The sequence below is a fragment of the Pipra filicauda genome, unplaced genomic scaffold, assembly GCF_003945595.2.
Source record: "Pipra filicauda isolate LSUMZ 115617 unplaced genomic scaffold, ASM394559v2 scaffold8_size5757611_pilon, whole genome shotgun sequence".
NCBI lineage: Eukaryota > Metazoa > Chordata > Aves > Passeriformes > Pipridae > Pipra > Pipra filicauda.
In genome coordinates, this window is record NW_024105087.1 from 5,630,213 (window position 1) to 5,757,262 (window position 127,050).

General features: G+C 44.6%; 2 protein-coding genes across 2 annotated transcripts; one reads left to right on the forward strand and one right to left on the reverse strand.

Moving 5' to 3' along the window:
• Positions 1-7,428: 7,428 nt before the first annotated feature.
• Positions 7,429-18,499, forward strand: MGST2 (microsomal glutathione S-transferase 2). Its single transcript, XM_027729724.2, has 5 exons — positions 7,429-7,846; positions 13,059-13,158; positions 14,354-14,424; positions 16,203-16,284; positions 18,255-18,499. The coding sequence occupies exons 1-5, from the start codon at positions 7,789-7,791 to the stop codon at positions 18,385-18,387; spliced, it is 444 nt and encodes a 147-aa protein (XP_027585525.2). The 5' UTR covers positions 7,429-7,788; the 3' UTR covers positions 18,388-18,499.
• Positions 18,500-21,347: 2,848 nt separating this feature from the next.
• On the reverse strand, positions 21,348-109,936 carry MAML3 (mastermind like transcriptional coactivator 3; the record flags this gene model as incomplete). Its single annotated transcript, XM_039391065.1, has 4 exons — positions 21,348-25,338; positions 28,627-28,714; positions 30,469-30,705; positions 108,416-109,936. Coding segments are annotated over 4 exons (2,838 nt in total), but the record flags the coding sequence as incomplete, so codon positions are not given.
• Positions 109,937-127,050: the final 17,114 nt, after the last annotated feature.

Genomic DNA, 127,050 nt, shown 5'->3' on the forward strand with positions numbered 1-127,050 from the left:
GGGTAAGGTGACTGATGAAAGCCCATGGTAATTGCATCCTCATATTGGTTTAACTCCTTCCAGCCTCCATATAAACATTACCAGGTTATGCATTGAGCTGACACTCCTCTACTTCTGTTTCCACCAGAAAACACAGAAGGATTTTCAAGCTGAACGAGGCTGAAAACTACCCCCAACCAGACTATCTCGTTCAAGGATTTCAAAGCAACTCTCCACACGACTTCACAGAGTTTCACAAAACTCCTGATTTGTAAGCTGTTGAACCCAACTGGGGTGTCCAGAGCCACTGCTGAGTAGGTGGAGCTGAGAAACTCTATCACATCTCTGTTTGGCTGTGGAGCAGTCTGTGCTTAGAAAGAGTGCAGAGTAAAAGGAATAAACAAAACCCCGTAGACAATATACTTTTCTCTCAGTTGCTGTAGATTCAGGACAGAAATGGCTGACAGTGAGTCACTACTGCAGATCACTTCTGTCCTGGTTTGATTTCCTAAGCAGCCAGCCTGCCTAAGCTGGTGAGCTTGATAAGTGAGCCTGCTTTGAAACTTGTTTTCCTTCTGTGAGGAACAGCTGGGCCATAGTCTCTTGTTCCTTCTCTATTGGTGCAATCCCACAGAAATGCAAGCTGTCCCCACTTTGCAAGTATACCTCTCTGGGCCTTCATTTCTGTAAAAGTCTTCATTTCGAGGCCTTTCAAAGGTCTTCATTCTAAAAAGACTTTTCAGAAAGGTTCTCCTTAATAATCCCTGCTGTGGGAAAACTGGATTTTAAAGTGGATTCAGAATCTCCATCTAACTGCTTTTAGACTGAAATTTTCATCTATCTCTACTCAGCAGGAAGATAAGTGAGCAAATGTCATGCAGACAACATGCCTTAGAGCTGTGGTCAGAAACCATCTCTGCGTTCAATTCCAACCGATCACAAACAATAACTAGACAGTCTAAACAGTATAATAACAAACTCACTCTGTGTGACAATCACCTGCAGAACAAAACCACCGATCTCTCTTGACAGCCAGATACATGCAGGCAGCCGTAGCTCCCGAAGAGGTAATTTCTTAAAGTAAAGGAGAGAGGCTTCTACTCAGGAAATTCCAAGGGTTCCTGTGGCTGAACTAGCGGAAGGCACACGCCAGTAGTTCTGGCATACCCCACCAGAGGGCAATGGCAGATGTACATAGGAACCTGGCGCTGCAAAGCACACCTACAGTAGAAAACTAAGATCTCCCCTGCCTATCGGATCTTGTCACAAGCTCGGGAATCAGCGGTGCTAACAAATGGAATAAATCCTATCCAGAGCTGAATCAAGGCCCAGTAGAAGATCTGGCAGCGTGTAACTAGCCAGCGGCACGAACACAGCTTTCTAGATCTGTCCAGAGTGACAACAGTATGTGAAGTAAAGAAAGGCTTCAGCAGGATTTTCGTTGTAAGATCAAAACCCACATGTGGTTTGGCTTTCTCGCTGTGCTCTTTTCGAGAAGACAGACAAGTGTATGTCTTCTTTGGCACATCCTCAAATGCAAACCAGAAAGACTAAGCTGGAAGTGTTTAGTGTAGAGGAGGAAATGGCAAACAGATAAGGTGAAGACTCAGACATCAGGAAAAACCCTGGCTGCTTTGTCGCTGTTCATGGAAGCGTTTTCATTTTGTAATCTCAATGTTAGCCTTAGGGTCCTCCTGAAAGGGACAGAAAGCAATTCAGAGCAGACTTTGTTAGGTATATGTGTACCTGAACATGAGAGCCACAATTTGAGGCTGTTAAAGCTGGACTCTCTTATCTGGATTTTTGCACTTCTAAGTATAAAATCTTGTCTCAATTTGGGGCTGAAAAACAGAAGCATCCAGAACCAGCAACCACTTTAAAAACCACAAGAAATATTGTAAGTCACATGCACTGAAACGCAGCGACCATTCATTAATTATGCAGGCGTGCCACAAAAGCATAAAATAATATCTATTTTGACCAAGGAAGGATGTGAAGAGATGTTTACAAATCCTTTCATGACAATAACCTTCAATAACAAGTAAACAGCGACAGGAGCAACTGCTGCTGTAATATTGCTGTCATTTGTTGTGCCTGCATCAGCAGGCGCTGCGAGGGAAAATGACTGTCGGAGGAGAGAGAGAAGTATGTTGCCAAGCAACATGAGACCCCGGCCAGGGGACCCCCTCCCCTTCCTGGGAGCAGACAAAGCTTCCCGGTACAACTGCTCTGAAAGCTAAGCCGGCATCCATCAGGAAAGAATAGACATGTTGCGGAGCGAGCGAGCAGGAGAGGGGATGAGAGACTCTAACTGGTGAGGAGAAGCTGTGGAGACCAGGAGAAGAAATGGCAATTGTGCCAAGGAGGGATGCAGAAAGGAGCTGAGTGGATAGACAGAAGCCAAACCAGGATGCAGTGGCTGACCTGGCAGCGTGGCAGATCCGATAGCACTCGGACCAAACCCCACTCCCGTGTGGAAAGACTGGACCTGAGTGGAACTGCCCTGGCTGGAGAGAGATATGGAGGAGCAGAGAAGAAAGATGCTCTGGAGAGGTTGTTTTTCTTTTTAAAACATGCCCATGTAAATATGACACTCGCAGCATCGGCTTCTTATGCTATTTTTCTCAAGGGAGCTGACATCTCGGCCCTGCATGCTCCAGAACCTGCCAGATCAGTCTGGAATTCAAAGTTCAAGGGCTGCAGCCTTGATTACTCTCTCTACCATTAACCTCCTCTATTAGCACAGCCAAGTCACACAAGACTTCCAAGTGAATCTCAGGAAATTGGGCATCCCTCCTGATAGAAATCTGGGAGCAGCTGAATGTGTAACTACAGCAGGCATCTTGGAGGATTGTCAGTTTTTCGGTTATGACAGTGACTGGAGCTGCTACATTCCCTCAGTAGCTGGGGTCCAGCAAGCATCACTCTGACACCAAAAGCCAAGATTTACCAAGTGTTTCAGAAAAGTTGCAGGTGCAGGCAATAAATCATGGCACACAGTTGTGACTGTCCCTAACACAAGCCGTGCTGAAGAGCTGACCAGGCTGGACGGCCTGGCTGGAGGACCAGCTTCCCGAGCAAACGCTGAGATCTGCCTCATAGCCTAAAGGCATCAGATAAGGCTGAACATAAGCACAATTTACCTCCTGATTCCTAAGCACAGCTGACTTCCACAAAGATAAAGTAAAACTTCTGTATGGATGACAAGCCTGCCTCGAGTGGAAGTGGTTCACTAATTAAAATAGCTGTTTGTCCAAGGTTAGGAAGTCAAAAAACAGCAAGTGTTATGTCATCAGAAATCTACTAAGTGTTGTGAAGGGAGACAAGGGATGTACAGCCAACACGTCTTCAAATCTCTTGCTGAATCTCCATTAATCCCCTGATCCCAGATATCAGAGCAGCTACGTTGGCCTGGGGATCTGCTTCCAGTTGGTCAATACCAACAGGAAAATCTTTAAACCTCCTTTTGATCCAGAGATAAGTCGCGCAGGCTCACAACTCGCAGACCAGCCCTTGGTTCTCTCAAGACCACCTGCTGCAAACTGGAGGCACCATGTGCAGAGCCAGCGGGACTGTGCATTGCGGAAGCGTTCTGACTTCTGGAAGCACCACTGCCTCCCAGCTCCCATCGCTTATTAGTGGATAATTACTTGTGGCTGAAATGATGCCAATTTGTATCATACCTTATTATATATCTTGCAGTCAGGCAAATGACCATGTTGGTCCTCAGCAGCTTTAGCCTGTGAGGTGTGGAGCGTAAGCCACGCTGATTTCCATAGGGTGAAGGATCTGGGAGAGCGGCTTCTCATCCAGGCATAATTACATGAACTGGTTAAGTGTGACTTTGCCAAGTTCTCTCCTCAGACATGTGACTGCAAGGCCTACCACATCCTATCTCCAGGCTGGTAGGTTTTGCAGCACACATTAAATTTCCCACAAGGAAAAGTCAGAGTGGCTTTGTATACTGTGTTTCCTCCTCTGCTGCTAACAGGCAGGGTTTGCAGAATTCATTTTTTGTGTTAGGCTGTACTTCTTCTCTGCAGATTTACTGCTTGTTCCAGAAACATTCAGGTTAAGAAGAGGAGGAGGTCTGAGACACGGGAGGTGATGAATATTCACCCTCTACCCAATTGCATGTCAAGGTATTCCCTGATCACCACAAACATACAGCTCTTGTATAGCAGTGCAGGTGTGCCTGTATGTGCCCCATTTTCCTGAAGGGGTTCTCCCAAGCCATTGCCCTCCTGAGCTCCTCAGAGCTGAGAACAGGCGAAGGTTTTTTAGCAGAAAAGCACCGTTTCAACAAAAGACAACCCCACACTGTAATTACATAAAGGTACTTTTTATAACAATCTAAACTCTGTTTTTGCTGCTACTTTGAAAGCCTACTCTGATTATAATGGGATATTATGCAAGATTGACACAGTTTATATTTTATATACATATGCAAACCCACATTATTCTCTATCGCAGTCTAGAAGTGCAACCCAGATATGTTCTTGCAATGACCAAAGTAAAAAAATGTAATGATCCCCAAAGGCCATAAGGAGACCCAAGAGGCCTGTGGGCATTCGGGAATTTATGTGCTTAAAGCACATCAATCTTTTGCACACCCAGATGAGAACAGTATGAACCAATTCTTTCCTGACTTATATTCGATATTGATGGAGGTGACTTAATGCTGTGCAAGGTGCAGTTCAGGGAACAATCCAAACCTCTGGCTACTACTCTATTTAATCCTTCTAAGTCTGCTCTGCCACCACCATCAAAAATAGTCTGATCTCATGCCACCAGGGTCCCAAGAACAGGGATGGAAAATGAGGATCTGTTGTGGAAACACTGTCACAAACCAAGGACTCTGAACAATCAGGTATTAAACAGAACTGGATAAAATGCACTATTCATCCTTCCTCTGAGACCCCCCACGAAGTATATATGAAATAACCCCAGACATGGGTTACAACTGCTATTTAGGAGGCAGAAAGAACAATTAAAGAAATAAGTATATTTTCTTCCTCTTTCACCTGTCTCATAGTTCTGATAAATTTACAGCCTAAGTATGATCCAGTGCTACACAGGCCCATGTTCTTTGTAATATATTGTTGAAAAGCAGAGTAACTTAATAAACTGCAGAGCCCACTACTGTTCTTGCTGTAGCTAAACTGCTTTTGATACATGAACCAGTCTCATACATTGTAATAGCATTGATTTACCCTATAAATGTTTCCAGTGAAATACATCAGAATTCAGATATGTTTTCTCTTCCAACCATAGGGGCCTCTCTGCTCTTCAGAGCCTGTCTTCCAGGAGGTATTCTGGAATAGAAGATGCTGCACTGCCACTTGTGACTGGTCTTTAAGAAGACACACCCCACTACAGACTGAACATTGCCCTTTGCAAAGCTCTTTTCAGCTCTTCCAGAGACAAAACCTGAGCAGCTTTGACGGAGTAGCTCCACTAAAAGTGCTTATTTGATCAACCTGGTTTCACGCTCAGAGTGCTTTTCGTCTCACTGCCCCAACCATCTGCTCTCTCGTGACAGCAGCTCTGCCACCCTGTGGGGATCTGCCTTCGCTGCTGGTCAGCAGTAGCTTCTCTCCAGAGAGAAGAGCCAGCTCCTTTGGGGAGGTCTGTCAGGGTCGCACAGGTCAGCAAGAGGCAGGACCGCTCATTTGCCTTAAACCCTGGGACTAGGCAGACGCCCAGCTCTGACACGCAGCTGCTATCAAGTGCGAAACTATCAAGTGCTGATACTATCAAGTGCTGATACTATCAAGTGCTTCCCCTACCCAATGCATCGGTTTCTAGTGCACTGAAATGCAGTTAGAGAAGCTTGTTTTCCCTGTAGGGCACACATACAAAGTATGGTGCCTCAATAAAATACCATTCTTTTAAAATAGAAAAGACCTGCATCTGCTAAGATACTACAAGGGTCACTGGCTTTTCAGTGTTTAAAACCTCTCTTCTTGTTTTGGAGAGAGTTTTGGGTAGTTGCAGAAAAAAACATGCATTTACAACAGCAGAGCTAAGCAAAGCACATATGAAATACATGCAAGTGAAGGAAATGCAAAATCAGTTTGCATTCAATCAGGAGCAAGCTCAGAAATCAGACACAGACAAGGTGTCGAAATGTCCTGACATAACTGGATAAATAGCTTGGTCAATCCTGGCATCTATTTACATACATCATAAAATTTTGGGCATCTGAGGCACTACTTGTGTTTCCAGAATCATAAATAAGCCCAACCTTGTTTTGTGTGGGATCTGACTTCCTATTCTAGCTTACCCCAAGAGGAAGCATAACACAGGCTGTGGACTGCATATGACTAAAAGCATTATAAATCTATAGGCAACTATGAACTCTCTGCTACCAGTGGAAAGTGAATAGAGTGTTAAGTAAACCCTAGTTCAGCCATAATGGACATGTAACTTAGAATATTTCTCTGGATTTAATGCCGTGCCCTAAATTGTATCCCTGCCTACTTTTCATCACTCTTTGCTGGATTTTGCATATCCATTTCCATTTTGAAATTCACATCTTTTGTATAAAGTTAGAAAAAACCCAATAACTTCAATGTCATCTGGTCTTAAAAAGTTTTGGGTTTAAACCCTTGTGGTTTTAACTTTTCAAATTACCAGCTCTGTCAGTTTTCCTTCACATCCCTCTATCAGCAGGGTGACAATGCTTTGAGCACTTCTGAGCCAGCTGCTAAAACAAAGACTGTGTGGCGAGGAAGTCAAACCTATGCTACACCAAGAACTTCAAGTAAAGGGCATAAATCAGCATTTAAAGAGCTACTAAGCACAAACATCCACCTACTGTTATTACAGTGTGTCTGCTCTTCCAATCTTTAGAAAGAACTATGTACTGAATTAATACCCAATAAATAACCTTGCAAAATCTGGCAAGGTAAAATAACTGATTTAAAGTATTTTTGTGTGTGTGTTAGCCCTCAAAATTAGCAAGTTTGACAAAAGGCAATGGCATCTCCCACTTTAACTTCATCTAGAGGCAAAGTGGATAGATAATACTGAAGCCACAACAAACATCACACTGGTTTTGTTCCAGTGGTCTCATGGGACCATAAAATCTAATGACATTAAGCTTCCTGTTACTTAGCACTAGATGATGAAAAAATCATTCCTCGAGAGAATCTCTCCCAGTTTTAAGACTAGGCACAAGCTGTAGGAAGTGTGCTCCAGGCAGTAAAACCAGGGGAGATATTTCTTTCTGTCTTTCTCACTTGTTTTACCCTTTGAACTGTCCTGAACAATTCCTTTCTGCGTGCTGACTACTCGAAAAGTCGTTGCCGTGCCACCCGGCAGAGCCTGTGCCGTACGTGTCCGGCAAAACCCGTAAATCAAGCGCAGGGGCAGCACAAAGCTCCGCTCCTCCCTCGCTTCTCCCGCACCTGCTGCTTTCAAGTGGCACCGCGAGTGATGGAGGCAGCCCGCGCCGTACCAGGGGCTCTACAAACTCAGAACAAAGGGGCTTCGCCCCCCAAAGGGATCGCAACTGAAATCTAAGGCATAAAGGAACAGCTGAATCCACAGAGGCAGGGGAGTCTGGTTTTGTTCTCGCCGCACTTTCGCACAGGCAAGAAGCAGGCAGGGCTGAACTTTTGCAGGAAGAAAAAATGGTCATAATTTTGCACTCTTGTTTTAAAAACTAGTGTGTTTTGTTTCCAGGGCAGACCTTTGTTGCAGTGCTGAAAAGAACTCTAATTCTCCCACCTGTTGTTTTTCCCCATTGCTCACTCAAGCTCTCCCATACATACATCCTGTTTGCACACAGAAACTGCCGGGAACATGGCTGGTGATTTTATTTTGCTTGCGGCCGTCTCTCTTCTTTCCGCCTTCCAGCAATGTAAGAAAGAGCTGTGAGTTGTATGGCTGGGGTTTGGGGAGTTTTCCACTGGTTTTGAAGTACTGGAATTTATTTTGTGATAAATTGGTTGCTCTCTGACTGATAACTCGTAATATTTTTTAACAGGAGCATTGTTTACCCTCTCTGTAGTCTGAGAGGCTCAGTGGGACAGATTACTTTTCCCTCTGGGGAGAAACTAATTTGTTTTGAATTCTCTTTTGTTTGTTGATTTTTTGGAATCATACTATTATCAGAGCTTGTAACTGGCTGTAAAGTTACCTCAAAGCCACATTGTGTCTTGGTTTTGATTCTTATTTAAGCATCTATACAACTGACAACCTAGTAAGTGAGAGTAAATTTGTGAAATCAAATACACCAATGCTGGACTGAAAGCACTGCAAAAGAATGTTTCCAGAAATAGGGATATATACATAGTATCTGAAATAAGAAAGCAAACCTTTACACCAGGCAACAAAAACACGGGCTATTCCATATTATGTTCTCATCACTCCATTTCTTTAAGATCTAAATGGACTTATCTTGTGCCCTGCAGATATACCTCTGAGAATCAAGGAATAGGCTGCCCAGGGAAGTAGTAGAATCACCATTCCTGGAAGTGTTAAAAGGGCATGTGGATGTGGCTCTTGGGGATGTGGCTTAGTGGTGGACATGGCAGTGCTGTGTTAACAGTTGGACTGGATGATCTTGGAGATCTTTTCCTACCTTAATGATTCTCTTCTATGACTAGAAGTGGGTGAGCCTGAGATGCTGGTTTTGCTGTGTATCGACCTAAAACTGCAGTATGATTTTTAATGTTTGTCATTATTTTCTTTGAAACATGTCGATGCATATAGTTGTGTTTACACCAGGGAAAAGATACATTTTGAAGACATTTATGCTATGAGATTTAAAGCAAGTTAAAAATAATTACCCTGCCTTTTTTCCAAATATCTATAGCACTGCCAACTTACCTAAGCAACCTATCGATGTGGCTTGATTGTTCATTTGTTCTCAAAGCCTCAGCTACTGAAACAACATCTGTATCCAGCAGGAAGAAAAAGCTTGAGAATCTGACCCTTCCAGTTTAAAAAAACCTCAGCACAACAGAAGGCAAATATAAAGCACTGAAAATTTACATTCTCTTCCTCTGTCATCAGATCAACTACAATATACGCTGGGATCTCTTTCTATCTGTATAACCCTATGTCTACCTGGTGGCAATATTTGTCATCAACTTCCAGGAAAGTTCAGCTTGCCTGCCTTTATTTTTAACATAAAAATGTGAAGGATTAAAACCAACCAAACGAAAAACCAAACATTATTTGGAAAAAAATTGCAGCTTGAAAACTCAAGGAGTTTGTACAGATACTGAGAGTTTGAAAGGAGTTGGAAAATACCTATATTCTTCCTTATGATGGATAATCCATATTAGTTAATCTCAGTTAAAATCACAGAAAAGGTGATATAACCTGGGGTTTAATTTACATTGGCAGTCTGACATCAAGCCCAAAGAGAAACCTGTGTAAGACTCTGATCAGCTGACCTGATTTAAACCATCACAGCTTGGTGTACTCTCAGCATGCTTTCTAGCATGGGTAATACAACACAAGTTAATTTATGGAAGTTCAAATGAATGTTGTGAAACCAGGGCTGTAAGCATGTGTTATAACCAGTTCATGCAAGGGGAGCAGCCCAGCATGTGACTGTTTGCTGTGAACTAGATGTGACATACACAGCACTCAGTGCACTGTTTGCTCTTCTGTCTGTTCTGCTGAGCCTCCTCCAGTCCTGAGTTAGGAGGGTGCTACTGGGCAATACCACCTCCCTGAAGCAGTGATGGAAGTCGGGTTTCACACAGCAGCCATTAGAGGTACAAGATTTTGTGTCTCAGAACCACGAGTTATTCAAAGAATCAGGTCAGTCGAAGATTAAGTGGTGCGAAAAATGCCCCAGGGTAGAAAGAAGGAGCAGGAACAACGCAGGAAGTGGTTTCCAGTCATGAATCCAGTTTTAAGCAGTTGAGATTTGCTTGAGATATTACTGTTTCGTAGACTGATGGGAATACAAGGGCATTCAATGAAAGGGCAGAATGAATCCCAGTCATTGATACAGAAAAGAGCAGGGACACAGGAGTCTCACTACTCCTCTATTTTGAATCATTTCTCTGAACTAGCAACTTTTAAAATAATTTTTAGTATTTCCAGGGCCTGGCAAGACATTATTAAAAAGTATTTGATTTGTTTTTTTACAGACTGTGAGGCCAGGCCATGCAAATTAATATGAACTATCATACACTGTGATACAAGTAGCAGCTCCTCTGCAGGCTTTTTACACATATGAAATGTTTGAGAGTAATATTCCTTGAAAGCCTGCTTTGTCCCACGTTTTCAGAGTAAAACTATTAACTCAGTAACCATAAATGCCACCTGAAGATAAAAGCAAAAAAAAAAAAAGGCTAACAAAAGCAAGTCAAGCGTACTTTGTAACTACCGTCATGTAATTTCACCTGTTAGAATTGAACAACTTGATACAGGGGGAAAAAAAGGCTATGAAAATCTTTACTTACTCCTGCTGCACTGCTTTCAGGAGTCCTCATGATAGCACCTCCTGTGAGAGGGGCAGAAGAGCTCACCCATTGCTTTGTTATTTACTCCAGCCCTTGTTAAACCATCATCACAAAATGTTAATTTGGAGTTACATGGAAAGTTTCCATTCACCGGGGGGAATTAAAAGGCAAGTCCTATGCAGTTAACAAAAAACACAGTAATTATTTCTCTCCTGAGATCTTTTTGCCTCCCTGGTTGGCATCTGTCTAGTTCTGCACACCGGGCTCACCTTTTCTTGTAAGATGACAGACATGACTTTTGTTCTCCTGTTACGCAGTGCCATGGCTTGGCTTTCACTGGTGTCCATTTGAAGCCAAGTCCCCATCAATCACAGCAGAAGCCACTAAATAAGTGCCTTTTATGATGGGTTGCTGTACTAGCACACTAGCACAACCTGCCTCTGCTTGCAGTTAACCAGTCTCCCATGTCCCAGTCTCTGCCCCTCGAACCTTGTTGACCAAGCAATAGCAAGGGCAAATCACATTACAGCTGAGGCCAGAGTTGTAGCACAGCCTTGATGATTTGCTTTGGTTAATTGTACTGAACAAACAAGGATGATTTTGCCCCTACAGTGCCTTAATCTTCTTATTTTCCCCAGTAAGTTTATTTTGTCCAGCATCCACTCAAGGCTTTTTTTAAAAAAACTGAATTGGATGTCATGAGCTACCTTGGCTTGCCTTAGTTCCTCAGTAGAAAAAACCTAGTCCCAGACTGATTGTATGCCTAGAACAGCTCATTGCAGCCAGAAAACAAGGAGCATATTACTGGTTAAAAATGCCATTGCACAAAACACTACAGCTCACCTACCCCTTTGACAGATAAGCCAGGTAGGACTTCCCAGCGTGTAGCATTTGTCATAAAACCAGATCATTTTGAGGGCAACAAAAGTTAAAAAGCAACTTTTCAGTTGTTTTCAGGGAAAACATTTCTCAGAGGTAATTCTTGTTCTTCTGTACGTTTCAATCTCCATGAAGAATGTTCCCTAAACCCTCTCCAGTGCTGTTCTTCCCTTCTGAAAGGACTGCAAGGCGGCAAATAACAAATGAAACATCAGGCATAATCACCAGGCTCTGTGGGGGCAGAGAGGGTCCTGCTGGATGCAAATACAATGAAAGGTCCTGTAAACATGCCTTGTAGAGAGGCAGCTGAGCTGCTCTGACTAGTTTCTGGAGAGAAAGGTTGAGAGGTCACTTGAGCATAGCCTGTAATTACTTATATGGGGAGAAGACAGATGGCAAAACGTTTTTTTGGGCTGAGGGCTTTGGCCACAAGGCTAAGACATAAGAGATGCATGGGATAGCACCACTAATACCTCTAGCTGTATTTTAGTGCCACTGCTCCCAGAGGGGAGGATGGAAGGTATGTTCTAGGCTCCCACCTTAGACAAGCCTTTTTAGTGGACTCACGTGGGTGCCTGGTTTCTGGATCCAGATAGTTTAGGTACAAGGTAGGCAGTGAGCTTCTCAGGGTGGCTATGACACGGCCAGGAAAATAACTTAGAGATGATAATAATAATAATAACATTATTATTATTATTATTATTGTTAATAATAATAATAATAATAACTCCAGGTACCCAAAGAGTTTTAAAGGCAAACAGGGTGTTGCTCTGCTGCATTCAGCAAAATACTCTCCTTTTATCCCTGCAAAAGCCTCTGTTCAACTTTAAGGGGGAGAATTCTGCAATGAGAACATAAATAAAATGAAATATGCATATACATGTGGGATGGGATCCTAGAATAACGGTCAGAAGTGTAGAGATAGTGTTTGACTGCTTTGGGGTTTTTGGTAAGTAAATTATATTTAGTCACCGTACAGTAAGTAATCTCTCTTTTTCATGGCATGGCATCAGTTCTAAAAAATGCTTTTTACAAGACAGGTAAGTACTATCAGCTCGAGTCAGTGGAGGAGAAACAGCATAAGTTCCTCCAACAAGAAGCTCTCAGAGCTCTCCAGCAGATCAAGTGGAGAGCAGGGAACAGGCTACAGCCTCACCAGTTGCAACTCTCTCTGCTCTTTCCAATAGACTGAATTTTTGAGAGTCCCAGACAGATGGAAAAGCATGTGCTCTAACATATGGATAAATAACTTTAAAACGGTAGCTACCAGATTTTTGTTTCCAAAGACTGCAAGACTGCCCTGTCCTTCAGAGCCTCATAGCTGTTAGTGTCACTAAAACAAAATGACCATATGTCATCCAGACTAGTGGGGAAGTCACTTCCATCAGTGCAGCTTGGTTTGAGATGCTGCTAAGGCAAGACCCTGCTGCTGAAGTGTGACTAGACTGCTCCTGGGCTGTGTAGTTCTAGGATTCAGGTGAGGTGGAAGGATATTTAAGTCATAGCAAATGCAAATGCAAAAAGAAAACGAATGTGTTTCTGAAATAACAATTTCCCCCCTTCTCATGGATGTCACTCGAAGATAAGATTGAAATTTTTGTAAGGAAAAACTGGTTTATCTAATATTGGTCTCTTTGTGCCTAATGAATAGGAGAAAGCAGAAGAACAATGATCTCCATTTAAAAAATTAAGTTAAAAAAATGTGTGTTAGAAGTGGAACTGGAGTGAGGAACTGTGTCACTCGTGAGCTCTTATTCTGGTTTGCAGGTTATTTTGCTTGGCTGGTGGGGAAATCAAGAATGAACCACAAGGTCATGCCCCCAGCTGTTACTGGAGCTCCAGAATTTGACAGAACGTTTCGTGCACAGTAAGTCTAGAGATCCTTAAGATGGTGGCAGTGAATAACAATTCAGTCCAGAAGAGAAGCAAAAACTTCATCTTAAAAAGGCACCTTTTCTTTTCATCTTTTGCACAAAAGAACCCAACAACAACAACAACAACAAACAAACGAAAAAAAAGAAAATGAACAAATGGCTTTTCAAATGGTTCAGATGTTATTTTAATAATAATGGGGTAAGTTCAGCTCATCTCACAGTCACTGTTCAAATTCTGATCAAAGTAGGCAATCAGATTACCCAAACTCAAGTAGGATCTGAGAGCTAACACTGTAACTTGGTCAGATGTTCTGGATCTAGCAAGCTGTGCTTGTCAGTTCTTGGGTTGTGGCTATCACCAAACGTGAAAGAAGAGCAAAGAAAAACTCTGTCTTCACAGTGGATAATGGTGGAATAGCCAGTCTAAGAAGACTATTTTCCTAAAGGGCTTCAGTTTGTGATTAACTAATGATGCTGTGCAAAATTGTTTATATTTATTTCAAACAACCCTCTCTGCTGTAACTGTAGTTGTAGTGGATAAAAATAATGGGACATACAATACATTAGACAAGTTATTAGTCAACATGATATGTTAGATAAAGAAGCTTGCCTGATTCCTTAAAAAGAAATTCATTTGAACAACTAAGAAAAGATATCCCAAGAAAATATTAGTGGTGATGATGTTCACAAATAAAGGTCCTCGCCATAAGAAGATCTGTCATGTGCTGTCTATGCCTGACAGCACTTCATAAAGGCAGCTGGCCTCAGCAGAGCAATCCAAGCAGCTCTGTGCTTCCTCTGGCAATCCTGGTAATGCTGACCCACAAAACTTGCATACCAAGTATGGAGACAAGTAATTAACATCACACCCATGTGCTGGAATTCCCACCTTTCTCTGCTGCACAGGCACTTGATTTAGGGTTATTTGTCCTATTTATTTCCATGTAGTTGGGATCCAGATCCTTGCTTAAATTTAAATACCAGGAAAATATTTTAAATAGTTTGTACTGGAGATCACAAAGGAGAGAATTTTAGGAGTACCTAATGGTACCTTGACTGTGCTTCCACTGGACTCGATAGCATTAACTTTAGTGGCAACAAAACGAAGCCAAAGCTGATCCTCCTGGAAAATCCCACCCATAGTCCTTTTCCTTTCCAAACTGATGTTCTTTCAAATTTATTCTGCAGACAAAACTGTGTGGAGTTTTACCCAGTATTTCTGGTTGGCCTCTGGACTGCAGGATGGTTTTTTAATCAAGGTAAACACTTTCTGCTTTTATTTTGAACTGAGAAGTTTTGCATAACTTTTAAAAACACTTTAGTTCCATCAGGAACTAGGCATTTTCCCCCCCTGCTTTTAATTTCATTACCTTAGCACAGCCTTCTTAGAGGAATGCTCAGTGGCACTGAAATCCCCACTTAGTCACAGCATTTCGTATAGCCCCACCAGCTTCCACTTCTCTCTGCAAACCAAGGAGCCAGTACAACACATTTACCAGGCATTCAGCGAATTTTCAGGGTGCATTATTCAGAAAAGCAGCTTCCAGACGCTCCCCATTAACAATTATTTGCACATTATGGGGCAATTCTCACAGAACATCAGGCATAGCTGCCGTCCCTGCGGGAGGAGGCAGCCTGAAAAGTCTCAGGTCAGAGCACTCATGCCTGTCTGATGGAGACAGAGCTCAAGCCAACAAAGCTTTTTGCTTTTACATCCCCAGTGAGAGACGCCACCACTGGGCTGTGACTCATTTGCTTGCCGTGGGACATAGCCCTGAACGCTGAAGCTCAGTCACAGCAGCAGCATCTTCAGGTATGCAGTGGGGACTCTTGAAAACCTATTATGTTTTCTCAGGCACCTAGCAGGGGGGCATTTTTTGCCAAATGTTCTGAACTCAGACACTACAGAGCTTTCATACCCCTCACTCTGTTGGACTTTGCAAGGTCAGCCCGTGATATCTCCTAACAGTGATGGGGTGGTCTCTCATAGAACTAGAACTTGTGACAGAGCCTAAATTTTACATTCTGCTTTATTAACCCTTATCCAACTAATGTTTTAGAAGCGTGTGGGCTTCTCCATTTTCTATATTTGCTCCAAAACAGTCATTTTAGTTTGGAGCTCTCTTACAGACAGAAGTCCCATCCCCATTGTAAATCCACTGTAAATCTAAAGAAGCACCACTTAAGCCAACAAATTGAATATGAAATAATAGATGTATTCATAGACAGACACTTGAATCAAGGAAAAATCCCAGTTGCTAATGAGCAACACAAGTACTGTCACATGTAAGAAATGAAGGATGACTATAAACTCCTCTTTAAGTAACTTTTTAGTTATCTCCCACAGGTATGTTTACATGAGTTAGTCCAGAACACAGCAAAAGCTGTCCTCTGTAATACCCACACACACAGTTTGAAAACACAAAATTAACAGGCACTGCCTAGTGCTGGATAATACAACCTGCACTGGACCTCCATAACCTGCTCCGTCTCTCAAATGGAGGTGACTTTGTACTCTTCCCTCAGGGAGGTCAGAAGCTAACTTCACTACATGTCCTTGGATAAAAGATGCTATATAAATGCAAAGCAGCTTATTAACAACATAAATAAGATTCTCTTTCCAAAACAAACACTCCCCTTTAGCATGGACTGCCATAACAATATGAAATAACAGCAGCAGGCCAGGCCACAGTGCTCCAAACCACTATCCTGTCTCTGGGATAACCACCAAACCAGGGAGGATACAGATTCCTGTCAGTTCCTGAGTTCTCCTTTTGAGGGAATTCTTTTAGATTTTTTTGGACAGTCCTATATGCATCTTATCTGTAAACCCATACCAAGAGCCTCCTGCAGTGAGTGTTTAAGAATATATATATGTCTCTTTTAAATGATTCTTTTCCAAGGTAACTTCCCAGCGTATGGATAGCTTTAAAAATGCCCAGAGCTATATAACTAGGAAACATATCTAAAGTGGTGAACTGCCATCCTCAATTTTAGTTTTCTGTTTTTCCCACTCTAATAATCTTTCCTTTCCCAGAATTAGCTTCCTTTCTGGGTGTGTTGTACGTGTTTGCCCGCTACAAGTACTTCCATGGTTACGTCCAGTCTGTGAAAGGAAGGTAAGGAGTTACCAGCTGAACGCAGGCTACCAGCTCCAGGCAGTGGTCTGAAGCTGGGCTGAGAGCCAGGGACTGGCAGTGAAAAGTGATTATGATTGAATGCAACATGTGTAAAGTGTCAGCAATAGGTCTGAAGGAGAAACCCTCAGGGAAGAGGGATGGGTGTTGCAGCAGAAGCCTAGGTTAAGATGAGCATGTGCTACAGGTCAGGAGAAAGAAAAGGTTTGATGCTCACCTTGTGGGCACCTGCTTTGGACTGGGCATAACTGACAACCAGACTCAGAGAGGTCTGAAAACAGAAGCACAGTTTTTGCATCTCATCAGGGTGGGAGACTGTTCATGCAAGGCCTGGACCATGTCTGTCTGTCTGCTCTTTTGCGTTTTTCTTCGGTTTGTCACAGTAAGACCTTGTCTCTAGCCATACAAGTTGATCTAAAGGAAGCAAGCAATCTGGCCTTGTAGGCTGATGAACTTTCACCCAACAGATAAGAGAACATGGCTTCAGATAAAAGTATGTTAATAAATGTTTTGTGCACAGTGCCTCCTGATATGAACTCTGCTTCAACAAACATGCACACTGGCCAAACACCCTCCACTGTAAACACTGAAATACATGGTTTATTTCTTGTTTCACTGAAGCCACTGCACCACCACCTATGTCCTGACCTCAGGCTCTCTTCCACCACCCATTATCAGTCATAAGAAGAAAATAGCAAGATGTATGCTTGTCAAAAAATTAAAAGACTTGCAATGTCTTCTAGAGGAAGATAGAAAACAATCAGATTATTTAGTAGTGAACAATCCTGCAGCAGTAAAAGGCTGTCCTACAGAGTTATTTTCCATGGTTTGTGTACTGAAGTTACCATTCTCCTTCACTTCAGCTCCACTGATCCTTTACCCGCTTTTGAAAAGCTGTTGCTTGAGAGAAGGGGGAGGCTATGTTTTCCAGAGCAAATATATGGAGATAGTTTTATATCTCCCAGTAAGAGATGCAATCATTTGAATGGTGCAACGAACACTAGCCAGAAGAGCTGCAACTGCTAAGGAAGTTTGGGGAGCAGACATGTAAATAAATGAAGAAGGAGAGCATAATAGATTTTTTAAATCAACAAACAAAAAAGTACTTTGTTTGAGAGATCTTTCCTATGTATTACTTCAGTACTCTTAAAACAATAGATTCTGCCTCTCAAGAAAGCCATAAATCAGTGGCTGGCTTCACTATTAGACAGCTTCACATGTTGGTGAGACTGGTTTCTTTGCATCAAACAGAGAGTGCAGAAAGCCAGCCTGGCAGCCCTGGGAAATGGCTTTGCTACCAAGGCCTGCCTGGTGCTAACCTCCAGCAAGAGCCTCAATTAGCAACAGGTCAGCACAAGTCAGGTATGTAGAACCTGGCCCCAAAACATACAACAAGCCTCCAGCAGCCTTAGTAGCAAGAAACTAATTTGTCTTCACCCCGAATCTCAATCCTCATCACTGACTACAGGCCTGCTAGTTATAAAGACAAATCTAGACTGCATGCTCAAAGAAGTGGTTACAACTAGGGCTAAGCAAAAGACTTCCTCCATGCTCTCTTGAAACTGAAAAAATCCCATACTTCATCATTTTTAAATCTGCATCTAGACATGGCATGCTCAGAAAGGCTACTTATATCAAGTCGTTAGGCACCAGTAGGATACTCAGGCTCTTCCTTTCTGGTCCAAAAATCCATCTCGAAGTCAAAGTGATAACCAATTGCAGACTTGTCAGCTCAGCAGAGAGTATCTGCCCAATAGAAGTGGGTATCTGCCCAACAGCAAAAGTCACGTGTGTCATGTGAAAAATCATGGTTTATTCCTAAAACCCCCCAAGCTAGTGTTGCAGCAGTGATCCTTTCTGATTCCACACACCTCTTCCTAACTCTTGTGGACAATTTCACTGTAATATACCATGTACAGCTTATAACAGTGCTTTTCTGCTTTCACTTCTAGGTTAACAGGCTTTTATTTGAACTTGATAGTTCTAATTTGCTTGATAGCCCTGGGTGCAGCTGGGATTGTTAGCAGCTTTCTGGATGAATACCTGGACTTCAGCATTATGAAGAAAGTCCATAAATTGCTCTGAAGACTGACTGTCTTTTTGAGAAATAAATAAATAAATAATGTGGATGCCTTCCCTGGACACCAAAAAGATGATAAGCTGCATGTGAATAAAGCATCAGAGCTCTTTACTAACAGCCTGTTGCAATGTAAAATGCATGTTTTTCCTGAGCTGTTTACACTTTCTCCTTTCCCTACACTCTTGAAAAAGTCAGTAAGACAGAATGTCATGTCACATCTACATCTGCAATTAAATGCTCTCTTTCCCTGGTATGGTATTGCAAGCTCTAAACAAATTACATAAAACTAAACCCATTAATTCCCTAAGTAATTTAGTTGCAACTGGCACTACAAGCATGTTACCCAATGTCCTTCAGCTTTGCCAGAACCTCTGTAGTCTCCCTCCACTCCTCTTCATTTCCCCCAGCAGTGCCAAATGTAGAAACATAATTTCATGCAATATGTTGCTGGGAGGTCCCTGTTTCCCAAGTAAATCCAATCCCACTGCTGTATAAGCATATATGGAAACACTGCTTTCTCAAGAAAACACTTAAAGCTGCTCTTGGCCCTGTGTTTCTGCAAAGATCTTTTGATTTTATACACTTTTACAGTCCAACACATGCTCAAACACTCTTTCTGTAGAAGTGAGGCCCTCCCAGTCCTCACAGAAAGCCTCCTGAAGAAGGCAGGCTGTAGCCATGTCACACTTCTGAAGGGGAGAGCCAGCCCAGACAAACAGAAGGCACAGAAGCTTTCTAATACTGTACTGAGGTTGATAACCTAACCACAAAATAATTGAGAGGTGGATCAGGTCCACAGTAACCTTTCATATGAAAAAGGTGGACACATATGGACACATCAGAGGGGGGGTTTGGAATGAGATGGTCTTTAAGGTCCTTTCCAGCCCAAACCATTCTGTGATTCTACGAAGTTATCTCATGATAAAAAGGCACAACTTAATGCCTTCAGGTAGCAAAGGCTGAAATGGCATTTAAAACATTAAAAAATTAAACAAGTACAAAGGTGCGAGGCTTGGGTCCAGTGATGGCTGCCAAGGAAAAAAGGATAGATGGTGATGGTGATCATGACGGTGAACAAACTGGAGCTGACACAGCTACAGAAAGGGCAGCTCTCCATCACTTAACTCCAGGGAGAAAGTACAACAGGGCCAGATTTAACTACCACATAAATCACCAGGAATTCTTCCATTAACTTTTCTTTTATGGGTTGAAATATGGAAAATCTACCTACCCACCTGTTGGTGATGCCTTCAGTCAGTCACAGGCTGCAGGAAGTGCTGCCTCCCGAACCAAAACAAAGACAAAGGTCCAAACCATGTAGCAGACTTGAAATACAGATTAGAGGAGACCAGAGGTCATTAACTGTGTTTAAATAGGTTTTTCTTTGCCTCTGAAATTATACCATTTCGAGCTTACCTGTTGTAGTTCTTTAGTGTGTTTATAGATAGCTTCCCTCTCCTCCCCTCCACTTTCACAGAAAGAGAGAAACTGCTTTCACACACAAGGACAATTTCATATGTCAAAAAAGACAGGTGTGAGGCTGCAAGGCGTTATCTGCCAACACAGAGCCAGAGTGCAAGGGGATAAACATGAACCTAACATTTTAGGAGCTCCACCAGCTAATGAGAGGGCAGAAGTAGGCCTGGAGTTGAGGATGCCACCTGTTTTCTGAGTCACAGCTTTGTCCCCAGTAAGCCAGGGCAGAATGTCCGTGATGGAAAAGTGTTAAAGACTGACTCATCTATAATTAAAATCAAAACACACCTCTAACAGATGGATGCTGGCAGTATCAGTCTTTGGTATGAATGTAGTGAGAAGAAGCACACCACTTCCTGCCTGCTGGTGGAGGAGTCAGTACCAGGGTGCACATTCAGCATGCACTGTGAGTTCATGCTGTAAATGTTCACCTGTTGGTCACGAACAGAAATGATGATGGTCCCCACTGCAGCCTCCAAGCCAGTCGGCACCCAACGGCCTCTTGCTGAAAGCATCTCTTCTAAGAAAGCACATGCTTGAGGTGTACACTCCAGCAAGCTGTTCTTCTTCTTTGGCCAGTCTCCTTCTTTGTTCTTCCTTATCCATATCTAGAATGATAAATGTCTTGGAGTAGCATTAAGGAGAGAAGGGGAACCTCACCTTTAAGGCTGTACGTGGAGCCAAGCCACACTGGCATCCTGAAGGTCCGATGTCTGAACCCTCACGACTCTCCCATAGGCTGGAAACATGTACAAAGTGGTGTCAAGCCTTGAAGTCTGTGTGGCATACTTACCTTGAACAGGTCATACACATTCAACAAGTCCACATCTATGTTCCAAAAGGCTTCTGACAACACCATTCTCATCCTGTCGTAGCAATAGGTGACAGGGAACTACTCTGGGTCTTCATGCTTTCCCAGTTTCCCCACCTCTTTTCTCCAACTTCCGCATCCAACCCCACATCTCCCTTCTTCCACCCCATCTCACCTCCTCAAATTTCAGCCACAGGAATCCCAAATCCTAGGGTCTCTATCTTGTCTCCTCCCCTGAAAGCACTTCCCTACTCTCCACTTTTGCTCCTTACACACAAAACCCACAAAAGTTTGGAGCTGCCACATTTAATGGATCCAATTATGGACCAACTGCCCCACAGCACCTGCCTGAGCACAGGCCTCGCCTCAGAGCACAGGAAGTTTTGGTAGCTCACCTTACTTGAGAAAGGGGCACCATGGCCCCAAAGCACAGCAGAAAGTGGTGAAGCACTCCCTGGCCAGCAGCTCATTACAGCAGCCTGTGTGGCTCAGCTGCCACAGGAATAGAGACAGCTGTTGGGGGCTGCCTGGCAGGGCTGCATGGGATTCAGGGATTCACACATGCCTGCCTGCATCCAGCTTCCCTCCCCTCCTTGGAAGATCACTCATCAAGGCGCAGAAGTGGGGCAAGAGATGATCCATATACACCAGGTATATGAGTCAGATAACCATCTTTTATTTGGGTTTCTTTTCTTGTTTGTTTGGTTTTTTTTTTTTTGTTTTGTTTCTTTTTCTTTAAAAGTGGTGTTAACATCAGGTCTTTCTCTACATTTTCAGAGCTCTGTACAGGTCTTAAAAGGAAATAAGCAATGCTTAATGTACAAAGTAAAACCAGAAAGCTAGAAAAATCTGAATAAAATGGAGCAAGTTGCTGTCAGGGATACAGTACAAATTAGTAATTAGACGTCATCTGAAGTGCAATACCACTGCAGTAAGGATGAGTTAAGGAATGAAATAAAAATACTCTATTTTAAACAAACAGTATATATATATATATTTATATGTATATATTTTACAGATAGTAGACCCAGTGATATCTGTAGAATTGTAAAAACATATTTACAAATAACTTTTTTTTTTTTTAACATTACATATACATCAGCACCATAGGAAGAAAGAAGAAAAAAAACAACCCCAAATCGAATAAAATCTACTTTCTAGTACTTGATCCCAGTATGGAGTATTTGGAGGAAGCTTTACAAAGACAACAGAGACTTGTCTTCATCACCATTTATTCACCAAAGTCTGACTCTCCCTGATGCGCAGGGACTTGCATTTTGCTGCCACATGGTGGTTGTGCGTTTCTAAACCTTCCTTTCCCAGCTCTGGCACCCAAGGAAGGGATGCTGTGCCACCCCCAGCGTTGCCCCCCATCCAGCAGGCTGGGGATGGCTCCCCACCCTGTCACAACTCCATCACACAGCGCTGGACAGATGTGTGCCTGACACACACAGAGACACAGCACCTTGGTTACTGTTTCTCTCAATGTTTGCCTCTCCCTTCCATTCTGACCAAGAGGTGCTTACACTCAAGACCGACCAAAAACTTTGGCTGGTGCTCCCTTACGCTGACTTAGGGCCCAACCTGGCTCCTTGCTGAAGCAGAGACAGGCAAACCTTGATGGTCTTCAACAGGAACTGGAATTGGTCCTTGTGTTTTAAAAAGGGGTTGGCTAAAAGATGCAACTAAAGCTGTTTTAAAAAAATATATCAGCCGGGGCAAGCTGGATTGACAGCTCACCTTGAGCACATTAAAAATGCAGCTTGTCCTGCTGATATCATAGCATTTAAAACAGGTAATTCCCTTCCTCTAGGAAAGCCCTGCAAGGTGATACTGTGCAAAAGGGAACCCAATGGGGCGCTGAGATGGTTCCAGGCCCATTTGCTCCCACTCTTTGATGTGATGCATATCTGTACTCCACAGGGAAAGGCAGGATGTGAAACTGCAAAGTGCCAATGCCCTCAGCCTCCGTGGATTTTAGCGGCTCGGCACTTCACACCGCTGGGCCCAAGGAGAGCAGCACACAAGGAGGTAATTGGTAGCTGGAGAGGTGGCACTGATAGTCATACACTTTTGCTGCAGAGCACAGCTGATGGCTAATGGAGGCCAGCACTACGTCAGAAGATAGTAGTCCAAAAGTTCTGGACTCTGGATCACGTTAACATTTTTTATGCACCGCTATATAACCTGATAAGCAGCTCTCAGCTGAAAACACTAAAAAGATTCGAGGTTTGGGAGAACACCTTTCCTCAGCCTCTGACTGCAGCTTGGGAACTGCTGCTTTACACATTCAGAATGGCTGGTGACTTGATATTGTGCGAGATATATCACAACTTCATTACAGTGCTGGTCAGCACTGGTCCACACAGTGGAGATAGTGATACATTGCTATCACGTAAAACCTTAGTTGGGCAGAGCCCATGTTTGTAATATCAGTTATTTTACCCATTCATGAACGGTCTTTACAGTAGTCCTTCACTGGCTCCTGTTCTTCAAAAGCTGCATTGAATTTTATTCCAGCAAACCAGAGAGATTAGACCAAACATCTGTTTAAAACTGAACATAGCCCATCGAGAGACCAGACATCCCGGGGTAATACTACCTGCTAAACTTGCATTTTTCAAATGAGGAAGAGAAACTCCTTCTGTATGCCAGATCCTCACTGTATGTTTTCTCATGCCTGTTTTCTCATCCCCTGCCTGCTCCTTTGTGGCTCACCTGAAAAAAATTGCAGCCAGCTCACCTTGTTTTACATTTAAGGACAGGAGGGGAGGGAAGTGAACTGAGAACATACTGTGAAGGAAGGAGAGGGAGGGACCCGCTCAGGACCTATGCTGATGTCTCTTGGTACCTCTCAGCCCTTTAACGCCCCCAGGCAGCAGGTACATGCCAAAGTGCTCTGACAGGGAAGCACTATTGCAAGTCCCAAGGGGACTAAGCAGCTCATTAAGTTAACCCACCCACGTAAGCTGTCTCCAGCAGCAGTCCCATAATCAAACTGTCCTCACAACACTGACAAATTTAATATTCTCCTGCACTTGTACTGAAGTTTTATCTCTGGAGTGAAAATGGTGATCTCCCTGTGATTTGTTCAGGTTTATCACGTGAGTGCTGCACGTTCCCTTACGACAGCCCAGACCCCACGGCTCACTGAGACCTGCCTACCCCCAGGGTTAAGCCCATTTCTGACCAGGGCTTGTGCAATTGCCCATGGACATCTGTGGGCTTTGCTCCAGGCTTTTCATCTGCTCCCCTGAAAGCTGCAGTGTTCACAGTTATATGAGGTGGGAGACATTGGGAGCACCCCATACCACTATGCAATGAAACCTCATTTGAAGAGGGGAAAGAACAAATTTTCCCAACCAGAGGCATCAGCTGGCCTTTCCAGTTTCCCCACTCTGCCTCATACAGACACAAAGTGGGCACTGCCATACAGCAAAGGTTGCCTGGTAGAATGCCTTGAGATGCCAATGTTGTCATCGTCCCCTGAATCTTCCAAGGTTGGCTACAGATCAGCTCAGTTTGCATGATTAAAAACAACAGAAAACAAAACAACCTCAAACCAAAACAATTCAAACAAAAAACCAAAACCAACCATCCAGGGATGGGGAGAACATCCAACTCTCTCTTTTCGTTTTCAAATGTAACAACCAAAGCTCCAGACTGTACAAGCCCATTCACTGGGGGTTTCCAAACAACTCATCAAGTTCTTGTATCCACTCATCCCCTGGTCCGCTCTTAATGATGGAGTCCACGAGGTCTGCGCCCTCTGCTAAACTGGAGAATGACCCCCCTGCTCCTTCACTGCTGTAGTTGTAAGGTATGTCCTGAGTGGGATTCCTCTCGTATGCTTGGCCTTGGCTGCTCTGAGCGAAGTTACCACCTGGCATTTGCTGCGTCGGGGGCTGGCTGAAGCCTGGCATGGTGGGGACCCCTTGGCTGATTGCTGACATCACCATGGGCCTGGCCTGGCTGGCTGCCTGTTGCCCAGGTAGTGGTTGCAGCAACTGTCTTCCCAGAGCCGGGTTCAGGGCTCTTACTGTTCCACTTGTGTCCACAACTGTCTGATTAAGCCCCTGTGGGAAGTGCTGCTTGGACAGCCGTGGCTGCCCAGACTGCATCGCGTACGTGGTGCCGTTATTGAAGGGCCCCATTTCACCGCTAGTCCTTCCAGGGATGCCTTGCAAGCCTCGCTGTTGCCAGTTTTGTGTTCCTTGAGGGACAGTCCCCATCAGGTTCTGAAGTCGTGGTGCTTGTGGCCTTGGTAAGACCTGGCCCACAGGTCCTTTCATCTGCTGCTGATGCTGGGGAAGAGCGGAGTTTACCAGCATGTTCTGACCAAAACTGCCAACCATTCCCACCGCTTGTCCGGAGGCAGGCTGCCTCGTCCCCTGGCCTGCATTATGTGCCATGTTTATGCTGCTTTGGTTTGGGTGCTGCAACATTTGGCTCATCCCTGTGCTCATACTGTACATTCCCGGCTGGCTGGAGGAGGCGTTGCTGTAAGGAGCCATGCCCACATCCGACTGGCCCGCAGTCGTGGGCAGCGTGCTCGGGTTCTGGGAGGGACCCATTGCCATCATGCTCGCGTTCTGGGCCATCATTCGGGATGTCCTCATGTTCTGGAGTGCTGCTTGGTTTCTCACAGCTGCTATATCCTGGGGTGAACCTACGCCAAAAAGGGAGGAAGGTAAGAAAAAAGCCACAACCCTGTAAACCTTAATTAACACGTCTTTGCACAAGAGAGAATCTGTAGGAGCCTTTTGCAATGCAGTAGGATTTCAGATTGCTGTGCTTTCCAAGTGAATAAAACAACCTTTCATGTGAAGGTCAGCAGAGAGCCAGAAGGTTACCCATCCTTGGGAGATGTGCTTGCTGCCTAATGTTTACTGCCTTTCAGAGGCTACATGTTCCCCACCTCACCTTGGCTGCAGCCTCTGTCCTGACTTGCCAAATTCCCTCTCCCGGAAGGTGAGAGCCAACACAGCTCCAGTGTTGTTCCTAAACAGGAATCGCCCAATGGTGTTGTGTATTCGATTGGTGAAGCAGGACACTGCTCAGCAGAGAATTCCATTCCAACCTAATTTCTCTTCAGGCCTAACATGAGGATGGCAAGGTTAAAAGGCCAATGATTTACTCACTAAGTAATTCTCAATTAGGACAATTTTGGGATGTGTACCCAAAGGGATTCATGACTTCAGATTCTTGAAAAATCAAGGCAACACAACTGGATGTTTAATATATGATTACAGCCAGGGTTGCCTCCCTGGTAATAACCTAATCAAGTATCTAAGCTTGATGGTCACAGGAGCCACAGGGCTAAAATAGGCTTTTCTCTTACTTTGTTAGGACTAGGGATTAAATTTTTAAAAAGTGACTTGGGAGTCAAAGTCCCCTGTAAAGAGTAAATGTGAGCCTTTCTTTTTTGTGTGTACTTTTTCTCCCCAGGATCCACTACAATGTGCACCCTGCTCTGTGAAAGAAAAGAAAAAAGACTCTAAGATTTTAAACTTGCATATGCCCTGTGATTCAGTAGCACTTATCCTCTTCAGCTACACCCAGTTCAGCTTCTAGGAAGCAAATGGGAAAGACTTCATGGTCTTCAGTGGCAGCAAAGCAACTGAACTTCAGTTTACCATTTAAAGCTCTCTTTTAAATATCTCCATTGTCTCTCGAAAGTAAGCCTTGAAAATGGAAATGTCAGGCTCAGAAGGCCAATCAATTTTTTAATAGCTCAGGAGGCATAAATGAATGGATTTTCTATAGCATTGCTACTGATTAAGTCTATGGAAAGAAGAAAAATTGGGGTTTTGTGGACATTTAAAGCAGAGAGAGTGTATTAGTGAATCAATACTATAAGCACATTTTACTTCACCTTAGGCCAGTGATGGGAAACCAGAAAATCCTAACCTTGTTAAATTCCACACCGTGGCAGATAACTGAGCCATGTTTGCATCTTCCTTTCAAGGGTAGGGGGGAGCTATTGATTTCTGGGAAGCCAATAGGCTTCTGTATTTACTATCTTTATTTAAAAACAATTACCTGGAGCTCAGATTATGCCATGTAGGTTTGAGTCACTGCTATACCGGACTAAATACAATACTCTGCAGGTGAAGCTCAGAGTGCACGAGGCACACAATTGCTCCCGGCTCAAATGTTATTGAATGCAAGGCATAAACATAAAATGGTTGCTTTAAAAGTTCAGAACTGTACAACAGAATGTGAATGTTCTTAAATCAGCCCCTATTTGTTGTCCCTCAGTGGCAGACAACATATCTGAACATTCATGGAGAGTGGAGAATACTGGTCCCTGTTATTCATGCTGGCTTGGTTTCCATGAGAAATGGGTCTGGATAAAGGAAGTGCCATTTCTATAGTTTAGCACATAATGCAGAGGATACATCTCCCTTTTACTGCAGCATGATAAGCTTCTGAAGGATGCTTTTAGCTCCAGCATATAGATAAATGAAACATTTTGTAGCATGAAGAGAGACCATCTGGATCACACTTGAACAGGGCACATGTAGCAGCAGCCTTGCTATCAAACCACTTTCTTAATGATTGGCACCGGGGTCCCCTTGATTTTTCTTAATTTAGATCATCTCCTTTGATGATTAGAAACAGTCTCTTTTTAAGATGACTCCAGCAAGTGCTGAAGATACAGATCATGTTGAAATCTTAATGCATCTTTAGCTAGTTTTTAATTGAAAATGGCAGCTGAAAAGCTCCAAAGGAGCCACTAACAGCAAGTGGGTTCACATACTACTTTTGTTAACTACTGTGCTTGGTGTAAGAGACAGGAGATCAGACAAGGAGTAGTTAAAAGAGAGATGCAACAGATTTTAAGATTTTGGGCCACCTTCCAGCCTCATTTACACATAACCTACTGCACTGGATTACATTCATGTGACTGAATAGGAAAAAATGGTGAACTACTTATATTAGCTCATTTATGAAAATTAATTCCTTGCTCTGTCAGATTAGCCTAAACTCCCTTCTCTGTTTCTTTTAAATAATACATATGAAGGAAAGGTTTCAAAGAAGTATTAATGCAGAAAGATTGTACATGTGCATCTCAGTGTGTGGCAGTGCACACACACTTTCTGATTTTGCAAATGAATTATTGGGGGATAAAAATCATTTCATACAGAACTTATACTGCCAAAGATAAAAATGAGTAGGCAATTAGAAGAAGCCACCCTGATATATATCAGCAGAAGGTGTGGCTGCCTGTTCGTGTCCTGGGAACCAGAACTGTTGCAGTTACATGACACTATCATGAATATATAGTGCAAGTGTGTGTTCATTTCATGTCTATTGAGAACCCATGGTTAGTGAACACATTCAGATGATCCTTTGCACCTAAAAATCTCAAAAAACTTCTTTTCCTGAGCCAAATTATTGTACTTACATCCTTCAGTTACCTGGGAGCACATAAAAATAGGCCTTGTTTTTTTTGAGATAATTAAAAAAAAATCTCTATTTACATCTCAGGTATTTCACTGTGTTTCCCACACCTGACATTGATGAGTCACTTCTCCAGTTAAGGATGCCCTCTCTGAAATTCTCTGCTCATCAAATTAGATAAAGTGGGGAATTAAGAGGGGTAAGACCAAGATACAGTGAGAAATGCTAGCTGAAAAAAAAAAAAGCATCATAAGAGTGGAGGCAAACAAGACAAATCCATTAATGAATCCATGATGTCCAGATGTCAAAGAGGCATAAAAAAAATGCAGCTTTCACTGAAGGGAGCCAAAAGAAAATTATAAACCTAACTGAAGACACAAACCTGGGCATTCCCCTTTGGTAAAATATGTGGTGTGTGCAACAGTCTGTTTTCCTCTTCTGGCACACTGCTTAAACCCTGGTCTTCACAAAATGCATGAGGTTTCATTTCACGCCCCTAGTATAGGGGCATATATTGACTCCAAATTAGGAAAAATAATTTGACTTTTACCTTGGAACTGGTTGACCTGTTGCACTGGATATGGGCTTCGCTGTTGCTGCAGATGCTGCCGAGGCAAATGTGACTGCTGCTGCAACTGCTGAAAATGAAGGAGGGAAAGAAAGCAGAAGAGAAAGAGGTGATTAATTAATTAGTGAGCTGAGAACTGGGCTGGTGGCAAAAGTACTGCAGCAGAACTGCAGCAGTTCTTATCTGGTGAGCTGTTCTGGAGAGACAAGTAGAGTCATCTGAAGAGTCCTTCTGAGAGCACTTGGGCTACTCGGCACGCGGACTCTTTTTGGTTCAAAAAGGAACAAGCACTGAGCTGACAACACCTCTCCTTACTTACAGCCACTTCATCCTGACCTCTACAGCATGAACTGCACTGTTGTCAGGCAGAAAGGAGAGGGAGGGATGTGACTAACTTTGCTCACTGAGGTCTAAGGGCAGCTGTAGCCACACACACTTTCCTTCCCTCATTCCTGCTAAGGTCTAGAAGTTTGTGTTCCTGGTACAAGACTTTCCCTCACCTCTGCACTCAAAACAGTCAGCTGCAAGGAGTACTGCATCCTGACCCAAGCACTGCAGCTAGGACCATTCCTGAGCCAAACCAGAAACGGCTACAAAAGCACATTTCCTCTTGTGCTTCAGTGAATGATATTTGGGGAGCGGCTGACTGCAAAATGCATCTCTCCCTTGATCCAGACCACACTGCTCCTCTGTGGTTGTTTTCTATGAATACTCATGAATACTGTAAAACAGAATCAAGGGTGATTATAAAAGCAGAGAGAGTTTACCAGAGCTTTCAGATGCTAGGGTATGCTCAACTAAGCATTTATTAAAAGGACATGTCTTGCAGCATCATCTGCAGCTCTACAAACACTGTGTCCAAAACCAAGGATGTGTAACAAAGGTAAGAGAATGGGAAAGGTGGGAAAGAAGGAAGTACTAATCCCTGCATTCATAAGCATGTGTTACAGGTCCCAAGCCATGTTTTCCCAGCAAGAGAGGATAAGCCAAGCTTCAAGCAACTGCTGACCCATCAGAATATTATCTAGGTAACATTAGGGGACTGCAACTTCAGTTTTGGGTATGATCTTGTAAGAACTCAACAGTGTGACTTTCCACTGACTTTCTCCTAGGCTGCTTTAAACTACAGCTGAATTAAGCATGCATCACCATTCTGACTGGGTAATTTAACATCCATATTGCAAAGCTCAAGAGCTCAGGAAGCCAGGTGATAGGCTCCAATGCAGGTCTTCCACATTGCCACTGTGAGAGTGGTTATATTGCTCTCCCACTCCAGTCTCTGGCTCTCCCCTTGCTGCTATCTCTCCTTTGTGCTAACCTAACTGCTTGTACTGGCATGCAATAAACCAGATTAAGGAACTGATCTGGGTAAATACTTTTTTATTTTTAAATTAACTAAGGTTACTTTTAACCCACATCCATTCTTTGTCCCACATCAATGCAGCTGTACATAGATTTTGCCAGTGCAAGACTACACTCAGAGCTAGGGGAGAGGACCTGTGCCTGTAGCTGTAGCTGAGTCTGCTTCTACTGGAGTAAACTGATCATGAGATGCCAGGCTAAGAGCTAACTTTCCCACTGCCTAAAATCCCATGCAACTGCCAAATCCACCACTGGGAACACAGGTAATATTTGCCAAGCTAATGGTAGGACTGAGATAGATGCCTCTTCTTTGACAGCTATGGCTGAAATACCACGATAGGAGCCACACAGAGAGAATTACTAAAGGAAAGAATTACTAAAAGGAAAGGCTGGTGTTGTCTGTAGCACTCACACCCTTATACCAGCGAGCACTGCAGTGTTTGAGACAGATGGATACTGTACCTGCTCCGCTAGGATCTGCTGCTGCTGCCTTTGCTCTCGGAGAAACTGCTGTTTCTGCTGCTCTATTACGTGGAGCTGGGCTCTCTGCTCTATCAGCATCTGCTTCATGATGGCTGCCTGAGGCTGGTTCCCTAGGAAGGGACCCCCGGAGCTCGTGCCCGTGACCACATTGCTGGAGCCTGGTGGCACAGAAGGCTGCATTGGCCCTGCGGTCCGCGACAATCCCACTTGGTGCTCCTGTGCAAAGAGAGAGAGAGAAGGCCTCGTTACCTGGGGTTCTCCACAGGCAAGAGAAGTGACAGCTCTTTAAACTGAGGAAGCACTGAATCTGTGGATGAAGTATGGAGCTTGCAGAAAGTGGGTCCTTGGAAAGATGCACATGGCTTGCGACCATGGGCTGTTCCCCACAGGGAACTGGTACCTCTTTTCTCCTGGAGTTTAAAGCCCCTCAGGGAAAGCAAGAGCATTTTATAATTCATTTATAATGAAATAATGAAGTTGTGTGCGAAGGTTTTTTTTCCATGCAGGACATGTAACTTCCGAGTCATGTTTTTCTAAACTTTTTCTCCCTTCTTATGGAGACAAGTACATTTTCTCTTCCTTTCCACTTACCTCTCTTCATAATAACGATTTAAAACACTCCTCATAACAACAATTTAAAACAGTCCTCTGGATTGAGAAGCTAAGGTGTTGGGTGCACATGATGAGCTGGCAGCATTAATTCTCCTTACACTGCTCCAGAACCTCAGGATTTCACCGCATTATGTGTTTATTCGAGATTTCCCTCCCGCAGGACTGGACCAACGTGCGTGGCCGGCAGGACGCAGGACAGGCTCCTTTCCCCCTCCTGCACCCACTCCCGCTTTCTCTTCATGTTCCTCATCCAACTCGCTGCCTTTCAGGGATCGACAGAAGGCCGGGGGGAATTCCAACCTTTGTCCCGACGGAGGGCCGGGATCACCGGGGGACACCGGCAGGTGTCGCTGCCCGCCCGCGGCCGGGCCAAAGCGGGACCGGAGCCTCCCCGGGGCCAGCCTGGACTATTCCCTGCCTCGGGTGCTCCTCCTGCGTGTGAAGAGCCCTCAAAACCTCTTTAATTGATGAATAGGGATGGGTACTCATTTAAAAACACCAACTTGACCTGTATCACTTTAGCACCCTTTGTGTAAAGCCCGCCAGAGTGAGGTTTAGATTCACCTGCTTCACGGACGGGTTTGAGGAATGTCAATTATTGTGTGATTTGGAACGTAGGGAAAGGCGATCTTGCAGCACCTACCCCGACCCAGTCAGTGAAAGGGTTAAAATCAATGCCTGCACGTAGCTTGGGAAATTAGGATCGGCCTTTCTCCATGAAGGTCAGGTTTTCAAGGACCCTTCTGAGGAAATAACAAAATACAATTTGTCCGCATCTCTACTTTGCACGGATATTCCCTGAAGGGCTCTCTGCTGAAAGGCAGTTCTCCGATATTTAGGTTCTTTCCCTTTTTAATATCTACCCTGGTTTGAAAGTTCCCTCCCTGCTCCTTTTTCCGCTTCTCCAGTCCCAACTCATGCTGCACTTTACAACCTGGTCAAGCATGGTCCCTGCAGCGTCCTAAGGGCAAGGGCTGCGGCAGCTGCTGGGGCTCCCCCAAGCTGGGGTGAGGGAATTACAGCTGCTGAGGATCTCTCAGCTCCTCCCGCACTGAGCCCTTTCACCCACCCCTGTCACTGAGCTCCTGCTTTCTTTGCTGTGGGGGGGACACACACAGACATCAGCTGTCTCCAGCAGAGCTGATGGCAAAGGCTTTTTCCTACCACCCCCTGGCCCTCCCCCGACTTCTGATGAAGTCATCAACCTACTGATTGCATAACTGATACACAGGACTATCTTGTGTTATACTGGGAGATGGGCCAACCGCTTCCATTTATAGACAAAAGCAATGCCACGCTGCCAAATAATGGAGCCTTTGCTGCAGCCAGTACGAGGGAAAAAAAAAAAGGAGGGGGAAAAAACCTGGGAGCCAAAGGGCATGCTGTGAAGTGACATCCCTCAGAGCTTCCTCTGCGAGCCTCAGTGCACAGCTGCCTTTGGGGCTGCAGCCCAAGTCCTCTTTGAATTGCCTTCAAAAAAAATCTCCTTACAGAACTACTGTCCTGGCTCTTAATGCACGCACGGGTACGGCTGAGGGACACACTCACTTCACAGTAAAAGCACTCCATTCTCTGCTGGATTATGTTATAAATTAATTCCAGAGTTTAAAAAGGAAGAAAGCTTTGAAAGGAGCCCCACCAGCTGACATGAGCCCCACGCGCTGTGCAGCAGCTGAAGGAAATACGAGAATTATCACAAAGGTGTTACTTCCAGTGCTGTGTGTTTAGTCATTTTGGGGTACACGAGTTTACCTACTCATAACAAAAACTTCATGTTTCTGGTTTTAATAACAGGTTTAAAGCCAGGCCTTCTTCATCTAGATCACCCTCCCACATGGAATATTTCTTCTCCTTTCCTTTTCTTTTTTTTGGCAAAAGCTCTTCCCAACCGATGACGAAAAGCCCTGCTGACATCACTGGGAGCAGCCCTGGGTTGTGTGTCCTGAAAATAAGAGCATAGCCCAGGCAAAAGGTCTCCGCAGGCAGGAAAATGCTCCCTAGTACCTGGGAGCAGAGCTCTTTCCCAAGAGCTTTATCTCTGCAGCCTGGCACTGCTGCTCTCAACGTCCAAGGGTATGGAGATGAAACCTGGTGGTCGGCTGCGTGGCAGGGAACTGGTGATCTACACGGCTGCCTCTTACAAGCCATGGCTGAGATGCAGCCTCACCACAGGAGCCGAGCACCGAGGCAAGCAACTCGGGCTAAGTGCAGCACTCATACAGTTACAGAGCTTCAAAACCAAACTAATCCAAGCTTCACTGACAACGCTCTTTGCTCCTGCTCTGCCTGCCAGCTCCCTCATCCTCCTACTGCACCCGAGCCTTCCGGCCCCTAGACTTCCTGCTCCTCCTCCTCCTCATTCTCTGCCGTTCCTTTCTCTTTCCTACACCCTCTGTCCAGCCTCTGCATTTTCCTTTCTCCACCAACTGGCACTGCTGCCTCGTCCTTCCCTCTCCAGACGCCCCCACCCGCACCTTGGCTACCCAGCCTCTGTCTGCACATCACCCCTGCCGCTGCCTGTGCTGGTCTCCAGCGGCTCATTCCCACAGCCTGACTCACCCTGTGACTTGCGGGGATCCGCAGCAGTGAGGGGACAGCCCAGCTGCTTCCCGCAGGGCCCTGTCCTTGTGTCCACGTGGGTATAGGGGTGCCCTGTGGGGGCACAGGCAGAGAGCGACAAGATGTCCTGGAACGGGAAACACAGGCTATATTCTCAGCCTGTTACATCTGGGAAGATGGTACAGTGTGACTTCTGATTTTTCACTCTGGCTCTTTTTAACACCACCCAAAGCCACTGTGTGCTACTTGCAGGCTGCAAACAGCTCCCTGCTGATAACAGAGTTACAGGCGCTCCAGTCGGGAGCAGCGATGCTGCAGCTCCGCCGCCAGGTACCCACCGCGGGGCAAGCGAGACGCTGGTTACACCAGGGGGGTGATGGCGCCAAGCCCCCTCAGCTGTGCCACAGAGCGACTTCAAATACACGGGCTGGCCCTGGCTAAGCCTCCTGGGAGCCCTCCTGCCCCTGCAGCCTCAGCTGCCCACTTTTAAGGCAGCCCAGGGACAGAATCAGGTGCTTGGCCCCTGGGAGCAAAATCGGGTATTGAAAGAGCCGAGGTGGTGTTCACGGAGCCAAAAAGGAGCCACAGTTTCCAAATGGTCAGCGTAACACTTCTGGCTTGTATAGCTGCATAGCACTAGGAAGATGAACTTTTGTAGGGATGTGGCTGCTTACTTAACACCCGCATGGGAGTTGCCCCTCTGGATAATCCAATCCTTAGTTAAGCAACAGGAGAATAAATCCTGTGTCCTCCCAGTGTATTTCCAGGGCCCTACAGGAGAGACAGGATGCTCCACAGGAGTTCAGAGTGATAAGTGTGCATATATGTGTACAGTTATGCACAGTAAACACAAGTGACTTTAAAAAGAGAACAAAGGGGAGTGGAAAAGATCTTTTCCTCTTTGTCTCAGATCTTACATGCCTCTTCCTTACCATGCAGCAATTTATTCCTTCCACATGTCATTCAATCTCCCAGCTACAGCTAAAAGCAATCACACAATTTTCTTCCAGAACAAGCAGAACAACCACCAGCTGATGCTCTGAGAGCTGGGCAGCTGGGTGCGGGTAAGCACACTCAGGGACAGCCAAGCCTACTCATCGGCCCTCTGTGCCTCATGGTTGGAGTCCTTGGATCTGGAGGAGGCAGCTCTGCTCCTGCTGAAGGCCAGGGGGGCAAAGTGGCACCCCAGGGAAAAGGGGGCTGTTCCAGGCAACTACTGGCAGAAATTTCACATTTGGGAACAAAGTATTTCCCAAAATGCTGAGGGAAACACAGACTGGAAAGCAAGGTCTAAATGTGCAGAACAGACAAACAGACATAATTCCCTGTGCCATTCTGTGGTGTGTGAGTGAATGGGATCCTCAAATATACAAAGAGCAGAAGAGCAAATAGAAGCCAGGAAGGTGGTTTATCCTGCATCCTGCATTAGAAGAATGATACTAGAAAAATGTATACAATCAGGCATCTACATTTTAGAGTCAGAGCAGAAAAGAACACACAAAAATGATTTGAAGCAGAAAGTGTTTGCCAGAGAGTGACTTAAAGAGCTCAATCCATTTAGCCTACCACAAAGAGAACTGAGAGATGCTTTGACCGTGGTGTATAAAAATACCTTTGCGAGGGAAGAAATCCCTTAAAGAGCTCTTTTATCCAGTGAAGAAGGCAAAACCAGATAGAAGGGCTGGAAGCTGAAAAGAGATTCAAATCAGAAAGAAGAATTGCATTTTTACACTATGACTCCATTACACATCAGAAATGGCAGATATCCACATTTTGATGTCTTCAAGGACGACAGCCTTTCTGGATAAAGACAACACAGCGGTGTGAGGGAATGGCCTGTGACATACCAGATAGAACAGCACTGTCTGCTCTCACCTCTGCACAGCTCTGAGCTGCTGCAGAGGCCACTCTCCTGCTTGCACCACACTGCTGCCAGGCAGACAAGCACTGGTTCTGCTCTTAGGCAATGCGCGTGTGTCTGTGTGTGTATGTCTGTGTGCTAAGAATGGGGGGTCTCCAAGCTATTAATGGGATCAAAAATATGACTCCATTTTCATACACTATGTCACAGTAAAATATCATCTCTACCCAGTGTTTTCAGGACAGCCCAAAAGCACATTCCTATACTCCCCCAGAAATATTTCTGTTAAATTCCTGGTAATGTTTTTACTTATTGTGTCTGGCAGGGATCTTAATCCTCCCTCTAAATCAGACTGCCCAGAGCAAAGCCACCTTTCTCAGAATGGTACCATCCGACAGACTAAGGTAATTACAAATCCCTTCATTTCAGACTTCTGGTTTGTTGGGTTTTTTTACCTCGAAAGAGCCAGCATACAGGATGAAGGGACAGAATATGCCGGTTCACAACTCCAGCTCCAGCAGCAGGCTCTGCAGAGCGGATTGCTTCACCTATTTCCTCTGTCATCCAGCCTCAGGGAGGGGCTGCAAACCTCTCCTCTCTCCCCAAGCCCCGGTTGCCATGGTCTTTCATACAGTATCTGAGCAAACAAGATCCCTCTGATGTTTGACACCAGACCTCTGCATGCAGCCAATTTGTTTTCCTTTCACCTCCCTTCGCCTGCATCTCCCCTCCCCGTGTTTTCGATACAGTTTATTCTGGCCACAGAACAAACAGGGTCTGTCAGGCTGTTTCTTCTGTGTATTTTTGTTTTCTTCTAGAAATTTTCTAATGTCTTCATTTCTGGTGATGAAGTAGGTAACAAAGGGCTCTAAGATAGGCAACTGTTTCTCTAAACACGTTTAAGAGCTAAAGACTGGCAGAAGTTCATCTCAAAGCCTGCGAGGCAGAAGGGGCTGTCGGTTTGCTGGCTGCCTCCCCATGCACCCACTTTTGCTCCAGCACAGGGGTTTAACTCCACAAACCCTGAGCACTGCCGATGGGATTCGGAATGCAGCGTTTCAACAGAACACCACTGAACTTCAACCAGCCTAATTAAACCAGACGCATTTCCTCTTTTGCAAATAACAGCTCTGGCAGTTTTCTCCCTTCCCCCTGAAAAAGAAACCTTTGCAGGGGAAATCACTCCTGCTTTTCAGTTTTGTTTATCCTCAGTTTCACCAGGTAGGTCCACGGTATGGAGCATAACGATGTAGCAGTTGGGTTTGTACACTGAGGGAGAAGTATTCATTTATGTCAAATAACTAGTTTTCTTGTAATTGCAATTTTTATTGGTCTTATTATTTTTAGGAGAAGACGAAAGCAAATCAGCCCAAATTCAAACCAAAATAGCCTCTCTAAATTCATATCTTAAAAAAAAAAAGGGAGAAATAAGTGGAAGAATATAAAAATATTTGGGAAGTGTAAAATGAAGATGAGCTATTCTCATTTTCTTTAGTGAGTTACAAGTCGTGGCTCAAGCAGAGCCTCTTGCAAGGTTGTGGTTTTCACCCAGTACCTGCTCTGTCCCCTATGGGATGTGAACCTCGTGCTCCTTGGCAAAGCGCCACGGATGTTCCCTATACATGCTGTGTATGGCAGGGACTAGTGACTGAGCTACCAGTTGGCCTAGAGGAGCTGAGACTCGAGTGGGCACAGAGGCCCTGTGACTCTGGCAGGTCTCTGAGGCAGCTTCTGGTGCTCCCACCCAGCCCCTGCAACAGGAATGAATCCTCCCGCTCCACACTCTCACCTGCTCTTGAGCCCTTTGCACCAATGTTCATGGTCTAGTGAAAACAAAGCGGTACTTTACATCATTTTCTTGCAGGAGTGAACTGATGGGGTTAATCAGGCCATTAATTTGACCTGCAGAGGGAATGGCTGCACCGACAAGTTTCTGTGAGGCAAAGCCGGGTGCGGTTTTACAGCGCCTCAGTTACTCAGAGGTTACTCCCATGAGCAGCTCCCCTCCTGCAGGAGTATGGAACAGCCACCTGGCATTTCTGTTTTGGGGCAAGAGGTCTGAGGGGCTGCTGATGGGTGGCAAAGCCAGCCCCTAACTGGTCTCTTGGCCCCATCTCTGCAGACATGCAGGGCTGGTGGCAGGGAAGGAAGGAGGGTGGGGATTCAAAGAAACACTAAAGTGCCCAACTTCGTATTTGCGGCACATTATGGAGGTTGTAATTACTCCCCTCAAAGACTGCTGGGTGAAGCTGTGCCATCATGGCCTTCCACAGCATGCCCTACCACTCTGAAAGCAAGAGGGAACCTTCGGGGAGCAAAAGGTGGGAGGAGGGAGCTGAAAAACCAGCCCACACCATAGCTTTTCCATACCACATCCCTGCTGCATTCTGCCATAGCTGAGAGCTTTCAAAGGTACAAATCAGCCACTCCAGAGGAGCTGCAACTTGCCCTCTTGGTGCCAGCTCAACTCTGCCTTGGCTAATTTCCTGGGGCTCCAGAAGCTGGTCCTGGAGCAAAGTGGAGTGAAAGCTGAGCTCACAGGGGCTGCTGGGCCCTGAAGCCAGATAGAAATTGTCCTGCTAAAGGTTTTAGCTTTAATCAATGCCCCCTTCAAGCCCATCCTGGAGCAGGAGGGAGGAAAGCTAATGTGAAGCGTAAGGATAATCACGGCTAGAGAGCCCCCGGGAAGAGGGAGAGAAGAAAAATGGAAGATGAAAGCAGGCAAATGGTTTAAACAAACAGTCACACAGGGCCAATGAAAAGGGGGAACAGAGGGAAAATGACACAATAAAAATAAATGCTATAAGAGAAAGAAAAGCGTCTAAGCACACACAGAGAAAAATGTGGGGCTTGGAAAAAGCAAAAGTATAAGAAATAGATGCTCTAATGGAGCTCTCTAGCAGCTAACACTCACCATTACCAGGCAGCCCCTTTCCTTCTAATGGCCCGAGCCTGTACCACATTATCACCTTGTACCCCATGGAGTTTGCTGGTTGTTGAGGTATTTCGCAGAGCCTGGCTGTAGCTCATGCCTGGCAGAAGCTGCCTGAAGTCTCCTGTGGATGACTGCAGAGATTTTTTATTTTTTTTTTTTTTTTTACTCTAGGTGAAATTTTGTTAAATTTCCCCTTGGTTGTTTTGTTTGAGCATAAACAAAAGGTATTTTTTTCACACTTAAGGGCGTCTTTCAGATCCTTTTCTCTGTGCTGTGATAAATGAAATCTCCTTCATTTTTAGAAATTCCAACTTGGCACTTGTGTTGCTCCTCAGCAAGCAGCGTGTAATTTGCCAAGCCTGAAAGAATCCTGGCTGAGAAATAAACACAGTGGGCCATATGCTCTCCTTCCCATATGCAGAAGGCACCTTACCTCAAAAATTGGGAAGAGGCTGCAATCGCCCCCATGGCGTTGCTTTTGCCAAGGTGGAAAAAAAAAAAAATATCCACAGAAAAATTTCTGCCTGAAAAGGTTCTGGGCTCTCATAAAGTAGCCCTGTTTCTGCACAGCCCTGGGGACCTCCCGTGCACTGTCCCTGACCTTGTGGCTGGGCTCAGGCCTGGCAGAAACGCAGTGAGGGCTCAGAGACTGCGTACCCCACGTCCTCGGTGCTCGCAGCAAAGCTGCATTGTCTCTGTCGGCATTTCCCGGCGCAGCCCGCTGGGCGAGGGGGGGATCTGCAGCACACAGCTGCTCCTTTAACACCGCTCTCCTCTCCCTCGTTCACACCGTGCCCTCCTGAGAGGCAGATCACACACCAGAAGGATGGGGTGAAGTGAGGACTTCTTTCTGCTCTGTGCCCGTATGAGACACAGAGGGAGAGTGTGACATGTATATGTGGTACCTGTTTTCTGGCAGGCTCCAGCAGTCTCAGTGAATGTGGCTGATAAAAGCATCGGTGCTTAGGAGGAATGGTCACCTGTACGTGTATTCATGCATAAATTCCGTGATCTTCCTCTGTCTGACAGCGACTTCAAAGAGCCGGAATAACTCCCTCGTCTTTGTTTGCAGGTTGCTTGTCTGTGTAGCCTCTCTGCAGGTGGGATTTCCACCTCAAATCACCAGCCAAATATTTCCATAAGGCAGCCAGCAGGGCCAAGGGAAGTGGTCCTCCACTGCAGCTGCCTAGCAAAGCCACATTATCTTTGCTGTGGTTTTACATAACTACCTGCTGATAAACTAAGTTGGTTGAGATGGCACAACAGGTGTAAGATTTCATGAGCTAATTCTTTTAACATCCTTGAATCCAAGCAACCCAGATCACCTGGTTCCAGGACTTGAAATTCTTTTGATTTTTCTTCCACCTTGGATGTGGTCTTTGTTTCCTCATTAGCCACATGGCCTTTACTTTGACACTCAGTCTTCTTAGTCCTACTGAAAACTGAGACAAGGTATTCTGATTTGGGCTATGCCTAGCTTGTTTTAAGGTCTTCAAGCTCGACGTGCTCCTTGCTGTATGGTTCCCTCTTTATTTATATGACTAAGGAAAACCCCACAATTGAATTAATTTCTTTTGCAAGGCCTAACTCAGTTCAGCTTTTGGCAGAACTGACTTTACCCCTAGACTTCCAGGCCTCTAAGGCCTAGCTTGCTTTGCTGATCAAGCCCTTATTCCTGCCCTCTGAGGCTTTCTGGATAGCCTTGATAACTCTTCTGAGACAATGACTTATCTCATAAGCTTTAAACCTCCTTTTTCTTTTTCTTTTTTTTTTCTTTCTCCACACCATGAATGCTTTTTTTGCCTCCTTCTGTCATGCCATCTTCCTAATGCATACTCATGTTTGCCAGCTTAACTAGTCCTCCCAGCTGCAATCCCAGCTGCTTTTTTGCAGCCTTTGACTCACTTCTCAAACCCTGCCTTCTCCTGCCTTCACTGGAGAGAGGTCTTTGCACAGGATTGCGTTGATACCTCCCATGAGAGACTTCGAGAAAGACATGATCTTCCTCTACCCCCGCTTGCTTTCCTTCGCATCCTGCCCGGTTCTCTGCTCCTGTTGCAGAGGCAGTGGCCTCATCAGTGGCCCCCAGCACTTCTGCTTGTCCTGGCAGTCTCACTGTGTCCTCTTTCTCATCTTTGTTGCCCCCATCTGCCTTCTCCTTCTTTATATCCCACTCTCCTTTCATTCCTTCCCCTTGCAGCACAAGCATACTTTATCTTCATGCTTTTAAAAAATAAAATAAAATCCAAACAGCCCTTGACTCCTAGTGACTCTCCAGCTCTCACGCTGTCTCTCTTCTCACTGTCATCTCTAAGCTTATTGCATCTGCTGCTGATGATTTATATGATTTAGACTGAATTTAGTCTCCATCTCCAGCATAGAATCTTTTCCAAACAGGCTTTCACTTCTCGCCTGTCTCAGAAACAGGATCACAGGGTTTCTAATATCCTTTGTCTGGCTGCAGCTCTGCACTACAATGCCAGGCTCACTGTCATAGCCTGTGTGAGTCTTACAGCCTGTCAGTTCCTTCTGGAAATCTGGCCCTCCTTTCTCAATGCTCCTACTTGACTCCAACACCTTCGTTCGCTTGCTCAGTGTTACTTGGTCTGGTTCATCACTACTCACCCTCCCAAACTGCTGCTGTTCTGTGGGTCTGCGGCCCCATCCCTCATCTCCTTTCCTTCTCTCAGAGCAAGCTCACCCTCCACGCACTTTCAAGGACCTTCTCTGCACCAGCAACTCACCGACCTACCTCTCTGTCCCCGGCCACTTCCCGTCTGTTCCAACTAAATTCATGCCCTGCCTCTGGGATCATCCTGTGGATATCTGTCAGCTCAAGCTCAAAGTAGGCTCTCATCCAACTCCCTAGGTCTCCTCTCTTTCCAGTTTCTCCAGTCCCTGTGGGCAACACCATCGCCTGGCTGTCACTCAGCCCATAACCTGGTTGTTATCTCTGCCTCATGCTCTGTGCAGCCCCACAGCCAGGCTCTCGTCTCCTCACACCCTGACGGCTGCAATCTTACCCTGCTTGTAGACAGCCTGAGTGCTGCTGTCCAGGGCATTTTCTTTGCCTGTCATCTTGCCTGTGCCATCCCTCTCTTTGCAGCCCTCTCTTGGATTCCCCTTTCTCTGGATTTCCCCACCCTCCCTTGCTCTCAAATTCAGCTGCAGTGTATGCCACCTCACGCATCATCTCTCTTTCACTGCTGAGACTTTCCATCACCCCATCACAACCCACTCTTTTCCACATGTTACATTTTAGCTAGAAGTGCCTTCAGACTTTCCTCCCTGCTGGATTTCATTCTTGGGAGGAGATTCTTCAAATCATACGAATCTGACCCTGAGCTCTGTCCCCGGTGTAGTTACATTTGTAGAAGTTTGCAGAAGTTTCTGTCTCCATGATGTCCAGCAGTCTTCTGTTTCCTTGTACTCCCTGGTGTGTTTGTCTCCCTGCGTTACCTCTTATCTTACAGTTAGACTGGAAGTATTTACGGGGATGGAAACATATTTACATCCTGCATCTGCAGGGAGCCCAGCACAATGAGGCTCCTAAAGTGGGACTAGGGCTCAGAGCTGCCATCCACCATAGCGCAAGCAGTTACAAATACAACTTCTATTTGCATACAGCTTAAATATGCTATTTTATATTCTCTAGGTGCAAAACCACCAGCATTTCACTGTGCCCTTGCTCCACTTTTTCTCCTTTTAAAAGGACATAATATAAGGTTGGGATATCGCACGCTGGAAAAGTCAGGAAATGCTAAGTTATGGTTCCCACGGCAATTGTAACTCAGCCCCAGACGGTGCAGCACAAAGGTTATCACCGTGTACAATAACAGAGGATGCTGAACACATGCAAAGTGACCAAATTACTGTCATGGCAGATAACCAGGTCTTTGAACTTCCGCGCAGGTAAAAATCTTAGGCATTTACTGGGCTTTTAGCATTTAATTCTAGAAATGTGAAGCACACAACCCCCTATAAATAAAAGTCAGAATTACGCTGTATAGTGAGTAACTGGTGCCAGCAGTAGCTTGTAGCCTTCTTTGCAGAGACACAGCTAATGGCAACAAGAAATATTTCCATTACTTTATGAGCTCTGGTAGCTGTCAACTGAGAGAGGGATCTGCCGATCAGAGAAATCTGGGAAGACATCAGTGTGTCAGAACAAGTGAAAAGACTTGACACAGAGGGCACATTTTTGTTGAGCAATTTGCATTAGCACTTCTGGACAAATTCTACATTTCACATGCAATTCACAAACCAACAGCAGCACAGCTAATTGGTGCAGTTGCCACTCAACTGCAGTGCCTTGTTTGAGCTATCACCAACGTGAATGAAGACTACAGGCTTTTTTTCAAAAAATGCAGCAATTATTTTGCAGGCTTTGAGTTGGGTTCCCCCTGCCCCCACTTTCATCCTTGTAATTTCATTATCTCAATAACTTAAAAAGGACATGGAATAGTAAAATGCAAACCTCAGAAAAGTCCTATTGAAGTTATTAATTAAAAAAACCACCACTGTTTGCAAAGAATGATGCCCTTCATTAATATACCTGTTAGCCCTGCCATCACTGTGAATTTGACCTTGTCTCAAGAGTGCCAATGCAAAGCTGCATGTGGATCTGAAAAAAATAACAATCAGTGGCAGAGCACTGGTGACAGAAAATCCCAGCCTCCAAACCAAGGCTGTGCTCTGCATGAATCTAAAATGCTGATGGGACGATGGAATCTCTCTGCTCCCTCTTAGGTGGTATTAGAAGTTATTTAACTGAAAACAGGGCAGATCTCCCCTCCATCAGTCTTTATCCTTTGTAAAGTCAAGTCTCCTGTGAAAAGGAAAGAGCATCCATGCTGCAGTTTTCTGTTACTGCTGCTCAGAATGCTCAGGCAGCTGCGGCTCAGCTGAAGGAAGGCTTGGCTGACTCCTTTTCCTAAGTTAGATGGCTATTTTTAGGCAACATTTCCTTTAGGCCCCTACAGTGCAAAATCCAAAGGAGCTAATGGGATTGGCAGGTGCATAGATTATCAGTGACCTCCTCTAGCTGAGCAATCACATTTCCTTACCACATTTTTTGTCATAATGTGAAAAAGGGAACAACCTACAATTAAAGATCTTCCAAACCAGCCTCTATACCTTTTATATTCAATGAGAAACCAATGTGCAATAGAAAAAAATTGAATAGCACAAGAAAAACTATACAGATACACCTAGAACTAAATAAATCTAATTCAGAAGAACTTAATGGGGTATTTCGGTTGCATCTCTGCAGAGGAATAAGTGTCTGTAATGTACTTTCATTCTGATCCCAATCTTTCTGCAGCTGCAAGAATCTCATCCCCTTTCCCCCTTCCCTTGAGATCTTCTTGGCCCCATCCTACTAAGGGTCCAGCCTCGCTGTTGCAGGAGTCACTAGCAAAAGCCACATCTTATCCACATCTCCCAGCTGTGCTCTCCTCAGAAAGAATAAGAGAAGTTACAGCTAAGACAGTGTAACTCCCAGTCTTGATCACGAGGGGTCTGAGTCCTGGACACAGATGTCATTTTATGTTCTGCAGTGAATGACAAAGCAGGCTATTGGGCAAACCCCCGTAGTACATCTTTCTGGTGTAAGTAACTCTGCTTGGGCTTCCTTCTGCCACACCTTGAGTTACAGGTACAGCAGCCACTTCCCAGTGACTAAATCCTGACTTGAAGGCCCAATTATTCTGACTGCACAGTCTTCTTCTTGGGAATTGGTGCTGTGCACAATCCCTGCTCCCCAGGATGACTCAGTTGGTATTTGGGAAAGCAGGGGCTGGCTGGGAGCTCTGTGTGTGCCCTGTCCAAACGTGAGTCCCCCTCTGAGCATCCCATCAGTATTCACCTGGTGAGCCATGAAAAAAGGGAGCCCCTGAAATCCCCACTATGGGGGTTATGGGTTGCTTCCTTCTTTCCTTTTATTGATCCTTTTTTTATCCTTTGTATTCAGAAGGCTTTGTCTGGAGACCTGATACCTTGAACCCTTCACAAAGAAAAGCAAACAGTGACTCTGTGAAACCACAGGTTGTACTTTCCAATGATAGAGCAGGGCTCCAATTTACTAACACATGGTGTGGCCGTCAGCTGTGATTCTACAAAAACCACAGAAGGTAGCTTTGGACCTCTTAATATCTTATTTCTGATATATGGAGGGACTGGGGAGTTTGCAGCTTCCCACCTGCTTAAATATAATTAACTACAAAACATCAAACATATGCATTCAGCCCTTTGTAGACATATCATTACCTTATGTGTTCATGTAAGGCACATCTGTAGCACATTGGCAGTACACCTAGTTAATGTGTGCGAGACTCCTAGGTTCAAAGCCTCCAGTGTTTCTTTTGTTCTCTAATGAATCCTTCTTTTGTTTAGCTCCCCCTCCCCTAAGGTTGTAGCTGTAACTCTGTCATTAGCATCTTAAAAATCTTTTCCTCCAAAACTACCCACGACACTGCAATAGGCTGGGAACATAGTACGAAGCACCTAAATGAATCACGATTCTTTCTTCAGACAGGTTTAACAGGTCTGGGTCACTTTTCAGCAACACTGTTGCTTCATTGGCAAACTCGGCAATCAAATATTCCCCTAAAAACCATGTGAGGTGAAATTCCTGTGCCATATTCCAGCTGGTAAGCTGGGTTCGTAATGTTTCAAATAAAAGACGCATTCATGGCTACTAGGAGTGTCACAATTTTTGTGAGTATCTGTGGACTCGCGTCTGCTTCTCAGTGTCCAAAAATCAAAGCATTCGGGCACCTACCTCCATGGTAGCCCACTTAAAATGCTGAGCTGTATCCTTTGGCAGGAAACATTTTGCTGAATTTTTACTGGATTTCAACCTAGTGACCCCAAACCTGAGTTTCTAGATACTATGCACGGAAAAACACGTGTAACACTGAGATACCTCTAACACAGGGACTGGCAGCTGTGGTGTCCACCAGAATCACCATCCCTCCTGGTGCTGGCGTCTTTCTGGGCTTCACCAAAAGGGACCAGCTACCTACCAACAAGCTCTGGGAAACAAGTAGTCGAAGATGCTGCTAAGGAAATGTTTTCACAGGTAGGCACAAAGACAGACGGACTTTACCCATTTGGCTGTGAATGAAATGCAGTGGGGGTTTTGCCTTTGGAAAAGTGCCAAGCTCATATCCACTGAGTTACTATGCTTTCAGTGGGCTGAGTCCAGTTCTTTCCAAAGTTATCAGGCCTCTTCTCCAAAACATCTTAGGGACCGGCAGAGATGGCCAATGATCAGGGTGTGATTTGGGGCATTTCCTCTGTGAGAAACCCAGTGGCCAGGCAGGAAGGCTACAGCACTGGAAGAAACATCAGGACTCTCAAGTGCTGTGCTGCTTACACCTCTGGGCATCTCTGGCAGCTTAACCACAGTGCTCATACTTCCATGTCCTGGTATCAGGATAACTGTGCACCCTAGTAAGGCAGCTCAGCTGTATAAAAAGGTTTGGGATTCTTTGGGATCCATGGCGTCATGGGTGTAGCTCTGTCAGACAACTCTAAATTGTAATAGAGTCATCAGACTTCAGCATTCAGTTTGTCACTACAAAAACATCAGCTCCTAAACAGGTACAACGCATTAGCAATGTGCATTGTTGCCCTATATTAATCAACTAGCATTATTGTTTTTATTTAACTGTAAGTGGCATGTTTTCTTCGCTGGCTTCCTTCCAAACTCATCTGTTACTCTGAGCTGAGGCAGTAGTATGTGTTTCCACTGCTTCTGAGGAGACATTTCTCTCTTAAAAGACATAAACACACTACCACCTGAAAATGGCATCATGACAGCACCCAGGAAAAAAAAAAGGACAACCATAAGTAAACCCTATTCTTCCTCTCCCTGACTTTTCAGAAACAATCCTGCAGCAAACGCCAGCTCCATTGGCTAGCCACTAAAATCAGCAAAGCTGAGCTGAGGCAGAGCCACAAGCCTTCAAAAGCTGCTGGGGGAAGTGGTACAGGGAGTTCCTGGAGCGCCCTTGTCTTCCTGCTGTCCTTTCTCACAGCAGACTGGGAACATCTGTCCTGTAGCCCTGCACAGTGACTGTAAGTGCAGTGACAGCCTTAGTTAAAACTCACCAGGAAGCACCCTTCCTTTGGAAAACCAAACAGCTCCATGCTCACACAGATCAACAGCCTGAAGATGAGGAAAGCTGCTGCACTTTCAGTAGGTGCTGGGCACAGACACGGCTGCTTACAAGAGGAAATGGCCGGAGATTTACAATGGCAAAATCAAGGTGTACAACCTGAAGGTGTTTCCCTTCCCCTCAAAATATTTTCCTATGGCCTAAAAATACATCCTATGTCTTACATGAAATGAAAGAGGAGCACACTGACTGTTGACAGCCCCATCATAATAACATCACCTCTAAAAATTCAAGCAGCAAAGGTATTCCCATTCCCAAGCTTGTACTCAGAAGGATCACTCCGAACGTGTGGCACCAGTTTGGCACTAGTGTGAAAAAAGTGTGTCTCATTTATAGGTTTTTACTGTTATTATCCCTCACTAATCTTTGACTGCTTCAAAATTTATTTTCTCATCTTTCATAAAGGCTCTGGCCATGCTGACTAGTACAAGTGAAAACCTAAAATATTCTTCTGCAGCCAGTCATTGCCTACAGGATGAAAACATTCACCCACAGCGGCCTCGGTAGCCCAAGCCGAGTGCAGTGCTGCAACACAGGTCACACAGCCTTTTCTAGGGGAATACAAACAAGATTAGTACAGAGGGGTCCAAAGATTATGTAAAAACCAAAACAAACTTAATTGCCTAATTAATTGAACTAGGCCTCGCCTCCTCCAGAATAACTCGACCTGTTCAGCACTGGAAAAGGCCGGTGTTGACACTGCCCTTGTTTGTTTGGCTGCGTGTCAGCCTGAGGAGGTATATTTAGCTTTAGCGCGCTTGCAGGATTGCATCTCGCAGCTCAACAGGAAATCTCTGGAGTCAGAGCTAAAGATATCGCTGCACACTCAGAAATTTACGGCCAGCTGTAGAAGTGGGGCTGCAGTGGTCAAAGTGCTCAACAGCCTCCTTTGAAATGAGCGAGGAGGCTGAATTAAACACTTCACTGTACCGGGTTCATGGCAGGCAGGGTGCACCCGCGGCGCTAAAAATAGCAATAGAGGAGGCTCTTCTCTTGGCTGGGATAATACTGAATTGATACATCCCGTTCCCATTCCCAAGCTTGTGCTCATGAGAAGATGGGAGGGGGAGAAGTCTGAGGAGAGGGAACTGGGGACTAGTGCTGAAGGAGCACACAGAGATCTCCTCCTTCTCCTCCTCTGAAGCTTTCAGAAATTTTAACAGTCATCAGATCCATTTCAAGAGACATAAATCATAATAGAGATCACATATTTTACACAGGCTTTCTTTTCCATTAAAAAAATCTACAGATGGTTTGTGGCACCAGTTCCAGGTCAGGTGAACGGACAGGGAATCCTGTCTTGCCTGTCCTTGACATTTTTAAGTGCCATTTTACCCGATGCTGTCATGGCTCCTGAACAATCTCTCCAGCACTGGGCAAGCACTGGGCAAGCACAGGGCACCTCAGCCACAGCCTCACCTAGAGCCTCAGTCTTGGAGAATTATGTTACTCAGGGGAAGAATTTACTGAGGGCAATACTGAATTGATAGGGATTTAATGCTAAAAGTTGAAATGGTTAAAAATTAACCCAAATATGGCAACTCACACCTCTCTAAGGTCTCTCTCATGAAATCAGTGGTGATGTCCTGGTGGATGTCTCACAGTGCCAGCACACTGAGTGAGTACCTTGAAGAGCCTGTGGTACTGTAAGTTGATGCCAGCTGTGTGCCCAAACCAGTCATGCCACCTTGTTTGATTCAGTCACCACCATGGAATACCAGGGAAGACAGGGCCTTGGAGTAAACTGTGACTGGTGGGGAGATGTTCTGCAGTGTCTCATTTGTGTGCTTCACACAGTGTTTTGTAAAACGCTCGAGTGCATTAACTCAGCGAAGCTCTGTGGATCAGGAGCTGAAGGATCAGGCCCCTCCACTTCACCGCAGTTAAGGCAGGAACATGACCCAGGACCTTTCTGTACTGAGATAATGAAAAGGCAGGATGCAAACCCAGCTCCTGTTTTCTGTTAATAAGTGCTTTCTTACTCTATCTTATCATTTTCTCTCAAGTGATATCTAGCTGACTGTTTGCATTTCATCTCAGCTTTGGGAATGCTTTGTACCCTCCAAGTAATTCGAGTCAGCCAGAGCACACCTCTCTTTGCTCAGTGGCAGTACAGCTCTGTATGTTTATGAAGCAAAATCAAAAAGGAGTAAATGTAAACAAGCTGTCCCTCTTTTGAAGAGCTCCTCCGGATACAGAGTGTTCTGTCAATAGCAATGTAAGGAAGTACTGAGGCCTCAGGGTCCTGCATGCTGTTGATACCAAAAAAAAAGGAACTTATTTCAGAGTCTTATTTAGATCAACCTGTTTTCTTTCAGGCAAAAAGCCTGAGGTGCCACCCTACCTACAGCTGACTGGTCTCACAAGAACAGACAAATTTCTTTGCCTCCAGACAGGTCATTAACTGGTGGAGACGGGGCAGGTAGGTGTATGTAGCCTTAGGAAGTGTGCAGGATTTGTTTTTATCAACCCTACACAAGGGAAGACTAGTTGTAAGGCTGGTGTTTGGCAGCCTGATGCATTCACAACCCAGATTTTGGACAAACCACTCCCCTGTCTGATGCCTCAGCATCCCCAGCCCTACAGCCAGAACAGTGACAGTTCCTCTGATTCCACCAAACTGCCCCAACCCCAGCAAGGTAACAGGATCCAGGGATCTACAGTGCCAGCATGCTCTAGTTACATCCTCAGATAAAACATTTTCTCCCCAAAAAAGCCCAGAATTGTATTTCTTGTCTGCATGCACCTAAACAAACCAACAGGCAAAAAATCTTCCTCAAAATAGAAGAAAATAAATTTCTCTGTCCTATTTGACTCCCACTTCCTTTGAGCAATGTCACTAAAAATACAGGTTAAGGAGACACAGGAGAAGGACAGCAGGATCCTTGGCTAAAAATGAGGGATTTGCTGTGACCCAGGCAGTGCCAGCTTTTCTGGATGCCGAGACAAGCATCTCCTTATTTCTGCCTGGGTGAGATGGAGTGGCAGAGCCCCATGAATCTATCATGGCTGTTGGGAGCTGACAGCTATGTGTTCCCCCTTCAGCAAACTGCTTCCCCTTTGTCAGGTGTCATTTGAGTGCCACACACCACCAGGCACACGCTTGGCCCCTCCTTGGAGGCACCTCTGCGGTGCCGGAGCAAGGTTCGCTCGCTGTTGGAAGATTTAAGGGATGCTGCTGAGCCGTGGCTGGCTGCTTCCCTCTGCTCCCTTGGCAGTGCTGTTGGCTGGAGGAGGTGTGGTGCCTCTCGGGCATGTTACATCACCAGCTTATTGCTGGATCCATCACAGGAAGCAAAGTTCAGCAGTAAACAGGAGACACCCCCCCCCCTCCTCCCCCTCCCTCCCTGCAGATTTCCCACGAGTGGAAGAGCTGAGGAAGGTGTGGAGTCTTTCTGCACCAAGGATCTGGTCCAGCTGCCAGAGCACGTGCCAGGATACAAGGCTCCTCAGCAGCTGGCTCTCCCGGGGCTGGTGACATCCTTCAGGATGGTAACAGCTCTGCAGAGCAATGTGCCGTGCTCCCAAAATCTTGCAGTGCCCAGTCATGACCTGATTGGCAGACGATGGGAGTCAAGCCACAGTCCCCTGGGTACACACCAGATGCTTCGACTGCAAAACCACTTCTTTGGTTAAGCTGTCTATTATGTGATGTACCTTGAGCTAAAAAGGCTCTCCTTGGATAATCCCAGCATTTTAGAGCTTTATTGCCAGGAGTGCTCTCTAAGGGCACTGTTTAGAGAAGTGTCATGTACGAACGACAGAATCACAGAAGGCAGTGATGGAGAAGATCACCTTGCCCGTCTCTCAGCTCCCATGAGGACCTTTTAGTCCAACACACAGGAATCACTGTAAGGAGAGAAACTTGCAGCACATCAATGCTCCTGAACAAACAATGAAAAGCCTGGGATGAGGACGTGATCAAGAACTTTGTGATATATGCCCGTTAGCAGACAGGCCCTTCTAGAGATGGCCTGGAGAGTGTTCTTGTTAAAAGCCAATTGGATGAGTGACATTTGAAAAAAAAAAAAAAAAGGATATGTGTGTCACTTTTCCACAGCTTCCCCCTGGCTCAGTTCAGACAATTACAGCTTAACTACCAGGGTTAAGTTGAAGTCTTCTGTGGTGTCAGAATATAAGATAGAGAGGGACACTGTCAACTTCTTCAGGTATTGAAATCTCATTTACGAGAAGGGAAGGCATTCTCTGCCAGCTCTTTCTTTCATATCTGAAAGAAGTAAGCCAAAGACAGTACAAAGGAAAAATGTAGTGGGTGTTTTTCATGGTAGCCTTTACCTGTGGTCTTTCATTCGCATGGATGCTGGAAGAGGCTACTCAGAGGCTCTCTGGGGTAAAACTGCCTTGCCATTTCACAAGAGGGAAATGGTGCCTTCCTTTCATAGATGAGCTCCATTGGAAGCTTCCCAAGCAAGTTTCCATCAGAGCCATCCCCATGCCACCCACAAGCTTGCTGGCTCCCTGCCCAAGGACCACACGTGCCTGTGGGTACAGGCTGCACTTCAAATCACATCCCTGCATGTGCAGAGAGGTGTTGCTTGGCCACCCTCCCTGGATGCACTCCCTGAAGCTGCCACTTGGCACTGAGAGAGGGGACCTGGGAGCTTACCTTTTAACCAAAGGTGCCCACTCACAGGCACAAGATGCCTCTGAGTTTCATTCAGCTCCAAAGTGCTGTTGAGGCTTGGCAAGCACCTCTCGATGGGAAGGAGAGAGATAGGTAAGAAAGTGTTCTGCAAGCTTCTGCAGACGGGGAGTGAAATGCCCTTCTCACACTACTGAAGGGGCTAAGAAAGTGGCCAGGCTTCCAATGACTTGTAACGTACTGACAACACCAAGCTGTAAGTACCACTGGAAGATATGGCTCCCCAGTGATCACAGCTTCTGCAAGAAAGTCTCAAAATAATGGGATGCTCCTGGTTTCCGCAGTGCTGCAAATCTCAGTGCTGCAGCTCTCTCATGTTTCAAAATCAGGAGCTGGTCTCTCCTTCCTCCACCAGGACAGAAAATACACCTGCAGTTGGTTCTGCTCCAGACGTAAAACTTCGCATCCGTGGAATATGGAAAACTTGCTTAAAGAAATACAAGAGCTGTAGTGAGACACCTGACTCCAAGAATCAAAGTCTTGGGACAAAAAACCAACAGATAAAATCCCAAGGTGTGACAACATTACCACTCTGCTTGTGCATGGCCAGATTCTGAAAGGGACAAACAGAAGAGACACTGTTTTCCGTGAAGAAGCCTGGGAAGGCAGAAACTTAAAGCAAAATCATGTGGAAAGTTATTAAATTCATTTCTAGCATTGCCAATGTAACTAAATGTTATGATGGCATTTAGTTATGTTTAGAAATGGAAGATAGGCTTTGCTTCTTGTTTAATACCATTTCTTAAGACTTTTTTCTTAAAATGTTTAACTTGTTATCCAGAGCACTACAAGTCAAGAAATCCAAGATGCAGCCTTCACTTCCCCAGAATCCACTATCAGATCCTGAACATATCTATACAATGGGGATGACATTTCCAGCGTGTTGACACACGTGCACAGTATTATTGCTTCTTCAATATACGTTTCATTGCTTTCAGAGCAAAATTTGTTCTTGGACGCTTGCACAAAGACCATGCCAAAAACAATGGATGTGCTCGTACACTTTCAAACACCAGGCTTTGGCTTCCTAAAGGGAAAGTTTTTGTTGTTGTTTGGTTTCCAGCAAAGGCCTCTTTCCAAGGGCACAGGGAACCACCCTTCTGCAAAACAACAAATTACAAGTGTTTCCCTCAACCACAAATGTGCTCTGTGGAAACTTAAGAGGATTCATTTGGAAAAGCAGGGAGGGACTGCACCAAGGTCCAGGAGGAAGACTTTATTTCTTTTTCACATGTTTCTCATTTTTAAATGATCTGTCTCTCCTCCAGACCACGGCACACATCACACAGCTTTAGCTTAAATTCCTGTCCACATGTATCTCTGCTTGTGAGGTTCACACGATTAGCTCATTTCATGAAGCAAATCCCAGCCTTCTCACCATAGGAGATGTGGCACTAAAGAGTAACCCTTCATGAAGAAATAACACTTGTGAGGAATTTTACTGCTGTGTCCATTTTCGGTGCAAAGAAAGGGAAGGGGCAGCTGAGGGAAGGGAGAACAAATTTTTACCTTCTAGGGTAGCAAAGCCACAGTAACCTTCTGTTCAAATCTTCTACATGGTACTTTGTGTTACTACTCTCCACCCACTCCCAACAGCTCCCTGTTTTAGTGCCCTCTCCTACTTTCTGATATTAACCTGCAGCACAGCATAAAGAGCTCCAGAATTCTTAGTCTCAATGTGTTTCTTCTTTCAACTGAGACATCTGTTTTCAGGTATTTAACATGCAGATATGCACATGGCCCTCTCCTTCACAACAGCAACTTGTCTACTGACCCAAATGAAACTTGTACTGAACAAACCAGTGCAGACAAAAGTCAACAATTTAGGTACCCGAGACTGGAACCAGAATGAAGTTGGTAAATGACCCAATACCACCCAACTACTGCTGTCACCAAAAAGCCTTCACTTTCACCAAAAATGCCTCTCAGAGAATTTCTACCCATTTAGATACAGTGTAAACTGCTTAAGTAAGTTTTTGATGCTCAGCATTTTTACATCTTCTACACCACACACCTTTTTCTGTAGAGGCCATTTCAGAATTTGGGGTGCTAGGAGGGGCAGGACAGTTCAAAGCCCTGTTGCAGTACTGGGGTCATCTGTGACCTGCCTGTTTTGAAATAATAGTCTCACTCATAATTCATTTTTGCGAACATCCTTAATCACTGGGTACAGTGTTAAACCTTTAAATAAGTACCTGTGTCAGAAGACAGATCTGTGCATGTGGTCAGGCCAAGGCTACTGAAAGGTTCAGCAGCCAGACTGGTTATGAAAAACAAACACCAGCATCTATTTACAGATCCACATACCCACCAATCTGATTTTATTTTCATCTGCAGCATGATCTTCCATCTATACAGCCTTTGAAATATGAACCTGAAACTTTTTGGGGGACAGAATTCAAAATCATTTGTTACAAAATGTCATACTCTTGAGTTTATTTCAACTACTGCTCCTTAACTGTGCTAAAATAATGAATAATAAATACGGGTGGCAGTGGCAGCAATAGTGGCAGCTGCAGGGAGACATCCAAATCCAATCCATACTAAAAACAGAAAACATGTCATATAATTTCTCTCCTTCTCCTTTACTTTCTTTTCTCATTTTTTTATCATGGATTCTGCAGTCATTATTGTCCACTTTACTTTTTGCTCCCTTACTTCTTTCTACCAAGGAGTGTGGAAGCCTGTAAGAGGTCAGAGGATTTCACATCAGCCCTCTGCTTATTTTAGGTACCGACTGTTACTGGAATATCGGAATACTGGAATTGCTGGAATAACAACTGAGTAAGAAGAAGGTGTTCCTACCAACCTTTGCTCTTACTTTTCCATAGATCTTATGCCTTTTGGACCGATACTGTATAGGCATGATAAATGTCTATTCAGCTAAATGTTAGTCAGCACACCTACCCCAGCGGACACCAGTTTATTATTCTTCCTTCTATCACCTCGGATGCTGCTGAACTGGAAAGCACAAGTTAAACAGTGCCTGAAGGAGGAACACATACGACACCATCGTATTCGTCCTCTCATGAGTGCTGGGTCTGCTCTCTAAAGCTCCTGGTCTGCTGATGAGACACTTTTCCTTGGCTAGTCATACAGAAAACCACCAAGGTTGCATTGTGGCCTCTTCTGGCTGACTTATCCCTCACACCATGGCAAAACCCAATGGCTCCTACTAAGCTCATAAACCCCTGTGTACATGCATGTTAGAGCTCCGAGAGAGAATTAGAGCTTGCGGAGGTGAGACAAAATACTTAATAGGTCTGAAAATGCTGGTGAAAAAGCAAAGTAAAGGGTAAGAAAGATGTATCTGTCTATGACCAGAGGCTGCTCTAGCCCAGGAAAATAGTCATCTATCTGTTTGCCTCTCTCCAAATTCGACTTAAAAAGTGAGTTTCAAGAGAATGACTCAGCAGGGGCTTCTAGAGACTGAAATACTAAATGTGACTTTTGTACAAGATGCAGGAACAGTCCTGTGCGATCTGTGTGCCAGGCTGACTACTAGATATTTGTTCCCTAAAACAGCCATGGTGAGGAGTGCTCCAAAGCTCACATGTTGGAGGAAAATGGGTGATTCACTCTGACCTCCTCTGCGCACTGAATGGTCACCACCACATGGCACTAAAGAGGCCATGTGCAATCTTGTGGGCTGGGAAAACAGTGACATTATTTGCAAACCGTGGCCTCATAAAGTCCCCTTTCACAGATGGGCAGAGCTTGAGCACAGAGATTTACTTGAACACTGGGACTGGGTAAAAAGTTTTTATTGAGACTTCTTTTGCCTGGAAAATTACCATTTCAACTGCATCACAACAGGTTTCTGTTTTCAGGGAGAAAAAAATTAATAAGTTTTACCAAATACTGGGGGGAAAAGTGCTTAGAAAACAGAACACTTCAGACAAATCTTCGAATTTTCAGCAAAACACTTCTGCATTTTTCAAGAGTTTTTACAGGAGAAAAAACTTACACTCTATCCAGCAGTACTCAAAGCCAATTTTTGTCCAGTGACATTCCCTTAAAGGCAACCTTCTGACCAGAGTCAGACGGATGGCTTCGTTGATGAAAAGTCTACCTGAGGTGTCATCTGCTGGGCAGGTGGGTGTGCATGGGCACCACTGATTTAAAATATGTTTTATCCACAGGGACTCTGCCTACTGTTAATAAAGAAAACTTTGCTTGCCACTGGCCCTGTGCTCCTATGAGAAAGCCAAACAGATTTGTGCAAACTCAGTCCAGTTGACCACAAGTTATATACAGCCTATAGCCCAGTTGTAAGAGTAGGAAGGTGTCAAGCATGAGTCTTGGGAAAGATAACAGCTTGATGCTCAAGCCTTGCAAGGCACACTTGAGAGAGTCCAGGAAGGGAACAGAGGATTTTCTAGCCTTGTCGCTGTTGCAAGTCTCACTTGGAAGCTTCAAGGAGTTAAATTTCATTACAGTCTTCCACTTAACAAATGTATAGAAATAGTTTGAGGGACCTGGAGTAAGGGAGACACCATCTGCCATCAGGGGCACATCAGGGCACCAGAACGCTACCTTGGCCGTCGTGTGTGGCTCTCTTTGCACATTAGGAAGGCTGATGGAGGAGGCTCCTTTTCTAGATACTTCTAAGCTGCATTTTTTACCATGACAGTACTCTGGACTCAAGTTATGATATTGCTAATTTACCCTTTGAAGCCAACCATCAGACAATGAAAATACATGTTATGCTGGCCCTTGCTCTCCCATGAGTGCTTTTCTCTATAGACACACCGAAGCACGTAAAAATAAAGCAAAAAAATTGCTCCTAAATTTGAATTTTTTAATGGTTGAGCTAGGAGATTTATCCAAGGGCACTGTGTTTATCAGATCTAGGTTCCTGACAGGAAAATGCTGTAGCTGGTTGCTTTCTATTAAAAGAAAAAAAAAAAAAAGAAAAAAGTAACATGCCTGTGCAGTAGAAATTATAAAGACTGTCCTTCAGAGCAGACAGCGAGAGACCTGGCAGTTCTCTCTGGCTGTGTAGCTCAGTGTGACTAACACGACCAAATGTCAACACATGCTCCCTAAACCCTCAACCAGACTAATCTAACGGGAACTGTCCTCGGAGACGAAGAGTTTCTTAAATCAAAGATCCAGGCAGCAACGTGATGGATGCGCTGCTCTAAGCGGTGTGGAGCACGGCCACGCTGGGCAAGCTGATAAACAGCCACCCAGTGCTGATTAGATCTGCCTGCTCCTCTCCCTCCGCGGGGGCAGTGTCGCATTCCCGGTTCCCAGAGCAGGAACACGCTGCGGAGACTAAGCTTGTGCCCGCACCGGCTTCCTCCTGCCTGGAGCTAAGGGCTGTAAAAATCACTTTGCCTCCTCATTTGCAGTCAAGCTCTGCTTCCCCCTGCTAAACACCTACGCCCCTGCCTCCCGGCTTTCCACGGTGGGATATCCAAAATTGACAGGCTTCTCTGCGAGCAGCGCAGAGGGGAGCACCTCTCAGCTGCCACTCGCTGCAACTGCCAGGGAGCGTTTGTCAGGGTGGCTGGTGGCAGACCCCTATATAACTGGAAGTGAATGGGGCTTCTGTGTGCCTTTCATGCCATTGTGTACAACTCAAGTGCAGGACAATGAGAATGGAAACATTTTGCCTGTTGTTGACATCCAACTGCCTCCTGGAGGATACAGTCTCCACCAGACAGATGGCTAATTTCTTTACCCTAACCTCCTCCTCCAGCACTCCAGTGTTAGTATGATGTTCTGCCCCTGGAGTGAAGCCCTAATTGCTGTCAAATGTTCAGAGACAAAAGTGGTTGTCTACATATCATTCATGCAAGTGTTGTTACCAGGGTGTGAATTAAACAGCAGAAGCCACTTGTCAGTTGACTCCAACCTGAGCCATTTTGCTCAAACGCTGGTTCATGTTTTAAAGGAGGTTGACGATCTTTATTTCAGTGCAGGCAGGGACTGCGTGCACCAGAAGATGCAGCATCATTCACTGAAGGACCCTCAGCCGCCCTGCCTTCATTAGGCTCACAAAGGATATGGGGTGCTCTTTCCCCTGATCATTCAGAAATCCTCTGACTGAAGAAAAATGTTCATTTTCCTTTGTCCTCCCCAGCTAAAGCCAAGTGGCTGTTCAGCATGAAATGGGCGCTGAGCACAAAGCCAAGACATAGAGTTCCTCATTTGTCTCGTTCACACATGAGACATATTTTGGGACCGACGAAGTTCTTGTTTCCCGGAGACGCGGCTGCCATTGAACAGACAGGTAATACTAATGGCCAGACGGTGACAGTCAGCTATTGGTAGGCTGATTAGATGCACATTCATTGTCAAATTATGTTGTGTGACAGCACAGGCTGCTGAACACCATTTTAACATGCAGAGTAACTCCTCAGGAGGCTCTTCATTATGCATTCAGTGGGCTATTTTCAGACTAAACAGCATGTCAGTGGCTGTGTTTATCCCTTTCCACCTGGGCAGAGGAAACAGTTCAATGTCCCTCCGGGGAATTAATATATATTACAACCCACACGTCGATTCTCCTCAACAGACAGAAATGGCCAGACATATTACATGTTTCCAGAAAATATTGAAGTCCTGACAAAGAGGGATGCGTTCAAGCAGAGATCCTCAGTTAAAAGGAAGCCAAATTCCCCAGGCTCAGCATGAAACCTTGCCTGCTGTCCCTCTGCGCGGAGGTGTGCGCGCACGGGCAGCACGTGGACTTGCACAGCCTCTCGCCAACAGCTTCTGACAGCCCAGTGAGAGGGGCATGCTTTTCCTGGGTCTGGAATGGTGCTGGAAGTCCTGCGAGCCAAACCACATCAGTGTCTGCCCCAGGATGCTGCCAGCCACTGCCAGGCTGAGCAGGCAGCATCTGCAGTGGGAGTCAGGGTGGCCTTCTCCTTCTCTCCGTCTCCTTCCCAGTGTGATTTACTTCCAGTTGCTGCAAATACTTCATCTCATGCCCTTTAACAGATTCTGCTGGTGGCTTCATGGGAGTGGATTCATGCCCATGCCTGTAACTCCACAGCAGTGACTGAAGAATGTAAAAATCAGTATTCTTCCTCTTCTTTTTCTTCCCTCAACCCACATAGCTTGGATAAAAAATGGCACCTGCAAGAAGCTACTGTCCCCAAGCCTCTGGTAACACCTGGGAGTTTTCCTGGACCTAGTAAAAGGCCAACAAAGAGCAATACAAATGTACAGGGATGCCCACGGTTTTCTTGCTAACAGGGCGAGGGGGTGGAACAGGATGGACATGACCTGGCTAGAGACAGTGACGGTGGGGGACACTGCTGCCAGGGATGGTACGAGAAGTGGTGAGGGGGAGGGAGGTGAGAAGTGAAGCCTCATGGCAGGAGAGCAGTACTGGGAGCAGCTCATGGCCCAGCACAGGCAGGGAGCTGCAGAGAGGAACCTGAGCCCTAAAGGCAAGACCCCAGGGCTCAGCCCAGCTCATCAGGCTCCTAGCAGGGATTCAAGCCAAGATGCCGAGGCTCCGCCATTTATTTATTCCCAGACTTTTAAGTGGCTGCTCTGCAGTACTTATCAAGTTTGGCACGGTCCAGGCTCAGAGCAGTGTGTGATCCAAATGGAGCCACTGCTAATTAAACACCTCTAATTAAACACAGAGACATGGCTGGTGGTTCTCAAAGTCCCTGAGACGCAGACCACTGAAAGCTCAGAGAGTCTCTCGGGGAAAGCTCCACAGCCCTCTCATGCTCTCACATTTATCCCGAGGCACTGGCTCATGCCCACGGTCCAGGACGGGATGCCAGGACCGTGGGCTCAGGCTGGTCACTGTCAGGTCCTTAATGTCCCCCTCACCATTTCCAGCAGCATGCACACAGGAGGGCAGCGAGGGAGGAAGCTACGTGTATTCAGTGAGCAGCTCTGACACGGGACATCGCAAGGTCAGCGGTGCCCCCTCTCCACCAGTAAAACCTAAACCGAATTTGAAATGAAAGACTGTTTATTAGAATTGACATTTCTATGGTGCCTGCCCAGTTGATTAGAAGTAACAGCTGTGAAGCCAGCAGTGAAGAGGCCTGATATCCCAGAAGCTACAAAACCACTTTCTATCCTGCTTCATTACTGATTTAACAGTCACAAGAAAAGATGTAGAGCCAAGTTTCTGCAGACTGTGAGGGCCATGCAACTCTGCTTAAACACCTGCAGTGCCTCTCTGGGGCTGGGGCACACACCAGGGATGCTCCTGCAAGCACCCACGGGAAGATCTGCTGGCACCTGCAGAAGGTGGAGGTGATCCCCAGATGCTCCAGGCTGGGCAGCAGAGGATGGAGGTGCTGCCAGCAGCTCTTTGGAGGCAGGGTTGTTCCTTCTCAAAGTGATGGCAAAGCACATTTGGGAAGGCTTTCTGTGGCAAACGAATATTGAATTCATTATGCTGCAGGGAAAAACTGAGAGGTTAAAATAAAATGGCAGCAGGTGCATCTAATAAGATTACAAGGTTCCTCTGGGATGTACGGGGAGAGCAGTTTCACTGTGTATTTTAAACCAGGCTATACTGTTGAAATCAACAGGATTTTAGTTGCAAAAGGCAAGCTAATTGGGAATTCAATTCGTGATCATTCAGGTATAAGGCATAACACAGCCAGAGATGTGCTCAAATAAAATCTGCTTGATCCAAGTTAGGGAGAACAAAGCGTTGTACCTCCTGAGTACAAATGTATGAGACCTGAGTAGGGAGATATAGGTGGAAGTACACCTTGCAGAGATTTCTGTATTGTCATAAAAAGACATTCCAGTGAAAACAGAATGAAATATATAATGCAAAAATGCCGTTTAGATTCCGTGGCTTTCTGCTTTAATACCTCGCACAGCCTCAGAGGAGGGGCTAGATGTGGTAGCATATTATCCTGAACTAACCCAGCAGTTCTCAGATCTGTAGCTTACAGATAACCTTATACAATGAACTGAAACAAACCTTATACTTTATTTTACTATATCTGTAAAAAAGTTGGAACAAACTGTAATTCTGCTGTGTTGCATCTAAACAGAACCTATACAGCCACCTTTCAGATGTGCTTATAAGATAGAACTGACAGCCTGAACAGAGGAGATGCTCTGAAGATCCCACACAACCCTTCAAATAAATCTCTGAATTTCTATTTGAGCCAATCAATCTGGCTCTCCAAGTGTCAGCTGGTAACACACACATCCGTCAGCATCCAAGTGCTGCAGTCACAGGGTAAGCTGTATTCACAGCTGGAAACTTAGCTTAGCAATTGCTTACATTTAAGTAAAAGATAACCCTGGATTATGCATTTTACACAGCAGAGGTTAAAAACAGGACTGTGGTTTGGGTTAATGCCAGTACAATGTTTCTGTGTGACCTCGAGCACATATGAGGTTGCCTGTAGTTATGTTTCCCCTCAGTTCCATCTCCTGTGCTGCCCAGGAAAAATAAGAGAGGGCTCCCACTGCAACTGAGACTCACCTGCAGAGCTTGTATATACAAAAGGAGACGGCTTTTGCTGAAAAAAATCCTATCCTATTATCTTTGGGCAGGTTCCAGCTTTGGCCCAGGAGCATACACTTGCTCACCTTTGTATCACTGCATTGACTTGCATGTTGACAGCTGCTATTAAAATCGACACGAGGTATCTAAGTACCCTATGGGATCCTACAAGCCGCTGTGAATCTTTTAGGGCTCAGGTTTAGAGAACATCTCTGAATGTTTCACCTGAAAAGATGGCAGAGAGGTAGACATTTCAGCTGGCTAAGTAGAAATAAATGTGTTCCTCAAAACAGCTCCAGCTGAGCCAAGTGCCAACTGGAGCCCTCGTAAACTCTACAGGAAGATACAAAGCAGATTATTTTAAAATCAAGCAGGTAATGAAACGACTTTTCAGAAGCACTTCAAGGGGCCACAATCAATCAGTTAATGGAGATGACCACACATTTGACTGTAACGGAGACGGAGATTCTTCTGTACTTTTAGCCAAGGTTTCCCACAGCTGTGTTCACAAAGGACTACTCACTTAACTCTCTGGGAGGTACCTGGAACACACCAATTTCAGCAATCTGGGTCTCATGGGGGATCTCCAGGCCATCCTCCTTTCCCCTCTGACTGGGGACTCCCATGGTCCCTCACCCTCCGTCTCTTTCCCCAGTGAAATTGGAACCACTCCCGCACCATCAGTCAGAGCTGGTGAGGGACGCCAGTGACCAAATGTCACAGTGTGGCACTCAGTGAGGCAGGGACAGCTCACCTTCCCCTTCCTGCACAGGGGCTGCTCGCGTGTGCCAGCCCACAAGATCAATGAACCACTCTGCAGTGTGGGAGTGCAGCTCTCGAGATGACAGTCCTCACTGAGCGACACAAGGGCTTCATCACTTCCATCACAAGTGCTTCAGTGCAGGAAATCATCCTTCCCCTATCACTCCACATGGGAACTGCCATTTTTTCCACCAAGTCAGCAGCTTCCTTAGAACTGAGACCCACTGTAAAATAGGGTACGGATGCAGATATTTTAATAACACTTTATGATTCTTAACAGCTTCCCCTCAAAGGCAAGGTGCTTTTTACTTCTGGTTCATTTTTAAACAGCAGGAAATGTAGTTTAGTATGTTTTTCAAAAGTGGTAAGAACAGAACGGGAAAAATATAGGTAACTGGGAGAATAAATGGAACAGGAAACTGAACGTTGTATCTGCAAGGCAGTACATACTTTCCATGCAGAGCTGATTAGGATGAACTAGAGGGTTTAAGAAAGCAAGAAATGTGGTACTAGAGAGAAAGCAGGATGCAGAGGTCTTTATCCCTACCTTCTTACTCACCCTTGGCCCTTTACCTCTTCGTGTCCCAGTTTTCCTAAAAGGGAAATCAAGTGCTTCCTTTCCAATAATTAAGAGGACAACCCCCCCCCATCACTAACTGGTGCTGTTGGCACACCTACTGCTGACCACAGAGGGGGACTGGGCCAGGAGGGCTACCCAAGCTTGGCCCAGTGTGTGTGGGAAGCAGGCTGAAATCCTTGAGTTCCCCTGCAGCATGAAAACTCCCTCATCTTCCATCTGTCAGTCAGCTCTCAAGCACTGACAAATGAAGCTGGGGCTGTGTCCGTCCCACTGCACTTCCACAGCGGGCTACCTGTGTGGTAGGGAGAGCTTTGCTGCTGGTAAAGCCTCTCCCGAACGGCTGCAGTCCATTAAGGCAAACTGCAGTCTGTGCCAGTTCACCTTAATGTGCTGGGCTGTGAGCTATGGCAGTTCAGGAGCTGATTCAAAAATGATTAAGCGGCTCTCGCTCCAAGGGCAGCTACTTCGGGATCAGGGACGGATGACAGTCAGACACAGCAACCTCCTCCACTGCTGCACGTTAACTCACACACATCTACAGGCCAGGGCCCCAAGAAGGAGGGAAGGTCACTGAGGGATTCCACAGGTCACAGTCTGTTTTAATAGAGACCTTGTCAGGTACATACATGTGTGTGGTACATACGTGGGTAAGGCCATGTACTATCTCTTTGCAGTTGTTCTCTCATACACCTTAACTCATTCCCACCCACAGGGAAGCCCATCAACTATTTTTTCCTCACTGTTGCAAATGCTTGTGTGTTCTTAAAGAGAGAGAAGAGTGCCTGTAGAACATGGGAATGGCAACATGAAAAGGGAAGGATGCTGCTGGCTCTGAGTGCCATGCCCAGAGCCTGGCAGTTTTGGAACCTGGGAGCCAACAGCAGGAGACTGCATGGTGGGCACACATTTTTCCCCTCTTCTCAGCCCAGAAACTGTGCTGGAAATGGTACAAGCAACTTGTCCAGGAGACTGACTCCAGCTGCCAGTCAGCCACGCTGGCTGCACTCCTTTGTTCCTCAGTCTTTCTCTTAGGGCCCTGCTCAGAGAGAGGCTGAAACATGCTCAGCAGCTGGGCTCCATGCCCACAAAGAAGGAAGGGAAGGAGATGTCTGACACGCCGGCAGAGCAGCTTGTTTGCAGCAAGGAAAAGAGGCCATATCAGCTGTGGTGCTCCTCTGGACATGGAAGTGGGCTTACCCTGTGGAGACCAGTGGAATAAGTGGATGCCACAGAATCAAATGGTGCAGGCTGTATTTCAAAACTAATAGCTGTTGCTGATGAACAGCAATACTCACCAGCAAGGCAGCAGGCACAGGCAAACACAGAGAGCCAGCAGCACACAGAGATGCTGAGAGCTGGCATGTTGCTGGTCCCACAACAGTGGCTCTCATACCAGCATGCAGCTCTGCTGCCCAGCTCACATATCCCCCACATAACCCAGACTGCAGAGGCTGCTCCAGCTGGGTTCTGAAGGACTGTGGGTCAGAGCAGAGGAGCCTGGTCCAGAACGGCCCAGTGGCAGAGCAGGAACACAAGCCAGACTCCAGGCTCCCACTCTGCTCCTTGTGCCCCTCACCTTTAGTTCCCTCGTTCATACGTACTGATTCTATTCTATACATAATTTACATATTTATTCTTAGTTGCAGCTATGTCCCCAAAACTACTCAGGGCAGGGGGCTCTGACAAGTGGCTAAGGAAAGCTCATTTTGAAGCAGCAGTTACGGATTTATAAATACAATAACAACTGCACCCCACTGCTTCTACCCTGAAAGCGAAGGGGTGAATGAAGCAATGCCCTCTTCATGGAGTTTGCGGCTGGTGGCTGCTCCTGTAGTGCTGCTTCAGATCCCTGTTATTTTATTATCACCATCTTTTATGACTGCCCAGGGAAAGCGCAATTGCAGCTTTGCGGCTTCCCGGAGCAGTTGTCCTCCTGCACCGCTGCAGCTGTCAAGCTGACACCAGGAGCCCAGCACTCTGCTTTTTATGGCCATTCCACTCCTAATCGGAGTGACAAGGAGCATGCAGAGTCATGCTTCAACCCAAGGAGATATTAGCTAATTGAAATTGTGCCGCCGCTGCACTAAATGCTAGTCACTTAAATCAATCTCTTCCTTCTTCGTCTCACCTCCATCTCATTCCCTCCACCTTCCCTGCGCCTTCATCCTTCCCCCCCCTCCTTCTCAGCCCCCGCTTTGCCAAATTCACCCCCCCCTCAAATTCTCCCCCACCGTCTGACTTCTAATCCCTCTAGGGCAATTAAAATCAGGGCCAACAACAAAGGGAAGGCGACAGGAAACCCTATTATTCATCCGCTGCAGCACATTCTCCCCCTGGGCTTGCAGCACCCATCCCTGCTGCAGGTAGCTGCCCTCAGGCCCGGGGCAGGTGGTCCCCACAACCTGGGGTACCTGGGGTGCTGTGCAGTGGCTGTGGGCGCCTTCCCCACTCCCTGCACCTAAAAAGCACTTGTCTTTCTCAGAGCAATTACCACAAATGATTTATGTGGCCAGTCAAGAGGGCCTGCCAGGGTTCTTATTTCATCTCTGAAAAAAGGAACTCTGCTGGAATTTTATCAGGGAGCTTGGATTAAATTGACAGCTGCCTTTTGTTTTGTTTTTAAAGACCTTCCCTTCAGAGCACAGCATTCTGCCTGGATCTGGGGGGGAGAAATCTGACACCATGCAAGGGTACAAGCCCCTCCTGTAGGAGAAAAATCCAATTTCTTCTCTCCATATACGTTTTAAGTGAGGCTATTTTTAAGGAGCTGACATCTGTGAATGATCCCCACTCCCACCGACTCGAAACAGCATTTTATTTCACTTCACTGAAGCCACCAAGGCAACAGCTTTTCCTCCCCGGTACAAGTGTCTGTTAGGCTGACAGAGGGAAACGACGGAGCCTTCAGCTCAACACGAGCACAGTCACTGAATTCATCTTAAAATGTTACCAGCCCCACCACAAACAAAGCCTCCCACATCCCATCCCGCGTCCAGGCGTGCAGACACACCGAGGCACAGGGATTCACGGGGAGAGAGATGCGCGCAGGCAGACAGGCAGACCCGCGGGGAGGTCCACACGTGAAATTCTGGAGCGCACGGGGAGGGGGGCGGATGCTGGCACGCCGGCTGAGCCGGAGAGACCCCACACAGGCAGACATGCTGGGGCACACCGGAGCAGATCCTGTATGGAGAGAACACACGCCGAAGGGCGGCGCACACGCGAGAGACACGCCAGCAGGCATGCAGCTACAGACAACTCAGCCCAAAAATGTGCCGACAAAGGCACATGCAAAAGCAGAAGGCAGAGACAGACACACAGACAGAGCTGATTACAACTTCAGGCACTGCCAACAGCTAGAGGTATTAACAAGCGTTTAACAAAGTCAGCTGCCTCTTGCCTTCCTTCGCTTCGGTGGCTGGTTCTCACACAACCTTTGAACAGATTTGAAAGCATTTGTTCTCTAGATAACACAATTTGGGCTTTGTATATATATTTGTGAGGCAAAGTCTAACACAAAGACATAAAATTATTGAAGATGCCAGCAGAGATCACAGCATCAGTGCTGAGAGGTCTAGATGTGCATGTATTGCCTTAAAAACAATTCTAGGTTTAATACAAAGCAGCAGTCTTTCTCTGTACCACAGGGTGGGAGTGGGGAGGAGAAGAGTATGTTAATTTTGTATTTAAAAAAGTGAATAGGATTACAAAACAGAGATGAGCAGTCCAATAACAATGCTAAAAAGGTGACAGAAAGAGGATGCAGGGTGGTATGGTTCACACAAAGGAGAGGCGTGTCTCATGGCAAAGGACTCTGTCAGCCTGAAATCCAGGCATTTCCCAGACACAAGATGAAGTATTTTCAATAAATTCACCTACCCAGATGCCTGTTCTCACTTTTGTTTTTTTTCTATTTACATTTTCATACTTTTAGATGATTCTCTGCCTGCCATCACTTTGCAGAAGAGCAAAACGTGCCTTTGGGGGGGACGAAAAACTACATGGAAAAAAAATTCGGGCACCAACAACACACATGTGCTTCTCTGTGCACCAAGACATTAGAAAGGAGTAAAATTAAAAACACTGGTTCTCCTCATACTTTCTCCTCTTGACATTTTAGGTTTTGCCATCAACAATAGTAACCCTAACCGATTACAGAAGAAGAAACATTTTAAAGCCAGCTGGCATCCTTTGGAATGCAAACCCTTTAAGCTACATGTGTTTCTTGCTACTCTGCCCACGCAAACTGCAGTCAAAAGATGCCACTTCATTTACTAAAAAATGGCCACATTTTCTTACTTACTCCTTCCTGCCTCCCATCACTAATTTTCCCCTAAGTGGGCATGTTTACAGAGACTTAAGAGCTTCCAGCTCCCATACCCTAGCTTCCTTCTCCCAGCAATAGGCTTTCTGCCTGTCCCCGGGCAACCCCGGCACTGGAGAAGTGATATGGGAAAAGGACTAAGAAAGTAAAAGAGAACACAGCCTCTCTGCAAAGAGGCAGCATGCCTTTGTCAAGTCCCTGACTCAGCTCTGCTGGCTTCTCTGGCTTCCCAGTGGTACAGTAAGAAACAGTGCAGCCACAGCTGGATGGCACACCGGATGACACACAGATGCATCTTCTTCGTCTGTTGCTGGGGAGAAATAAAGGCTGTCACAGTCAGGATGTTCTTTGCACTTGTAGAGGGAAGAGCAGAATAAAATCAATGCAAGAAGCCAGGGGAAGCTGGCTGCTGTGGGTCTGTCCCTCATGGCACTCTCAGTAAATACACTCACCACACCAGGCCCTTTGGTTGGCCATGGGAGTTGCTGGGAGCAGTGTTATCCTGGTCCAAGTGGCACACTCAGCAGCAGTGCCCAAATCCCAGCCCTCCAAACGAACACAAGAGCAGACACATCTCAGAGCCTGTAATTAAGCACCTGAGGAAAAGTGGTGAATTTTTCCAAGGTCTTAACATCTCCGACTGATAAAGATATTGCTGCTCCCAGGACTCGCATCCCTGACAAATCAGGCTACTTATACACAGCTAACACCAGAGACCTGTGTTTGAAACCATGAGTGTCAGTCATCTGCTGCAGCACAGTTGCCACTAAGCCTGCAGCTGGCAGAATGCTCTCTTCTCCTCCTGAAGTCGGGGTGAATGCTTTGGCATTCAAAGACCAAGCTAGCATCCTCACCGCTGATCTCTTACAAAGATTGCACCAAGACCAGTCACTCCTCCCTGCCTCTGGTCACATCACTTGCATAAAGGAAAGCTGGGTACTCTGTTAAACAAAGAGGGTTATGTTAATTTTATGCTAATTAGGTGCATCCATACAGTCCTGCTGTAGGATTACTTCCCTCTGCCCAGGCCTTCATGCTGCAGAAAGGATGACAGAGGGAGGTGACGAGGCACAGTGAGGATGAGTGTAAAGCAGGGAGTCCAGCATCACTCAGAGAAAGAAAAAACCCCTGTTACTTTTGGTGGGTTTACTCCTCTTGTGGCTCAGTTCCCTCCCAGTGCAACCCTTGGAAAGGCTGCCAAGCTCTCAGCCCCAGAAATAGCATGTCAAGGAGCAGAAAAACCAGAGGGGAGGAGGAGATGCAGATAAAAATAGAGAGAAATGTTGATTGCATTGTTACTGCTTCAATTAAGCTCAGACACTTCAGCCTGATGAGTCAACAGCAATGACAAGAGGGCACAGAAAACAAGAGCAACTGCAATGCAAAACCAGTTTACCAGTCCCATTAATGTGGAAGGCACTGAACTCCTGAAGCAGTCACTTGGATAGGGAAAGGAAGAACAGCTCTGACATTGTCCCCTCCACACCAGTGTGACAACAGCAGCAGAAACAACAAAAAGGCAGCAAGTTAATAATGATGGAGAGCGAGAGGAGATCGCTTGGTACCAGAGTGGCCCTGCCCAGCCCAACAGGCAGCACTGGGGCAGTGAAAGCAGGGCACTGGAGGCCAGCTCAGCTTGTTCAAATGTAGCCATTGTATTCTCCAGGGGCTTAAATCACACTTGTGATTCTTTGTGTGTTTCAGCAGTGGTGGCAGAGACAGGGAAGTAACAGATGGGTATAATTATAGGGACCAAGGCACAGTCCCCTCTCCCCCACCCTGTGTGATGCATGTTTTCTCCACAGGAATAGACTGCTCTGCATCCCCCCATGAGTGGGGGTGATCCCACTCCCTCCCTGCACCCATCTCTGCTCCTGTGAGCTGACAAAACAGGGATTTTGGTCATGGCAGAGGTGCATACACAACATATGCTAAGTGAGAGGGAGGACCAGTAGAACTACAGAATGAGAGGTTTCCATAGGAGGGTCCCTCTCTCAGCGTCAGAGGACAGGCATGGGGCTGAGGCAGGAGGCAACAGGGTGGAAGGCAGGCAAAAACTCTCAAATAAGCTTTGGTTTTGGTTGTCTGTGTCACCCACTGCGTAAAGTTGTCTCTGCAAAGAAAGGAAGAGATGCAGCTGGTCATAACTTCAAACAGTCTGTCTCTTGGCCTCACCACACCAATTCCTGGGAAATGTTTACCTCTCTCTGTGAAGTGGTTTACAACACATATAACATTAGCATTTATTGCACTGTCTGCCAGCACTCCTCCTTTGACCATCGCCTTCAAAGGGATGCTGAGGAAGTCACGTATGGAAGTACTTACGACCAGCAGCAGCTCCATAAAGCTCTGCTCCGCAGCCTGGGCTGCACAGGTTATTCCACCATGTCCCAGTCCACGTGTTCATTCCACCCTTGTCCTGTTAGCATAACGTAATAACGTAACTGAAAGGTTTTGTTAGACCAGTATCCCATCTCTGACAGCAGCCAGCCACAAATGCTTGGGGAAAGTGTAACAGGAAGAAGGACAGATGTGCAGTGAGCATGTCCCTGGCATCTCTCCCAGCATCCAGCAATCAGGGGATTAACAGCATCCTGTGCTGCTGGTGACTGTGTCGATCTAGCACTCTTGCTCTCAACTGCAAACCTCTCCTTTGTGCATTTATAGGATTCCTTTCAGACACAATCTCTGCAACAGCATGCATCAGGGAATTCGAACACTAAGTAGATGCTGTGCAGAAAAACAAACAAACCAAAAGAAAACCAAAACATCCTTTTGCTTTAAACCTACTGCCCACTCCTGAGCTGCTCAAAAGACAGTACATTATCATGGGTTTTTTCCTTGACAGTGGAGAGATCTCCCATTTCAGGCAGTTCCCTGGATATCCAGCTGCCTCCTGAAGTTCTACCCATGTCTCCTTTGCCGAACGACTTTTCAAGTGATTCCCACCTGTCGCTGACTAACCAGCCCTTGACTGTGGCAGGGATATACAATTTTAAGATGACGCTATGCTTAGGTTAAAAAGGTCCCTTTTGAACCTAGAGGCCCATGACCTCCATGGTTCTGGCATGTTGTGCCCACTGGTGTTTGAGAAAGCAAAGCTCCAAGCAGCATCTCCAGCTGCCTTTGGCTTCTTTGCCCAGGGGAGAAGGTGCCCAGATAACAAGGGGTTCGTAGGGGTGGCATTTGGCAGGAGTCTGGAAACGGACTCCCAGGCACAGCCTGTCCACCAGCAGTCACTCTCACCCCAAAACTCACAGAGAACTCAGTTTAACACCAGACTTCACAGGGCTGGGGTAACACTGGTGCAGGAGAAAGGAAAAAATCCAAGCCATGGAGAGCCTGGGTGCTCCGCACAAGCACACCTGGGAATTGCACTTTACCTTCTCAACTGGGGCAGCATCCAGCTGCTGAAAAAAAACCAGACACACCTGGGAACATGCAACAGCATCTCAGGTGAAAACCTGCCCACACTGCTGCACTGGGGAGATACAGTTATCTGCTTCGGAGACGTGAGTCTGACAGAGAGGAAAGGGGCTGGCACAGGATTAGAGCGAGCAGCGTTCGAAAGTCCTCAGATCCTGTGTTTGAACATGCACAGGGCCAGATCCAAGGTTCACAGTCTTTCTGGTAGCTATTCATCAAAACAGTTGCACTGCCAATTTGGACAACATTCGTTAAAAATCTATGTTCAGTTCGCAAGTCTCACACCAGACTGTCCAAATAAATGACCTGCCAAATTGATCTCTTTTCTTAATGTTATCTCCTGATATTTAGGATTACCTCATGCCAGATACCTCACTGAAGAGAGGAGAGTTGGGCTGGGGGAGGAGTAGAGTGGGGGCTGCTCAGGGGAAGAGCCCAGCCGATATTCATTCTGTCTCACTCCCCTGTGAGATCCTTTCCATCACACTACTGAGCACAACACAATTAGTGAAAAGGGCCCGTTTTTCCTCCAGGAGCCAAGGTCCCAAAAAGGTACAGCTTCAACATCATTAGCAGTTCATCTTCTTAAACCTCCGGGCAGCCCCTAGGCAGATCCCCTCATGCAAACCCCACACCCCTCCCCCTTTTTGGTGTCTGCTTATCAAACTAATGAAGCACATCTAGACTGAAAGGTCTTGAGGTAGAAGACAGCAGCTTAACCATGATTCAGTACATGTCCTTTCCCCTCCTCCTCTTTATCAAATAAAGCAAGCAGAATTTCCTACACTTAAATGGAAGGGAGGAGGAAGGAAGGAGGGTAAGGGGAGGGAGACATTTGTCTAGTAATTCCCAGCAGAAGGAGATGTCTGTTTACTTTCTTTGACTGAGCACTTGCATATTAAAAAGGCTCGGCTCCTTAGCGGACAGGATTTATCAGCGCCACATTTTCTACTTGATAGGGTAGAGCTGGTGATGCCTGCTCCAGGTAGCTGGAGAAAAAAAACTCTGAGTGACCTTCCCCTTGCCCTTCTCCAAGTCCACTCCATGCAGGGGAGCCAGCAGAGGATGCAGAGGGAGCTGAAAGCCGAGAGCCATGCGGTGGGGAAGGATGTTTCGCGTGCCATAGCACTAAAACAAGAACACCACTGCAAAAGCAATGAAAGCACAACAAGGCTCCATTAGCTTTTTTTTTCCATTCAGTGATATCCGGAAAGGCAATTTCCAGCTTTAGGTAAAAACACATAAACATCTTTCATCATGTCACTGACCTAAATATAGATGATTACTTCAAGGCAAAGGAAAAAAAAAAAAAAAGGAGGGGAAAAAAAGTCCTATTCTTATACCTTCAAAAGCTATGAAGCCCTACAAGCAAACTGCAGTAAAGAGGAGCAATAGATAACCAGTCAGATGTGAAGAGAGAGAGAGAGAGAAATGCATGTTCTTGAATGATTGTCCTGATGGACCATTATCCTGTGCCCAGCAATCATCTTCCCTGCCAACACAGGCCTCTTCCATGCCTGCCTGGGCACTCGGGTGGTTCCTGGGCTGCCTTCTCCTGGCACCCACACCCTTCTCCCTGCAGCACAGCACCGCAAGCAGGACCTTTGCTTTGGCATAAAGCCTCCAGAGTTCAGATTCAGAGGGTAAGGTTAGATTAGACATTAGGAACAAATTCTTTCCTGTGAGAGTGGTGAGGGACTGGAACAGGTTACCCAGAGAAGCTGTGGCTGCCCCATCCCTAGAAGTGTTCAAGGCCAGGTTGGACAAGGCACTGAGCAACCTGGTTTAGTGGAAGGTGCCCCTGCCAGTTGCAGGGGGATTGGAATTAGATGATCTTTAGGGTTCCTTCCAGTGCAAACCATTCTGTGATAGCTGTTTTCAGGGTTTCAACTTAGTCTTCCTTCTGCTGGGTCAGGGGAAACTTTGCCTGAGAAAGGGCTTTGGAAGTAAGAAAGCTATTGTTTACACAGTAAAAAAATAATTCTTGTCAAATAAACTATACTCTTTTAAAAGAATTTGGTAGAGATAGTTCTTTGTTATAAGCACTTGCTGCTGTACGGTATCTTCCCAAGTGTTGTGCAACTGCTGCTGCTGAGAGACTGACAAGCCACTGAGTTTAAGCTGCCAGAGACTGCCTTCATTTAGGCCCAAAGAGAAACTCCCTCTTTCTCCCTAACGTTACACCATCCTGAATTTGCAGCACTACGCTTGGTTCTTCTGACACAAGGCAAAGGAAAGCTCAATCAATCTACTGTACCTGCTTTGCAATGCTACTGTATTGGAAAGACTTAACAAATCCTAAGTTTTGTCTCTTGAAAAGCAGGGACCAGATGAAACCAGTCAAAAATACCGTTCAAGTATCAGCTTTATCACAGACCAACCATGCAGACCACAATGTTGACTGAAACCCAAGGAAACCACAGGACCTTTTTTTAAAAACGAATTTGAAAAATCATAACAAATCATAGAGTAATTTCCATCAGTGCAGGGGAGATGAACATGTGGATTTGAGTATCAAAAGGAAAAAAAAAACCAAACAAAACAAGACAAAGAAACCCAAAAGGAGAAGCTGGAAGCTCAGGGATGTCCTCCCTAGGGTACATGAGTTTTGCAGGGAACCAGCCCCGACGCCACTTAGCGGAAATGTGCCTGCAGACATGCACGGCTCGGCTGAAGAGTGACACCCTCATGCTCAATCCTGTTTGCAGAGCTTTGGGTCAGCCAGTTTAGCGAGGTCACAGGCCTGGGCTGCACTCTTGTGCCTTCCTCTCGGCTGCCTAATTGCTACGCAGGAATAAGCCCCGACCAGAAATAGCAGCACAACCAAACCAACGTGTTGGCAGTCAGCGAGTCACCTGCGGAGACCAGCTTGGACGTGGGCAGTGCCACAAGTGAAATTGAATCAAATGCCTTATTTTGGTTTTGTCCAAAAAGACCTCAGAAGTACTCCCTGCTGGGACTGGCACCCTTCCAATAGCCCTGGACCAAAAGCAGTCGTAGGTGTCTCCTGTTGGTCCCCCAAGTTTGCTGGGATCCCAGAGCCCAAGCAGTGGCTTTCAGCTTAGCTGCCCAGAGCTGTCCTTGTCCCTGAGTTTCCTAAGTCCTGTATACAAGAATGGGAACATATTAAATAGGTCTGTGGAATTTTACAATGACACTAGAGATTATAAAATACGCTGCATTGTAAGTGCTAGGAAGTCCTGGGAATCACTGGGTCTCTTCCGTGGAGAACTCATGTTTAGCAAAGAGTCTCAGCAACCACTTCTCTTCCTGATGCCACTTTCAACCACTATTTCGATCGAGAGATGAAGGTTACAAACAGTGTCAAAATCCCATATTCCTTGTCTCACAAAATACCTACTGCTTAAACCATCAGAGGATACTAAAAGCCACACTCTCAACTCCATAGCATAATTTGCTTTATTTTTTTCCAGTGGAAATGCACATTCTTGTGCTATAAGCTACTTCTCATGCATCATAGTATGGTCTTTGACCCAAAGGAGTCCACATTATTGTGTTGGTAAAATTTGCTGCCAGTCTGATACGCCTCAGAAGACTTCTCCAACACTGCCAATTCTGTGCACACACCCAGCTGACCTGAAAGCACTGAAAAAGCTCTGGTGCCCCCACAATGGGTGTTTGAGGGGCTGATAGGTTCTGTGTTTCCCAGCTTATGGTTCTGGTTTTGAGCATTCACTCATGGGTCAGACTTGATGATCCTTGCAAGTCCCTCAGAATATTCTGCGATTCTGTGACTGTCAAGCCAGCATGGGAACTGCTCAGCTCATGTGTCCACACGAGTGAAAATAGCTTTATGAGTATGTGGTAGGGTAGAGAAACCCAGTGCATGAGTGATTTGCTTTTGAAGGCTGGCACCAGCTGGGTTATTATTTCTCTCTCATGTTTCACTATAGCTCTTTTAAGAGGTATACATGAAGCTGCAGACCAACCTCAAATGCTTGGGTCCTTTAAAATTTTTAATCAACCATGGGCTGAAGATGGCAGCAGGCCCATACCTTGTCCACAGCCACAGGGGATTATTCTGGGTTATGATACTGTTCTCTAGGTTTAACATATCCAGCGTATTTACACTCTGCACTCCATCATTATGCTGCTTAGCCTCCTTATCATTTTTGCTCGAGGTAAAAACTTGTTCCTCCCTACACATAATACCTGCTTTTTGCCATCACTCGTGAATGTATCTCACCACTGTTAACACTCAGAAGATGTGCAATCTGAAGTTAAGCTTGCCGGGTCAAAACTAAGGGAACTAATAAGAACCTTTTCATCAGAACTGCCCTTGGGAAACAATGCAGCTCTTCAGGAAATTTGTATGAAAATAAACCATAAATGCACACAAGCACACACAGACACACACAGAGGGACTGCCTATATGATTTCACTATGAGAATTCTGAGACACAAACAATGAAAACACCCAGAAGTATTGAGAACAAAACTGTATTTTCTTTAAATGTCCTTCCTGTTCGTGTCACCATTAGGTTTCTGTCACCAGTAGCTGGTGCCTGGTCATGGTGTTTAGCTCCTTCATAGCCTGGCTGAGCTGTAAACAGAGCCAAGAGCCAGCCTGCTCCAGTTGGTCCCTTTGCCCCCTGCTGTGGTGTGGAACACCGGCAGGAAACCCTCAGCAGAAGCAGCTAAAGCAGCACAGCTGGAGAGCTGCCAGTGTTAAGATGTACAGGGCTCAGGAGCTGCATGGATATGATGAACTAAAGGAATGGAAAACCTGCATAGATGTAGTCTGAAAATACGTCTCAAGAATCTTAAGGGAGAAACTTCTATGAATTGTAGAATTATGGAATGGTTTGGGTTGAAAGAGACCTTAAATATAATCTCGTTCCAACCCACCATGGGCAGAGACACCTTTCACTAGATTAAATTAAAGTTATCCATTTTCTGTACCTGGCAGAGACAAGGTTGCTCTACAAAATGAGAATATGGAAGTCAGGCTCTGGTTTTGCCTCTTTTATGTTTGGATTGGTGGTTGGATTGCAGTTCCTAGATGAGCCAGACAGGCACCTTTCTGCAGTGTTTGTTTTCAGCTTGTGTGCATTATCATATTGTAATCAGTCCAACAGCCCCTCTCTTATCTAAAATATAAATACTAATTTGAGGGCTCAGGGAGAGCAGCTATTTTATTTTCAGCTAAAGAAAGAAGAAAAAAGAAGAAAGGAGAAGGCTGGGCATCATAACAGTAATTTATGATTTTACTGGTGTATTATCATCGGGTAATAAGAGCAACTTGAAACTGCCTATTATCTCATAAGAGGGGTATCACCTTTTCTATTTTGAATGACTCCATCGATAAATGCAGGTTCTGCTTGCTAACAATCCGTCACATAATCAGTGGCCTTACAGCAGGAGAGACAAGTGCAGGAGAAAGAGAGGAAAACAAATCCGCAAACACACAAACACTTGATGTGAGCTAAGCCCTTGGCTCGGCAACAGAGAGAGGGGAGGGGGTGAGGGGGCCAGGAGGAATCGCCCGGAGCAGTCGGCAGGTCACACACACAGAGTGTGCAACAGCAAACTCAGTTTACAAAGAGACATCTGTTCCATTACTTCGATGCATTGTGGCTAATTACATCCTGGCCCATCTGTGAAATGACAGCCACTTATTCTCCAGTGAACCGTAAAATCTGTACATGTTCGATGTGGGCAGTGGGAGTAAGAGGAGTGCAGGGGAGTAGGGGAGGGGGGAGGATGGGGTGGGGAGGATGGGAGAACGGCACAGGCGGAGCACCAAGAAAACACACCGCGTCTCTCCTGCCCGTTTGGTGTCAGCCGGGAAAGGGCACTGGGGAAGAAAGGCCCTAACAAAGCACTGCCATTTTGATGCAGGGCTGCAATCCCTGCTCTAACCCGAAGCTCCTCGCTCCCCATCTTTGCACGTGTACGGGGAGCGAGATGGTGCCAGCAGCAGGAATTACACACCAGACTTGCATCCCCGTGTGGATTTCTACAGCATTTCAGACATCGCTGTTTACATCATGCCTACCTGCTGGTCCCACAGCTCTGTTAGAGGCTATTCTCCTCTACATACATTTAATTTTAGACTTAGAGGAACTAAAACCAAGGACTTATCTGCTACCACCTCCCACAGATTTTTAGAAAACTGAAAGACACTGCAAGAAAATGAATCTCACCTCAACTTTTCTATGTGTAACAAAATGCACCCTGCATTCACGCATGACTGCCAGCCCGAGTCACATAACACAAGGTAAATCTTATTCTCATGCCCAGAGGATATAAGCCAAGGTATGGCATTCTGCACTGTACCAGCTAACAAGAGTTAAATCCTGATCCTAGTAAGTCTGTCAGGAAACCTGCAAACTTTTCAGTAAAGCTGGGTTAAACATCAGATGAGCCAAAGGCTGCAAAGATTTGACAGTAACTTCTGTTGGGGGAATAGTGGCTTTGCTTGATGCTAGTGCAGAGCTCTCATGGCAGCAACTCTATCCACCAGCTATTACTTGGTGACTTCTGATCCCATGTTCAGCCACAATCCTGCTGCACAGACTTCGCAAAAGTCCATGTTTTGATGGCTCTGATAAACTGGGCTTGGGGGGGGTGAAAGTGGCCAGTCAAACTCTTAGAGAGGTAATTAAAAAAAATGGCTGTGGGGTTAAGAGTGGGGCACAGACTAGAAACAGAACCTGGTTGCTCAATGCCAACCGAGCAGCTCAGTAACTGAGGAACGCTGCTTTTGTTCCATGATTTCTGGTGGAAATCACTTTCCTATTAATGCAATCATACCTTGTGGATTTTCTCAGTGTGATGAACTGTTCACTCCCAAAATATCAGCAAAACTAAGTGTAAAAGGAAGGAGAGTAAGGAGAATTGCTCATATCATCCACAAGCCAAATCTGTGGAAATCTGATGAGGTTTAAACCCAGTATTGCAACAGCAATAGGATGCTTTGGGATGGGATTTCTTCTTGCATTTGGCTGTGGGCTAGAAGAAGATATTAATCCATCTGAATCCCTGAGTGAACCATATCCTGCAGGTGTTTTACGGCCATTCAAGATGGTCAGATCTAGAGGGGAAGAAAACTACAATTAATCTAAGTTCACTTACATGAGACATGAACAGATGCAAAAAAAAAGGGAAGCACTATAGGAGGCTGGTTTGTGTTCACAGCCTAAAGCAAAACCACCTGAGGCTGAAGCATCAGGAAAAGTAGTGTTAGCCTGATGTTTTTGCCCTAGCTTTAAAACTGGCCTCAGTAGCTGTAGACAAACCAGTATAACAGGGGTAAAAAAAGGATCAGGACCTAGTGTTGGGAGCAAAAGTACCTGGAAAATTTAATGTATATTTCATTAAAACATTCACCCCTTCCTCCAACTTTTGGTCTGCATTCTGTTGATTCTGCTTTAATCCTCCTTTTCTGGGAAAGGCTTCAACACTTCTTAAGGCCAGAACTCACAGTCACCTCTCTTGTGACACACAGTGTCTGACTCTGGCAGCAACCTATGCCCAAAGCTGTTTGTGGTCAAGCAGGGATCCTACAGCTCACCTTGTGCTCTGCCTGGGCAGCTCCATCTGGGGGCCTTCTACTGGACATGAGGGTGCTGGAAGAGTAGTGTCTTCAGGACAGCCTGCCTCTCCTGGGTGAAGGTAGCAGCAGCATCTTAGATTTTTTGTGGGAGTTTTCTTGTAATGGATAGGGTGACTGGCCAGGGTTTTGAAGGGTTTCTCTATGGGTAGGTGCAGAAACCCCTACATCTTTGAGCTCTGCTAGTGGGTAGCATGTACCATAGTTTGTGAATCTCAGAGGTAAAGCACTGCTCTTCCCAAACACCTGCTTTGACTGATAGGTTTAAAGCAAGTGGCTCAGTCTCACTGTACTTGACAAAACCTGAAAAGCTATTGAAAGGCATCGGGCCAACTGAGCGGTGTCAGTCTAATTTAGAATAGATGATACATCCATTTTACCAATTTCACTGCACAACAGGCAATCAGAGAAGGCAAACCAAGGGGAAGGAGAGGGCTGAGTGAGCTGAATTCAATCTTGCAGTGGGTTCCACTGCTGGAACAGCTGGCTCTTAGTCCATGGATAAATACAGGATTTCATTTTCCATGGACATCAGGCTGCCTTTCCTCACCAGCAGTAAACTCAGCCTCACAAAAGAAAAGATTAACAGAAAAAGAAGCTCACAGTGTGTAACTCTACAAAGAGCTTACAGGAAGGATTTGAAGTAAATTAATATCACGAGCAACCATATAGTTCACTGATGCTCACACCCTTTTGGTGTAAACTGTGCTTTAGTTGGCTAACGCGTTAGGTGTAAGATCCAGCAACCTCAATTATGCTCTTCATTCCCTGCCTGCACAGGGGGACTTCCTCCCCATACTTCCTTAATGATGAACTTGGTTTCAGCCATGGTTTTGTTGTATGTATTGACCCATCACTTCTGATCATTCAGCTGGGACTGATGGTCTGCACAGAGTCTTAGCCTGCTCTTGTGTCTGAAGCCTAAATCTTTTACAGTAGGTTATCACAAGTTCAACTTAATGAGCATCAAGAAAGCATATCAGGTGCAGGCCCAGGATTGATCCTGAGTTCATTCTGATCTGAAAAGATTAAAAGAGATATTCCCCCTCTATTTTCTTTTTCACTTACCTTTTCACATTGAATAGGGACACCCAAGGTGAATTTCTCTTCTCCAGCAAAAGCTACGGCAACTGGAGTAGAGCAAATGGGTGACATCACAAGAGTCACAAGTGAAAAATGAAGCAATGGGATAAGGCAAGGTTTTTAATCATTCCATTTAAAATGCTGCTTCCCTCTGAGTTTGTGTGGTATGAATTCTTCCTCATATCTATTTCAATAAGGAATGAAAAATTTGTAACAAAGGACATCTGTTCTGTAAATGCAAAGCTTCCAGCACTTCAATAAAGATGAAAAAAATATCTTTGAGACTTTTAGGAGTTTCTCTGTCAGAAAGCAGAGATATCCTTGAGGCCGATACAGCAAAATGAAAGCTACCTGCTCTCTTTCAGAATCTGTCCCTTCTCCCTCAATTGCTGCCTGATATGAAAGTCGTTTTAAGACATTTTCCCCACCTGTAAAATGAAGGTGACCAGCACAGTGTTTCAAAGATATGGCTCTGTGCTTCCTCTTAGGTAAATTCTTCTAAGGCAAGGGAGGTATGACTTTGCAAAAGCTGAAAGCATTCCCAACCAGCAGCTGGAAAGAACAAAGTGTTAAATTCCTCCCCTGAGAACTCTCCCTGTTCACAGAGAGATGGCACTGTTATGAGCCTTCCTGCTTATACCACCACCCCCCAGATTTCCTGAGCTGTTGATGCTTATCCCTAAAGTAGGGCAGATGTATGCACTGATTTTTTCTTAGGGAAGAAGACAGCAAGCCAACTGCTGCTTATTCCCCCATTACCTGGTTACAGTCCTGCTACCAAGGTGATTAGACAGCAATGCACAAAGAAAACAGCTGAAAATAATTAAGGAATTATTTTGTCTTAATGGAAAAGACTGGAAGGGGATATTTGTCTCTAAATTTGAAGGTTGACACAAGCAGCATTTGAACTGGCTTTAAAATATTAGTCCATCACCTCTCGTGGTTACGCTGGTAGAGAACTGGTTAGCTTGGGCCTTTGAAATTTCTGTATAAAAGGGATAGAGGTGCAAAGAAAACTTTGGGAATATCTACTAATTAACAAGCCAACAGGGGATGAATTTTAGGCAAATGAATGCCGTGTTCACTAAGGAAAAAACCTGGAAAAGGCATTAAGAATATGTGTGCATGTACACAAACTATACAACAGGGCTGCTACGTGCGTAACTGCTTGGATCTCTGCAATCAAATGCTGGGTCTTCTGTGCACAAATGCTACCTGTAAGTAAATCTGAATAGGAACCACTTTGGAAAACAGAGAGCAAGGCAAATTACAAGTACTTTACAGCTGCACACAAAAGTGACAAGTTCCAGATGCTTCAGAAAAGCCATCCCAGGGAATAAATGAAACGCAGGCACAAGCCTCAGCAGAAAAACCACTTCACACATGAGCTTGCATGTCCCAAGTGGGAGGAAAGGGGAAGGGGGGCTATATTTTGGCAGAGGATAGGCTCAGCCTTCCTTTTCATAAGTACCCATAAAGCCAGACTTCAAATACAACACGTGACATGCAGAGCTGACTTGTGCTTGCAACCACATGACATGAAGCGATGCCATACACTTAGATTTATTTGCCCAGCAGCAGGGCAGAGCAGGGGTGCTAACTAAGTGTTCTAATGAGAAGAGCTTACCCATCGGGGAAAGTCAATCCTTAGAAAGGATAATTTCAAGGAATTCAGAGTGTTTAATGTTATTCAAATAAACCCAGTGTGACTGTGGTAGCTTGGAGGAAAGGGCTGTGTTTAACTGTGATGTGCACACTGGGAAGTGGTGGCACAGCTGGGCTGCCCGGGGTGTCTGAAGAAGCACTGGGAGGAAGAGACGGGAGCTCTGCCTCCCAGTCCTTCGCCACTGACCTTGGATGTTCGGCTTCTGGAGAGAAACACTCAGTTACTGAAATGGTCACTGGCAGAATAAAAATCACGAGTTTAAGTCCCTCCGTAACCCTGGTTGACAGTAGCTGCAAGTGCTGATGCCTGGAGGTGGAGCAATATGCAGCTGGACCCTCGGTGCCACGGGGCGTCTGACCGCCTGTTGGGTGAGGACATGGGTCCCAGTACACCAGTCCTCCAGGCCAGTCACAATTACTGGTGCTTGCTGGTGAGAGACCCCAGTCATTAGCTGGCATAGAAAGTTAATCACCTGTCCGCCATTACAAAAGGGATGGTCCCTTCAGGAGAAAGGTCAGTGGCTGGGACCACTCAGGGGACAATGTGTGTTCTCTAAATGGTGTCCTATGAATAAATCAATGTTCAAATCCCAGGGCTTCTAAACCTCTACAAACACAAACACTCAGAAAGTATATACATTAAAATATGACTCTGAATAAAAAACTCTCCCCCTGAGCCCCAGCTTTCCAATGCCATCTCCCTGGTTAACCCCTCCCTGCCCAGCCTATTCTGTCTGTGTCACAGACTCTGTTTTGTTGTTCCCATAGTACATTATTTGTTGAAATAAATATGGAGATAAGGCTGAGCAAGACAGCCAAGGCAGCCAGACTGAAATAAATTCATCACTCACAGGCTCTCAAGGGAAGAAAACCGTGCATTTTTTCTAAATGATTATTTCTGAAGCACTGAAGGAATGGCTATATCACTAATGAGGCCAGTGCTCCATGACTGCTGATTATAAATGACCTAAAAAGAGACAAGGGGATGGTGTATGTGTGTACAGGGGGATGGGAAAAGAGATGAATTGTTCTTCCTTAGGATCTGGAATCTTCTCCCCAGGCTTCTCAAAAGTCTGAGAGCATTTGTAGTTTGCCACAAGGGCAGGCCTGGCATATTTACAGCCACACGAGGAAGTTTGGGCTGCAGTGTCAGGTTGTTCTAACCAGTAGGCACACAGCTCTTCTCCTCCCATGACAGGTCACCATCTATTCACTGCAATAATAATTAAAAAGGAAAATGAGCTCTCTCAGTCACCCCTGGGTCTAAATTATAGGTCCTGCAGGTTGATGCAGCCAGACTTGAGGCTAAAGCAAGGAATAAGATTCACCTATGTCTTCTCTCACTCACTAATTCCCATGGAAACAAGCGACTCCTGACAAATGACTCAAATATGCTTGCAAAAAAATCTTACTCATATGTTTTGCTGGCTACCTTCCCCCACACTTTCAGGTTGAATGATTGCAGGTGCATTGCACATGCAGCAATCCCAGAGCAGCTGATGGCAGAACAGGACAGGATGGCCACATGGAAAGGTGGGCCAGATGTGAGCCACAAGCAGCAAAATTAGTAACGTGAATTCAGAGCACAATATCGCAGTGTGGCCATAAAAAGCTGCAGCTCTCAGATTCCCAGCAGTATTATTTATATCACATGGTATGTAGAAGTGAGAGCATTCAGAAGTAAAAGAAGTCTAAGGAACAGCCCCTAATGCAAAATGTGACCTGAGGGTACTGAGAAGATAGGATTTACTTATTTATTTAATGGTTTGGTTTATACACAGAAATTACCCAGGACACCTTGAAGAGCAGAGATCTGAAAATGAGCTTCTGCAGAAGCTCAGACAAAGGAGCCCTGACAGATATCAGATGGATTACAGTCACACACCACTGCCAGAGGTTTCCTAGCACTTTCTGAAGATTGTCTCTTTTTGCAGGCAGCAACGTCCTCTTTCCTGAACTGACAGAATCTGGGCGATGAAGCTTTGCTTCCACCAAAATGTTTCCAACTTGTGTGTGGACTTAGGGTAGCAAATGGGCGAATTCTTAGCACAGAGGCTCAGATCAGGGCTCCTACCATCACCTATAATCTCTATTTCAGCTGACTGGGGCAGCTCATCACTAATAGTTACTGCAGTGAGGAACTCCAGAAGATTTTCTCCCCTTCATAGGAGAAGCCCTTTCCTTGGAACCTGGGATCAGTAACTGATCTCCTCACATCTTTACAAAGACTGAGAGCATGCCTAGACTTAGCACAGCTGCTAAATCTAGGGGTGGAGGCGGGGAAGAAAAGTTTGACTAAGTTTTCCTTCTTCTCCCCGGTCATTTGTCACAACCCTTTAGAGCTAATAACCCCTCTGTAAAATTCATAAGCCAATTACAGAACAGGGAAATAATTCACTAATAGCCCATAGAAGGCCGTTTAGAAATCTGGTAGGAAAAAACTCCAATATATTAAATGCCACAGGTTTCAGAAGTAAATGGTGTAGTTGCCACCCTTTTTAAGCCTATTGAGTTCAGAAGGCCTGGATCTATGCAAGATCTATTTGAGCCTAACCACTGCCGCAGCTCTTGGAAACATCCCTGCTGGGAGCTGGGGCCACCAACCAGCTGCACACAATCCATGCTGGAGTCTGTTTCCTTTCCATCCTTCAGGGGTTACAGACAGAGTTCCCTTCCCTATCCCTTGTGTAAATCAACCTACAGATAAATGAAGTACCTCATTTGCTTTTCTAAAAACTACTACTTCACCACAAAAAGTAAATCTGACAAGCAAGTGAAGGCCCTCCACTGGGCTACACTGACTCTCTTCCTCTTGCTTGGAGCAGGGAGCATAAAGAAATCAGCCCAGATCCTGTATCAGTATCATTTCTGAAGTTCTCTAATGAACCAGACCCCAGGCTGAAGCTTTAAAAGAGTATAGTGGCGTGTCAGCGTAAACAGCTAAAACTAGTGTCATGTCAAGTGGTAACAAGGCCACTGCTGTTTTTACAAGCATCATGCACTTAGCAGATAAAAATGAGCATCCTATCAAAGCTGCCACAAGTCACCCTTATCGCCAGTGAGGAGAAACAATGCCCCTACACGATTGCTGTTACTTGGGGCCACTGATAGCAAGTCCAATTTCTTACAAGCTGTCCATTAGTATGATGAAGAGACTAATAACCACCACGCATGGGGTTTTATCTTTTCTTTTTCTCCTTGTTGGTCCACTGGCAACTGCTAATATGTTTCCGGGCCTCCTTTAAATAAACAGAACTAATTACTCCACACAATCATACCGTGGCTTACAGACAACTAATTATGTCATGGAAGGGGTTTCTTAACATGTGCGTTTATTTGCAGAGGGCCACGTCTAACATGAAGCAAGTTGATTCAGATATGCTTTATGCTATCAGCTGGTACAAAAATAACACTGAATACACAGCAGATCCAGATTGCAGAACTTTAGCAGGCAAGCTCTCCCAGGAGGCTGAAAAACAACACATGGAGTACCCATATTCCAGAACATGTGTAGCCGCGTCGCTGCGAGCCTCCTGCGCGCTCACTGTAGTGCCATGGCACAGACTGGAACTGTTGTGTAAATAAAGCTCTGCTTTTCTTCACTCCCATTTGCTATATGTTGAACAGGCAACCACCACTTGGTATGCCTTATGCCCCAACTACACGCCTTGCTGGAGGAATAATGGAAATCCTGGTCCAAAAAAAAAACAAACCAACAAAACAAACAAAAAAGCACAGATCTGAACAGATGGGCAACATGAAAGAAAAGATACATTGGGAAACTGTTCTGCCAGTAACAGGAGAAGAAAAAGAGAAGTTAAGTGACTCACTATATGTCATGTGGCCAGCTGTGTTAGATGCTGAAATCAAATTTGGGGTTTCCTGACACCCCCTCCCTGTTTAGACAGGAGGTAGCACCAAACCAAAACTAATTTTTTAAAAATAGTCTTTGCAGACAGATATCTAACTGACAAGACAGGTTCATATCAAATTATTCAAAGTGAATGTGATTGAACGCCTTTTTGAGCTCCTGAAAACCTAAAAAGTCTTTGTTCTTTAAAGCAAGTTGCTGGGTGAGAGAATTTTTTAAGGTGTGCAGCCCCCATCTTCCCCCCTCCCTGCACAAACAGCAAATGAAACCATTTGATTTGCAAGCATTTCTGGACAGCCATGTCGTACAAAGATTAACTCCTTCTCCTCAGGGACTATATCCTGAAAGGATGAAGCAAGGACACCTCTCAAATCACACTTGTAACGATCCTTAGCATTAACAAGAGTTATATGCATAAAAAGCAGCATATATCTTGCTAAGCAAGTCTGAGTGGCAGATGAACTCATGTAAGAGGGCAGAGTATCTTATTCAGAGCTATTAGCTGACTGCCTGGTCAAAATACCTGTGTAGAAATGTATGTTCAATTATACATGTATTCAACACTCAGCCACATATCATGACTACCTACACCTCTGCAAAGGATATGGTCCTTAGCTTGCTGTTTAAGGCATTCAAGTTAATGGGCTTGATAAGAAAGTGATGGCCTTTACAAGTCTCATTTAAGATATGGGCCACTGTTTTCTGCAGTTCTCTAAGGCTCTAACTTCTCCCTCAAACAAGATGATGATTTTTACAGGGAGCAAGCTGAACTACAGATTGCAAGCTCACTGTGGAACTGTAGCAGAAACAGGAGACAGATTTCTCAGGGATCAGACTGACACTGAGAAGCAACTCCAAGATAAAGCTGCTTGGACTCAACAGTGCTTGGTCTCCCACTATGATTTTCAGGGGTGGGTCATTTCAGTTGTGTAGCATCAGACAGCCCTAGCAGAGATGACATACTCTTAGAGGGCTCCCTCTTTACAAAAGGAACCGTTAGAAGATGATAAGATATACTCAGAAAACTCTGACATGAAAGTTGGAAAAAAAAAATGGTGTGAATGAGACAAGGGTGCCTCATGTCCTGGGTTCCTCAACATGCCCCTGCAGCATGATGCCATGGAGATGGGATCTCCTGCTGCAGTGCAGTGGAACAGCAGAAGCCTTTAGGCAGAAAGTGGCCAAACCAACCTATTGAGAATTGTGTAATGTTGGGCACAAGGAGGTCATGTGAGGTCCTCATTCCAGGTGTTGTTTCCAACCTCAATTTTTTACTGCCCAACTTTGATAACTCAAGTGACAACAAAATGGAATCTGGACAAGTTGATTAAAGGATGGAAAAACATATCAAACCTGAAAAAGAGTTTCTGCTCAGAATCATCTCCTCTTCCTTTAAGCCTCTGATTTTCAGATCAATTTAAAGGAAACTACATGTATCTTCACAGCAACAATACCCATGACCTACTTACCGATTCCCAAGGGAAACCCTCAGGCTTCTTACAGCATTTTTGTTACTCTTATGCTAGGGAGACTAAAAGACCATTGCAGAGCAGCCAACCCTGAATTTTTAAAAATCAGGAAACAAATCCCTAAAATCACAGAATCATAGACTATCCTGATTTGGAATGAGTAATTTCTGGAAAAATCATCCAGCTCCTGGCTCTGCACAGGGTAGCCCCAAGAATCACACCATGTGCCTGAGAGCATTGTCCAAATACTTCTTGAGCTCTGTCAGGCTTGGTGCTGTGACTGGTTCCCTGGGGAGCCTGTTCCAGTGCCCAAACACCCTATGGGCAAAAAACTTTTTCCTGATATCCACCTAAACCTCCCCTGACACAGCTTCATGCCATTCTCTCAGGTCCTGCCACTGGTCACCAGAGAGAAGAGATCAGGCCTTAATATTTCTTCTTAGTGTCATCAAGTTTTTTCTCCATTTGCCCATTTTTGCAGGTACCACATTCAAGCCTTCCTCTCCTAGATGATGCTTTTTTCAAAACACAAAAACTAAGACTCTCGCAGGATCTGAGGCCTTCCCAAAAAGACACCAGATAACAACTCCATGCTAAAATGTAAGCTGGAAAATATGAATTGTCCTCTGTAGCTGACAGAATAATTCTCACTCATCAACCCTTTTGAGACTCAGAAACAGGCAGAAGTCACATGTGTGTTTTGGTCTCTTCAAACGAAACCACAATCCCCGAGTTCCCAAGGCCAGTGGTCACACATGGGAAAAAAAAATGGGGGAATTAGCAATTTCATGCAGTCTGGTATTATACTCCTGCTCTTAATTTTACTGTATTAACCTTTCCTGTTGAGGTTATTGGGGTAGCAATTCATGCAACACATCGATTTTTAGTTATTTTAAGTGAATATAGGATTTATATGTGCGTTTTTCCCTCAAAGAATGAAGTTGTAGAGGGCACAGCAAGACACATTTTGTTCTGTCAAAGCAGCCTGTAACTGGAACGGAAAACCTTTGCTTCCTGATATTACAGGCTGAGGCATGAAAGGAGGACAGGCTCCTGGTGCCTCCACACATGCAAGTGCCCCTGAGTGGGTGCAGAGATCCATGCTCTGATCACAAGGCAGCACTGAAGGATGTCAAAACTGCCAAAGAACCCCGTGCCTGCAGGGAAGAAGTGATTTCCCTCTGCCTTTAAGACTCATATCTTCAAATTTATAGCCCAAACAGGAGTCCAAAGATGGGCAACACACTAAAACTTCCTTCCGGGAGGGGGAAAGCACTTGTTCCAATAGCTTGGCTGTGTCTGACCACAGGTCACCTCCCGTGTGCAGCTGCAGCAGGGAAACAAAATTCCCCAAAAGATGCAGTTCCACATGGGTGACTGACATACGTGGTGACTGCTGACAGGCAGCCTGGAACTTTGGCGTTTGTTCCACTTTTTAATTCCTCAAGCTTCAGTACTGTAGGATTCATTCCTCAGAAGCCACGATTTCTGGTGACAGCATACAATTTACAGAGGGGCTCTGCACCTTTCCTCTCCTCTCCCCCTTCTCTTCTGGATGTTTGTACATGATCTTAAATTTTTTTTCTTCCCCCCTCACTCCCCCCCACCCCCGACTGCTTTCAATTGATATAGGAGAAAGTAGAGGTCACATGAAGACTAAAGACACATAATCTAATTTTCATTTTGTCCATTAATCATGCATGATTTCAGCCAGCCATTTAACAAGGTGGAACTCTAAAATGATCTCTCCACTGATGGGCAAAAATGCACTCTGATTCCTGTTGCTGCTTCACTCTCCTGTTGGTGCTGCATAGAGCAGCCTCTCCTCCTAATAGAGAAAAATGGATCCACATGTCCTGAAAAATGTACACTCTCCTGAAGTTTTCTCAAATCTTTTTACTAAACTTGAAATTGCCCAGCTGAAGCTGTTGATGCCTGATTTGTGGGTGGCTGAATTTTGGGGAGATGTGGCTCGAATAAGAAAACCTTTGCCTGTGTCTGTACCCCTTACATGCTCTCTGCTATTTTCCAGCCTCTCAGTTGCTCAGGATCAAGTCTCCCTTTCCTAAAGTGAGACAATTCTGGAAATCAGAAAGATGTGCACTCATCATGGGTAAGGTCAAGGAGATTGAAGGTATCAGGACTTGCACATTCAGAAATGAGGCAGGAAAAGGCACCTTCTTTCTCGTCTGGGGTTGGATGAGTACTGCAATATTTTCCACCTTGGAAGATGATGTCTGGTCCTTAGCTCCTTTATCTATCTCACCTTTGTTTAATTCTTTGCAAAAATGACCTCAGTGTAGGGAGGGGAAGAAATCTCTCTTTGCTTTAAGAATGGTCCTTAGCAGCTGTTTCAGGAGTCAGGGCTGAGGAACCCAAGGACAACTGCAGCAAGGCACACTTCCAGTAACAACCTATCTGCTCAACAAGAGGAGAACTGATCTCCACTTTACATCCATGTGAGAACTCTGGAGATCCTAGTTACTCCATATTCAAGGAAGCTTCAATATTTCACAAGGTTTCTATGCCAGCTGGGAATGCCCCAGTCTCCCTCCATTCACCATGCTTTTGTCAGAGGAAGAGAGCAAAGGCTTATCCTGGGCTTCAAGGCAAAATACCCAAGGATATTTATAACTCCCTGGCTAACTTAGCTGGGAACAAAAGGGTCTTCCAAACCAAAAAGGCGATAACCCTGAGAAAAGTTGTGTCTCTCTCTCTCACAAGAAGCTTAAAGGTTACATTCAGTAGAAATTAACAATTAGCACTAGATTCCTTCACACTTTTAAGGTTTCAAAGAGACAGCTGAATGTTTAAAGGAAGAGGAGTGTAGATATACAGAAGTAGGATAAGATTTCAGTATGTCAAAGATTGAGTTGCTGACAAGAACTTGATCTATTTTGGAGAGACCCTGAGCAGTTCAGCTCGGCGATGGAAAACGCATCTACCAAGACAGCATTGCCACTCTGATGACCAATAAGTGCTCATCTGTTCTGGGGAACAAATCATGTCCTGCAGCTGGCTGCCCATCTTTCTCTAAAAAATTACTACTTTGTTTCCAAAAGTATCTACATTTCCCTAGTAAGATCACTGACTGAAGTGGAGGGGCTCTGGTTCCCAAGTTTTTAAGCTTCCAGAACTACAGGGATTTCCCAAAATGTCAGTGCTACATCAAGCTCTGACGTGGCTATGAAGAGGCGGCACAGGGAGCAAAAGTCCTTTAGCACAACTCTGATGGAAGCAGGATGATAAACAGGTGAAATTAAATATTTATTACATTTTCTATTCATATTCTGAATTTGGGTCTGATAATCTTAAGGGCTAACAGCCAATGCCTGTGAAACCAGGATTATGGGAAGGGTAGCAGGGATTATACTTATCTGTCAGTGTTTCTGATCAAATTTACCAACTCTGGAAGATGTTTGGGCATTCTTGTCTAGTCAGATCAAAATAATAAAGATGCAGAGAGAAATTTTTTAAAAAAGAAATGAGGAGTGGAGAACCAACCTGCACACACTTTCTGTGGGATGTGGGGGCATCACTGCCTTTTTGAAAACTTCCCTTTGCATGTGAAGAACACAGTCATGTGAACTGAAATACTGCACCTGCTGTCAAGAGTACGGAACAAGAATAGAAGGACTGGCTCGATTCTTATGATTCTATTACATGAATTTTTAGTGCTCCAAACAGAATTGCCATAAAGTTCAGCAAAGACTATGTATAATAATTAAAAGAATTTTCACAGCACCATTACTGAGCAAGCCCTTTGTATTAAAAGCAACTTTATCAGGCGCTCAGCCAAACTGTATTTCACAAGGCAAAAACCTGATCAGACCACAGCTGCAAGGTGAGTATTATGTAGTGTTTTCTGTACGTGTGCTTGATCTGAGAGTAAGCAGTACAGAGATGAAATCTTGGCTTTTGGGTATGATTTTTGCTATGCATGTATGTTTTTAGTGAATTACATATTGAAAGCAACCCCTGGGTGTGCAATCCCATCTCTGCTAATAGACTTCTGTATTCTGACAGGGACGCTCAACAGTATGAAATAATCCTCTTCAATTTATCAAAGAAGTTCCCAGCCTCTGAGTTTTAAACTATTAGTGATCCATCACTTGCAACAAAACCCAACATAGATACTCTGTTAACAGACTGGATTTTAAATATTCACAGTGGCTGTTTGCCTGTGTGCGCAGAAATGACTAACTGTGCTTGGGCTTCCAGGGACACCATCAAAAACAAGAGGGGATTGTGTAAGTGGACTATTTCCTGGTTTAAGTATTTTAATGAGTTTCCTCTTTTCCCCCATCATGCATTACTCTAAGCAAAAGAATGTAACTCTACTTGCAGGGGGGAAACAAGCAGCAGATGATGCGACAGGAAAGCAGAGACAGATACGCACAGAGGACGATTAAAAAAATATATTTTTTTAATAACACCACCATTTGAATGCAAAATGCAAACAGAAATGACAATAAACACCCAAGCTTGCTTCTAAAGGAATAAACAAGCCAAAAAATCCTTCAAAAAGATTGTGTTCAAAAATCTGATGTGTGTCCTTTAAAGAGAAAAGGCAGCTCAACTTTGGAGTGACTGAGATACAACAACTTTGTCATAACGTTAATTTTGTACTTGAATCCAGATACTTTGACAAGCTCATTAGAAAACATTTGATAGAAAATAGGAAAAAAATATGACAGATCCCAATTCCTGACCAGTAATGATTCAACAGAAAACACATACCTAGGCTTTTAAGAACAACAACAACAAATTCTTTAAATCCTTGTCTACCTTCTGCAACTGAGCTAGGAGATTTCTTTCCAAAATAAGCCTGAAAGTACTGTTTCTTCTTTTTAATCATGTGTTGCCTTTAGACATTCTAGATTTCTGTTTTTCTCCTGCACCCAAATTCTCCCTTTGTGGGGAAATAAAAGTAAATATAAAAAGAAATGTTATGAGTATGGTCAAGTATCATCTTTTTAGTTGACACCAGCATCATTTCGCCATTTTAAAAATCAAGCCTAAATAAATGCTGCATGGGCATCCTAAACTGCACCAAAAATGATGGTCCTACCCCTATTAATTTCTGTTTTCCGAGGATTGCTACTGATATTGTGTACTGGAAGACATGACCTATTTTCTTTCAGAAAATATACATGAGGAAGTTCTCATTGCTGAATAGATTTAAAAACAAGAAGAAAGAGGGGGACATCACAAGCAGCAGGGCAGAGAGAGGTGGGCTTGGGTGAGGTAGAAGTAGTTTGTTAGAGAATGCAAAAAATTCTTGGTTTTCATTACTGACCATAACCTTTTTTTTTTTTTTTAACAAGGGCACGGAATTTATGTAACAAGAGATTCACTCACTCAACGCCAAGCCAGGTACTGCTGTGAACTGAAATAATTACATCACCTGTACTCCCCTCTTTCTCTGGAAGCCATTACACAGTGCTTGACCGCCTGAAGCTGCCCCAAAAATCTGCTGGCCAGAGGGTTGGTTGCCTGTTATGGGACTCAAGGGAACTACGGCTCCACTGACAAGTGTCGGGACTCGGTTGCATCATTAAAGGATGTTAAACTTCTGTGTGCAGAGGTGGCTCTTGTACAAGCCTCAAGTTTAGTTTGCTGTAGGATACTTTCTGGGGTCCCCATGTGAAAAAGCCCCCAAAAAATCCCTTGGGTACCAACTTCTGCAGTCTCTGCCTTCCAGTCACTTATTGCACTCTGCTCTGAAGATCAGCACTTACTCCCCGACTTCACACAGTTCTTAAGCAGCAAATGACCTGCTTCTGCTGTAACAAACATGAACTTCTCTGAACTAATTATCAGAAACAGTACACCCCTCCTTCACAAATCCATCTAAACACTGAAGCTTTACTAAACATGTTCTGTTCCCTGGTCAAACTGCCTGGTTCTGATTTTCCTACACAGGGTGAGGTAGGATCTTGCTGCGACCGAAGCCGAAAGCCCCAAATGCAACATGACTAAGAACTGAATTGCCCTGTTTCCAGAACTAAGGCAGGCTCCACATGCTAATTCTCTGCTAAGCCAAAGCATGGGGCTTTGATTTCCTAACCTCAGAATGTTATCTGGCTCCAGTATAGGATTACCATTAGCTCTGTACATCTGTCCTTACAGTAGGGTCACTGTCATACCATATGCCACTTGGACAACCTTTATTCTTTCTAGATTTTTATCTTTTTTAAAATCAGTGTTCATCTGGAAGAGCCTGGATTCCCTTGGCTTTCAAAATCTGCTTTGCATTGCTAATGAATGAGGCTGTAGGCAAAGTTGCATTAGACAGACAAAGAAACAGAGAGATACTGCTAAGAAACTAAATGTTTTCAGGTTGCTCTTCTCTTCAATATAAACAAAACCCCCCAAACAAACAAACAAACAAAACCAAAACAGAGGAGTTTTACTCCATTTCCATTTACCAAACAAATGACCTAGTTTTTTTTTAAATGATTTCTGCATTCATTATCTTCAATGAATATTCCTGACTTGCACCAGCATAACTAGAGAGAGTCCAATCTAGAAAGAGCAGGTCAGGCTCCACGTGGAAGCCATCACAGGGTGGTGAGTCACAGCATCAGAACACACAAGGTATCCTAATCATTTGATACAGGAGGAAAAGCCTCCCACAAAATTCATGGACAATTAGTTCTCCCTCTCCTCAGTCTGGTACTGAAGTAAGAGAAAGGGTCATCAGTCTCCAGACTGTCACTCTCTCAGATGAACAACAAAGGAAAGAAATCAGGGGATCTGGAGGGAGGATTGAAATGGCTCTCCCAAGATCGATGGCCAGCCTTCTGGGACATTAAGAGGATTTTATACTCATATAGTACCTTTCATGCCAAAGGAACTCAAGCACCTTTCTAAATGATATACTGATCTCTCACAAAGGAACCATGTCCCTGCAGGTGACCGTGTGACAGCGAGAGGCAGCCCCAGTGCCAGAAGAGCACAGGATTACCTACAGGAGATCCAGGTCTTTGCCCCAGGGGCAGAGGCTTAATAAGCCTGGGCCCGACTGTGTAACCGCAGACTTGTGAATCCCTAGAGCAGAGAGATGCAGCGTCATCTCTGCTGCAGTGGGACTGCTGTAGCAGTCAGTGAGGACTGACAGCATTCCTCCCCATGCCTGGAACAAGCAATCCAGCCCAAGCAGCTCCTCAGAGGCTGCTCAACCCCCACATCAACAGCACAGCACTAAAACCTGAAGCAGAACAGCATCTCTGGTGCTGTGTTACACTCCTCCCAGTATTCCCATTTCCCCTGTCAGTGGACAAGAGCTTACTGTGTTTACAGAGGTAAATAAAGTGTGAGAATCTTTCTGGTTGATAAAAAGGAAAAAAGAAAAAAGGAGCGAAGGCAAGAGTGAAAGGGCAACAGACAAAGATTGTAAAGGGAGGTAGGAGAAAGGAGATGACCAAAACATAGGGAAGACACCAGAAAAGGAAAGAGGAAAGACAGCTGTAGCTTGCTTCAAAGAGGAAGAACAGCAGAATTGTATTGAAGCTACAAGGGAGATCCAGGGCACATTCCTGTTGTAGATGAAAGCAACAGGGCTTTTCCTACCATCTTAAGAACGAGCAAGTCACAGCAGAGTTTGGACTCAAGATGAAGACACCAAAAAAATGAGCTTGTCTCTCACTGAAAACCACAAAGGTTCCCTGCCTCACTTCCATGCCTCATCTTCCACTACTTTTCCAATGCAAAAGGTCACCATGGTATGCAGAAAAAAGAACAGCATAAGCTGCATCCCTACCAGGGTATCCAGTGGATTAAAAGTGCTCCCACAGCCCTGACTCAAACTGGCCAGCTCAGAAGTGTCACTGGAGAGCTGGTGCAAACAGTTTTCAAACAAATTCAGTTACACTCACATGCAAAAACACAGCAAGTATAATCTGTTGTTGTTCCACCCAGGGTAAATCTGCACCCAGGGTAAATCTTCACCTAAGCCTCAACTTCTTAAAATCAGTCTTAACAGCTCATCTTCCTGTGCCTCCTGTACTTCCCTACCCCCTTGCATCTGGGGCATCTGGGTATGACTGTGATCTTGTCTGTGATGGGATGGTAAGATACAAATGATAGAGGAAGAGACTACAGGTTGACCTCATTGTCAGATAAAATCCATTATGCGTGATTAAAACTTAACAAAATGCAGTCACATTAAAAATTACTATCATGAAGTGCACCATGATTTACTGACTAAATGAATGAGAAATTTATCTGAATAAAATAGTCCTGACCCTCCTGCATTGGCAATTCATGATAAATTGCTGATTGTGAGAAGATCATTGCTTGCTGTTGGATGACTTACACACATTGATTTTTTCCTAACAACACTAATTAGCATAATAGTATCTCCAGATATATTACATAAAGTTTCCTCTTAGCAAGCAAAAGTTATTTCAAGCCTTCAGGTCCCAAACTGCAAAGAATAAAGATGGAAAGGAAGGATTTACAAAATGCCTCCTTGCCCTTTATTATGCAGATCAAAGGTCCAACCCACTGGATCTTACTTAATCTTGAAGAGATGGGAACAACATTCAAGAAAGCACAGGCATTGTGCAATGAAGCTGTGATCACAGGGGGTTGTTTTTTGCATAGTGGTGATCTAATTTTGTGAGGCCAAAAAAAAGTCTTTGAGAAAGAAGAATGTAATCCCAAAGAACTAGGAAAAAAAGCCCCACCATTTCTCCAATTTCATTAAGACACACAGACGCAGACTGTGCAGTCCTTACGTAAGTGCTCCCATTGACTAGGGCTGTGTAGGTGAGAAAGCTCTAAGTAAGTTGAAAAGGCAAAGCACAGTCTATTAATAGGAGAATAAAAGTGGTGGAATAGGTAAGAAAAATGGAGGACAGAGAGAGACCACGTAATTCTCAATTAATTGAAAATCAATCACAGTAATCCACATTTTTTTCTTTGAGAAATCCAAGGGGTGATAAAAGACCACCCTAAAAACAAAACAGTGCCCTGCTGTTCAGTGTCGTCTGCAGTATGAGGATTTCAGAGTTACCCATGAGGATTTTCAAAAAGTCCATGATTTTTCCAGAGGAATGTGCTTCTCAGGAGCATTAATAAACCAACTTATTTACTGACATTAAAGTTTTGGGTTTTTTCACCCAGTACACTGTACCCAGAGCAGAGAACCTGAGCCGAAGCAGAGGAAAGCAGACATGTAAGTCACCTTCGGTGAAAAAGCAATGCTGGAGTGCACCCAGGGGAGCTCTCACTCTATGCTGGCAACTGTTTGCTACAGGAATCACAATGCTGGGAGCTCTGTTTAGGTTACAGCCCTGACATTTCCACTCGACTCTGACCTACTACATTGCCCAGAAGCCAAAGTGCACACACCCTCTCTGACACAAGGCTTGTGAAGTGGCTTGGGAAGCAGAGCAGGCAAGCAGGATGCCCCAGACAGGTGAGTTGATAATAAGCCATAAGAGGTTTGGGTTCTGCTGGTCTTTGTTCAGTTTTTCCTGCCCAGCTGCAGTGGGAAACATCCTGCTGACAGCAATGCACACACACGTGCACGGTGGGAGCAGTGCAGCTTTTCCTCCAAGGCGGGAGAGTTTAGGGCCCCCACTCTTTCCACAAACTGCTTTCTCCTGAAGGGCTACACTGGTACCCATGCTTTCCCCCCTCCCAGTTGCCAGACTGGAGCCTTCTCCACTGCTCCATTAGCACAAAAATCCTAGGCATGCAATGCATCTGACACTCCAGCCTTCCCCAGCCAAAGCAGGCTCCCTGCAAGTGTGCCTACAGGTGACACCTGTGTCCCTTCCAGCAGGCCCCTTGGAAAACAGCTCACCCTTTATGTAACCAGAGTCAAGGATTATTTTTTTTGCTGGCAGCTTTTGTTCCTATCCACAGCTTGGAAAGGACTGAGGATGTAATCCCAGCACTGTTTGCAAACCAGGTGCAGGAACTGGGCAAATGCAAAGGGAAATTTCTACAGTGGCACAGCAGGTGACTTCTCTTGTGTCACGGTGTGAAATGTCTGACATCTCCAACTGACACCCTGCTTCAGACACACAGAGTTTTTGGTGCTGTCTCATAGAGCTTCCTCACCATGTTCTCTTCTACTGTGTAGAGTAAGGCTGGGGAATGTGAGCACGTGTGTCGTGAACCACTGGTACCTCTCAAAACCACAGAGAAGCTTCTCCTTGATAGTGGGCTAGCAACCCCCATGTAGTGAGATGAATGAGGTAAACACTGCCTCAGAGTGATCACATACATTAAATTTTACTATTAATCCATGTGCATTGTGTAGTTCGTGATGTACATAGTAACAATTCCAGAAAATTTTTTAAAGGCTTCAAATATTTCTGTTCTATGCATGTCTCTGTGGGAACAGTGAAGATGTCTTCAAGTGATGAGACCAGTTTTACATTACATGAAGGGGCAACATAAGCTTAAAAGACACTTTCCCAGAAAAATCACTTAAAATTGCTTTCCCATCTGTAAGACTGCAAGGGTTTGTAACCCTAATTTACTGCCTTCTCCTGCCAGAGACAAATCCTCAAAGTGTATGAAACAACATGTCACTGACTACTTAACATTAGAAAAGTCCTATGTTTTTGTTTTGTTTTAGTTATCTGTGATAAGGGCACACTACAAACAATCTTGATCCAGTGATGCTGTTCCATAGTTTGGAACATTCAAGTCCTGGTTGAGATGGATTCGCGGGCAGAACTGCAGGTGGAGTGGCCAAATTTATCACATGGATAGTGCCAGCACATTAGTGAGATTATAGCTAAGATACTCCAGTCCTTTGTCAGTCCCAAGACTGGCTAAAAAACCATTTAATATGACAACAAATATTTCATACTATTTCCATCTGCTGGAGGTACACAGACCACAGAAATCCGTGGTGTCTACAGTAATTTCCTGTGCACTGGGACAATACCAAAAAAAGGTCGTGTGCTATTAAATGGATAGGGAGGGGAGGCAGAGAAATAAAAACTGGATGAGGGGAAACAAAGGGTACACTTGAGCAGGGGACCTAGAGGGAGAGAAAGAAAAACAGCTCCTGGAGTAGAGGGGGAGAGAAAAGGAACAGACAAATAATGTAGGACAGATTGAAAACAACGATAACAATAAAACAAACAAACAAACAAAACAACAACAACAACAAAAACAAAACAAAAACCCCCCAAAACCAAAACCAAAACCAAATCAAAACAACCCCCCCCAAAAAAACCACATACAAAAAAATCCCCCCCTAACCTGCTGGATTCAGAGGAAAAGAAGTACACACTGGAAAAATAATTCCCTGGAAAGTGCATGTTGGGCAGTCTCAGGAACCTTGCTTCCTCTAGGCAATACCATGTACAAAAATTAATTTAAAATGCAGATTCTTTTGAGAATGTTAAGTCTCAAGCCCACAAGGAACGTCATGTCAGAAAAGGAGGAGTCATCTTCTCAGGACAGACCTCAAACTCTGTCTAGGTAGATCCTTTAAAATTATTTTCCTTCCTGTTTTTTTTAAAGACATTGTCTTTCCCTCAGTTTCTCCAAATAGCATAAGGAAACAAAAGACATCTTATAGGTTTACCTGTCTTTTGAAACAGGTGATTTTTAGCTAGCAGTGAGATACCTGGCAGAAAAGATTCTACAGAAGGGTACTAACAGGAGCAGTGAAAGACAGAGCTTCTGGAGTGAGGAACTGACTTTAATATTGCACAAAGCGTGAAACAGAAGTGAAAAGGAGATAGAGAAAACATTAAAACATGATTTTGTGACAGTGCTGCTGAACTTGGGCTTGCTTTCTTAAGAGACACTTAACCCTCCCTAGACAGCTTCCACTCTTACCATAGAGGAAGAGCTGATAACAAGCTCCAACTGGGTGTAAATGAGGAAGCCACCTGTTTGGAAAACGTGTTGATATAGAATGGATGGTTTCCTCCCAATGTGTAAGATATGCTTGCAGGCTAATGGGTGCAAAATATCCCTCATACACATGAAAAAGGGGCTAAATACGGGGTGGGAGGACTTCAGAATACATGTATGCACCCGCTACATGAGAACAAAGAACTCAGGGACCAACAGACCGGTTTCTCTCCTTAGTAACAAACTTGGCTGTCTCAGGCAACACTAAGCTGGTGAACATTAACATAAAGAGGGCAAGTTTCCCACTGCCCATGAGGAATGAAATCTTTGCTGAGAGAGCAGAAGCCACATTCTTTAGCAAATTAGATGCATCAGCTGGGATTTGGCAGAACCTCCTGAATGCAGGACTCCAAATCTTCACTTAACCACTTACTGGGACAGTCTTTCAAGAGGTATTAAGTGTGCCTACCATGGATATTGCTGACATTAGGAAATCTTTCTGAGGGAACATACATGCCAGTAACATGTTTCTAGGTAGCACTAGGCTTTGGAAAGCACTAGAATTAGGATCCATGTAGATAAAATAAAAACCAAAACAAAACAGGAATTCAGAAGTGGAAGGCACACCTCCATGTTGAGCTGGAACATCCTAGCCATCCAGGGAGCATAAAATGATCATCAGAGAGCACACTTTTGTACTGACAGAAGTTAGGCAGAGGCATAGAAAGCAGAAGATGAGCTCAAGGCTTAGAACACATGCTGACACTGGTCCTGGCATTGCAGTGCTGCTCTTGAATCGGGTGGCCAAGCCCTTTGCTGATGGCTCAAAAGCAGGCTCTAAGTCACACTGCTTTAGAGAAGGGACAGAAAAGCTCCTGGTAATAAATGTCCAAAAAGCTATATTAACCACAAAGGAATATGTACACACAAGTTTAAAAAGGGCTGTTGGGCTCCACACGTAACTTCACAAAACACAGTGATATTGTCAGCTCACAAGTTCAGAACACTCCTGAGCTACAGCCATGAACTGCAGTAAACAAAGCTGAGTGCAAATGAGCCCCTAAAAATGGGACTATTACTTTTTCTCTGAAAATATGAGCCATACTTTGTCTAAGTTCCTATTTGGAACATCAGTCAGTACTTAATGATGTTCTCCTCAAGGAAAAGAGCTGAGCTGTATTCATGCTCTTGGGATAAACAAGCAGCCTCTTTCAGTGCCACCGAAATGCTGGGGGGGGGGGGGGGAGGGAGGGAAGTAGAGGGAAAACGTTTAAAGAACACAGGGATTACAAAAGAGCAGGGGATTTTCTCTTTCTGGCAGTGCTCAGTCTCACACAAGATGTCTACATACTTCAGTTTCTCTCTGCGTCCTTCTTTCTCTTCTGCCATTTCTTGCACCTTCCAGAGTAGCACAGATGTGGACAACTCCAGTTGTGGCTTTTCTGATTTTATTGAGCTCTTCATGGTGCTACCCAAAAGGAAGCTATCACTGTGTGTAACCTTTACTTAGCTTCAAGACCTCTGAGGTGGGCACTACCTTTTCTGACATGTGGCTCCAACACCCCGCATAAAGCCCCACCACAGCAGAAATACTACGATTTTCTTCCCTCGCAACTTTTTTTTTTTTTTAATCAGCTTGATCAGATGTACAGGACTGCCTCCAGAAGCAGTTGGAAAGGACTGCCATGTATTCTCCCACTTGCAAAGGAACTAATTTCCCCATTACTGGTAACTGGTGGTGGGTACAGTGAGATGGGAACCCAGCAGTTTGCCCGGACTAGCTCTCTACCTGCACTGAAGCTCAGCCTTGGAAATGTGGCAGCCCTTGTGGCCTGCCCCCCCCAAAAGCCAGTGCCATTCCCATCTAGCCTGCAAACAGGAAAGAGGAGATGGTGCAGAAGACAGTGAAAGAGGATGTATACAGCATGGGGAGTCAGCAAACAGCCCTCTGTGGGAAGGAGGACTCCATGCTGACTTTTCATAATTTACCCTCCTGATGGCGTCTCTTCTTCTGTTTACCTGAGTACAGAACTATGGGCAGGGAAGGAGTCACTTACCTGTCACAAAAAAAAAAAAAAAGAAAAGAAGATTGAGGAAAAATAAAGGGAAGAACAGGATGGAGCTTACTTTTAAGATAATCACAATCTATTACTAGTTCAAAATAGTATTTTTAATTAGAGGATACCCTATAACCTTTACCCTTATTGACTGATTATTTGATAGGCAGTTTTCTGCTGCAAGCTCCTTAACAGAGAGAAATCAGAGCAGAAGGAGAACGCAGGGAAAGGAAAGGGGGTCCGTGGCAGAGCAGGCTGGGTGATCACCGTGGAGCAGAAACTGCATGAAACCTACTTAACTGAGTTAAACAGCAAAGATATTCCATCCTTCCCACAGTAAAGGGAGCACAGGGGGAGGGTGCTGCTTCTTTGAGAATAATTCTTGTTGCAAGAATATTTCTATATGTAAAATGAAACTCTTCCTGAAATACTGCTGAAAAAAAAAAAAAACCTCACAGGTTTGCTTGGAATTAAATCTCAGCTTCTATAAGCCCCTGCTTTGGGAGGGAGGTTGAAAAAGTGATGGAAAGAGTTAATTTTTAATCCATCTCCTGTTCTCTTTACAAAGGGTGGAAAAGACAATGAGACTACTCTTAAACTGGAGAATAAACTCCCTGACTACCGGAAGAGGCTTTCCTAGCAAAGGGATTTGCTAACAGTTTGTTCCCTACAGAACAGAATAGTCAAAAGGCAATTTTAAATCTAACGTCTGCGGCAATACATGAAATGACACTGAGGCTTAGAAATGCTGCTGAGGGTGGAAATGCAGCCTGAAAGGAGGCAGTTTGGTTCATCTCTTACAATCAGTACAGTGAGCAGTAAGGGTCCAACTCTCAATAATCAAAAGTGCATTGTTATATGCCTGATGAAGACTAATCATTTATTTATATTTGGATCTTTAAAAATTACAAGGAAAACCCCCCACTTTAAATGGTTATTCTGTGGAAATGTGGTAGATCTGTGCTCAGATCCAAACCACACAGTAAGCACAAGCAGAAGGCTGCTGTGAAAAGCCCCCTCCTTGCTCACAGCAGATGTGCACAACACCTATCTGCTGTTTCTTACAGTCAGCTGACTCAGAAGGTGTCCTCTGCAGAACTACCCGTGCTCAGAAGGTGTCCTCTGCAGAACTACCCGTGCCACGGGAACTGGGTGGATGACTGCAAAGCCTTCCCCAGCCTTTCTAGTCAAGCCTCTTCTCTTCCAAAATTAGTTTCAAGGCTTGCTTGACTCCCATTACTGGCAAAGGAAAGCTGACTACCAACCTCAGTGTGGTCAGCATGAGATCTGGAAGAGAAGGAAGAAGAGATCTTCCTTGTGCCTCTGAAAGACAGATGAAGTAGAGATCTCCCTGGCCCTGGATCTGTACTGTTAAATCTGGTCTGGAGCTCCTGCTGATTTTATCACTGCTGTGAACAGCAAAGTGTAGTAAATCCACTGCACACACAACCTCCTTGTTGGTGGCCAATGAAGGAATTTTGATATACACTGAGCAATTACTTCACCTGTGTATTCAGTACAGACAGTAATTTGGGAACAGTGTCATTTGTTTTTCTGATGTGTCTGTTCTAAAAGGACTATGTGACACCTTAGAAATACAAGCACAACCGAAGAGAAGCTTCCAAGTAAGAGGTTTGGAGTTGCACCATAACCCTAATGGTGCAGCTGGGTGCCATAAGAACAGAACGAGACTGAAATGGGGTAAGGAAAATCCCAGTATTACACTAATTTATTATGCCATTGTAAGATTTATAATTTTAGTTTTCCCTTCACTTTCATATTCTAGAGTTGAAGGGGTAAGGGAGAATCAAAGCTTTACTTTAAAAAGCGAACTCCTGTCCCAGATGGATAAAGAATAGCTGGAAACCAAGAATCTAGCAGTTCAGAAAACAGGAAGATAACTACCACCACCACCCCCAACATGTATTAATTTTATGAGCCCATGATTTCAAAGCAATTTTAGAATTTCTGAGTTTTTCCGACCACCAGTGTTATGGGGCATGAGTTGACATTTAAGACATTCAGACTTATATATTCATGAATTTAAACATAGGAATATAGATTCCAGTAAAGTTAAGGTCAGATTAATATTTTTGATATGCTGAGAAGCAAACTGGCAAACTTGGGAATTATGGAAGGAAAATGAATATAGGGGCAAGAAGTACTCCAAATGTCTACACTCCAGAAAAAGGTAAAGTTAAGGACAGTCATGGACTTGAAGAATTTACACAGGGAAACATTTAAAACTCTCAACTATTATCTAAGTACAAGCTATGGTTCAAACTGCATCATGGCTGGACCATGCAAGATCACAGACTGGAGAGAAAGAGATCAGACCAAGTCACACCAAAATTCTCAGATAAGCACCCTGCAAGATCTGGCATCCAGTAGTGAGGCACTAGAGGGTAAATAGACAAAGTGCTCCCGAGGATGGGAACCTTACTCTTTGTCTCTGGATTAAGTCTTCTATCAAAATAAAAATGGAGGATAACAGTGTCCAACTCACAAGCTGAACTCACTGTCTACATCAAAATACGACAGGTACTAGTTTGCAATAAACACTTTTCCAGATCCACAAAGTGTAGAGGTGTCAGTGGGTGACTGGGTTTGTCCTGTAGCTTTGCCACAGTGAATATGCTGATTCAGGGAGGTGACCACCCGGGTGGAGGAAGTAGGACAGAAAGGAGGACTTTTGATTTTCCAGGGAACATTAGAACACTGTTATAAGAAGAAAAGGCTATGTGGATCTTTCAGTCACTGTCTAGTGCTGAAAGCATCAGCCTTTTTGTGCTAAATTGGTTATGCTGATGCTCAGAGGGCAGCACACCAGCCCACGGAAGTGCACAGCACTGGGGAGAGCATGGTGGGAACATCCCAGTATGTTCAGCAATGCTGTCGTCAGCTTACCCAACCACTGAAGCGGGTGGAAGGAACACAGCTTTACACCATCTGTATATTAATGTTAGGAGCATATACAATGAACATGAAGAGTTAGAAAGGCTCTTGGACAATAAGAAATGGGTTATGGCTGGTACTGCTGAAAGCAGGTTGGAATGGGTCACGAGACTGGAAAGATACCCCTGAAAAACCCCACACCAGGAAAGGGTGGCACTTTATACAAAAATATGCTGCTACTGGCCCTAGGCATTTCAAAATCACAGTGCATCACAACTGGAGTCATAACAAATAAAACTGAAGGAGAGTTGATTGGCACACATTGAATTATCAAACTATCAGGCCTCACTAAATAACAGGACAAACTGCTCTTTATGTAGCAATTGAGATGATGTAGGAAGGAAAAGGGTTTAAAAAAAAAGTAAAATAGGGGACATCTAGTATACACTTTGTGCAGTCAGTAATACAAATTATCTGCTTCTAAAAGTAATGTAGTGCATTTTCTTTACAGAAGTGAATAACTCACCCTATGGGTCTTTGAGAAACTGGAAAAGAAGAAAATCACACAATGTATTCTAATGAATCTTGAACAAGGCAGAAGTTTCTATGAACCAAAGATTTACCACTACAACAGTGTTATTTAAAGAGGAAAAGACCCATCATTCTGACATAGTCTCCAGCAAAACAATGGAACAACTAGTTTCAGCTCTGATGACTCAGAGGATGTAACAGGGAATACTGGTCAGCACGCTTTCAGGAAAGCAGATTTCACCAAAGACATCTGTGCATGTTTTCCATAGAATCATAGAGTCATTTAGACTGGAAAAGATCTCCAAGAGCCTATAATCCAACACTGCTGAGTACACTGTTAAACCATGTCCCTAAGTGCCACATCTAAATGTCTTTTAAAATACCACCAGGAGTGGTGAATCAATCACTTCCCAGGCAGCCTATTCCTGTTTCCTTATGATAGGATGATTAGTTTGGTTGGGGCATGGGAGCAGTGCTCTTATACTTTGATTTTGCAAGGTTTAGAGTAGAGAAAAAAATTGGTATTGAAGAAAAACCTTACCATATGAAATGAACAAAGTTTGTGTTAGATTAACAAGTACAGAACCACAGGTCACAAAATGAGGAAATACCAACAAAATGGTTTTTAAGATTAAGCCACAGATTTGGATTTAGGATTATGCCATTGAGATCTGACCTTAGCCCAGTGCTGTCCAACATTTGTTTCTAGTGATTTATGCCAACATGGCCTCTTCTCAACACAATGGGCAGATGATAGCAGGAATGGTAAGAAGGCCAGGCTACTGTTTACAAATTGCCTGGTGAGATGGTCAGAATCCATCTGAACACATTCTGTTAACCTGCTTGTCCTTAAAAGTCTATGGGAAACTGATTTCCAGGGAGCAAATTTTGATGTTTGTAAAAGGAAGGCACTACATCTTGTGGAAAACAGTGTCTACAAGTCAAACACAGAACAGACAGGCGTCCTCTACAGCTCTGTGGGCTGTTCAGCAAGTGATCCTCACTGTCTCTGTCATTATTTCTGTTCCAGCCTGTCTCCCCTAAAATCTGGTAAGACAATTGTGACTCTGCCACACTTTCATGCAGTGAATACAAATCTGTAGCCTTTCTTCTTTACTTTCAGGTAGGCTTTTAAAAAAGGCCAAATCGCAGAACATCAATGATCTCTTTTTCTCACTATCCCAAAGATAACCTTCAAAAAAAGTGTAAAATCTCTTTTACAGTTCCAGAGACAGACACACCTTTTCACTTTGAAAGGACAGCGACGATTATGTTTCGAAAATGTTCTCTGGACACCGATCTCCCTTTATCTTTGTCAAGCAAAAAAAGACTGAGCAGATGACGCACCTTGAATTTGTAAGATTAAAACAAAAGACAGGAAAAAAAAAGTGAAGATATTCTTGCAGGATGGTATAATTTCTCCCCTTCATTCACATCCCTTCGATTTCAAACAACATAACTAGTGGTTTCAGTAGGATCTATAATTGCAGCATCCTCACAGTCCCATGCAGGCAAAGAGTTTTATTTTTCTTACACCCACAGAGAATTCTGTTTTGTTTTGAACTCTAATTACTCGCACACTTGGCTCCAAACATCAAATTCTGTCTCAGCCATTCAATATCTATTCCATTGGGCTGCTTTTTTTCCTCTTACCATTATGCATGCATATTGAACAGCTGGAACCTAGAAAAGGCACAATTAATTATTCTGAAATTTCCCAAAGAATATGTTTTCACTTTTCCTCAATTTGAAATTACTCTTTGGTTTAAAGAAAAAAAGAAAGGAGTGCATCCCATAAAACCTTACATACACCTCAAAAACTTAATAGAACATTTTAGGTTAAAGAGCGCTCTAATTTTTGAGAGAAGGAGGTTGGTTCAGGCTTGCTTGCTTTAATTTCTTAAATCACATAATGAAGTCCTTGTTGCATCTTGGTGCATGAGAACTAGAAGAGCAGAGGACCTCTATCCCTCAAATACCTAACAAGTTACCAGCCCTGTGAAAATCTACTTGCTGGTTTAGCCTGTAAGCCACAGCTAAGCAAGAATGAAAGAACCACCCAGAAAAAGCAAGAGGCTAAAGGGCAACACCTGCAACGTAGTCACAAACTAACAACTGGGTTTAGGGCAGATCAGGGTATTGGGACAAGGCAAAGAGCAGGGATTTCTAAATATAAGCCTGACCAAGTGGAAAACAGTCAGGCATGAGGGAACACTCACAGGAGGACGGAGCCTTGCTGAAGGTAGATGGGTCAGGATCCACCATGGCTTTTGATGGACATAGATGGGTCTGGATCTGACCACAGTTTTAATACTCGGTCCACAAAAAACCATCAGAATTACCTTCAACTGCCACCCCTGGAAAAATCCCCGACGCAAAAATCCAAACCAGTATCTGCTTTGTGGAAAAATACCCCATCCTGTGCTCACTGAAGAGAAACAAGCTATAGAATAAGATATAGGACATAATGGTTCAGGGTATATGGATCGTTCAGCAATAGCTGTTGAGGGCTACAATTGCAGTGCCAGTACCAGCCCTGGATCTACGCAAAGAACTAACACATCTGACAGGAAGAGTTTCAACACCGACAGTGCAGAGAGCCTTTAGAGAAATCCTACTTCTGTTGGATACTAGTTCTGGTGGCTAAGCTGCTAATTTAGCACTCTGCCTGTCCAACCACTCACAGATATATTGAGCTGAAAGGCTTCCTCTCTCGCTGCTCACCTCTCTTCACAGGAGTACGCAGTGATGCTCAGCATGCCCAAGACACAAGCCCAGAGCACCAGCACTGGCACTTTAATAGGACAGTCACGGACAGCTGACCTCCACAGAGCATTTGCAAGGTCCCAGCTGGACTGAAAAAGTGGTGTGTCTGGCTAAAACACACTCAACAACTGAAGCAATGAGTTCACGTAAAAATGCTGCCTATTACAACCTCAGGCACAAATGGGAATGGGTTTAATTAGTGTCTGTACACGTGCATGAAACTAAGCTATATCTAAATTTTACAGCAGTACACTGAAAATAAGACAAGGTGTTTACGTACGCATCTGATGTTCCCTAAATCAGCTTTTGGTTCTCAAATATGCCCTTGTAAGAATAACTTGACAGAAATATATGGTCACTGTTAACCATGAGATGCAATAGGTAGATTCTTTTTCCCCTTACATGTCATTTGTTAAATCAGCATGATAGTTTAACACACACTTTTACAATCCCATATCAAAACCCAAAACTAAAATGAAAGTAGAAACTATAAACTGTCAGAAAGATACATTCACTTTACATTCAGAAATGTATTTCAAAATAAAGAGTGAAATCTCCTTATTTTTCATATGTGACCATCAGCATCCTGCAGTAAGCAATAGAATCAGATAATCTGCATCAGTCTGGGTTTAACTCAACAATATCAACATAACATTTTTACCACTTTTGCAAAAACAATCTGTTCCATCAAACACATCTTACAATAATAAGCTTTCCAATTTTCCAGAGAAAAATGCTTTTCAGGGAATCAGAGAGTGAAAGAAGGAAGAAATACATTACGGTTAGAAATCTATTATTTCAACCTTCCTCAGCAAACAAAATCCTTTCAGTGTAGGCAAGTGGGTTCCACAAGTAGCAAAGGAACCTTTCTACGCCTACACAAAAGGAAGAAGTCCCTCATCTCGACTGGATCAATAAATGTGAATTGCACATAATATATAATGAAGTATGGCTCTGCCTTAAGTTTCTTCTTTATATGACACAGAAATGACTTAATATCTGGACTTTTTTATGGAAGAATGTCTAGTTGTATCCAAAGATCTAGTTTTTCCTACATTAAAAAAAAAAAAGAACTGAGTGAGATTAGATATATGAAACCTTGGCTTCCCATTCATACTGGGGAATTACAGCGAGATATTAACATGAGGAGATGCCATTAACTCTTTCACACAGACAGTTCACCCTGTCAACTGTTTGCTGGGTCTTTGAGTTCAACAGATTTAAGAAAAACAAAAGAAAAAGATGATAAAGCACTAGGCACTGTGACAAAACATCCTCTGCCTCTCTATTGCAACCTGACAAATCTGTAACTCTGATTACAGTCTGAGTTCCATGTCATTATTGCAGTATTTCTCTAGATAAGCCTTCCCAAAAAGAAGAGGCTTTAGACCAGCTATGTCTAATGCAATAGGCAAGCAGAATTAATATAAGGAGCTGTCACCACACACCCTGAACCAAAAACAGGAGGCAGATGAACATTTCTTTTTGTTTTGCAATTAATTTAAAATAATATGTGATGGGCTCTGGTCTGGTAAAGCTCCTACTCCTCCTTGTTGGTAGATCCCCAAACTCCACAAGCTGAAGCACTGAAAAATTTTGCTGTATTTCTACATGCATTACAGTGTGAATCACAGTTAGACCATGCTCAGAAAGAAATGTTCCTTGTAGGGGGTGTGGAAACAGCTAATTTGGTGAAAAGCTGTTATGCTAAGACCATAAATCAATAATTTTATTAGTGTACTATTATATCAGAATTCCTGACATGTTTAGGTGGCACATAACTTCTGTGAAGGCATCACCAATTTGAGGAATTGATTATTAAGTTTAATTAATTAGAAAACTCTCAAAACAACATTCAGAAAATTTATTCTTGATCCTTTCTATGACACCAGTGGGCAGATCTTTACAGGGGCTCTGCAACTAAGAATACCCAGCTGACCCAGGAGATGACAGGGCATTACTATAACCATTATTCAAATTGGTTATTAGCTCATTGCAAAGCGTTCCCCAAACCTGGCAACTGCTGCTCCAGAGGTTAGCATGGAATACATGTGAGACAGTGATGCCAAGCCACTCAGGCCAATATGGCTTTAGCCTCTTGCTTAAAGACTCACAAATGATGAAAGGATTCACAACAATAAAATACTTGATGTTGCTAAAGACAGCTTGAAAGTGCCAGAACAAACCACCTCATCTCATCATGTTTGGAGCACCACTAAAAGGGTTCAGTTGTGCTTACTTCTTCCAGTGGAAACCAAAGGCACTCAGCACCCAAAATGTCCTTCTTTTGTTCCTGGAGCCAAAATGCCAGATACGCTGTTTAAAGCTGGCTTCATCTCTACCCCAAGAAGAAGGGACCTGCTGCTCTGTCTTTTTGTTACAAAGCTAACTACACTGTGGAAAATAAGCCATGCAGTGGTGTGGGATCCACAACCACCAAATCTTACATTATGAAAAAAGTGAAACAAACCCTCCAAGGAGGAGTGACTTCTGACTCAAAACTTCCCAGAGTGGCCCTAAGCACTCATCAGCAGAAACACAGGGAAAGAGTGCTAGTTCAGAAAAAAAAAACCAAAACCAAAAAACCTCAGTGAATTAACAACAGGTCCAAACCATAATGCAACATCATTTCAGTTGTTTCTTAATATGATCAAGCTCCAATACCACATGAAAAGTCCGAGAAGCATCTGCAATGACATTCCATATTCTCCAGAAAAAAGAGGAGGAGAGTGGAGGAGACTGCACAAAGAGACACTAAGCCTTTGTATCAGCCTCTTTTTGGTTGCCCACGCACCGTGCACTCATGCTTACCTGTCCAAGGGCAGGAAGTGCTGCATATGCCATGGGCTGATTCATCATTCCTTTCTGCTTCATGATGAGCATGCGTTTCTGTTCCTCGCTCAGGTGCGCCATCTGAGCCTGCATCTGGGGCTGCTGGGACTGCTGCTGCTGGATGTATGGCATCATGGCATTCTTGCTGGGATTTGCCATCGGTGGGGTCATCCTCTGACTCAGCTCAGCATTGAAATGGGTCAGAGGTTTGGTGTTGCCATAAGAAAGCATATTGGGCTGCTTGCTCAAGGAGTTTGTGACCAGGTTATTTGGCTGCTGACTGATCATGTTCATGTGATTTTGAGGGAGGTAGTTATTAATTGTGGTCTTCTGGGGATTGTTTGCCATAGGAGGCACTATTGGGTTTTGGTTGTTAAAGGCTTGAGGATACATCATTGGACTATTTGGTTTGTCTGCACTGAAGGGTCCTCCGTAGGGACTAGATGGAGGGCCCACAGGTGACCAGCTTGAGGGCTGATTTGGATGCTGCTGCTGCTGCTGCTGCTTCTGCTGCATGAGCTTGGCTCTTTGCTGCTGCTGGGCTGCCATCTGCTTGAGCTGCTCAGCTGGAGACAAGTCAGCGCTCGGCATGTTCACCGGCCCAGGCCCCGGTCCCGCCACGGTGGCTGCTGCTGGGTTCATAAGGTAGCCATTTCCAGAGCGCGCCTGCGTCTGGCCGGGGGTGTGGGCCTGGCTGGGAGTCTGAGGTGACTGAACAACACAGTTTGCTGGTGAGCCGGCAGGGACTGAGGCTGGTGGGGCGCTGGACACAGAAGTTATGCTGGAGGCTGTGGAGACGTTGGAAAATGGAGGACCGGACGAAGACGGCCTCACTTGGGGAGACCCTAGTGGAACATGAGCAAATGGAGAATGAGATGGGTCGCTTTTCACGCTTGAGCTCTCTTGAGTCTCTGTGGCAGGCCTGGGAAATTCTGGCTCCTTCTTCTCTTCGAAGTCTTCATTGAACAGATCTTGTATATCATCCTCTGGAACCGTGTTTGCCAGTTCATCTATTAGTTCCTGCCACTCCTGATCGTTCAGGTTAATGTCTGAGAAGAGCTTGTTCTGATTCGAAAGGGATGTTTCAGAAGTGTCTATGCAGTTGGAGTCATCCAAAGGCTCTTGCTTTAGCTCCTTGTTCTGCAGGATGTTAAAACTATCATCTAGCTCACTGCAGCCATTAACAGGGAGCTTTATCTCGGAAAGCCCACCATTTTCACCCAAGTCTTCTAGACCGCTACTGTGAGTTCCGCTGTTCTGCAGGGGCAGGGGAGCTTTCATGTCAAGCTGGTGAAGAGGAGAAACAGCGGGCAAAGGCAAATTATTGGGCAGGCTGTTGATTGCCTCAATGCCTGGCACATCCTTCCTTGTCCGCTTGCTGGTTGGAGAAAAGCTCCCATCGCAAACTCCATTCTGCTGTTCTCCATTGAGAGGTGAACGAGTGCCTTCTAACTTCCTTTTGACTGTCTCTTGAAGCTTAAAGAAAAACAAGAAGAAAGAAAAAAATTAACCATTTGCAGATGCAAAAAAAAGTGCTCACAAGCACTGTGACATACTCCTCATCAAACCTACCAGTGACAATAAGTTTTAAAAGCTCTGTTTGGGAAATTTCTTTGATTTCATTCTTATGCCTTAATCAATTTGAAAAGACAAAAAAAAAGAAACAGCCAAACACCTCCACACCTCTCACTCCCCCCCCAACCTTCCCTTGAATAGGAGAGCAGAACTGTAAAAAATGTCTGTGCTTTCTAAGCTACCAGAATTTTAGGGAGCATGTTGGCTAATTCAACTTTTTGGTGCCTAACAGTGATGAGATTTATGCAGTGCCTAACAAAGAGAGGAATCTTATATTGGGCCAAAAAAAAAAAAAAAGGGAATCACTAAAATTTACAATTTACTCTGAAATTTTTTGGTGGAAGTTTCTGGAAGCTTCTTGAGAAATACCTGCAATACTATTGATTGACTACTTGTAATGTGTTGTTGACACTAAATTTCTTTTAAAAAGTTCATTATCATAGTTTCATTTGATTAGCCCACTGTTCTTGGCTACAAAACATATTGAGAATCAGTTTTAAGGGAGGAAAAAATATATCCACCCTAGAAAATAGAAAGCATTTTGCATGACGTTAACTCCATCAAATAATGAAAAAAAGGAAATTAGCTGTGTGTTAGGAGCTAACGTGAAATATAAATAGCTAACAGAAATTATAGCAAGACAAGTCTCCAGGATAGCAAATAAATTAGAATACAAGAATTTTATAAAAAAAATAGTGTATTAACATAAGCTTTAATTCAGGTTAAAAGAAGCATAGCAAAGAACTGTAACAAGCTACAGTCCTCTCCTATCACACCAAAGTTAAGTCCTTCACTTACGTACCAGGCTAAAAAAAGCATCCCTCTTCAGTTAAGGCAAAAAACAATAGTGGGGAGGGGAGGAAGCAAAGAGGTCACAGCTCTAGCAAACGCCTTCAGAACACACTCGCATCCTTGATACCAGAACAATAGAATACAACAAACTGAAAGATTTTATCAAATTTTAAAGTATTTTTACTGGTATGAAAGTCCCAGACATGTAGCTCCCACCCCTTCCCTAACCTAGAGGTCCTCAACCTTCTTTCTTCTCACAATCCAGATCCCATTTATTTCTCCCATCCCAAGAGGGCTGGTTCGCCTTTCATCCTATGTGTAAGACAGGCGAGCAAATCCATATCTCGTCCTGGTTTTGGAGGGAGGGGTTCTGAGAAGGCTGTGCCCTTCTCTCTCCCTTCAGGCCCGTGTGCCTCCTTTCAGCACCCAATGCAGAGGGAGATGGCCGACTCACACGTTGCTGCAGCTACAGCTGAACCCGTATGGGACACCAAGCTACTGATGTAGCTGCTCCTCTGCAGAGATATGGTCTTTACAACAAAGCAGAAAGGCAAGTCTATGAGTCTAAGCAGACCATCAATTCCTTGATTGGTACTGGAGCAGAAGAGCTTTACCCTGAATCTCTCCCCACCCCTGTTTTCTGGGGGTACAGAAACAGCACGGTTAGTGGTTTGCACCAAGAAGTTCCTCTACCCTGTGCTGTGGGCTGTGATGGGGAACAAGCCTGCAGCAATGTGGGGGTCAGGAAGGCTGTGAGCTTGTTTTGGGCCTGCCCTGTGTGAAGTCCCCACCACTGGGCTCCCGCTCCTTTCCCAACTGCAGCCACTCTTGACCTCGTGAGCTCCACAGATGCCTGGGAACGGGGTTCTGGCAGCAGATGCAGGCAGAAACACACACTTCACCAGCACTCTCTTTACTAAGGCCTGGCATAGTCAAATTTATGAGCCATAGTCTACAGGAACCCACCAGGTTGCAGAACATGATGTCCTACAGCAGAGCTCATCTCCCTTTGCATGGCAGCAGAGAGCTCTATGAGCAAGAGGTGCTTGCCCAGGGTGGTAATTGCCTGAATTTGGGCAAGTTAGCAGCCATATGGAAAGCAAGCCAACACCTAGGAATAGTGTGAAGGATCAAACTCAGATCCCACAAGGAGACTTATGATACAGTTCTCACCTCTGCTGCTTTCCTCCCCTAAAAACCTATGTTAGGCTGAACACCAGTGTATGGCATCACAGCTCCCTGTTGCTTTTTGACCAGTGCAAGTGGCATGCCGGGGAACACTGCAGCTTAGTTTGTGTCACTGATCTTTTTATACAACCCTGGTTCAGACCCTGGAGATGAGGAGAGGATGATACAGAATGGCACCACTTCACAAGGATGGCAGCACAGCTCCAGGGCAAGAAAAGAAAGAGCAGGAGCTGGCCTCAAGTGCAGGTGGTCAGTAACACAGTTGATACAATGGGTTAAAACAGCATTTTTAAATGTTGGCCCTAATGGGCTACTCACACAATTTACGGCTGAAATCACCCATGTGAGCTCCTAAGCCATCTCGCCACAAAGTCATTATCCCTGTTTGCCTTCCACATTGCAAAAACATTCATCAAATGGCAAGTGACTCAAGACCAAGTTCAATGGGCATGCACACACAAAAATAGGGTTTGTAGAAATATTCAAAATTTGTCATGGCCCTCTGCCCCGAGTTCATATTGATCAAATGCTGAGCTAATGTAAGAACAGGACCTGGTGGCAGGCTTCTAGTCATGAAGTAAAGTTCATATAAGGAAAAGATGTGAAAAAAACTTGCCTTAATGACAAGGCAGGCATTAGTGAGAGTGATTATCTCCTGAGGAATACAAGTGAACTGGCTCCATACATTTTGCAACAAATTGAAGAAATCCTTCACAAAATATTGGTAAGAGTTATAGGCTTTCACATGGTTTCACACTTTCGGGTTTCACATCCTTTACTAATTTATCCTGAATCCATCACCTTATTTATACATGAATGTTTACCAAAAGACTCAAAACTATCTAGTGGCAAATAACCAGCCCTAAAAATATCAGTTCCTAAAGTTTCATCATATGTTGGAACTTGGATATCCCCCTGTACAAATGTGCAGTGACTTTAGTGAAAGTAAAGGCAGGATCAGTATATAAATATTAACAATCATGTTATCATGCATTACAACAAAAAGCAGCTTGACATAGCAACTATTTTCCATCCAATATGAAACACACAGAAGTGGTGCCTTGTTGCAAAAACTTAATAAATTAACTTAGACCTATTCTAAGTTTGTAGCTCTACATTATTTTCCTTCAGAGGTTTTAGGATTTTGGGGGGTTAGGAGGCACTAATCTTTTTATTTTTTTTTGTTTGCTCATTGGAAAACTGTAGGTAGACAGAAATTTAGCCTGAAAGGATTATTGGAAGGCAATATGCTGGGTACAACCTTTGCAGGTGGAGAAGCACCTTGGCTTCAGCATTTTGAGGAGGTTGGGAGCCGTAACAATAGATGTATCTCCTCTTTTTGCAGTGCAACACATAAATATTTTTATCAAATTATTTCAATGCAAACATTTCTTTTTGTATCTTGATTTAATTCCCAGTCACCATGTTAACTCTTGAATGGTTTGAATATCATACACCATATACTGTTAAAGAGTTTGCCACCACCAGGACTCCACAGGTTCTTAGACTAAACCCCCAACACTAGCCCTTCCTTCTATAAAAACAATCCCTAAAGTAAAATATTCTCTTGTAGAGTACTCTCTCTCCCCTTAGTAATAGTATATAGTTTGTGCATGTTTTACAGTATGCATCATGAAGATACTAGCAGGAGCTGAGAGCTTTATGTCTAGGAGCAGAAGACCGCTGACGCACAATATAAAAAGGAAAATATCAAAAGAACAGGAAAATATTAAAATAGAACCCCTTGCAGCTTCATAAGCCTTAGGCTTTATTTACAAAAAATACTTGGCTGATGGATCTCCATTTTACAGCACTTTTCTACCCCAAAGCAGAAGACAGTGAAGCAGGACTTGCTATTCTTTATATGCCTTTGGAGAAACTCCAGTTGCAGAGCAAAGAAAGGTCAAACTTTGGCAGGTTGACTTTTTAAATGACTCTGGATTGGAGGAGAGGCAGGGGGACAGAGGCTGTGCACGCAACCACGCAGACACGCGCGGACCTGAATGGTCTGATCCAACCCGTCCCGAAATTCTCGGCAGAGCCGCTCGGACACGCCGTGACAGACCCAATAGATAAACAAGAGTGTGTCGAGGCTGTCGGCGGGGCTTTCATCTGTAAGGGGAATCTGCTCCGCTTCATCTCACCAGCAGCAATTCATTTTTCAAAAGAAATGAGACAGAGGTACTGTTGTTATAGCAACAGCCGAGCCACTTGCCGGCCCATCCTCCACCGCTGAGCTGCCTTTGGTGGGCGGCTGTTCCAGTCATCCGTGGGGAGTGACTAGGGCTGTGGCAGCAGACTAGTCCTTTCATTGCTCCTTAAAGAAGAGGAAAAAAGAGGAAAGAAAAAAAAAAAGAGGGGGGAGGTGGGGAAGCCAAGAGGCTAAACTCCCTCTTTGCCGGCAGAGGCTGAGCACTATTCACAGGGTGTAACACAGGTCCACTTCTACTCAGTAAGCCCACAGATAAGGAGGCTTAGGGTCCCTTTTATGGATGCTTTTGTGTACCAGCCACATAGTGGACGTGTTGCCTCTGACTTTCCTCTAACTAAGGCAGTTCCAGCCACTTCAGTACAAGGCAAGAGCAACAACTATGAGAGGTCTGGTGTGCTCATTCCCCAGCTCTACTGGAAAATGCCCTGCTCTGCAGTTATCTTTGCTCCCCGTGGGAAAACAGAGGAACTAGTTCGAAGTCCATCTTCCTCAGAGAATATGCATGTTTACAAACAACAAGGGTTATCATCTTCTCCACATGCTCTTCTGTGACCCTTTCTGTTAAAAATTGATCTTTTCCATTCTTCATGTCGAATCAGTCTAGCCCACTTGCTCAAATGGCTTTCCATGGCAATAATTCAGTCTTGGCCCTTTCTCCTGCGCTTTGACTCTCCCTTCCGTAAGTCTGTCTGGCTTAGCACTTCTTCTTCCAAATGTTCCTAAGCTCATCCCACCTTTCTTCTCCCTTCTGATCCCAGAGCTTCTCCAGACAGATCTTGATATCCCCCCCCCCCCAACAAGAGTGCTTTCCATGAGCTCTGCCAAATACCAGCCCAATTCAGCAGTTTCTAGCTTGCACCCTGAAGACTGAGTCAAGTTTGCTCCTTAACTTCTCGTGCTGCACTCAAATCCTATCAACAATTTAGGAAGTGTCCCAGGGGTGGCTGTGAAGTGTCACTAAGCAAGTGGATTTGACATGACAGCTCCTCTAAGCAAAGCCATAATGACCATAACCACCATCTGAGATCAGTAAGGAATAATCAGCATTGCCATTTGCATGCCAGCAATTCATCTTCAACATTTGAAAGGATTCCTCGTTTCTTGCACATCTTTCCTTGCTGTATCATCTCTGAGACTGCCATTCAAAAGTCAATGCCAAAGAACACTATTGCCTGAGGTACAGCTACCTCTTGTCATCGGTGTTTGAAGTCCATCAGCTCCACAGACGCCTCCTAATGACACTTGCTGCATGTGTCCCGCAGAGATGGTGGAAGCGCTGGACAGCCTTTCAAAAACCCCGTTGTGGCTGAACTCAGACAAGGGGCCAAGTGAAGTGGAGGTGGGTTACAATATCACCACTTCCAACAAATGAAAATATTTCATGCATCAAACCACTCCCCTACTACTTGAATTTCCTCGTGCTGCTGAAAGCACGGCACCAATGCCTGCTAACTCACAGGATGAAGCCTGACGTAGCAAACTGATTTTGGAGCACAATTGCTCATTTAAAGCACATGCTGTGCTCTTCCATGCTGGGCCTGCCTGCCCAGCTCTTGCTGGCCAGGGCAATGTTTCAAATATGCAGGAAATTCACATTGAGAAATCTGTTTGAAGTTGGTAAAATCTCATCCTGCCAACCTAGCCAGTAACCTGTTCAACTCTGCAGGCTCACAGAGTAACCTCTGCCTCAGGAAAGGGGTCAAACCTTCACCTTTTACCCAAGCTGTTAAGGGAAACCTTGTCATCATCCTTGTTTTTGTCATCAGGTCATTAGAAGAATAAAATTACTCTGGGTAATAATAATATGATGACAAGGGCACCAGTTAAACCTGAAAGAGCTAACAGGAAGGAAAACAATCCATTTCCTTGCATTTTATCTGGGCTGGTCAGATGGGAAGGGTTGCTTTCACAAGCAGTGAGAGTAGAGTCCCAGGTGCCTGGATGCAAAGCCAGTAGTGCAGGACCCTCACCAGAGCTGCCAGCCCCAGCCAGCTGTCAGGCTCCCAGCCACCAGTGGGAACTGGATCACACAGGGAGATCAAGTGGAAAACCGGGAAGAAGTGTAACAAAAAAGGCTCTAGATGAGAGCAAAACAGCAAGAGCACTGGTGAAGTCAAATCAGGTAAATGCTGTGACTCCGCCTGCCCTCAGCCAGCCAGGTAAGGGATGTTGATGTGTGCTAAAGCAGCTCGAGAAAAGCTGAATGCAAAGACATCGCATGGCAAGTTGAACTGAACTTTAGAGTACCAATTATTTCATGGATGAAATGTTGTCATCGCTGTCAAACAGGCTTCGTGCCCAAGTGTATGATCTACGTGGCTTCCTCCTTCTCAGATCCATCCAATTCAATCCCTCTTCAGACCAATAGGGTAAACACTGGCAAAGTGGTAACCTCATTACTTCGGGAGTGCCAGCACTCCTCTGTTTGTGCAAAAGTCTTAATGAAGGTGCTAAGAGCCTGAGAGCTGAACTACTGAGCTGGCAGTGCCTAGTCCTGCCTCTCACACCCAACAGCTGAGCTCTATGCTCTCTGCAAATGTCCTTGCAGACGGCAGGAGCTACATTTTGAAAGCGTGTTATGAAGATTTAGTCAGGCAGCCTCTAATTGACTTGTCTGGGAGTTGTGCTGATAAGTGTTCACCCTTTGAAAACCCTCCCAATCTGCTTTGTATCTGGACAGGAGGGAGGCTAATGATAGAAAGCAGACAGTGCAGATTATTAAACCTGTACCTCCTGAAAAACTCCTGCAAATCAGAAAAGAAATGCAGGAACCTTTTGAGTTTTAAACTAAGAAGCAGCAAAGCAACATACCCAGTGTTATTGTACATCCACCATAGCTACTCATTCACTGCTCACTAGCTCTTTAAACTGCATATGTGACACTAGAAATGGTTTCCTGAGGAAAATCTTGTCCCAGTTCACCCTTGGATGGGCACAAGCCATAGCAGGCTAGTGAAGTGTGCTGGTGGCACCCTGCCTGCCTACCAGAGGGGCATTTGGGACAAGAGAGAGTTCTTGTGTTCTACAAAGGAGGAGTAGCTCTCTGACACAGCCTCTGCTTTCCTCTGCTAGTTCTACAGTTACCGGTAGAATATGAGCTTTGTTTCTGACTTCAGACCTGACAGACTAAAACCTTGTCTAACTGTTACAAGGAAAAAGCCCTTTTGATGCTTAGAGCAATCAAATTACCTTCCAGTTGCTCACTAAGTACTGCCATGGCACAATCTATATGCATAATACAATATTCCAGAGTATTCTTGGAGAAACTCCAAAGAAGGAGCCAGAAAAGATGGTGAAGTGTGACAATACTCCCCCAGTGACACCACTGGTTTCCATGGACTTTGAGGTTCTATTCAACCTCTTTTATTCCCAAAGCCTGTCTAATTCATGATTCCTAGAAGAATGATAGCAAGTTGACAGAAAGCTGAACTCAGAAATGGCACGGCTGTCTCCCATTCACTTCACTGGTGTTAATTCCCAACACTCTCCATCTCATGGCAACGTGGCTACTTATTCCACAGTTGCATCAAGCAGCATCTTCCAGTTCCTCAAATCAACATGGGGTAAGTAATTTCAGGAATTCTTCTTCATTACTAAGTTCAAGTTCATGCTTTCTGAAGCAAAGTGTTTGATACAATCGGAAAAGGAAGGAAATGAGAGCCAGGTAGTCTATACACTGTCCCTGCTCAAGCCCACACATTTTAGTCAGCCTCTTGGGGTAACAACATAAATGAAACTTTCACTTGAAAATAATTTAAATATCAAATTAACAGATTTTCACAATTAACACATTAAAAAAAGAAAAAGTCTTGTGAATCTACATATAGCGTGCTGCAAACAAAATAGTGAATTTAGCCTACTCTTCCCCAGCTGTCTCTCCTGCCTGACTGGGCAGCTTGTCTGAGGACGTAGGTGATCTCAAGATTTCTTTGCAAAGATAAATACTTCTAAAGGAGTGTAGGCTATCTAAGTACAGGTTAAACAATTAACAGTACAGTAAGCATTGCAAAGGAGACACAAGCCTGGGAAGAAAGGGAGGGAAATGAATCCTTTGCATAGTAATGAATGAAAATACTCATATTTTTTTCTAAGTTCTAATCCTCTTTATGCTACTCAGACATGTCTTTTGCGGAAAGAAAAAAAAACATGGGACAGATGAGTATGGAAGTAAATTTGTGCTAAGGTATAGGCCATTTAAAAATAAATAATAAATAACTGAAAATTCTAAAACAGAAAATACGTCAGAGACATCCAAAAATGGCTTTTTCCTTCAGCCAAACAATTCCCTGATCAGCACAATCAGCTTGATCCATCTCTAGGAAAGAAGAGCAATGCAGGAACCCCTTGTTTGCCGTGACTTTGCATATGTCTTTAAAAGAATGCATGCAGCACCAGTTTTGAAAGACACCTGGACAAACCTCATAGTCCAATCCTGAGAGGCACTGAAGCCCTCAGGTCACAGAACCACAGAATGGTCTCAGTTGGAAGGGACCATCCAGTTCCAAATCCCCCTGGCACGAGCAGGGATGCCACCCACTAGACCAGGGCCCCATTCAATCTGGCTTTGAACACTTCCAGAGATGGGTTCCGATAAGTTCACTAGGAATTAGGGGCCCATTAATAAGATAATTTCTTCTGCACCAAAATTTCTTCAGAGATGGACACTACATCTGATGGAACAACTCTTATTTACATTATTTTTTTTGGCTTCAATACCAGTTATTGCCAACATTGGAAAAAAAAAAAAAAAAGCAGGATCCTTGAAGACCTGTGAAGACTCAGGGAATCAAAGGATTGTACAGGATGCCCCAGACACGTTCTGAATTATTCTGAGCACAGTTTGAGAGCTATTTGCCATGGGTTAAAGGCCAGACAGCACTCAATAGCAGATTTGCCCTAAATATGGCCAAGTAAACCATACAAACTTAAGTTCTTTGTGGCCTCAGTACCTTCACCTCAAGTTGACCTCATGTTCCACAAAGGCACACAGCACAACTAATGGAAAAGAACAATTCTGGTCTTCCAGATCCCTCAATCATTAGTGTCAGAGTCCCGAGCCTGGACCTGCTGTGTGGGGTGAATTGCAAATGTACTATTTAAGTCTTCTGATGAAGTGTAAAGAAAAAGACAGATTTTAGGCAAATGAAGGCCCTGATCCAGCACAATATTTAGCACATGCTTCACCTTGAGTACCCTAAGCAACCTAAAACACAAAGAATGGTTTATGCAATGAACAACAACGTCAGACCAAGACCTTTGCTCAGGTCTTACCTTCCTTATTTCATCTACAGAAGCTGCCTCCAACTCAGGAGAAACCTCTTCCTCTCTCAGCTTGCTAGTCTGAATATACATACACATTGCAGGTGGTTTACATGTGTGCACTTGGCTTCACGTTTCCCCAAAGAGCAGATCCTAAAAAGGATGCACTTGGTTGCAATCTGGTGAATCTCTTCACTCCTTGTACGCATGTGGAGCACTCAGCAAAGACAGCAGCCATGGGAAACCTGCCCAAGCAATCATACAGTTTATTCCTGGCTTTCATGCCTTTCCAGTGGACTGCCTGAACCATTCCTCTCAGTTTCCCAGTACCTTCCTCAACAGCGTGAATGCCCAGTTGCAGGTGCCCATGCTCAGTCTAAGCGAACTACACTGACAGGCAGGGAAGGGTGCCCACCTCAACAGTGACCAGAGTCTTGTGAGTAGATGTCCCATTGCCTCCTCTGCCCTCCTAAAGCTGTTACATGAAGTTTACAGATACCTTATCACCGGAGTATCAATGAATGCTCTTCACTGAATGAATTACCATTGAATACTTTTGGAAGTGTTAGCTACTATTAGGGGGAAATCACATCCCTACCTTCTTAAGCCATCTACTCATAAAGGTGCTCTGTTCTACTCAGGGCTTGCCTAAAGCAACACAGTGTCCCAGAGTACAGAGGTAGCATCCTGCCTGCAGGCAGATCCCCAGGCTGCTGGCTTTGGGGGTTCAACTCACTGTAGCAAGGGCAGGAAGTCTGCCAAAATCCCAAAGGCAAGTAAGGCTTTGAGATCTCTCCATACAAACCAAAAAGATGACCAGAAGAAAGGTGGGCAGTGTTCTGCCAAACAGCTCAAATTCCCAGTTAGTTGTGGCTGTGTGCCAGATTACTATCAGGCACTTTTATCTATTTGTGTATTTTGAAAACAGACCTCCGAGGGAAGGAACTGCAACTCATAATGCTAAAGATGTGCCCAGCATACACAACATGGGGTTTTTTTTACTTTTTTCCTTTTGCTGTCAAAAAATTTCTCTGCTTTTTCCAAATATGTGCACACATGCACAGGTAGTAACTGCCCATGATACTCACATGGGTTTTAATTCCAGCAATCTATGCATACTAAGCATATATTAGCAGCTAATTAAAATTAAATTTAGACCTCAAGTCCCATTCACCACTGAGAGTGTGTGCCTTTAACTGTGTCAAATAAGCACAAGAAGACAAAAAAGCATTTGCTATTGTTAGATGCTGTAGGCAAGACCAAGCCACTGAGAACACCACAGCTCTTTCCTAAACCCCTTAAGGTATGAAGCACCAGACATCAGTTTCCTGTTAGATAAGCTATAGAAATGCATTATTAGCCAGGGTGAATTCATATAACGGGCTTCCACTAATCTTATTTTCCTTTTTAAGACTTCTCATTCCTACCTTTTTCTCCTGTTGTAGGAGTGATGAGCCACCTAGTTCTAAGGCTTTTAATTTGTTAGTCTGAAGACAAAGTACTCTTGGGCTACTACCAGGATTACCAGGATTTTGGTCTCAGAGAAAAACATTGGTGGGCTGAATTTAAAAAGAAAAATAAAGTTAATTGTGTGTCAACTCCCCTCTCCCCCCCAATCCATCATTTAGCACTTAAATGCTGTCATTTAGATGCAAATATATATTAAATCTCTGAATTTCACTAAAGAAAACAGAGCAGGAAGCTGCCTAAAGCTTTATATGAAGTCAGTAGCGGGGATGGAATTGGCCTCAAATCTCCCAAATCCTGTCCCCAGACAACAGGAATACAAAATATCTTCTACCTTCTCAGCTCAATAGGTGCGTTTGAGTCTCTTTTTTCTTATCCAGGAAAAAAGAAGAGGTGTGGAGGAGGAGATATGAACAGGATAGAAAGAGGCTGGGAACTCTATAGGCGCTACAAGACAGTTGCAGGCAAGAACAAGTCAATTCATTCCAGCCTTAGGGATGCAGTTCATACCCCCTTACACCAGGCCAAGATAGGAATCATGCTCCAGAAGTGTGTTTTTCTTTTCACTGACTTGAAAAGGAGCCTTGGTAACAAGCTGAAAAAGAGGCATATCCACAGTCAGACGCCTCCATTTGGACCCTCCCCAAGCCACCAAAATTATTTGCCCAGTTACAATTAGGGCACTAATTACATGCTACTGCTGTTGACATCTGTGTTTAATAAAGATTTCTGTCTCTGTGGGTTGGGTCTTCCCCCCAGTTTCATTTCCAGAGGCTTCAGTTTTGTCACACTAAACTCTAAGAAAATAAGCTTGAAATCTTCATAGTTTAGCCTATAATTATGATATCACATTTACTCTTGGAAAGAGTCTTACTTTCTTGAAGTGCCAAGGGAAAGAAGGTTGTGCAGTTCCGAGTTCTTGCTTAGTAACTAACTTACATTGGTCAATTATTTCTGGGTTATTTAGAAGAAGCAAAGATAAGGGGAGATCTAGCAGGAGGGACTGTGAGTTTAAATCACAGAAAAACCGTGATGGTCTAAGCAAAGTCTGTAGAGAGAGAAAAGTGTATTCTTAATTAGACACACACAGATAGCGGGGAATCATAGACAAGCTTTGGGGTAAGCAAGCACTTCTTCCTTCTTTAAAAACAGTTTAGTAACCTTAGTAACAACTTTAACAATGAGCAAACATGCTTAAGAAATGATGTAAAATCATGTAGATATCGGGCATATAGGATTGTGTGCAAATCTGCTGTGTGACAAAGCTTCCTACAGTACAAAAGTTGGTTTTTAAAGGAAATTACATGGGCAGCAGGTTGAGGTTTTTCCTGGGGGTATTTACAATACTCCTTTATTTTTCCTCCTTTCTTCTAAGCTTTTCAAAACAGTCAAATGAAAACAAAAGCCTGGCAATTAGCATATTTCAGAATTACATTAAGGGCCCAGCTTTAAAATGCACAGCTGCCTGAGACTGACTTTTTTTCAATGCCAGGTGGAAGACACGAGGCCAAGAACAAACCTTGCATATTGTGGATCCTGATATCTGTAGGATTTGCAGGAGACCACAGTCTCAGTATGTCTGGGCACATAAGTCACTGCTTTGTTTGTGGGGGTTTCTTGTTGGTCTTTTTATTTTTTCCCCAAAACCAAAAGCTTTCTGGTATTGCCAAACTCCAAATTCAGACCTGCAATAATCATATTAGAAACACTGAACATTGTAAAAGAGAGGATTTTACTGACTCATCAGTAAAGTAGTGGCAGCCCTCTCCTCTCCCTGCTAATGAGAAAGGACTGCAGTGCCTGAAACTAAGGCAGGTACGTTTCCCTTCGAGTGTTCCCTATGCCTCTGTACAGCGACATAAACGACCCAATGACATTCTCCCCATACAGTTGCCTGTAAATGTTACCAAACAAAGAGCTACCAAGTGGGTTCTGGGTAAAAGACTCCCTAAGGAGCTGTGGGGGAACGCAGCAGGGCACAGCGCCCTGCTTGGGAATGCCGTCTCCCCACACAGCCACTGCCGAGCAGAGGTTCAAACCACAAGGATTCAGACGAAACCACAGAGCCCGACAGATTCGCCTCTTGGGCTCGGCACAGCAGGGCCGCCGACGGCCTGTGTGCTCCGGCATTCCTGGCTTATGCTCCAGCCTCTCTTAGTAAAGGCACGCTCGCAGGAGTCCCCCCTGGGGGATAAAGCTGCTCTTGTGCTGCTGCCTAAGAGCTACAACCGGTCCCTGCCTCCTCCGCTTTCCCCTCGCCCTGCTGGAGCCCTGAAGCTCTCACCTGGCTGTCAGCAGCCATCAGAGGAGGCTGTGACAAACGAGTGGCAAGCCACCACAGCCGCAGCAGCTCTGTGCGGTGATGAGAGGCTTCAGGGAGCTGGGTACGAAATGTGCATTGCACAAGGGGGGAACACTTGCTCTCCCCCTTGCACAGTCGCATTTTTTTGCTCTCCTGTCCCTGTTTCCTGTATTTTCACAGTTCAGATCTCTCAGCCTCACACCTAAGTCCTGTGGCTGCAGGAGGTGAAGTGGCCTTCGAGCATGAGCCTTCCTTCTGACAGCCACGGGGCCTCTTCTTGCTCAGTGCACGCTCATATGCCAGTGATCAGCCTCTCCCCATCTTTCCGACTGCTTTCTTCCCAGCCTTTGCTGGTGTTTACAGGTCTTAGATAAAACCATGAAAACAACTGATCTCATTAGTAGTTTCTTCAAAAAGACAATTGGACCTGGGCATTAATCTTCTCCAGCAATTCTCAAACTCACATGAGAAGGATGGAGACAATGCCTGAGTTTACTCCAGGAATTCCAGCTACTGACTATGAAAGGAATTTGCGTAACATGCCCCCATATGCAGTGCAAGCAAGAGGCTTCTGCTACAACTGTTTTCTTGGCTTTCCTCATTTTCACCACACCCTTCAGGGGCAAGAAGAAACCTTTTTCACGTCTGCAGGGGGCTGCAAAAGACAACAGTGTACAGATGGGCTCAACAAGAGGTTATTAGACCTGGGATAGCTGGAAGAAGGGAAGATGTGCCAAGAAAGGCTGACTGTGTGCCTGCTCTGTTTCTTACACTCTGCTCACTGATGAGAGAACACTGGGCTTGAATGCCCCTTTGAGATGACCCAGTACAATTGTTCCTATACCCACAGTGCCTGCAGAAGAAAAACTACTTAGAAGCTTTTTACTAAAATAAAACAAACAGTACCCTCCCTCTACCAGATTTCCAGTGTTCTAGTTATGAAACATTTTGATGATAAAGCATGATTTTATAAAGCAGCAGCTATACAATGCAAGGTGATACAGCGTCGTTTCCGGTAACCCCTAAATAAAGAGGAGTTGGAGCAAAATAACAACCTTAATCACTGGTTTTACTGCTTTTTGAATACGGACTGAGTGCCAGACTGTGGTCATCCTATTCAAAGACAAACAAAACAACATACTTTCTCCTCTTCCCCAGTTCATCCCCTACCTCCTCTCAAAACTCCCAACTCCAACATAACCATAACCTACCTATGTGATTTTGGGTTCCCAAAGACTGTTATTGCAGTTTGGAAGGAAGAACTGTGATAATTATCACACTAAACATGAGGAGGCACAAGTAAGCAATTTTAGCAGCTACTTTTCTAAAGGATCTCAACATCCTCGATAAAGAGAACTCCTCTTACTAATATCCAGGGCATACAATATGAATAAAAGCTATTTTTTTTGCCCAGTAAAAGGCCATGAGAGACACCAGTAGGAGCCATAGATGAGGGAGCCTTGAGGCCAAAATCTTCAACCTGTCGAGGCCCCTGATACAAATGACAATGTCGTGTCCAAAAATTAGGTTTTGCTAGAGAACAGACCAGCCATGTCCTAGATAAAAAGCCACAGAACTGATAAGAGTCACTTAAGGAAATGTGAATTGTCGTGATACTTGAGATGTATTTTCTCTGCTTTGTATGTGAAATGGGATCCTCTCAGAAAATACAATCTAATTTAATTTATTTAAACAATAAACTCATTAAATTCTTGAAAATATAGACGAATAAATATATGAAGATCCTAGATAGGCAAAGAGACTATTTTCCTTTTTCCTGGCTTTCCTTACTTTTCACATATGATGCTGTGACTCAAATTAACTTCACATAAATTCTGAATATAAAAAGATCACCAAATTAATTTTTTAATAGAGAAGGAAAAAAAAATCAACCTCCTTGGCAGAACTTGAACTCCATTTCTCAGAATGATTAGTTTGGCCACTGGAGGGCTCCAATATTGTTCCATAAAAGCAAAAGAAAGTTTACTAGGAAGGATAAACATATAACAAATAGCCTGGGCAATAAAGTTCAAACATAATACTCAGTCTGAACTGAGATCTATGGTCTTGCAAGCATTTTGTAAGAGTCAGGACTAATTTAACCATTGTTTTGCTCTTGTAGCACAAAAGGAGTTGAAGAAGAATGATTTTCTTACAGTTTGGCTATAAACGTCTCCTCCAAAACAGCACCTATTAAAATGATTTTTGTTTACTGTTTTACTTACGGCCAGTCTTCGCGAGCGAAGATTTGGGAAAGGTCATTAACCCTTCCAGCCTGCGCAGTGGATTTTTAGGTGAGACACAGCGTGCGCTGAACTGAGCCCACCCTTTAGTCCTGAGGTTCATCTGCCGGGGCCGAGCAAAGCTTGGACAGTGGCAGTGAGGTCCCCAGGATGTAGGTTTGTTTAGAGTGACCTTCTCTTAGGTGGATTGCCTTCCACGGCTGACGAGCTCCACCTGCCCAGGGGGCCGGGAATCGAACCCAGGTCGCAGCGGTGAGAGTCAGACACTCTAACCACTAGACCACCAGAGGCCCCAAAATGATTTTTGTATGCAATAGCAAAATAACTAGGTGATTGCAGGAAAGCAAAACCCATAGGTTTCCTTGGTACATGTCAGTGAAACACTTCTGCACAAAAGCCCAGTGCTACAGAGTACCAAAGAAATAGATTCTCAATCCCTTGGGACTCCAGTCTTCCCAATGAAAGTTTATGGAGATAAATCACGCAACTCAGCAACTGGGAGCACAGGGAGGAGAGATCCTGCTACATAAAGTCCTTGATTGTTTGTTCTTCTTTGGATAAACCATTGTTGGGAGTTGCCTTTAATTTCTTACGTATTCAGGTATAGAAAGTCAAGGAATACCTTGCCCTAAAACTAATGGATCTTTTCCCAGTAGCATGGCAGCCAAGATTCTACCAGAAAAATGTATGTGGTCCTGCAGAAGCAAGTATGGGCACTGATGTCAGCTGATAAGTTAATGACTGCAGCTTATCAACTGATAAGCTAATGACTGCAATGCTCCAGCTAAGGATAAAACAAAAGCTGTTTCAGTATAGAAACACAAGAAGAAGTATTTTAGACATCAGTCTACCTACAAACTTACACAAGGGAGCAAAATGTCGAAGTACCCTCCCCAGTCCCTCCAGCTGGAGGTGGGGAGAATTCATCCTGGGCTGAGATGCTGACTGTTGGAAGTTTCACACAGAGCCAAATTTTAGGAGGTTTATTGGAAATACTGAAAGATGCTAGTGGGTACTATGATAAGCCCAACTGAGCACTGTTCTTGTTTGATGAAGTGTACTGTATTGGGCTGATGCACAAAACATTGTGGGTTTTCTGGCACACACTATTTTTTCCCACTTCTTCAATGTAAAGGAAAAAAGGAAAAAAAAAAGATAGCTTGCTTAAAATATCCCTGCTGCTCTCCTGCAGCCCCTTCCTCCAGCACATCACACATTAATGCCAATCTGCTGGGAGACTGCAATTCGAACATAATGAGATATTAATGAGCTTTGCACATGTCCCCAGTCGCAAGTGTTCCCCCCCTCCCCTGCTCATTCCTCGCAAACCTACAGAGATGCTTTGCTTGTTTTCCTGACACTGCATTTGTGACTCCCCCACCCTGCCCCCCTCCCCCCAGCAAACCCTCCTGCACTCTTCCACTTAAGCTGCCAGCTCTAAAGAGCACCAAATGGGCTGGCACTGTCTTGTTTCCTGGCCTAACGGATGCTTGTTTAAACACTGGAGCTGTTTGCATTGCTGCGGCTCACTGCATGTTAAACACAGTCCTCTGAAACCCTATGCCAATCCAATAAA

What these genes read in the sequence shown, in the direction of transcription:
- MGST2 (XM_027729724.2), top strand. Translation starts at nt 7,789, where the DNA reads ATGGCTGGTGATTTTATTTTGCTTGCGGCCGTCTCTCTTCTTTCCGCC. An exon ending in AGGATGGTTTTTTAATCAAG is followed by an intron (nt 14,425 to 16,202) that starts GTAAACACTTTC and finishes TTCCTTTCCCAG; the next exon opens with AATTAGCTTCCTTTCTGGGT. An exon ending in GTCCAGTCTGTGAAAGGAAG is followed by an intron (nt 16,285 to 18,254) that starts GTAAGGAGTTAC and finishes TTTCACTTCTAG; the next exon opens with GTTAACAGGCTTTTATTTGA.